The sequence below is a fragment of the Schistocerca americana genome, chromosome 4, assembly GCF_021461395.2.
Source record: "Schistocerca americana isolate TAMUIC-IGC-003095 chromosome 4, iqSchAmer2.1, whole genome shotgun sequence".
In the NCBI taxonomy this organism is placed as follows: Eukaryota; Metazoa; Arthropoda; class Insecta; order Orthoptera; family Acrididae; genus Schistocerca; species Schistocerca americana.
The window spans coordinates 99,964,419-100,108,597 of NC_060122.1; the positions used below are offsets into that span (position 1 = coordinate 99,964,419).

The following is a 144,179-nucleotide window of genomic DNA, read 5'->3' on the forward strand; positions in this document are numbered from 1 at the left end:
AATCTGAACGTTGCCTGCATAACGGCTAAATAATATGAACAAATCTCGTACAAACTGTAACCTCGGTTAAGTGCAGTATTATAAAGTGGTAGCACTAGTAGATTTGTTGTGTTAGAAATGAAAATTTTCAACAGTACTGGGTTCTGGTTTAGAAATCGTGCTTCCTTTCCACCTCCACCCTTCATCCCACACACAACTGGTATATTGGTTACGCTCTTGGCTGTAAGCACCATTGCCTCGCCCTTCAGCAGTTCCCTCTCGCTTTTACTTGCCTTTCGTTCAAATGTTACGAGGGCAGTTCAATAAGTAATGCAACACATTTTTTTCTCGGCGAATTTTGGTTGAAAAAACCGGAAATTTCTTGTGGAATATTTTCAAACATTCCCGCTTCGTCTCGTATAGTTTCATTGACTTCCGACAGGTGGCAGCGCTGTACGGAGCTGTTAAAATGGCGTCTGTAACGGTTGTGCGTTGCAAACAACGGGCAGTGAGCGAGTTTCTTTTGGCGGAAAACCAGGGCATCTCAGATATTCATAGGCGCTTGCAGAATGTCTACGGTGATCTGGCAGTGGACAAAAGCACGGTGAGTCGTTGGGCAAAGCGTGTGTCATCATCGCCACAAGGTCAAGCAAGACTGTCTGATCTCCCGCGTGCAGGCCGGCCGTGCACAGCTGTGACTCCTGCAATGGCGGAGCGTGCGAACACACTCGTTCTAGATGATCGACGGATCACCATCAAACAACTCAGTGCTCAACTTGACATCTCTGTTGGTAGTGCTGTCACAATTGTTCACCAGTTGGGATATTCAAAGGTTTGTTCTCGCTGGGTCCCTCGTTGTCTAACCGAACACCATAAAGAGCAAAGGAGAACCATCTGTGCGGAATTGCTTGCTCGTCATGTGGCTGAGGGTGACAATTTCTTGTCAAAGATTGTTACAGGCGATGAAACATGGGTTCATCACTTCGAACCTGAAACAAAACGGCAATCAATGGAGTGGCGCCACACCCACTCCCCTACCAAGAAAAAGTTTAAAGCCATACCCTCAGCCGGTAAAGTCATGGTTACAGTCTTCTGGGACGCTGAAGGGGTTATTCTGTTCGATGTCCTTCCCATGGTCAAACGATCAACTCTGAAGTGTATTGTGCTACTCTTCAGAAATTGAAGAAACGACTTCAGCGTGTTCGTAGGCACAAAAATCTGAACGAACTTCTCCTTCTTCATGACAACGCAAGACCTCACACAAGTCTTCGCAGCCGAGAGGAGCTCACAAAACTTCAGTGGACTGTTCTTCCTCATGCACCCTACAGCCCCGATCTCGCACCGTCGGATTTCCATATGTTTGGCCCAATGAAGGACGCAATCCGCGGGAGGCACTACGCGGATGATGAAGAAGTTATTGATGCAGTACGACGTTGGCTCCGACATCGACCAGTGGAATGGTACCGTGCAGGCATACAGGCCCTCATTTCAAGGTGGCGTAAGGCCGTAGCATTGAATGGACATTACGTTGAAAAATAGTGTTGTGTAGCTAAAAGATTGGGGAATAACCTGGTGTATTTCAATGCTGAATGAAACAACCCCTGTTTCAGAAAAAAATGTGTTGCATTACTTATTGAACTGCCCTCGTATATTGCATGGTTGCATGCCAAACTGTCGGTCGGTGGTCTTGTAATAACACTAAAACCGATTCATGAGGTAACTAATTATTGTAGAACTTACGCGTTTCATTTTTTTCTTTTAAATATAATACTGTTCCACTATTCGGCAATGGAACAATTGATCAACATTTTAACAAGAAGAAGATACAAGGAACGAGATAACTGTTTAAATTGAGACTTTTACCAGAATGTAGTTTACGGTCGAGTGATCGGATCGGCAGTTTCTCTAACAATAGAGGCCATATGAATACTGTACAAATTGTGATTAATTCAGCACATCCGTGGATCATAATTAGACTGGCGACATTTATTGAAACAATTTCGCAATTGAGCCGCTTCTCACTATACAACGCTTTCCCTATTGAATCATGGTTTGATTACATTACGGGTCTCACACATCGCATGAGCCTCATAGACAATGGCAGCAACAGTCTGTTCCAGCTTCACGAAAGATGAGGCGACTTGGCTATGTAGGGTCAGCTATCTCGTGTGTTCTGTCGGCACGTTTCATTAAACGTCGCTTTCCAGTGGCAGGCCGTGCCTTGTGATCGACCAGCCCCTGTCGAGTGTGATCCTGTACCTAAGATAAAACTCGCCCCTAGTTTCTATCTTCTTTCATGTAGGAGGTATAGTTTTGCGAAATATCCTGTATTATGATCTCTCTCTGAATAGATGACATGAACTTTCTACTCTGCATTTTTGGGTTATTAAATAACAAAATATTTATTTTTAATTAAATCATATTTGGATTTTTATTTTGATAGTTAATGCTGCGTATGAAAAGGAAGTCGTCAGAAGAAGAGACCAAGAAACCTTCGGGATGAGAATGGCAGCTTAAAGTGAATTTAGTTTTGGACAGCTCCTACGAGATGTATGTTGTTGCTGCACTATGAGATGTAAAACGAAATGATTGTATCCCGCCGTTGGATTCTCGTCTCAAAATACTCAATTAAGGATTCTCTACCACTCGTACACTTTTGAGCCTCTAGTTCTCGAACATCCTCTATGCTGGTAGGACATGCTGATTAAAAATGGAAAGACCATTGCGTCGGAGATTATCACGTATTAATTGTGCTTTTCGTAAAAGTAAAAAAAATCGAAATATTTTTTACGTATAGTAGACGCAACAATAAAACCAAAACACTAAAAAAATTCTTTGAAACAACTCTACAGTGAAAAAAAAATGAGATTTCGGCTCTGTCCGTTGTATAGCTGAAACCGACAGATCGCAAGAAATGGTATAACACTTCAGAGAATTGTTTCTTGAAATTACTGCTACCAGTCACCCTTTACAAAATTGTTAAGGCTTTCGTGGCCACTTGTTGACAAACTGCCTATTGGCTTCTGTCTCGGGTTCTTCGGCCGATGTTCATCTAATGATTTTTCTGACGTTTCGCCAGCACGAGTGGCTGGCATTGTCAAAGCTTCACCCTACATTGCCGGTGGTGAACTGGAGGCGAGCTAATAGAGATGGGGCCCCTCCACGCCCGCACCAGGGTGGTGACCAAACCAAAAGTTTTACTGTCACCTCCGTCAACATGTTAGTTATCTAGTAAGTGGATCACAGGATGATGGGCTGTGATGTTGTCCGTGCGTCTGGGTAAGGCTACGCATTAACACGGTCCATCAGGTGATAGATAGTGGACGAAACGCGAGTGAGGGTAGCGATTTGAAGAGCAGAGGGAAAAAAGTGTCATGGCTCGTGCCGTGGGAAAAAAAACGTCTGCGACAGTGGTATGGGTAGTAAGAGCAGTAGTGGCTTACTAGCTGCGATAGCTCATGCAAGGTTGGATTTGTTAGTATAGGTATCATGCATCATTACCATGGCAAGCGATGGCGATGTGTCCCAGTTGTTGCTGCTGCTGCATTCCTGGAACAATCAAGATCGTTATACAGTAGTGGGAGATCGGCCATAGATCATCTCACTGTGTGGGGGGTGTGTGGAGCTTGTTTGCGTGCAGTGTACGGTACGGCTTCCCTGTGTGGTGCCAATTATTCGGCAGTGTATTCCAGCTGGATATCCAGTAATGGCGTCTGATTAACAGGGGCTCGCCTGTACCGTTGTGTTTGCGTATGCTTGGCCATAGATGTTATGTCCTTACAAGTATGTCTTTTGGTCTTTTATGTTTCCATCTATGGTTGTGGTCGTAGTTCCCCAGATTCAGAATAAACGGGTTCTGTGAATGTCTGGAGTTTCTGTATAGTCTTGTGGTGAGTTTGTGGATTACCTCCGTGAGAGTCTCAAGTCGGTATTCCCGGTGAAGGTCCGCGATGCGTGTGTATCGTGGAGCATTGCTTATGATTTTGAGTACTTTGTTTTGTATGAGCTGCAGACGGCGCAGGCGTGTAGGCGCAGCGTATCCCCAGACAGGAGCTGCGTACGTCATCAGGGGTCGGATAAGTGTCATGTACATGGACCTCGATACCCTTCTGTTCAGTGTGCTACGCCTGTTGAGCATAGGATAGAGCTGTTTGAGCCTCGCGCTAGCTCGGTTGGTCATGTGTTGTATGTGGTCCCCCCAGAGTAATTTCCGGTCCAGCCAGACACCGAGGTATTTGACTTTCTCGCGGAAACGTATTGGACGTGCATGTAGAGTTATTGGTCTGCAGTATCGGTGTTTGCGCAGTTGCTTCGGTCTTCTAGTGAACAGAACGGCTTCGCACTTGTCGACGTTTACTCTAACACGCCATTTCTCCAACCAAGGCTCTGCCACTCTGAGTGCAGTCTGTAGGCGTGACGTAATGTTTGATGGTTTCCAATCTTGCGCAAGGATGGCAATCCGCGTAGATTGCCATCATTGTGTTGTGTGTGGTTGGGAGATTGTTTAAGTAGAGGTTAAACAGTAGGGGCCCTAGGATGCTTCCCTGGGGTACTCCTGCGTGTATACCGCGTCGTGTTGATTGTTTTCCCTGCACGTCAGTGTTGAAACTCCTGTCTGTGAGGTATGAGTGTATTAGACGCAGCAGCCCGTCGGGGAATCCCGCGTCGCTGAGTTTGCGGATGAGGCCGTTGTGCCATAGACGGTCGAAAGCCTTTTCGATGTCCAGGAACACTGCCCCTGTAGCTTTGTTTATGTTGAAGCCATGTGTTATATGTTCAACGACCCGTAGGATTTGTTGTGTTGTGGAGTGGTGATTCCTGAAGCCGAATTGCTCCGGTCTCAGGATGTCATTTGTTATGCAGTGCCTAGTGATGCGTTTGAGAATCACCTTCTCAACAATCTTACTGAGCGAGCTCAGAAGGCTGATGGGTCGGTAATTTTGTGGGAGGCTGTGGTCTTTCCCCGGCTTCCTGAACATCAGGACCTTGGCCGTCTTCCAAAAGGCGGGGAAGTGTTGGTGTTTTAGTATGGCATTCGTTATGTGTGTTAGGTACTCAGTTGCTTTATCCGTGAACTCCTGGAGGACACGGTTTTGAATGCCATCATGACCAGGGGCTTTCCTAGCAGCGGAATGCATTATAGCCCAGGAGACTTCGGCTGTGCTAGCATGTCGAATGTCGTCGCGCGATGGTTGGGTTAGAATGCGTGTAACCTCTTGGTCAGTAGCAAGTGTGAACACTGGATCTGATGGTACCAGGTTCGGTGTGAATGACGCTGCAAGTGTTCGAGCCATTAGTTCTGCTTTCTCTTCCGCTGAGTATGCAGGTCCGTCAGGCCCTTGAAGCGTTGGGGTGTATATTTTCTCCCTGGTGAAGTGTCGGGCTAGCTGCCACACGCCAGGTCGTGCAGTGTCCAGCCCTTCGAGTTTTTGATTCCACTGTTGTGTTCTATGTGTTTGTATTTTATCGTGTATGATGCCCTGTAGTCTGTTAATGTGCCGTTTGAAGTACGGACGCCTGGTGCGCTGCCATTGTCTCCTGAGGCGATTCCTCGTTGAGATTAGGCCCAGGATTTCCTGGGACAGGGCCGCACTGCGTTGTTGTGAGGTGCGATCAGGTATGGTGCCTGCCATTGCGTCCCGGACGGCGTTAGTGAGGGTTTCCACTGCCTCGTCAATTTGTCCTGTTTCGTTAATTTCGTGTATAGGTGGGATGTGGCTATCAAGCGTTTGCTTGAACAATGTCCAATTCGCACGCCCGTAGTCCAACATCTTGCGTTGTTCCGTGTGCTGCAGTGTTTCCTCAATGTATAGTATTACAGGTTGGTGGTTTGAGGGCAGATCGTTTTCAACGGCAACGTTGAGTGTCGATGTAATGCCCTTGATGAGGGCCATGTCTATCACGTCTGGCCTGTGTCCCCTCTGATAGGGAATGTGCGTCGGTTCAGTCGGCGCTAGTATAATGTAGTTTCTGCCTAGCGAATGTTCGTACAGTTTTTTTGCCGTTGGGATTTCGTATGCGTGAATTCCATTCTGGGTGTTTTGCGTTCAGATCTCCAGCGACTATTACTCGCGGTGAAATGTTGAGTAATGTGCTGATATCGCGTGTTGAGATGCCTACAGGGCTGTTGTATACCGATATCAGTGTGGTGTAGGCTCCGTTAAACTTGACTCTGACGGCCGTAGCCTCGATTTTTTCCAGTTCAGGGAGCTCTATGTATGTGTGCTCAATGTCTTTGTGTATGACGATTGCAGTTCCACCTGCCACGGCGTCGCCCGGTCGGTCGGTACGATAGACACAATAGCCAGGAAAGTTTAATTGTTTGTGCGGTTTAAGTTTAGTCTCGCTCAGTAGCGCGACAAGGATTCCCTTGCGCTCCATGAACGCGGCAAATTCTGCCCTTTTGTTGTGGATCGAGTCTGCATTCCAGAACAGGATCTGTGATAGTGTGTACGGGTCTGCGTTATGGGCCGGGTGTGGTATATTATTCATGTAAGAGTGTGAAAGAGTGTTGTGATGGCAGTGTGTATGACAGCCCAGTATTGCCCGGGTTCGGCGCTCATGAGCTGGGTGATGAGTGTAGTGACGGCCGTCAGCACCTTGGTAAGGATTTGAACGGTCGTGTGTCGAGGGAATAGTGTTTCCAGTATTCCCCCAGGTGATGTGTTGGTGTTGGGTGTGGCAGCCTGATGTGTTGTTGAGTTAGCGGCCGCTTGTGCGGGTATTGGTGTGTTGTTAGGAGCGGCATTTGTGCTTTGTGGCAGAGGTTGTGGCGCCTGTGTTACTTCTGTGGTGAGGGGGATGGTAGTGTGAGTTACAGTCTCGGTGTCTTGTTGACTGTTTTCCTGTGTGTTGCTGTTCTTTTTTTGCTGCTGTGTGGCCTGTTGTGGTGATTTCGTGTTCCCCGCCCTGTGTTTGCGTGTGCGTCTATTCCTCCTCTGGGCTTGGGGTTTGGGGGGTTCTTGTGTGGGTGTGTTTTCCTGTATATGGTGCGTTTCTTCGCAGCACGTGATTTCCGGGAGTGGGGTCGTGTTGTTTGGGGGCATAGGTGTTGGTACCGATGCTTGTTGGGTTTCAGGTGTTGCCTGTGGCTGTTGTCAATTTGTCCTGTTTCGTTAATTTCGTGTTGCAGCGGTTGTTTCACGTGTGTGTGTAGGGCGCTGAGGTTCCGCAGCCTGTGCCGTTCCGTCAGGGCGTGCAACCGTGGCAAACGTTACGCCGTTCCTTACTGGGTTCGGCGCTGGCCTTGGACGTGGTATGTCGTACTGTACCCTACTTTTGTCTTGTTTTCGTTTCAGCGCCTGTTTGTATGAGTTGCACTGACTGAAGTTTGCCGCATGGGGCCCACCGCAGTTGGCACAGCGTCGCTGGTTTGGTTGTGTTTGTGTGCAAGTGTTGGATCTGTAGTTGCCAGCCCATCCGCGGCAGCGTGTTGCCAGGCCGCAGCGGAGGGCCGAGTGGCCGAACCGCTGGCAGTTCTTGCACTGTTGGGGGACGTTGGGTGGTTCGTAAAGTTCTACACATACGTCCATCCGCAGAAAGCTCTTTATCTGCAGGATGGCGCGGGCTTCTCCGCGGTCATTTCCAGTGCGGTTCTCCTCTTGCTACCTGCGACGGTCGTTCGCTGCAGTACGGGAAGCCAGGATCCGTTGACCTTAAGGCTTTCCTTTCTTGTTGAAACTGTTCGCGTGTTTTTGGATTTCTACAGCTTCTCTGAACAAGCGCGTGTGATAGTGCTTCTCTACTGCCAGAACTTCCGTGTCGGCGAATTTTATGGGTACTCCACAAATTACATTAGAAGTGTAACCGAGCCAAACACTCGGCGAAGTAAGGAACCAGTAAAAGAAATGTCGGGTACGGCCTTTCTGCCATACATTCCCAGAGTGGCGGACAGAATCGGCCGTATATTGCGCAAACACGGCGTAAAGACGATTTTCAAACCGACAAGGAAGATCAAAGAGTGTCTTAGATCGGCGAAGGAGAAAAGAGACCCACTTGCAATGTCGGGAATATACCGTATACCATGCACATGCGGAAAAGTTTGTGTCAGAATGACTGGACGATCAATTAACACCAGGATCAAAGAGCATAAGCGACATTGCAGGTTGGGGCAGGTGGAGAAATCGGCCGTGGCAGAGCACGCACTGAATGAGACCGACTACGTAATAAAATTCGCCGACACGGAAGTTCTGGCTGTAGAGAAGCACTATCACACGCGCTTGTTCAGAGAAGCTGTAGAAATCCAAACACACGCGAACAGTTTCAACAAGAAAGAGGAAAGCCTTAAGGTAAACGGATCCTGGCTGCCCGTACTGCAGCGAACGACCGTCGCAGGTAGCAAGAGGAGAACCGCACCGGAAATGACCGCGGAGAAGCCCTCGGACGTTGGCGCGCCAGGTACATATAGTCTGCGGCCGCGAGCTCGCCTCCAGTTCACCACCGGCAATGGAGGGTGAAGCTTTGACAATGCCAGCCACTCGTGCTGGCGAAACGTCAGAAAAATCATTAGATGAACGTCGGCCGAAGAACCCGAGACAGAAGCCAATAGGCAGTTTGTCAGTCACCTTTTGTTTTGTACTTCAATTCTGTTACTATCCCATTACCGTTTTCGAACGGGCTAGCGATTCATCATCAGATGGTGAGGCAGTCGACTGCTGCAATCAATAAATGTGCACCATCTGATAAAGAATCGCTAGGCCGTTCGAAACCGGTAATGTGATAGTACAAGAATTGCAGAACAAAACAAAAGGCGACTGGTTGCAGTAATTTCAAGAAACCTTTATTCACCACAGTCGCGGTGTTCCTCAATTTTTTTGCTGCAGAGAAAATCTGCTTGGAAAATTCTACTAGTGAATCTACAGAGACGAGCAGAAAAAGTCCTGGCCTATGTGCTTTCTTAGCGGTCACACCGAGGTCGTCAGTATAAGCTTAATTACTGGCAGCACGGAAGGACACCACAGGCTACGCCAAGGGTAAGAGAAACGCAGCGTCACAACACACAGAAACAACGACATCTATACGATAGTTTGTAAGGTGTTTAGAGATAGACCTGACGGTAGGGAGCATGGAGTATTTTTGAAAAACGAACGGCGACTGTGTAAGTAGCCATAAAAAAGTTCCAGTCCCGACCGTGTTAAAAAACCTGCATAAAAAAGACTTTTGTATCATTTTCTTGAATTGAACATTAGCCTACATTTTTTTCCTCTCTCTGAGAGTTGGCGGATTGTTCTTCGATACAGTAACGTAGGTGACTTGCAAGACCATTAACACATTTTCCCAACGGTTCTCTGCCATTCTGACACTTCCTACTGAACGATATTTGGCCTCAGGAAGTGAGTCCCAATGGGTGCAACATCAAGAGATTCCCAGAAGTTTTTTGAAAGAATTCATCGCCGTTTGACTGCTATATTACTGTATTTTTCTTCTGGACAATCCAGATTTATATTTTTACGCCATTATCGAGTACAATGTTGAAAAGTTCTTAGACCAGATATGACTTTACCACATGTAACGTGTTAATGGTGTAAGAACATTCAGCATAGTACTCGATAGTGGCATAAAAGACGAAATCTGGATTGTACAGATGTAGAATACAGTAATATAGCATTCAAATGGCGATGTATTCTTTCAAAACATACTGTACGATTATGGCTCAGTACCATGGGAAACTTTTTATTCCCAGCGGCCTTTCCCCTGTCTTTTCAAATGAAACGCGTGAAAAATTTAAAAAAGCACTCTGGATGAATAACAAGTGCAGATATTTGATATTCCTAACATTTGCGCCGTTCTCTTTCAAACGAACAATGAATAATTGATTCTTGCCACATAACGTCAAAAACTGCATTATCGAAATTCATAGCTTATCACAAACACGCGACTGTATCTCTGTCGACCTTAACCACGTACTTCCACCACCACCGGCATCACAATCATCATCAATAATATATCAATACTTTAATATACCACTCTAGAACTGGTAGTAAATTTACAATGCACAGCCGAAATATTTTTGGGTGGTACGTCGATATTTTTTCCGTCGTTAAACTTTTCGATATATCGAGGCCCGATAAAGATGTTTTCAAAATATCAATATATCGCATTCCCGATATTTTTAAAAATATCAACAGTCGTAGCCTCGAGCTGCGTGAGCCAGACTATACGAGATGAAAAGGCAGGCAGAACAAACGGATTCTTTATATATGAATATAGTAACTGTTCTCGAAAGAACACATACCATTGATGACCGTGCAGCTGCTCTAGAATAATCCTCAGTTGCCGATAGGTGTTGTTTATATACCTCGACGAGGACAGCTGTAAATGTGTGCCCTGACCGGGACTCGAAACCGGGATCTTCTGCTTACATGGCAGGCGCTCTATCCATCTGAGCCACTGAGGACACAGATGAATAGCGCGACTGCAAGGACTTACCCCTTGTAGCTACAAACAATCGCAAGTGCATCTAACAAGGTTCTCAGTCTTATACTAATGTCACATGGCTATGTAAAGTAAGAACCGATTCGACCTCTTGGAAACTGTATAGTATCCCAGATATAGTTAACACTCGCTTTCTTTATGTCTCAGCTTGTATGCACGGTAATTCTTGCCCTAACAGAACATATTTCCGAAAATAGTTCAGAGTAACCTCAAATGCATTCTTCCTCGCGGTCCTAACATGACACCCCGTCCATGATGTGTTACCCTTCCTGCTTTCAACATACGCAAATGCTCTTACCGCTGTGTAGAGACTCCTATATCCCAGCACAAAGGATGTTGTGTGAATGAATTGAGCATTATGACTGGCTCTTATCGAATTTACCCTCGGAATATCTGATGCAACTGGTTTGGAGGCACTGTCCGCCTTTTCTTTCTGCAGACGAGACTTTCAGTGGCAAAAAAAAACTATTTTACACAGATCGCCATATTTCACCGACAATTAAACCCCGCAAAGTGCTCCTACATGTCGTCAGATACGGAAAGACTCTTACTCAATTACACTACTGTCCCACTGAGCACAGGAGTTTGAATATTAGAGTGTGAAACCAATCTCCAACCCAGCAATATATCACTGTGTACCGTCTCGATGTAGTAAACATACGTTTCCTATCCTGCACCATACAAAATCATCCCTCATTCATAATTCATACATATATCGCGAAGACAGACAGCACCATATATACTCCCCGCAGCACTATATATTTCCCTGTGAGGTCAGCATTCATCCACCCTAATGGGTGACCAGAGCACCCTCAGCAGACCATAGTTACTCTCAGAACTGTTCTACAAATGTGGGCTCATTTCCCCTCGGCACAAACATGTTACTGTTTCTGGTCCGGACCTGCTTCCTTGCTCGCTTTTAACACCCACCTCCAGACTAGTGGATTACAAGAATACATGTATTTTCGCATGGTTTTTCCGTAATATTTACCATTTTCGCGGTACTTCCCGATATCAAGCAGATGGCAGCATCCTACCGATTGCTTGCGCAGAATAATTCCCAAGATATAGACTGGAAATTATTTCTCTACAAACCTCGAAATTTAGCGAGGTGGAGTGTGCTCTAGACCACTGAGTAGCTAGAAACTTGTCCTGTCTGCGAAGATCCTTACGTGAGACCTCAAAATAAATAGAGGAAAATGAATTTTCCACTCACGAATACCAATTTCGGTGATGTAACAGATTCCAAATCACCCCTATAATTTACAAAGTCAACTAAGGTGTTCTCATGTCTAGAGAACCAGTAAACGTGTCTTTCACCTGCTAGATGCACACACGACAGTCGATGTTCCCTCAACTAAATAAAGGTGCGAAATGTGCAGAAGGAGTCAACCAAACAATCTACATGGGAGGGAATAACAGTCCAGCGCAAACACACCTCAATATTTAATCTTCTCGAATTTCCACGCAATCGCGAAAGCTGCCCAACGCATGCTAAGTATTAGTTCGCTATTCTGCCTTGTAGAGGACGACACAGTTAACTCAGCTTCATTCCTGTATTCCAACAGACATTTGCATTCGGACAGCTCCTACCATTAACAGGACACGTGAATCATCCCCAAACAGGTCACTGGCGCTGTGCGCCAAGCAAGCACAGGTAGAGTCATCATCCTAAGAAATCTGTCACATATATATTTTATACCTGTACTTACAACTAAATGTTACGAAAGCGGTCTCAGTTGAGCGACATTCAACAATGAGCAAAGTATCGTAAATACGCCCTGTTGATGGCTGTGGCTCTGGAAGTAGAAATATCTGTACCATTCTTGACATACTCGTCCCTTTGTTATCACAGCACTCAAAGTCAAACCGGTACCTTCCTTAAAAATGAACATAGTCATTTCCTTTGCACATGTTGGAACACAAACACATACTTTATAAGCCTGATGCTCAAGGCGAACCTTGTTAGATGCGCTTGCGATGGTTTGTAGCTACACACAGCGATGTGTCAGTATGCGTGTCACACACATCGTGAGCAGAGGAACAGTTTTCTATAGTGTTTGCGAGGGTGAGTCGCTCTGCAAATAGCTCTTTGCTGGGCCGCAGATATAGAGAGGGATGACGTCAAAAGTGGTGAACACACGCATTCTCGGTCCACAGGTTAGATAGATATGTGACGTCAGTATAAGAGTTGAAAAACTTTTAATGCAGTGGGCAGTGGTGTGAGGGTGATGGTTCGTGCTGTCTTGTGTCTGGTGGTGGCTCTCACCCTTGGAGCATCTGGGCTCTGCAAACAGGTCATCACTCTAGTCCAGTCGCGTCAGCAACGGTGCGTAGGTAATCACGTATTTCGAGAGGAATTTCTGAGGTGTCAAGTATGAAACGGACGTCGCCGCCTCATGCTTGTGGGCACTTGTGCGTGGTTTGACAGCTGCCACTGCATCTCGACTTCTGGGAGCATGTGCGGTAGCATCCTGTGCAGTCCAGTGGGCAGGGGGTGGTGGGTGGTGTCTCTGCACATGGTTTGCATGCCTGTTGCATTATTTTGTGAGCAGGTCTGTGGACTGTGCTATGCATTATTTGGACAGTTTATGAGTTGATTTCGTGTCTGCACATCAGTGTACTGCATTATTTAGAAGTAGTTTGCATGTCTGTACTGAAATTATTTCGGTAATTTAGGAGTTGTTTGCATGTCTGCAGAGCGTTATTTAGGAGTACTTTACAGGTCAGTGGGCTGTGGGCATGACCCCAAGCATGTCAGAGCGTGTGTTTTGTATCAGTGTGATAAATATACTATCTCAAACACATCCCTAAATAAACTGTTCCAAAATAAATAATGTATACTCCTTCCTCTCACCAGCAGCCCAGCACAGGCTGAGTCATTTTCCCCTCCAGACGGCCATCTTGGGTTGTGTCACATAATGGATGACAGCAGCCTATTGTGACAGTATTGTGTACTAGGTCGATACCTTGCGCCGACCACACAGTTTCCCGCCATTTCCCCACAACCGTCACAGAATGGGTGATGTCGTTCTCTGGTGGTGGTACTGTGTACTAGGCCAGTTGGACTCTGAAGCCCATGGTGACGACACTGTTTCCCGCCATTTCCCCCCACTGCAGACCACCATCTTGGATTAAATCACAGAATGGATGACAGCACCCTCTGGTGGCATTACTGTGTACTAGGTCAGTTGGACTCCGGACCCCATGGCCAATACATGGGATGGTGGTAGTGCCTCTAATTGTTTAACTAAATAGTTCATGCAAAATAAAGACTTATGTCCAGCACAGGTTGAGTCCTCCCCTATCATTTCCTAGGATGATGTGGCAGTCGGGTGAGTTAGGTTAGTGGAGGTAGTCCAAGTGCCATTTCTTTCCCGCCATTTTCTTAGGTTAGTAGAGATAGCTGAATTGACCTATCTTCCCACCAAAATTCAAACTTCCTGCCAAAATCAACCATCTTGAAAGACGTCATCGCCGCCATCTTGGGTGATGCAATGCACTGTAGTCAAGTCTACCGACCACCATTTTGGATGACGTCATCGCCGCCATCTCTGATACATCTGGCAACAATGCAGAGTGCACTCATGTTCCCCTTGGCCCAATTCTGTCCGGACTGTATCAAGGGTGGCCGAGAACCTCCCATTTGAATTTCTGCAGGAGTGCCGTGACTGTGTTGGCTGTATGAGGCTTTGCATTGTCATCCCATGGGTGAGATTGCCTGGTTGTTTTGATTTCATCACTTGGCGAAGGGTGGTCAAGGTTAGTGAGTTACGCTGGGCATTCACTGTTGTCCTATACTGCAGGAAGTGAATCAGAAGGGACCATCTTGGTCAAAGAAGAATGTCAGCTTAACCTTTCCTGCACTCGTGTGGATGGCCTTGGCTTTTTCTGGTGGTGATGATCCTGTATGCTTCCACTTTTCATTTCGATTCCGGTTTGAAGTGAATACACCGCGACTCATCTCCAACCACCACTACATTCCCTTCCTGAGTAAAGTAAGACAGTGGGCCATTTGACATGCTTCCTGGCGTGGTTGAAGACTGTGGGGTACCCACTGGGCACACACTTTGCACATGTGCAGTCGTTCCTTCTCGATGGTTTGAACACTTCCAGTGCTTAATCCGACCATGGCGGCTATGGCTTTCGCTGTCACTCGGCGGTCCTTGGTAATGAGTGCATCCACGAGCTGGACGATGCCATCGTTAACGTAGTGTATCATCGGCTAACGGCACCAGTCCTTCCCTGAAGCGCTTGTGCCGCGCCTTGACCCTTGCAAGGGACATGCAGTGTTCACCGTACACTTGTAACATTCGTCAATGAATGCCCATTCCTCCTACTCCTTCCGCTGTCAGAAAACGAACAACACCTCTTCGCTCTACTTTTGACACCTCCAAGTCACTGTTTGCGACTGGCAGCGTTCAAGTATTGGACGACTGATGCATGCTACTGCTAGTTTTGTATAGTCAAGTGATGTGCACGTGTGCCCTCTACCAACAGGTTGTGAACTTCCATGCTCTGGTCGGAACCACACCTCATTACACACGCCTCGATGTTACCCTCCTGTCACCAGTTTGTGCATTCCAGACTGTGGCTCGTTTCTTTTTGAATGCCCCTTGTACATAATGACTTCCCTTAGGCGCTGCACGGAACCGAGCATTCGCGAAGTGTGGCGGACAAGTCGACTAGTGTGGCATCATGAGTTCATTACAGGGCCCATACATGTCGGTGGCTCTGTGCGGAGCAATCTTGAATTCGACCGTCATCATTCACAACTCAAACTACAGTTCTTGCACTAAATGTCCTCTTTTACTTTTTGAGAGTATTCCAGTCTCTTCCTTCCTCTACAATTTAAACCCCAACAGCTCCCTCCAGTACCAGGAAAGTTATTCCCTGACGTCTTAACGCACCTGTAGTCAACCTGGTTGGCGTTCCAGCTCTCATGGTAGGTGGTTGAGGGTTAAAGATATTTGCATTAGGTTTACATTGCATTTTGGCGTAAAGTATTTGGTAAGTAATTCTTATTAAATGCTTTAACTTTCTGCAGCTCGGCTTTACAAATTTTATAAAGTCAAGTTACTTCCCTACTCTATAAATAAGCATTACTGTGGAACACGTGGGCACTTACAAGGGAAACTCCCCATCGGCGCCCCCCCCCCCCCACCCCTTCAGGGTTAATGGTAATGTGGTCCAGCGAATAGCTCGACAAAAACTAAATAAGAGAGTGCTCTGAACTACAAGAAATTAAGCAAAAATAGAAACAATGAAAAGTCCTAGCTGAAGATGTGCAACAATGACCATCTGTGGTTTTGTGGTAACGATGATGTACTGTGTAGGGGGAGATCCGAGTACAAACCTCCCTGACGCCTCAATTATTTATTTTTTTCCACAGAATTATGAACTGTCCGGCTGGCCATTGACGTGTCTGTTCGCTGTATTCAGACTTGGTCTCTGTCTTGGTGTAACATACGTTTGCAGCAGCGAGGTGTAATGACGGAGCCTTGAGACGTACATACCTCCTATTTGTTCTACACAAGTACTATATGTTATGACTCTTGTGTTTCATTCTGGATGTTTCGAATCTTGAATTCCTTTGCTCTGACACAGTTCACACCCGTTTATTTGTTGTTTTCATTTCTGTGAGAGGACTATACGGCATCTCGCTTTCTGTCACTATTCATCACATTTACTTGCAACGATAATATATTCGTCACATGACTCATGTTCTATAACTAGTGTGTTGTATGAGTGTTGCCAAGGCTACATAAGAAGAACAGACACGTCAATGACTGGACAGACAGTACATAAATTTGTGAAAAAGAAAATGGAGCAGGAGATCTGAACAGGGATCTCCCACGTAGCAGTCCAACACTATGACCACGCAACTACGATGCCATTCTTCTCTTCCTTCGCTCAATGTTACACATCTTAAGCTTACATCGTTCACTGTTTCTATTTAACTTCTTTTTTCACAGTTAAGTAAATAATCTTGTTTTCATTCTTGATCTGTGTTCAGTGTTTGACAGCTTATCCAATGGGCCATTTCACCACTAAATCTGAGGGGTGTGCGATGGGGAGTTACCCTCGTTAAAAAATGGAGGTACAAAAGTGAGCAGTAGTTAAAAAAAAGCTGATTACCTTTATCTTAACACATGTCTTCTCAGCCTGTCCTTCCTTCTTGTCAGTGTTTTCCATAAACCATACCCACACCGGCTGCGCAAAACCAAGCAAAGAAGTTTCGGCGCAGAGCGGCACGCCGGATGAAGACGTTATGACACTTCACTCCTTTTCTCTTTTGTCAGGCATCAGCATAAACACCCTGTGAGTGCGTTAGCGTCTAAAGAATAAATGACTGGGCTAAGTAGTGGATCCTTATGCTATGACAGAGCACAACGGTGTTTAATCTGTACACAAATTGTTTTTAATTCAGAATTATTATCAAAGAAATACACGAATTTACATACGTTGCAACATAACAATGTTAGGACAGTTGTCAAGATAACGCATTACATCCTGTTTACTCGAAATAACATGACACTGAACACAACAATAGCAAATTTTAAGCAGAATCTTCTGTACAAAATTATTCTTATTATTACATTGTGAAGTTGGCCAATATTATTACAAATCATCCAATTCTAGTTCTAAGTTTGGAACTATTTAGGATGACAATCAAGTCTACGGAGGATGGTTAGTTTTTGTGACAATCTGAGCAAAAGATTACTCAAGGTTGCACAGTGAGTGCAAACTGGTGAACTAACAAGTTTACGCCTCTGCAGGCAATATTTACCCTTGCTGTGATGAGCTGTCAGCTGCATGGCTGCTCTCGTCCTCTGTAGGATCCTATAAAAGCTAATCAAAACCTTTGCGGATTTTATCAGCAGAAACTCTCCTATGTTCCTCGCTAGGCGAGGAAACATGCACTCATCCCTAGTCTTGAAATATGGAGATATGCACATGCATGGATGGAGCAGCATGCACATTACAATGCCGTCTGACCAAAAGGAGCGTTCCTTTTATTTTCTGGAAACTATCTCTGTCAATCACAAAGGGCCTACCATCAAACTGCATCGAAATTTCTGCACTTTACTCCTTCCTAGTACACGTCAGCCAATTGGACATTTTGTGCCCGCTCCAGACGCCATGCGTACATCACGAGTGTACCACGCGCAGTTCACATGATTGAATGCATCATTGGTTTGTTCGTATCCATCTATAAATTCCCCAACGCAGATTCTTTCCTGACATGCAAGATTTAGGTTTGGTGCATTAATACCGTCAATTGAGTGCCATCCCCTTTCATTGCATACTGTACATTTTAATAGGCAAATCTGCTCATTTTCGGCGAAGTATGTCAGGTAACATATTCAACTTCCTGTTATGATGTGTAAAAACTCATGTAAGGTGCGAAATCGACATTCATCTAATCTGTCACCTTACAACGTCAAACTGCGCCGCTATGTGAACAACGAACAAGAGTTCCACATACTGACAGTACATCAAACATTCGTTTGCATCCTTTGTTTGGATGGTGTTTCTCGTTTATCATTTTTACTGACCTGTGCATGGACAGACATACACGCTACATGCTGTAATGCTGCTACACGCCTATGAACACAACACCATTTCTGCACAGTTCTCCGCTGTACTATCCTGTGCGCTTGGTGTTTAGCATCTCGTGAGGATGCGGCTGCGTTCCTTTCTTCGCCGATTATGTGGAGAATCTCCTCATTCAAACACTCTATCGCCCCACCTAATTTTCAACGCCGATCTATAGGAGCACACCTCAAACACTTCCATTCTCTTCTTTTTCGGTTTTCCCGCAGTCCTTGATTCGCTATCATATAACATTGTGCTCGAAACGTACATTCTCAAAAAATTCTTCCTCATATTAAGGCCAATGTTTGATACTAACAGACTTCCCTTGCCCAGGAATGCTCTCTTTGCCTGAGATTATCTGCTTTTTTTATGTCATCCCTCCTCCGTCTGTCATGGGTTATGGTTACAAGGCAGCAGATTTCCATAGTTTGATCTGTTTCGTGGTCCCCAGTTTTCGTGTTTGTCGCCAGTCTCATTTCTACTGTTCTCATTAGCTTGTTTGGCTTACTCTCAATCCATATTTCGTACTCATTAGACTTGTTCTTTTAGTTCAACACATCCTGTAATTCTTCTTCACTTTCACTGAGCATAGCATTGTCACCAGCCAATCTTGAACATTTCTTTTATCTCCGTCATTGCTTCTTCTATGTACAGATTGAACATTAGGAGCGAAAGGCTGCTACATTTAATTTAGTCTTAGCACTTCGTTCTTGCTCTTCCATTTTCATTGTTCCATCTTGGTTCTTGTACACACTGTATATTACCATCTTTCCCTAGGTCTTACTCCTATTCTACAGCTATATGTATCCATGCTGCTGCTGTTTGTCGCTTCGGTAATTTGTTAGTAAGGATATACAAGGATACATCAACCTTGTACAGAAATGTGTAGTCCAAAACTCATATAATAAGTTTTATTCCGAAAATTAAGTTAAGCCTTCGGTCAGAGCTGGACGAAAATACATATGACCTCCCTTTCACGTTTTGTATTGTTCAATAAATACCATAAGCTGGTCACACACCGTAATCGGTTTTAGCTGTGAAATGCAGCCATCCTCAGATCAAACCCGCAACACTAACAACGACGTCATGCTGAGGCCGTGTCGAAACGAACGGCGTCAGTCAGATTATGCGGTCCACCTATTTTTGCTATCCAAACCCGGAGAACGGATCCTGCTCGTCACATGCCTATCATTTAAAAAGGCTCATAATGTGAATCAAAGAAGCACTCGCAATTGATTGCACTGAAAATTCTTTCGAGAAAAGAAGTTGTTAAATTTGTTCCTAAAAAACTACATCTCTGGTTATATTAACTAAATTTCCTGTCATAAATTATTAAGCATAGATCGTTATAAAGACTAGGTTATCGTTTAATTGTTATTTTCATGGCTATCACAGCAAGTGTATAACTTAGTGTTTTCAGGACCTTGGCTTCTTGCATTAATCATCAAAGTAATGTATTCGATGACAACATTTCTTAATCCACAGAGTGAAGTGTTTAAAAAAATGTGTGTTCTTCCTTAATACTTACGAGATCGGGAAAGACTGAGAACGATCCAAACGTTTCAGTGTGTTTTCCTTTGACCTTGTGGTCTTGTTCTCTGACTTGCCTCTGTCATTTTGCGGCGTCGGGTATTCCTATGAATAATTCAGTTACCAGGCACCATATCAGTCGGCAGGAAGCGTGACAAGATGGCGCCACACCCGCCCATAGGAATCCAGAGACTGGCTTCATTCTCACATCAGACATGGGCGCCCAGGTACGTCTACTCTCTAAGTGACTGTTACCAATTCAAACTAAGGATGGGTTATAAACTAACTTACTCTAAAATTGCGTTACTGAAAAAAGACTGTGTCTCGTACGGCTAGAAGCGTCGTGTGCTACCAACCTCATTCAGCCCTACCAGGCGCAACATCATTACTGTTTCGCCCACTGCAGTGACCAGTGGAGCCACAACTTGATTTATTTCGTACATTCTGGACAAATAGAACAACTTCCACGTGTTAAGGAAAAAATAAAAGAAATTTTTTCTTGCTTATTTGAGATATTGTAGTTCTTCGACACATGTGTTTCAGGTGTTCATCAGTTTTCTTTTTGTTCTTATGACGCAAACAGCTCACCTTAGACACCTTTTCTTTAAATCCCGTCACTGTCGCAGGTAATAGTGACCAAGTTTGCTTTGCTGCCTTTTTTTTAGTTACTACTCTGTCTGCAAGTACCTAAGAAGGCAATTGCTACTCAGTTTATATTTGTCGTTCTGGAATTTAGAAATGTTTGTCCATGAGTGAGGAAACCGGGAATTATTGTAGGCTCGCGAGTAGTGACTAGTGCTGTTGGTAAAATATCTATAAATTGATATTTTTCCAAAATATATCGACATATATGAGCGAACCGTCCTTTGATGGCATCCATATATCGATACTGAAGTTGCAACATCGAACACCGATATTTTTATTCTCAATTTGCAGTAAATATTTGAATTTTTTTTGTTTTTTGTGTTTTTTTGTAGTTGTAATAGAAAATAATTTTACATTTCCTGTGTGAAGAAGTGTTACTACTTTTTGAGCTTTCATCACGTCCACTGTGTGAAGAAAGTATAGGTAGCACAAAGAAGAAGTTCGAGTGCACTCTGGAGAGGTGGGGAGGGAGGTGTGAATAAAATAACAAGATATCCGATGTGAGGAAACAGCGCACCAGCTGCATTAAAAAACCATATTTAATACAACTACTGTGCTGTTTCATCACGTCGGTGTTCTTCAAAAACATTTGCTGAAAACGATGAACAAAAATCTAAATGACAACTTTGGTCTTTGCGTTGGCTGGACACATGAGAGGGGGAAATGCTGACGTAATCGACGCTTGGCGCTACTTACAGAAACTGCAACCTTTAACTTCACCACGCAATTTTCACACTACAGCTGCTAGGTCGGTAGCGTTTGCAGAAACGAAGAAACAGGGGCGTCAACATGAATTGTTCCAGGCACATCCGATACGTGATGAAACAGAATGACGGACCCATCGCACACCTTTTGCTGTGGCACTTGCATGCAGTTACCATTGTCAGCCAGGCGTGAAGATGCATTGTTTTCCTTTCATTTCTTGCTCTAAGAGGGATAAGTAGGCTGCTTGCTTGTTAATGTAGAGAATTAATAAATCAATATTTACATATACAGCTCTAAAAAAATGGCTCTGAGCACTATGGGACTCAACTGCTGAGGGCATTAGTCCCCTAGAACTTAGAACTAGTTAAACCTAACTAACCTAAGGACATCACAAACATCCATGCCCGAGGCAGGATTCGAACCTGCGACCGTAGCGGTCTTGCGGTTCCAGACTGCAGCACCTTTAACCGCACGGCCACTTCGGCCGGCTGCAGCTCTAAAACTGGCAGCATATTTACAATGTGCAGCAGATATTTTTATAGATCAGTTCGTCGATATTTTCTTCCGTCGATATATCTATACTTTTTTCGATGCGTCGAGGATGAATAAATATAGATATATCGGACTCCCGATATTATTTAAAATCGACAGTCCTAGTAGTGACTCCCCCTGTTTATAGCTATTTAGTGCTTTCAGTCGGGGAAGGCATGGGCGGGAGTAGAACGGATCGTCTAGCATCTGGCGCAACCATCTCCTAAGGCTACAGGTTACGTAGTGGGAACAGAGTGACGGCGTTTAGGCACGATTAGGGAAGCTAGGAGGGAGCTGGATACTCTACGGAGGGAGGGATGGTGCAACAGGGGGAACGGTCAGCTGGCGGAAACTACGTTAGGAGGACAACGCTCCGATGGTTTTATTTTGAATGCTAGCAATAGGCAATACGTTTCGTCAACTGGAAGAGTATAGAGGAGAGGAGCCTGTAGCAGCTGCAGAAGCACAAAATGCGCTACAGACTTGCAAAGGTGTTACGGACACTATGTTTGGTACAACTGGGAAGAAGAAAAAAATTCCTCTGGTAGATAGCAGTCGTCGGTTAGGTGTAGCTCGCTGGAGGTATTAGGTAGGAAGTACTGAGCCACTATCATACGTAAAGTAATCTCAGCGCTCCATAATATGAGAGAATGTAATGGCCGCATACTAAATGGAATATAGCGATAGCAGTACTGTTATTAACATAAACAATTTAGTCTGGATTAAATAGTATTTTTGTTATCGTATGCCATTTGGACTATCATCAGACGTAACATGCTTGGCTACAAGCAGAATTAAAGCGTAAAGTGCTGCTTACGATACAGTATTTCACACTGACTTGTTATTCATAGCCCAGCATTTCACACCTGATGGTCGTGCACATGGCACTGAAGCCGGTCATATGTTTATAAAAAAAACTTTGCGACCGAGACATTGTGATTGTCAGAGCGTCTGGGAAGAAAATGTGACAAGTATGGAAGAAAGCAGGTGATTTGAAAATATGCGGTAAAATGTTACGCTCTGTTGCCGTTGTAATGCCTGCAATGAGACTGGCGATAATACTTCGAACAGTTGCTTTAAGCTGTCAACGGTTGCTACAGGTGTGTCGAATATTACAAGGTACACTTCTCGTCATTCACTCCCTATGGCAAAACGCTCAACATGCAGATCTTCAGAATCCAACCAACTCACGGTAAAATTAGCACTTCGTAACACCACGTGTCGGACCGCACACGTGTGCGTCCGCCTTATTTTCAGACAAAGAAAGAAAATACAAAAATCAAGCAATCTAATTACAGATTCAGGACCCTCTGATAATGAACATCTCACTCGTGTACTCATTTCTTTGATATTAATTTTACTTCGAGTTCCTTTAATTTTCATTTGCGACTTAACCCTTTAATAAAAAATCCGAGAGAAAAGGAATATTACTGTAGTTATTCTCGAAACACTGTTGAACCTAAATCTGGAAACAGATTTCGTCTGTGGTCATTTTGATAGAAGATTTTAATTTACTGAAAATGGCGGCAACCGCTAAAAACCGTTGTGTGTTTGAAACGGTTCGCTATTCATACGCGTGGAGGCATAAGAATACGTTGCGTCCAGCAGTTGGGGCTGAGAATGTTAAGACGTATATCGGCAAGAGGCGTGGTTCCAACCGTGCGGTAAGGTTCCGCCGTGACCTCCTCTTTGCCACCTGTATCGGTGTCCTACAGTTCAGTAATTTGCCTCTGGCTTAAGATATTTGCCTCCAACATTCTCCTTAAAGCACAGCAGTACTCTTCGTATAGCTCAAGTAAATTTGCGTCGAGTTGTGCAGTTTCTGTGCACTCTAGCTAAGTTTTCTACTCATGTACTGTTCTTTACCACTGCTTAATGTTAATTAAGGCTATCCTCGTCTGAAAATTGTGAATCTATAACCCCTGAACGTAGGTGAAAACCAGCCCTAAGCAAAGAAGGAAAAAGCTGGAACGTGGAAGGAGTATATACAGAGTCTATACAAGTGGGATGATGGCAATGATAAATAATAGAAGTAGATGATGATGTAGATGAGATGAAAGATACCACGAGAAAAATTTGACAGAGCACTGAAAGAACTAAGTCGAAACAAAGCCCCGCGGGTAGATGACATTCTGTCAGAACTACTGACGGCCTAAAATGACAAAAATTTTCTATTTGATGTGTAAGACTTATGAGACAGGCGAAATACCCTCAAACAATAACAAGAACATAAGAATTACAGTTCGAAAGAAAGCAGGTGCTGACTGGTTGTAAAATACTAAAAATACTAACACGAATTCTTTACAGAAGAATGGAAAATCTGGTAGGAGCCGACCTTTGGGAACATCACTTTGGATTCCGGAGTAATTTAGCAACACGCGAAACAATAGTGACGCTACGACTTCTCCCAGAAGAAAGGTTAATGAAAAGTAAACCTACGTATTTAGAATTTGTAGACTTATAGAGTAAGCTTTTGACACTGTTGACTGGAACCCTCTCTTTGAAATTCTGAAGGTAGCGGGAGTAAAATAGCGGGAGCGAAAGGCTATCTACAGTTCGTATAGTAACCAGGCGACAGTTATAAGAGCGAGGGGCATAAAAGGGAACTGTGCTTGAGAAGAAACTGAGACACGGTTGTATCCTATCCCCCATTATTAATTTTATACGTCTTGTTCCGTAGGACCAAATTGAGGAGAATCTCCAAGGTCATGGAACGTGTCAGTACATGAAATTACAACATAAAATAACAGATAAAATAAAATGTTTACAAACCCAAAAAGACAAGCCGTAAGTTCATGTAAACGCAATCAGCAATAAACACAAGTATCAGCTTAATTTTTCAAGGAACTCCTCGACAGAACAGAAGGAGTGGCCCATGAGGAAACTCTTCAGTTTCTATTTGGAAGCGCGTGATTTACCGCTAAAATTTTTGAATTCTTGTGGCAGCTTATTGAAAACAGATGAAGCAGTATAGTGCACGCCTTTCTGCACAAGAATCAAGGAAGCGCGATCCAAATGCAGACTGTATTCCTGATTGAACGCTACTAGTTCTCAGGAATAAGCTGATATTAATAACAAGAAACGACAGTAAAGAATATATATATATTGAGAGGGCATTGTCACAATACCCAGACGAAGGAACAGGGGGCGACAGAAGGTTCCCGAACTCTCACCGCCGGCCGGGGTGGCCGAGCGGTTCTAGGCGCTACAGTCTGGAACCGCGCGACCGCTACGGTCGCAGGTTCGAATCCTGCCTCGGGCATGGATGTGTGTGGTGTCCTTCGGTTAGTTAGGTTTAAGTAGATCTAAGTTCTAGCTGACTGATGACCTCAGAAGTTAGGTCCCATAGTGCTCAGAGCCATTTGAGCCATTTGAACTCTCACCACTTGTTGCCCGAGCCGCCCGCTTCTGAGCCAAAAGCATCCTTCGAGAATAGGAAAAGTTACCCTAAAATATGATACCATACGACATAAGCGAATGAAAATAAGCAAAAATTTTCCTCTCGAACTAACACTTACTTTAAATACCGTTCTAATAGTAGAAATGGCAGCATTGAGTCTTTGAACAAGATTCCACGACAGTTTACTACCTATCAGAAGACCTACAAATCTGAACTGTTCAGTTTCACTGATCACATGCCCATTACGTGAAATTAAAACGTCCGGTTTTTTAAATTGTGTGTTAAAAACTGTAAAAACTGAGACTTACTGTGATTTAGCGATAGTTTATTTTCTACAGCCATGAATTTATGTCTTGAACTGCACTATTTGGAACAGTGCCAGCGCTGCACACAACATCCTTTACCATCAAACTAGTGTCATCAGCAAACTGAAATACTTTAGAATGACCTGTAATACTAGAGGCCATATCATTTATATAAATAAGGAACAGGAATGGCCCCAGCACTAACCCCTGGAGCAGGTCCCATTTAACTGTGCCCCACTCAGACCTCAGATCACAGATCACAGCCGTTCTCAACATAGTGGAGAATAACCTTTTGCTGTCTGTTGTTAAGGTAAGAGATGAACCAGTTGTGAGCTATTCCCCCCTATTCCATAATGGTCCAACTTTTGTAGCAATACCTTGTGATCAGCACGATCAATCATCTTAGGTAAATCAAATCAGATGCCTAGCGTTCGAAACATTTTGTTTAGTACATCCAATTCCTCACAGAGAAAAGAGAATATAGCATTTTCAGTTGTTAAACCACTTTTAAATCCGAACTGTACATTTGATAGCTAATTATGTGAAAGAAAACGATCAATTGTCTTACATACACAGTATTTCCAATAACCTTAGCAAACACTGATCGCATAGAAATAGGTCTAAAATTATCTACATTATCCCTTTCTCCCTTTTCATTAAGCATCTTTACTACTGAGTACTTTAATCGGCCAGGAAACTGATCATTATTAAAGGAAAAATTACAAATATGGCTAAGTACAGGGCTAATATGTGCAGCACAGTACTTCAATATGCTGCTAAACACTCCATCATATCAGTAGGAGTCCTTTCTCTTCAGTGATTTAATTATTGACCAAAATTCCCCCTTATCAGTATCACAGAGGAGTATTCCAGACATCAATCTCAGAAAGGCATTTTTCTAGAGAGTTACGTGGTTCCCTGTATAAACTAAGTTTTTGTTTATTTCACCAGCAATGCTGAAAAAATGATTGTTAAATACTGTACATATATCTGATTTATCAGTAACAGAAATATTTTTACTGACTTTACATGGTCGACCTTGTGCTGTTGACCAGACACTTCCTTCACAACTGACCACATGATTTCAATTTTATCCTGTGAATTAGCTATTCTATTTGCGTACCACGTATTCTTTGCCTCCCTAATAATATTTTTAAACACCTTACAATACTGTTTGTATTAGGCTACTGTATTTCGATTGTGACAACTTCTAACATTTTGATATAATTCCCACTTTGTTCTATATGATACGCTTATCCCACTATCCAGCCACCCAGGCTGCCATTTACTGCAAGTAATCTGTTTAGAACGTTCTAATAGAAAGTAGCTTTCAAAGAGCATAAGAAATGTGTTAAGGAAAGCATTATATTTGTCATCTATTTTACTGACTCTATAAACATCCTGTCACTTTAGTTCCTTAACGAGATTTAAAAAACACAATATTGCCATTGGAATAGTTTTCCTACATACTCGTAATTATATATTAAATTTGCTTGAGTACAAAAACCATTTAGTGTTAAAATTTGTGCATCATGATATGAAACGTCATTCATCCTATTACTAACAGAGTACCCATCTAGTAATGAAGAATGAATAAAAATGTCCTTTGTGGGTGTGCTACTGTTCCCCTGACACACGTTGGAAAAAACACAGCCTGCAGCAGATCATATGAATTTAGAAGAGCTTCCAACATCTTTTTTCTTGGATAATCATATACAAAATTAATATTGAAGTGACCTCATATAATTAATTTCTGGTACTTCCTATAAAGTGAACCATAAATTCCAACTTGAGCAGAAATGCTCTGAAGTCAAAGTTAAGGGACCTATAAATAACAACAATTAGAAGTTTACTTTCACTAAATCAACTGCCTCTGCATAACATTCAAATACCTGTTCAGTGCAATGCCATGATACGTCTATGGGCTCTAATGGAATACTCTCTTTTTGCGTACATGGCTAATCCCCCACTCCACAAAGAACTCCTTTAAAAACAGCCATCTAATCTGTACCTTGGTAAAAGAAGCCTCTGAATTATCAAATTATTTAAGTGGCGCCGCGACATACCAATAGAGTCAAAATCTGTAAGCAGTTCACTAACCTTATCTCTAATACCTCTTATATTTTGATAAAATATGCTCATTCCTTCACTACTGGGATACCTGACTTTCTTTGAGGGTAACTCCTTTGTTAGAGGCACTCCATTTAAGCAGGTATACCTATTAGTTGACTTCATCCTATAGGAGGTGGAGCTGTCACACCAACTACTACAGGAATTTTTCCATGAATGACCCCACCACCACCTACTACACTGTCGCCTATAAGCTTTGCCTGCCTCCCCTTCCCAAACCCACTGAGGTGCAGGCCATACCTCGTGAAACCCGATCTATTGATAGACTCAGCTGACACCACTGCAATGTGAGCCGTGCCCTCTGCCATCAGTGCCTTCTCCAACCCCATGTTAGCACGCCTCACAGCAGTATAAAGGTAAGGCCGATCATGACGCTGAAACAGTTGCGCCAAGTGCACATTAGTGCCACCGGTGTGAGTAGCTACATTTACCAGGTCGCCACCTACATCACACTGCCTGTCCCTATCAAGACTATTCCCAGCTGCACCCACAATCATTACTAGAGCCTCTCATTCCCACATAACTCCCCTACCTTAACAGTCACCTGAGCCAACCCTGCATTAGGCTTCACAATGCTGGTGACCTGGTACTCACTCCCCAACACTTCCTGCAACTGATGGCCGACACCTGTGCCATGCGAACTACCTAGCAGCAGAACCCTCTTTGTGTTAGAATTTGCAACTGGCTCCCTAACTGTTGAGGACTGCTGCATGTTTCCAACACCTACAGCTATAAGAGGTTCCTCTCCAATAAACTGACGGTAAAATGTAGTGGTTATATGCAAAGTACAACTGTCTGAATATCTCCTCCTCCTAACTTCCTTCTTACCAACTGCCACTTCCCATTCTCCAGCACCCATCACCCTCCTAATCCTATCTAGTTCCTCCTTTGAGTTTTGTAACTGCACCTGAAGGGCTCAGATATTACGCTCCTGCTCCTCTATCAACTTACTTCTGCTACAAATTCTACATTTCCAGGAGAGGATCTCGCTAGAATGCCCACTGGCTTCCCCACTGAATACCTCTCAATGAAAATACCAAATCTCACACCGTAACCCACTATTCACAAACCTATGAGAAAACCCACACTTCTCACTCATGGTAAAATGTTAATAGCTGCTGAGAAAACTAAACGTCTACGTCACGTAAGTTCAGTTACTAACGCAGGACTAGATAAAGAACAACAGTGATCTCTAATTTCGTTCTCTACTAAGAAAGCAACTACTTTATTAATAGTAATACCAATACCATAAAAACTTCACACAATTTCTTATCTAAAACCAAAAATTCAAGCGACCACTGGAAAACTGAACGAAATTAAACACAGTGCACAAAAGTTTTACTGAAATATTTCGTTGCACACAATGAGAAATGTCAGCAGAAAATTGAAACGTCCTCTTAAAAATATTAATGAATTACTGTGCTGATAAACCTCTTACGTCATTTGATTTTCATACAACTGGGCAGAACTGAACTTACTCAGACATTTCGATCTTTACTTATTCTGATCAACATTAAACTGACACACAATATTTTTAGCGCAACGCAATCTGACTTTCAATCATCCCTACAAAAGAATAGCCTTGACTAGCAATAACCTATACCTTTCATGAATCGCTGACCTCACAAAAATCTTCGTTACACGAACTACTGCAATACAGCGAGAGCCAGTACTGCCAGCTAAATAATATATATATATATATATATATATATATATATCAGTTCACAATATACAGTATTACAAATTTACTCTTTCTGATGGACACACGTCCAGATCGTCCGCTCTCAAAATTCTGCCATCTCTCTCCCCACATACGCAACTGCTGACGTCTCACCACCAACTGCGCAACGCTACACGTTGATCACATCCAAGTGCCCAACACTACAATAGCGAATTTCCAACATTGCCAACCAGCCACAGGCTGCACACAGCACAGCCAGTGATTTTCATACAGAGCGCTACGTGGCGTTACCAACATAAAAACCTAAGCAACCTACTTACAAAACTACCGTACAACTTTAATAAATTACTTCAACGAGTGAACAACTCTATAAAACACAGTGGGCGAAAGTTTATTAACCAGTTATTTCACGAGAAACAGCACGAGACACCGTTGAAACCTACTAAATTTTATACCCAAATATCAGTGCACAAATAAGGCTATGTCAGAACTTCAGAACCACTACACCTGTAACATCACACCGCGAAATGCAAACACACTGCTAATTGGATAAACGAATGAAATCTACTCAATGTAATATTCGACTACAGTGCACAAACAATTTTGTCAGTACTTAGCTTTAGAAGCGCTGCAGCTGCAACCTCACACCGCCAAATGTAAACACACTGCTGAGCCTTCGACGAACGGCATAGCTACATTCACGAATAACAGACCATTCCATTCAGTAACACAAAAGAAGATTGATATGAACGAAAATCCACTAATAAGTTCCTTAAACAGCAAATGTTAACACCAATAATCTTTAAAATAAGTATCTGACGTCTAAAACTTCCTAAAACATTGGCGAGCGATTTGAACAACTGGACGCACATGTGACATCACACCAAAGATGTTATTCAGTGTGTACATTGAGCAAGGAGTAAAGGAAACAAAAGATAAATTTGGGGTAGGATGTTCGGGGAGAAGTAATAAAAACTTCGAGGTTTGTCAATGACATTGTTGTAATTCGATCAGAGTTGGTAAAGGACTTGGAAGAGCGTTTGAACGGAATGAACAGTGTCTTGAAAGGAGTGTATGTAATGAACATCAACAAAAGCAAAACAATGATAATGGAGTATATTCGAATTAAGTCAGGTGATGCTCAGGAACTTAGATTAGGAAACGAGATCCTTACAAGTAATAGATGAGTTTCGTTCGTTGTGCAGCAAAATAACTGATGATTGATGAAGTGGAGGAAGTAGAGAGGATATAAAGTGTAGAGTGGCAATGTCAAGAGAAAGCGTTGTGAAGAAAAGAAATTTGGTAACAACTAATGCAGATGGGAGCGTTAGGGAGTCCTTTCTTAAAGTATTTGTATGGAGTGTAGCCATGTATGGATGTAAAACACGGATGATAAACAGTTTGGACATGAAGAGAATAGGCGCTTTGGAAATGTGGTGCCACAGAATTATCCTGAGGATTAGATGGGTCGATTACATAACTAATGGGGAGGTATTGAACAAAATTGGGGAAAAGGGTAATTTATGGTACAACATGACTAGAAGAAGGGATCGGTTGGTAGGACACATTATGAGGCAACAAGGGATCACCAGTTTAGTACTGGAGGGAATCGTGGGGGGTAAAAATCGTAGAGGGAGACCAAGAGATGAATACCATAAGCAGATTCAGAAGAATGTAGGTTGCAGCAATTATTCGGAGATGAAGAAACTCGTACAGGATAGAGTAGCAAGGAGACCTGCATCAAACCAGTCTGCGGATTTAAGACCACAACAACAACCCCTTAATAAATCAGTTTTTTCTGTTAAACCTTTCTTTCTTTTTATTTTATATCTTTTTCATTTATTTGTTTTTTAACCTTTTCCTCCAGTATTACTCAGTCTCCATGCTAATCAAGGACCTCCTCTTTACGACCTCTGAAAACTGGGGCGAGATGCTTTTGGTATAGCCGACTGGGATGGGTGTGTTTTTAACAGGCACCGACAGTGACCGTCACAGTCTGACCAGACTTCTGCTGAACAACATAATCCAGTGCCAATGACGTTTGGAGAACAACTGTACAGAGAGCGTACAGCTGGGCTCCTTGGCTGACAAACACTGTAGTCTGTGGGTAGTTGGTCTGTAAGTCATCCGTCTGGCAATGTCTTTGTCCATCTTGTCGGCTGTAGAAAATAAAATCGCTGTTGGTCCATTAATTAATGGAGGAATGTGCACTTTTCATAGATGATTCATCTCCACACTACTCACTGATTCTCGTGGTGTGCATGTTCGAAAAAAAAAACTGGTAGCTGAAACTGTCACAAGAACATAGAACATTTTAAAAGAGGCCAGTTTTGTGTTGACGGGATGTTAGTGTAGGCGGTATGGATGTGGATACGGAGCTCCACATCTTCATAGATCCCCAGAGGAATACTGTGAACATGTTGAGGGCGAGGATGGGGTTCTACAACAACACGTGTAACTTTTGTAGCGGACCAGTTGATTCAGAACTGTTCATGGGCGATAATATTCGTCAGCTTTGAGGTGCTCCTGTCGAAGAATTTCTAACATGTGTTGGGTCTAGAAAGGTTTTCTGGTTTGTATCCTATGACGTATATCTGAAATGTGTAAAGTCTGTCGGAGGCCACAAGGGACTCGTCGACACTTCCATCTGGTTCTTCGTCAGGATGGCATCAATTGCTTATAGAGCTCTTGAACCGCTTCATAGAGAGCATGTCATTTCACAGTCAACTAAGGCATGGCAAGTAAGAGTAACCATATCTCTGAGTAACTACTTTGTAGTTGTGGAACACACTGCCCGCTTTGTAGTGGTACAGATTTTTGTTGTGTACTACTGCATAATTGGTCGTCTGGATGATATGAGGGCAATTCAGAAAGTAGGGAACGTTTCTGTCTGACGCCGCTAGGCGCTCGCCGATCGCGTATATTTTGGTTATGTGCATGCCCGGCAGCTCAGTCGGCATCCGTCCGTGGCAGCGAGAACGTCTCTGCGCGTCTGGATTTTTCGATATTCGAATTTGAAATGTGCGCTGCAACGAAAATCCCGCCAGTTGTGAGGTGCAGTCTGTCATACGGTTTTTGTTGGCAAAAAACCTAAAACCTATAGAAATTTATCGTGAACTGTTCGAAGTGTACGGAACAATGTAACGAGTGAATGTTCCGTCCGGAAATGGTGCATTCGGTTCAAAAATGGCCGAACCAACGGTCATGATGAAGAGTGGACGCCCGAGCATTGTCACTGACGACCTTGTCGCTAAAGCTGATGAAACGATTCATGAAACGGTCGCTTCACAATAATGGAGCTTTCGCTCTCTTTCCACAGTTTCACGGACTTTGTTGTTTGAAATTGTCACTCAAAAGCTAGGTTATCACAAATTTTGTGCACGATGGGTCCCAAAATGCTTACAGAGCACCATAAGAAACAGCGAATGGGGGCAACGTTGACATTTCTGGAGGCCTACCGCAAACATGGTGATTCATTACTGGATCGAATAGTAACCGGTGACGAGACTTGGGTGAAACACGTCAATTGCAGAACAAAATTACAGTCCATGGAGTGGGGGCACACAAGGTCACCCCAAAAACCAAGAAAACGTTTGCAAACCTTGCCAGCAAGGAAGTTGATGGCGACAATGTTTTGGGATAGGCGAGGTGTGCTTCTTATTGATTTTCTCGAACTTGGAGCAACCATAAATTCTGCCCAGTACTGTCAAACTTTGCACAGCCTTAGAAGAGCAATTCAAAACAAACGCCGAGGAAAGCTGACGTCCAAAATATTGTTTATGCACGACAATGCCCGACATGAAATGGGAAATTTTCCCTCATCCGCCCTACAGCCCCGATCTTGCACCAAGCGACTTCCACTTGTTTCCCGAGATGAAGAACTGGCTTGCAACGCAGCACTTTGATGACAACGCAGAAATCCAGGTGGGCGTGACTCACTGGCTGAAGTCTCAAGCGGCAGAATTTTACGACGAAGTTCTTTCAAAGCTTGTCCATGATAAGTGTCTCAATGTGTTTGTTGATTATGTGGAAAAGTAGTATGTCAGTCGCTCTTTCAGATGTATATAATAAAATGTATTTCTTGTACTTTTTTTTTAATGCCAAAACGTTTCCTACTTTCTGAATAGCCCTCGTATATGGTACAGTACCTCACATGTTGTATTGTCCGGTAATCTTCACGATTTTTTTCGCAGTGATAATTGTTTAAAGTAAAACGACAGAGCATTTTCTGTGTATTTTCCTTTGTTGCATGAACGTCGCAGACATCATGCGAGCGCTGACGCCCGTTCTTCCCGCGACTAGGAAAATTCACGTCGCCTCATACAGCTTCCACATTGCCCGCTACTATATGAAAGCCGAGACCGCGCAAAACATCCTGCGGCGATCACTTGTAGAACGAAAAAAACTAAGTGAAGTATTTATGAACGACTAAACAATAATGTTGTAATCAGTTATTACGATCGCAATCAGGTCAGCAATGTTGTCACATTACTTCAAGTTTTAAAATGTGACATGACATTATATTCTGTATTGTGAAAAAACCAAATTAAAGTATTTGTAAAGATGAGAAATAAACCTTGTGTTATCAATATTTCCTGAAATCTGCACTAACAGAAAAATATCGCAACACCAAAAATCAATTAATGAAGAGTAATGAAATTTCGTTAATATACCTGTCTAGGTAACAGATTTTAGTTATTATCTGTATTACAGGTCTCGTTGAAACTCACAAGGGGAGGCCGCCAATTGTGAAATTCAGATTCGATTCATACTGCGCATAATAAAAGCTCATGGCCAGAGGTGTAATGTGGCAAAGCACCAAGATGCACTTCTCAGCCGTTGTCGAGAAAATCGACAGTTAAAAGAAACCGTTGCGGTGAAATACTCTCGACGATTAATAATTTTCTACAGCGTCGTGGCGCAGCGGTAAGCGCTCGCGTTCGTAGTCCAAAGGTCGCCGGATCGAATCTCACGCCATGCATTTTCTTTTATTATTAGTTTTTTGTAATTCAAATATATATAAAGTATTAATGAATTGCTTATGCATGTTGGTGAAGGCGGATCGCTCTCCAATTGTACCGCCTCCATTTTTCCGTTTTTTTTAACAGGGTGTACCAAAGCTCTCCCGCCCACACTGATTTTCGACAATGTTATAAGCTGCGCTAGGGACCGCATCTACCTTCTTTCGAAGTTAGCAGGCAACTACGCTGTTATGCGGCGGCTCGTTTCGGCCCATTCAACATCTGTCATTCAAGTGCAACGAGCGAGTAACGGAGTTTATATTTCATACCTGCCACAGCAAATTTGTGTTCGTGGGGTCTCTATTCTAATTCGAACGTTTGACTTACGCTATACGTATTCGTTTCTACGTCTTCCGTTTACTATACGTGGTTAACATTATGAAGACAATTAATAACATTTGTGAAATACAACTTTGTTTGCGGAAAACATAATGATGTTCGAAGTCGCCAGTTTTTCCACGACAAACGACTTTCAACAACTTATTATATGCGTAATTGTTGCAACTGATTGCCGGGAATTATATATATTTGAATTATAAAAAACAAATACTAAAAAAAAAAGTTGCATAGCGCGAGATTCGATCCGGTGACCTTCGGGTTACGAACCCGAGCGCTTACCGCTGCGCCAGGACGCCGTAGAGAATTATTAATCGTAGAGAGTATTTCACCGCAACGGTTTCTTTTAACTGTCGATTTTCTCAGACAACGGCTGAGAAGTGCATCTTGGTGCTTTGCCACTTTACACCTCTGGCCATGAGCTTTTATTATGCGCAATATGAATCGAATCTGAATTTCACAATTGGCGGCCTCCCCTTGTCAGTGAGGTATTGATAATGGCGTCTTTGTCGTCTTAAAGGCATTCTTCACCAACACCTACTCACCGAATCCTGTCTCAAAGATAATTAACACTTTCGAGCATTACAGCATCCTCACTCTTTGGCTCGAAAGTTGAATAGACGTCTTGTTTCAGATGAAAAAAAGTCTGCCAACTATCGTTTATGTCACCTAGCTTCTTTGTGGTGTTGCGATTTTTTTCCCATCAGTGAGCCATGCTGCGGCTCACGTTGCTGCTTCTGTAGGTTTCCGTCCTCTGTTTGAGGCGCTATCTTTGGGGTGATGTCGTTGTTCTTCCGGGTCGTGTGAGTGAGCGGTTCGGTTGGGGACTCCAGAGGAGCCAAGGGGGCAGTGTGAGAACACGCCGGGACCGCTGGAGGCACGCATGCAGTGCTGGATGGAAGGGCTGAGGTCGCGAGTGTACACGACCTAGTCGTCAACCGGATCCAACAAGCTTTAAGTTGAGTGGATTTTAATCCTAGCAGTGAAACCTCCACCATTGTGAGATTTCGCGATTCTCCAGTGACTTGGGTTCGTGTTGCTGCTCGCAGTGTCACCGAGACGAAGAGCAGCGAGTGGGGTGTTTGGCGGAAGGCGGATCTAATTGGCTTTCCTCGACTCCTTGTTACTAATTGCTGCATTCTATGTTTTACTAGCTGTTAAGTGCAACCAGCGGTATTTGTCCTCCCTGGTGGCCGCTAACGCCCCAGTGATCCGCCCTGGAGGTTAGTGTACGTATGTAACGGCAGTGTATGTTTCCTCACCTTGCCGCTGCTGTCCGGTAAGGCGTTTAGTTTTGACAGTTTCCTTGATTTGTAGGTCGGTTGGTGTTTCTTCTACTCAGGTAGTAATGGTTCCTTTCTCCTTTCGGACGCTCTAAACGTACCATTCTGAGGATGTAGTGCTGACCACCGGTTCCGGCTTTGGAGTGGTGTTCCATCGTCGCATTGGTCATCAGGCGCCAGGTAGCTTCAGCAGATTAACATTAGTCATTCGTTAGACTGCCAGTAGTCTGAGTTACCATCTTGTGAAGCGAAGGAAACTCTTGGCTGCCTTTCTCATCACCCACGAAAGTGATTTTGACCTGACCTACTCAGAGATCGAGTCCTGGAGCACTGTCTGTGACTAGCCCTTGTGTTTCATTATTATGTTATTATTTTATTGTTGTATTACCAAGTTACTATCATTTCTCACCTGCGTGGTGATCAGTTACCTGTCCTTTGAATTAACCTTGTTATTATGTTTGCTGTTTTATTGAATGTGTCTAATTTTTTTTAATATAATTGCCATTTTTAGCGTTACAGCAAGTTTAAATGGTTGTGTTACCAAGTTTACTATCATTTTGTCTCACCTGTTTGGTGATCAGTTGCCTGTCTTTTAAATTAGCTATTGCTATTGCATTGCTATTTGACAGTATGCTTGTTAATTTTTTTTAATAATTGCCATTCTTGGCGTTAAAGGCCTTCAGCTGTGACTGTCGCTACTTGTCTTAAAAATCTGATGTGGCAACTGTATTTTAGCAGCTAACCTTTAAGACACTGGTGATTTGTTTTCAATATTTTAATAACTGCAGTTTGTAAGTTGCAGCAAGTTTAATCAATTCTTAACTTATTGCCATTAAGGCCTTCAGCCGTCAAACAATTCTTAAATTATTGCCATTATTTTAATTTGTTGTTGATTTTAAATAAATTGTGTGTGATTAAAAGAAAAGTTAACCAATAGTCTCTAATTACGATCCCGTTCACAATTGTAACCGAATCCTGCTTCCTTGACCACCAGGTCTCAATCAGTGTATATGAAAAATTTTGTTTTCGAACGTATCTTTATGAAACATCTATCAATCGAATCTATACACCTAAGAAAAAGTATTCACATTGTGATGAATACGAAAAATAATAAGTTACATCTTCGGCTTATTTTAGACCGTCGAGGTATCTCTCATGGAAAGGCGTGGCGAAATATTAATTGAATGTCAATGAAAGTTATTGTAGTCCGACTGACTGAAAATAAATTCAAAGTACGTTAAGGTGGAAAACATTTGATTTCATTTTTGAGCAATAGCGAACAAACTACAGATTCGTTGAATTTAGCGGGCGCAATATTCAAGTATTATCATTGGTTGCCTAACCAGAAACAACAGCTAATTTACGACGACGTCAGACAGACATTTTAAAAAGTATCTATCTTTTTCATCCGATTGTATTTAAAAGATTCTAACCTGCAAACTATTAAATATCTGAAGAAGTGGTAGTGTACACGTAGCAGTTCACGGTCAAAATAAAAATTCAAATGGCTCTGAGCACTATGGGACTTAACATCTATGGTCATCAGTCCCCTATAACTTAGAACTACATAAACCTAACTAACCTAAGGACATCACACACATCCATGCCCGAGGCAGGATTCGAACCTGCGACCGTAGCAGTCGCGCGGCTCCGGACTGAGCAACTAGAACCGCTAGACCACCGCGGCCGGCAATAAAAATTCAGATAAATTCATTCAGCAAGACGTCATTTTCGTAACATGTAATAACACAACATGTTTCGTCATTTTCTGAGTCTCCTACAGTGTGACAATTATTTGTAGCTTTTTTTTATTTTTCTTCTCCTTATTGTTTGGCGTGATTGTATATCGAGTCCTGAAGTATCGACAGTCGTGCAGCAACATGTCGTTAAACTTATCCAGCAGTAAACAGTCATTGTCTGCCGACCATGCTTTATGAATTATCGCTGTTGCGTCGTCCTTTGAGCGCGCTGGGCGAAACATTTGGTGGGCAGCGCTTATGAGTTGCAGACGCGTCGAGGGATAATGTTTTGCGATACCAAGAACAGAATTGTGGCTCTCTCCAGATTGTACTGTTTGATCACTCGCGTTACCTTTATAGTCTTCCTGAACTTTTATGATGCGGTGCAGATGATTATGACGGAGCCTGGTTGAGCACTGGTAAGACGCGGGAAGGCGATGGCACAGATCCCCCTTCCGCCATCCGTGATTTTCGAAAATAATTCAGAGTGATGCTAGGATGACCCCTTTGGAGGGACTCTTCCTGTTTCCTTTCTCAATTCCCGTTTGTGTTCCATGTCTAACGACCTCTCTATCAACGGGTCGTTAAACCCTACTTCTTCTTCCTCCTTCAGTACGTTCTGTGTTGTTCCGAATCAACGTGTAGCTTCCAATGTTTGCAAATCCAATAAAAGCAAAACATTTCGTGATACGTAACTAATTGCTATGAATTACAATCTTCGTTGTCGATATCATAATCCCCTTCTTCAGGAATTCATTATTGGTATTATTAATAGTTTAAAGAAATTTACTAGCTATGATTGGCCGGTTGGAGAAAGGTTATAGAGAAATGGAGATCGCGATATGATTTCAGAATCCATTATCGAAGCGAAGTTAATGCCAACCAGATGCCGGCTGGAAACAGTATATAAACATGTCCGAAGTCGGTGACATGCGGTCTCATGAGCTGTTCCTACCAAAACCAGGCAGATTAGCAGGTAATAGGACACTCTCCTCCTGAACTAGTCTAATGGCCTCCAGGTAATAACCCCGAGACCTCGCGGCAGTTTGTCGACTCATGTCTCAGTCTACGACAGATTATTTTAAAGGGAACATGTTCTCCAAAGCTCTTGCACTTTCAGTAAGCAGAATGGGAGGGAAAATGTTAATTCTGAAAGGTAACACCTCCGGTTTCAAAAACTATTGGAAAGTGGCGTAGCGCCATGGATGTGCAACAGTAAGCGTTGCAGATGCTTTGTTAAAACTGTTTCTATTGAGGAGCTGTATGTTGTGGAGATTCAAGAAGACCATAATTACGCGCAAATACCTCGTGACAAACTTCAGACTGGACTCGCATTCGGGAGGACGACGGTTCAATCTCGCGTCCGGCCATCCTGATTTAGGTTTTCCGTGATTTCCCAAAATCGCTTCAGGCAAATGCCGGGATGGTTCCTTTGAAAGGGCACGGCCGATTTCCTTCCCCATCCTTCCCTCACCAGAGCTTGCGCTCCGTCTCTAATGACCTCGTTGTCGACGGGACTTTAAACACTAATATCCTCCTCCTCGTCCAAAAAATAAATTGTAATCGGAAGAGAAAAGCCACAGAAGATATTTGTGAGAGAGCATCAAAGCTAATTTACAATCAGTTAAAAGCAGAAGGTACCCAAGAAATAATACAGACGTCGATAGCTTTTGTAAATCTAATTACAAAGTTAGGCAGTAAATTCTGCCGAAACTGCCGACGAGTATGAAGAGGTTCGTAATGTTATCTACAAACTGAATGTGGAAACTGCAGATGGGACGAATTCCTTGCTAGAAAATAATGTCGAGAAAAAAGTTTTTTGTGAATCTGAAAAACTTAAACTATTTATTCACTGTGACACAATATATATTGATGGGACATTCAAGTGTTGCACAAACTTTATTTGTCAGCTGGTTACAATACTCAGGCTAGTTAACGGATATTATATTCCAGTGGATTTCCTTCATTGAATGGCAAGAAAACTTAGCCGTATCAGTATGTCTTTCATAACAGTTGTCGATAAATGTAATGATCTAGGACTGAAATTTTCATCATGAACGATGTTTTCAGACTTTGAAGGCAGCATAAAGAAAGCTGGAAGTGAAGCCTCGACTGATATAGGAATCCAAGGACGCAAATTTCATTTAAACCCGAGCCGGCGGCGAAAAATACGAACACTGGGACTTGCACATGACTATTACCCAAGAAATGAAATTGGGAGGTATCTGTCTTACATAGCTGGTTTGCCACTTCTAGATCCTGTTATGGTTGGTGACTGTTTTGTTGAGGATTTCAAGTTAGCGATGCCTGCAACGGAAAACTGCAAACGTTTTGGGATTACTTACTGGAAAATTATGTAGAAGAAAAAGCACTCTTTTCGCCATCTATGTGAGCGGAACTAAGTTATAGGAGAAAGTGAACCACCAATGCTTGTAAAAGTTTTCACAACAAATGTTCTACTCCTACGGTCCAGTTATTCACAAGATTTCTTATGAAGCAAATTCAGCTTGACACTAAAATCGCGATAAATTCATCAACAACAAAGGAAAATGAAAGGATCTGCCCAGACTTGAATTTCATAGTACAGCAAGGGGCAAATTTCAAAGCTGGCACAATACGAGATTACAGTACGTGAAATCTGTTTCCTACGCAATGAAAACAGGAATTACGCAGTTTAATAAAAGAGAATATTCTGATTTTATGTGTATCTGTATATACATATATTACGACATAAACGAAGAGATTTTGTAAATATATTTAAAAAATACAAAAAAGTTGAATATGTAAATATTTCTGGGGTTAGGATCATTTCGTCTCCTAGTGGTGCACCTGGGTAACGCTAAACGAACTGGTTTTCTGAACATGCATTTTCTTTCAAAAATGGTTCAAATGGCTCTGAGCACTATGGGACTTAACATCTGAGGTCATCAGTCCCCTAGAACTTCGAACTACTTAAACCTAACTAACCTAAGGACATGACACAGATCCATGCCCGAGGCAGGATTCGAACCTGCGACGGTAGCAGTCGCGCGGCTCCAGACTGAAGCGCCTAGAACCTCTCGGCCACAACGGCCGGCTGCATTTTCTTTAATGATGTTTGTTGTTGGGTTTATGCCCTCGAATTAGCAGTTTTAATTCAATTAGTACTAGACAGAAATTTAATCAGCATTTAGATCACACGTCCGTGATTTGCGCAGAAAGATGTACATACACGATTCTCCTGCGCCCCGTTTCAATAAGCCACCACAAGATGTCAAAGATCTTACAGGTAATTCTCGCACTTTCTAATCCAAATCGATGATTATCCTCCTGGTACAATCCTTTTATAATGTCTAGTAGTTCCTAGGAGAAAGTTCAGCCAATTTCTGTGTTTGATTGGTGTTGTGCTAGTTTATAACTAGCTGTTTTACAGACTTTTTACAGTCTAACGGAACTTGAGTATAATGCTCAGGATTTAACCACGTTCTTGAAAAAGTTTTACAGCTTCTATTAAAAGTCTATATGCTAGAAAGCTTTGCTTGCCTGAAAAATAGGCCGGAATGAACGCACGTTTTCTGGACAGTAAAATCCCGCGCGCGATCGCTAGCAGTTCCACGAGCTGTCTGTGCACACTGCGGCCTGATTGACCGATATTCTGAAGGGCCCTCACCAGCTGCGGAAGATACGTCCACCTGCTATAAACGGGAGGAATGGGTCCCATCCTCTTCCGGGCCCTTGTAGGATCGGGGGGAACGGGTACCATTTTTCTGACCGCGGGAGAAATGGGTCCTGCGCCATGACGTGCGACTTCTGTGAGTTTACCGTAAAGATGCTCTGTGAGTTGTTTCAAATGGTTCAAGTGGCTCTGAGCACTATGGGACTTAACTTCTGTGGTCATCAGTCCCCTAGAACTTAGAACTACTTAAACCTAACTAACCTAAGGACATCACACACATCCATGCCCGAGGCAGGATTCGAACCTGCGACCGTAGCAGTCGCGCGGTTCCGGACTGAGCGCCTTAACCGCGAGACCACCGCGGCCGGCTTGTGTTGTTTAGACAATAAATATTGAGCTATGAAGACTCGTCTTGACTCACCAATATTTACACTTCGGACTGTCCGCAGCTCGTGGTTTAGCCGGCACGGTAGCTCAGCGTGTTCGGTCAGAGGGTTAGTTGTCCTCTGTAATAAAGAAACTGAGTTAATAGATCAACAACGAACTTAAAACGGATGTCACGACGTCCGCCCCGAGCAGATGCAACGAACGAAAGCGAACAAAACGAGATTTAAAAAAAAAAGTGGTCGTGCGGTAGCGTTCTCGCTTCCCGCGCCCGGGTTCCCAGGTTCGATTCCCGGCGGGGTCAAGGATTTTCTCTGCCTCGTCATGACTGGGTGTTGTGTGATGTCCTTAGGTTAGGTTTAAGTAGTTCTAAGTTCTGGGGAACGGATGACCATAGCTGTTAAGTCCCATAGTGCTCTGAGCCATTTGAACCAACTTCGGACAGCTACAAAACCTGACAGCGCAAGTGATCTTCGGGGCCAGAGACACAGAATCGACTGCAGCTATCATATTCGTCACATTACTCTGATGAGATTCACAAATTGGATTTGTGAAGCACCTGTGCCATCGGGGCTCAGACCTTGGTAAGGAGTAATGTAGCTGCGTCGTTAACACTGAGCAGCGTTGTTACAATGAGCTTTTGAAATTTTGTGTACTTGCAGAACTGTTCTGGTCGTAGACATCGTTTCGCAACTAACGTCTACTGATTAAGTTTTACCTTGTCCACCAACCGTCTGTAGTATCTTAGTTTTCATTTTTATGCGTCCAATGCACCAAGTTCATTTTATTACGATATACTCGTAATTTAAAAATGTTTTCGATTGCGATCTATAGTGAGAAAAACATGGAAGTTAAGGAAAAGAAGGGAGATGGCACTACAGACTTATGCTGTGCATTGTTTTTAAGCCAGAGTGGGCGGGACCTGTCGCCATTTTAAATGGCCCAAAACGTTAGCAGACTAATGTTTACAATCGCTTCTTGCTTACTATTTCAGTCGTGTGCACGCAACAACTTTTTTAAATACTGAAAGTTACAGTGCTAAAAAAAAAAAAATCTGAATAACATAATGTTAGGAAGGCAATTTGGAATGTTTTCCTGTTCCTGAATGCGTATTTGCTCTAGTAATACGACACATTTGGCCTCGTTAATGTAAATTGATCCTTTCAATTCCACTCCTACTGTACTTGTATCGATAGCAAATGTAGCTGAACTCTGAAACCAATGCTTGTTTGTTTATTGGTACTGCTTCTTGTTCGTCACGTTTCCAGCTTTCAATTCGTATGTACATTTTAATGTAGACGTCTGTAAAAATATACCTCTGCGTTCTTTGCTAGCCCATAAATGTGCGTAATGAAGAAAGAAACAAGGCATGCTATCGTATCTTGTGCATGTCAACAATGTTAACGATTATTGAAAGCCGGCCGGTGTGGCCGATCGGTTCTAGGCGCTACAGTCTGGAACCGCGCGACCACTACGCTTGCATGTTCGAATCCTGCCTCATGCACGGATGTGTGTGATGTCCTTAGGTTAGTTAGGTTTAAGTAGTTCTAAGTTCTAGGGGACTAATGACCTCAGAAGTTAAGTCCCATAGTGCAAAGAGCCATTTGAACCATTTGATTATTGAAACGTCAACAAAACAAAATTTAATTTGGGTTGATAGGAAATCTAACGTCAAGTGACAGAAATAAAAGTACTACAATAAAAGTAAATAGCGCAAGCACAATTCATATACACAAAAGAAAATATTACTTGCACGGTTGCACTTAACGAATGAAATGTGATTCCTTCCAAACTGAGATTACGATGGGATCGATTAGTACACCCGTAAACGATGCAAACTGAGATTTTTTACGAAACAACAACGTCTCCCCACAATCAAAGCACCAGATGCTATTTGAGATGCGACTACGAAAGTCAACAGATATTCCCAACGGTCAAAAATGGACACGGTCGCAGCAGAATTATGTCACAGGATATCACCGTGATAAACCGTGGACGTATAAACGAGGTTTACCTAATGTTTTTGGGCTACGTAAGATAGCGGACGTCGGCTCCAAGTTTGCGACGTAATGACAGCTTCCTTCCTTTTTTATCTCCATGAAGACAACGATATACCGTTCACTCTTTCAATGTTCAATTGTCTATGTAACACTCCTTACACAAGACTTCTTGCAAAAGTGACGTGATTTTGACGTCACACGCAATATCGACAGCCATAGGAACTTCTATGGACTTTCGTTAGCGTTTGGTTTGCCGGAAGTCTTGTGACATGAGTGTTACCCGCGAAATACTTGTGTGAAGGAGGAATAGGAATGTCACTGCTCATAGATTGACTCACAGCAATTTAAGCTCTCCTCTTCCTGCCTAACTACATCTTCTGAAATAGCCAGATATTCGGAAATAAATAGTCAAATATTTATTTCATCCTTCATTCTCTAATCAGCCCGAAATGTTAAATAACCTCGAATATTACAAAACGCACTTCTGTTACCTACGACTCTATAAATCCATTACGCTGCGATTTTGTCGTGTAATTCTTGTCTCATGTCTCGGTTATCACAGTATCTCTTGAAGACTTATGCCGTTGATTCGTTATTGACTGTTATTTAATGAGACTGTTATTTAATGACGTGTTTCTGATACATTCTCAGTGCCCTGTTGTATTGAAACGGCAAACTGCAAGTTATACTGCAAAACATCTAAATATGCCAAAATTAGTATGACGTCTGCTGCATCGATTATCGTTATTGGGTGTAACGTCAACATGACGTAGTGTTTGCAGGAGATCTTGTAAAATGAGTGTGCCCCCCTCCTCTTAGGAGACGAAAACAATACCAGAGAGATGATATTTGGGCTTTCAACTCGCCATATGTAATTAGCCGCCATTACATGAGGCACAATCATCTGAATAAGGCCGACCGCTGTGGCCGAGCGGTTCTAGGCGCTTCAGTCCGCTACGGTCGCAGGTTCGAATCCTGCCTCGGGCATGGATCTGTGTGATGTCCTTAGGTTAGTTAGGTTTAAGTAGTTCCTAGTTCTAGGGGACTGATGGAAATGGAAATGAGCGTTTGGCGTCATTGGCCGGGAGGCCCCTCGCGGGGCAGGTCCGGCCGCCATATCGCAGGTCTCATTACATTCGGCGCCACATTGGGCGACCTGCACGCCGGATGGGGATGAAATGATGATGAACACAACACAACACCCAGTCCCTGAGCGGAGAAAATCTCCGACCCAGCCGGGAATCGAACCCGGGCTCAGAGGACGGCAATCCGTCACGCTGACCACTCAGCTACTGGGGCGGACAGGGGACTGATGACCTCAGATGTTTAGTGCCATAGTGCTTAGAGCCATTTGAACCATTTGAACCATCTGAATAACACTGTTTAAAAAGATTCGAAAGTCAAACTTATTTGGTACTGTATATGAGTGCATTTCTGGGACTCCGATAATTTATGGTTCAAATGGCTCTGAGCACTATGGGACTTAACATCTGAGGTCATCAGTCCCCTAACTAACCTAAGAACATCACACACATCCATGCCCGAGGCAGGATTCGAACCTGCGACCGTAGCGGTCGCGCGGTTCCAGACTGAAGCGTCTAGAACCGCTCGGCCACACCGGCCGGCGATACTTTATGTGTTCAAAATAAAACAAAAGGTGAAGGAAACTCTTCCTTCGCTATTTCTCCGCGTAAACCATTCCCTGTTTCATCTGTTACGTTGTAATCAAAGCAAAGATTCTTGTTCTCATATTTTACATTTCTCTCCATGCAAAGAGTCTACACGGTAAAGAATACGTAAATAATATCCCACGCTCATTTCCTAATTATATCTAGCATTTGGACTGCAGCATACGAAGCTCTGTCTTGATCAGTACCTCGTCAGACGTGCATTCCGACCGTCTGTTCCGGTACGTCCTCGCCAGTGGCTGATGGCGGGTCGCGCTGGACGGACGGCAGGTGTTTACAGCCAGTCTTTTGGTCCTGGAACAGCGCGCACAACCCAGCAGGGTACAGAATCCGGCGGCCACTCCGCAGCGGCAAAAACAATCCGCCGCTGTAAACACCACCTGTCTGCCTGTCTCTGCCACCCTTCAAAGGACGAGTAGGCCCGTAGCGTAGTAAGCGCGGCCTGTCCCTCCTCACCCCTTGTGACCAGCACTGGATGCCTCCTCACGTTTCTAAACCTCTGGACCGGCCTTCGCTCGCCTACCTGCGTCTTTTTCTTTCCAGTCTCCCGTACCTGCGTCTTTACTCCTACTGAATAACAAATACCTTCGGTATTTCCCCCCGGAAAATACAGACCTGTTTCGCCTCACGGTTCACTGTCGGTGTTTTCAGAAACCTGTTGTTTGAACGAACGTACACACACAAAATTCCAGAACAATAATTTCTCTACCGACAAACGAAACTGACTGTACAAATTGTACTCCTTATTGCCCTTATTTTTAACAATATGAGCACTATGAGCAATACTTTCCAGTATTTTAAGAAAATATTGTTGTTATGGAAAAATCAAAGCTTTTTATAATTGATGTAGTTAGTCAAGATTCATTAATCAAATGGTTCAAATGGCTCTGAGCGCTATGGGACTCAACTTCTGAGGCCATCAGTCCCCTAGAACTTAAACCTAACTAACCTAAGGACATCACACACATCCATGCCCAAGGCAGGATTCGAACCTGCGACCGTAGCGGTCTCGTGGTTCCAGACTGTGGCGCCTAGAACCACACGGTCACTCCGGCCGGCCATTCATTAATCATTTTTTCATCAATATTTGAATCAAAAAAATTTATTTTGCATCCAAATAAGAAATTTAATATGGGGTTACGCAAATCCAGCCCCACTGATAATGTTAAATGAGTTAGCTACAGAAACTAACGGTTAAACAACACGCGTAACACCACCACAAGTTATTTAAATAACCCAGAGTGGAGGCTGCTCCTGAAAATGTGTGGACATTGAAGGCATCTCCTTTCATCAGGCCGAGCGGTTCTAGGCGCTTCAGTCTGGAACTGCGCGACCGCTACGGTCGCAGGTTCGAATCCTGCCTCGGGCATGGATGTGTGTGATGTCCTTATGTTAGTTAGGTTTAAGTAGTTCTAAGTTCTAGGGGACTGATGACCTCAGATGTTATGTCCCATAGTACTCAGAGCCGTTTGGACCATATTTTTCCTTTCATCATATGCAGAAAACAAGTGCAATTATTTTTATATAATGCTAGTTGGCAAACCCGGCATTGCCCGGGTATTCATTTTGCCAGTTTTCTATTAGAAAGCAAAACAAAAAATTAACTTTGATTATAGTGCAATATTCCGGATAGTTTCTCTACCCTTGAACGGCAACGCCTCCTCACAGCTCTATAGGCTCGATTGTTGTCGCCTAAAGCCTTCTGCTGAAAGCGCTGCCAGCTGTCACGAATATATCCTTAAGTTTACTCGACTGTAGGAGTGGCTTACTAGTAAAGAAGGAATGTATTAAAACTTCATGCATGACGCTGCACTTTTTCACTCATTTCAGATGACGTCATATCTCATGGACTACACTACTGGCCATTAAAATTGCTATACCACGAAGATGACGTGCTACAGAAGCGAAATTTAACCGACAGGAAGAAGATGCTGTGGTATGTAAATGATTAGCTTTTCACAGCATTCACACAAGGTTGGCGCCGGTGGCAAAACCTACAACGTGCTAAGGAAAGTTTCCAACCGATTTCTCACACACTTACAGCAGTTGACCGGCGTTGCCTGGTGAAACGCTGTTGTGATGCCTCGTGTAAGGAGGAGAAATGCGTACCATCACGTTTCCGACTTTGATAAAGGTCGGATTGTAGCCTATCGCGATTGCGGTTTATTGTGTCGCAACATTGCTGCTCGCGTTGGTCGATATCCAATGACTGTTAGCAGAATATGGAATCAGTGGGTTCAGGAGGGTAATACGGAACACCGTGCTGGATCCCAACGGCCTCGTATCGCTAGCAGTCGAGATGACAGTCATCTTATCCGCATGGCTGTAACGGATCGTGCAGCCACGTCTCGATCCCTGACTCAACAGATGCGGACGTTTGCAAGACAACAACCATCTGCACGAACAGTTCGACGACGTTTGCGGCAGCATGGACTACCAGTTCGGAGACTGTGGCTGCGGTTACCCTTGACGCTGCATCACAGACAGGAGCGCCTGCGATGGTGTACTCAACGACGAACCTGGGTGCGCGAATGGCAGAACGTCATTTTTTCGGATGAATCTAGGTTCTGTTTACAGCATCATGATGGTCGCATCCGTGTTTGGCAACATCGCGGTGAACGCACATTGAAGTGTGTATTCGTAATCGCCATACTGGCGTATCACCCGGCTTGATGGTATGGGGTGCCATTGGTTACACGTCTCGGTCACCTCATGTTCGCATTGACGGCACTTTGAACAGTGGACGGTACATTTCAGATGTGTTACGACCCGTGGTTCTACCCTTCATTCGATCCCTGCGAAGCCCTATATTTCAGAAGGACAATGCACGGCCACATGTTGCAGGTGCTGTACGGGCCTTTCTGAATACAGAAAATGTTCGACTGCTGCCCTGGCCAGCACATTCTCCAGACCTCTCATCAACTGAAAACGTCTGGTCAATGGTGGCCGAGCAACTGGCTCGTCACAATACGCCAGTCACTACTCTTGATGAACTGTGGTATCGTGTCGAAGCTGCGTGGGCAGCTGTACCTGTACACGTCATCCAAGCTCTGTTTGATTCAGTGCCCAGGCGTATCAAGGCCGTTATTACGGCCAGAGGTGGTTGTTCTGGGTACAGATTTCTCAGGATCTATGCACCCAAATTGCGTGAAAACGTAATCACGTCAGTTCTAGTATAATATATTCCTCCAATGAATACCCGTTTATCATCTGCATTTCTTCTTGGTGTAGCAATTTTAATGGCCAGTAGTATATTTGTCGTACAATGATGTATTCATCGACGTAAGTTAATACCATCTGCCAAATAAGTCGCGAACAAAATCAGTAGCACAGAAGTAACAAATTTAGACGTCATGCACAATGCTATAGTTTTTCAGGCATCTCAGTGTTTATGATGTCATATTTCCTGAACTATATGTGGTACCATGATATAATTTTGTAGATGCATTTGTCGGAGTATGTGGATACCGTCTGTAAAATTTATTGCGAACAGAGTTAGTAACGCAAAAGTAATAACTTTAAACGTCATGCTAGATGAAGCAATTTTTCACTCATCTCAATGTTTACGACGACATATCTGCTGCACTCTGAGAAGTATGTGGTTCTTACCCCAAGACCGATTGTTGCCTAACAGTAAGGAATGTGTGTACTCAATTTGGTTGGTTTAGGAGGAGATGTGGAAAAACACACACACATACATATATATATATATATATATATATATATATATATATATATATATATATATATATATATATATATATATATAATATGTGTGATTGTTATAAAACAAAGGAAAATTGTATCGCTCTTCATGGATCGTTTACCAGTTTACCATAGGTCTGAAATCAAATGGTTCAAATGGCTCTGAGCACTATGCGACTTAACTTCTGAGGTCATCAGTCGCCTAGAACTTAGAACTAATTAAGCCTAACTAACCTAAGGACATCACACACATCCATGCCCAAGGCAGGATTCGAACCTGCGACCGTAGCGGTCGATCGGCTCCAGACTGTAGCGCCTAGAAGCGCACGGCCACTCCGACCGACGGTCTGAAATCATTCAGACAACGACAAACATGTCATTTTCATCACTTCAGGCCATGTTAGTAGAAAGGGACGCTGCACATTCAAAGAGGTTGTTTTTTTTTTTTCAGAGTAAAATGAACTTATTTTCTCGCCAGCTCTTTCTTTCCGGTATTGCCCTTGCTGACTACAGTCTTTTGGATTTTGTGTATTTTGCATCCTTTTTTAGCTAAATCACTTTCATATTTAGCAGCAGATGATGTTCTTCAGTCACTTCGATGGTTGCCAGATTCGACTGGAAGCCATGTAACCTGGCGCTCTGTCGATCCGAGGGGCCGGTCGTGGTGGCCGAGCGGTTCTAGGCGCAACACTCTGGAACCGCGCTACCGCTACGATCGCAGGTTCGTATCCTGCCTCGGGCATGGATGTGTGTGATGTCCTTAGGTTAGTTAGGTTGAAGTAGTTCTACGTGCTAGGGGAGTGATGACCTCAGAAGTTAAGTCCCGTAGTGCTCAGAGCCATTTGAACCATTTGATCGGAGGGGAGACTGCGATGCGGTTCGAACTCAGAACAGCACATTTCACAATGAATCGTATCTAAGAAGTTGCAGAAGTTCTCTGTCAACCTGAAAATCCCGAGAATGAGATGGGTTTACTGTACTGTCTGTTCTAGGCGCTACAGTCTGGAACCGAACAGACCACAGATACTTCGATAGTTACACTCATAAGTTTGGCAGTAATATTCGATCTTTGGCAAAAACATTTGACAGTCGGCAACAGAAACCAAAACATTGCATTAAAAAAAGCGTTCAGTGCATAGTACTGTGGAATGCAGAAAAAACAGCAAATTGGCGCTCATAGGAAGAAGAACAAGACCAAAAATGCAACAGGAGCGTAATATGTAAGAAACTGTCTACGCAACCTGTAAGTACAGTTCAAAACATTACTACTTAGTAGGAAATACCAACCACCAGAACTGTTTATAACCTATAGGCACAGTGACAAAAATGTAAATAAAATAGCTAACATATGTACATATTACAGGCCACTGATGATGCCTTGCAGAAAATAAAGGCGAAACGCGTATGGCACTAAAATTGTGTTTTATTCAGTTGCTGTCAGACGGTCCATAAGTGAAAATCATCAACATACCGTAGTTGTTCACTGTGTTGGCCACCACACTTATTGTATGGTGTGAACACGGACAGAGTACTAGTTAAACGCCTGTGAGTGAATATTGAGTGGCATCGCGGTGGACTGGTTATCTGACCAGTGTACCACGCCAGTAGTTAGACTAGGGGCAGATAGGAGTGCTTGACTTCATCAAGGGGTAGGGAGAGTTTGATTGGCAAAGGTCAACCCAGATAGAAAGAGATAGTTGTGTTATTTGTCAGCAGCGATCGACACATGGAGCAGTCATCACAGCTCACGGTATTGTGTGCTAAAGCATATGTGAGCCCCATCTTTCCTCCCTAACAGTATACTCCATTACTTTTCTCACGCGACGGCCTTGATCGTACCTAGAAAAGTTATTCAAGTTGTTTAGGCGCGGATCTCAGCCATTCTGGCGAGTAAATAACATTCTGAAAGAAAAGGGAGAAAAGCACCTTTCCATACTTGGTAAAATAATAGCATTCCTATCCATAAGAGGCAATCTACTGTTCCGAAAAGAACCCAGAAATTTATTAATTTATAAGAAATAGTTTCACTTGATTTCTCAGAATTTTTTTGCAATAAATAATGTTTTTCGTTCGTGTAATGTTTTTCTTACACTGACTAGCAATACTCCAGTACCCAAGTAGCCCACTAGTTATGTAAGAATATTTTTGTGTCTTTTCCTTTCACCGGACGACTCCAGAAGATATTTGTTGGTGAATGTTTTTCAAGCAGTTCTTGTTGGTGCATTACGAGCGTATGTCTGAGGTGGAAATTGTTTCTTGCAGGAGCCAAAGGGTACATGTTGGATCAATCCATTGCGCAACTTGACAAAATAAAACCCACACACTCACACCTCTGAGTACAGCGTACTAACATTTCATGTACGGCGTCCCTCGGCAGTGTCAGCAGCTTTCATATAAATACTGTACACAGAAGGTCAGTGAAACAGCACTCAGCTGAAATTTTCGCAGACTTATCGCTTCTGTGCGTGCAGTTGCACTGAGGTAGCAAAAGTCATGGGATAGTGGCATGCAAATATAGAGATGGCCGCAGTATCGTGTACGCAGGGTATAAAACGACAGTGAATTGACGGAACTGTCATTTGTACTCTGGTGATTCACGTAAAAGGTTTCCGATGTGATTATGGCCGCACGCCGCGAATTAACGGATTTTGAAGGTGGAATGATAGCTGGAGCTAGGCGCATGGGACATTCCGTTTCGGAAATCGTTAGGCAATTCAATAACCTGAGATCCACGATGTCAAGACTGTGCCGAGAATACGAAATTTTAGGCATTACCTCTCACCGCGGACAACGCAGTATTGCTAACAGACAAGCAACAACGCGCGAAATAACCGCAGAAATCAATGTGCGACGTACGACGAAAGTATCCGTTAGGACAGTGCGGCGAAATTTCGCGCTAATGGACTGTGCCAGCAGAGAATCGACGCGAGTGTCTTTGCCAACAGCACGACATCGGCTGCAGCTCCTCTCCTGGGCTCGTGACCGTATCGGCTGGACCCTGGGCGACTGGAAAACAGTGGCCTTGCCAAACGTGTTCCGTTTTCAGTTGGTAGGAGCTGGTGGTAGGGTTCGAGTATGGTACAGACCCCACGAATCCATGGTGCCAGGTTGTCAACAAGGCGCTGTGCAAGCTGGTGGTGGCTCCATAATGGTATGAGCTGTGTTTACACAGAACCAGTCATTAACTGGAAATGGTGATGTTCGCCTACCGGAGACAATTTTCATGGATGCGCCATGTCACCGGGCCACAATTGTTTGCAGTTGATCTGAAGAACATTGTGGACAATTCTATTGCGTGATCTGGCCACCCAGATCGTCCAACATGAATGCCATCGAACATTTATGGGACATAATAGAAAAGTCAGTTCATGCACAACATTGTACATAGGGGACACTTTCATAATTGCTGCAGAGTCAGCAGGGCTCAATATTTGTACAGGGGACTTCCAAAAGCTTGTTGGGTCCATGTCAGATCGAATGGTCACACTACGCCGGGCATTAAGAGGTCCGACACGACATTAGGAGCCATCCTGCACAAACGTTAGGCATGATTTCGAAAAGGAATTCAGGAACTTCCAATCTTACATGTGCACACATGTTATGTCAGAACCACAGACTGACTTTCGAAATAATGGCGGCTAATACTACTGCGTGACGACTCAGGGAGCGTTAAATAACGTGCCACATCCTCTCTGCGTATCCTCTGTTCTTTGCTCTTGACGCAACCGTGCTGCTCTGTTTTGAGTTTTCTCCATCTCCTCTGTTAATCGATATCTGGCAAGGAGCCTAGAGTGACGAATAATATTCAGCTGCTTTTGGGTTTAAAGCTAAGTAAGCGATCTCATTCGTCGATTAGTTTCTTGGGGGTTCTACAGTGAATCTCAGCTTGTCATCTGCCTCCCCTATAGTTAGCTTTATGAGATCGTTGCCTCGTAAATGGTGCTGGATGGACAGCCCTAGATGCTTACCGGTTGCGTGTCCTCGGCGATGGAGTGAGATAGCACTATCGGGCCTTTGAATTTATTTACGAGTGTTATAATGTTATTCGTCAGCTCCCAGTCTTAGCAGCAAGTGTTGATTATACACTTGCTTCGAGTATTACCTCTTCAGATTCTTTTTATCAGAAAAATTAAATTTTACGAACGGTCGTTAAATTGCCGCTCATTGCCGGAGATACGAGGTGTGGCTAGAAAAAAACCGGACTAGTACTGGTGAAACAATAAAACGAATGCAATAAGGCTGAAAGTCGCGTGGCCTGTCACGTGACTCTCGCTCCGCCTACTGCTCGAGTTTCATCTGCCTCCTGCACTCAGTCTGCCCGTGGCGTCTGCTTTAAGTAGTTGACGTTTTGTCTGTGCGTCGGAAAATGTTGAGTGTACAGAAATAACAGCGTGTTAACATCAAATTTTGTTTCAAACTAGGAAAATCTGCAAGTGAAACGTTTGTAATGTTACAACAAGTGTACGGCGATGATTGTTTATCGCGAACACAAGTGTTTGAGTGGTTTAAACAATTTAAAGATGGCCGCCAAGACACCAGTGATGACACTCGCACTGGCAGACCATTGTCAGCAAACACTGATGCAAACATTGAAAAAATCGGTAAACTTGTTCGACAAGATCGCCGTTTGACAATCAGAACAGTGTCTGAGTTAACAGGAGTTGACAAGGAAAGTGTTAGGCAGATTCTTCATGAAAGTTTCAACATGAAGAAAGTGTGTTCAAAAATGGTTCCAAGGTGTCTCACAATTCAACAGAAGGAACGCCGAAGAATGATTTGTTCTGACATCCTGGAAAACATGGAAAGTGATCCCACCTTCTTACAAAATGTTATTACTTGCGATGAATCGTGGTTTTTTACTTACGATCCCGAAACTAAACGCCAATCGATGCATTGGAAAACTCCTGGTTCTCCACGACAAAAAAAGCACAAATGTCAAAATCGAAATTCAAGGCAATGATGATTTTTTTTTTTGACATCAAAGGGATTGTGCACATTGATTGGGTACCAGAGGGACAAACAGTGAATCAGCATTACTACATTAGCGTCCTGGCTACCCTACGTGAGCGAGTACGGAGAAAACGGAACGATTTGTGGAAAAAAAACGTCATGGATCCTTCACCAAGACAATGCCCCAGCTCACAGTGCGTTGTCAGTGAAGACGTTTTTGGCAAAACACAACATTCCCATCTTAGATCATCCACCCTACTCACCTGATTTGGCCCCCTGTGACTTTTTTCTTTTCCCTAAAGTCAAGTCAGCTTTGAAAGGAACTAGATTTGAGACTGTTGAAGCAGTAAAAGAAAAAGCGACGGAACTAATGTATGGACTTACCGAAAATGATCTGCAGCATTGCTATGAACAGTGGAAAATTCGTATGGAGTGGTGTAGAGACCGAGGAGGAGAGTACATTGAAGGAGATAACATGAAATTGTAAATAATTGTAAATAAATGTTTTTTCCAGCATCAGTCCGGTTTTTTTCTAGCCGCACCTCGTATTAAGGGTCCCCTTGTACATTTTGAGTACCGCTTCTTCCGCAGTAACACACTAGAGTCAAAAAGATCAGCGTAAAGGCAAAAAAACACCTGAAAAATTTCTTCACAAACTGGAATTGCGATACCATTGAAAATGCCTGTGGTTCAAAGCTAATTATTTATTTTGGGCTGATAATTTCAAATGGCTCTGAGCACTATGGGACTTAACATCTATGGTTATCAGTCCCCTAGAACTTAGAACTACTTAAAGCTAACTAACCTAAGGACATCACACACATCCATGCCCGAGGCAGGATTCGAACCTGCGACAGTAGCAGTCGCGCGGCTCCGGACTGAGCGCCTAGAACCGCTAGACCACCGCGGCCGGCAGGGCCGATAATTTATTTTGTTTATTATTATAGTTAGCCTGACCAGAGAAGGAGCTTCAAGCCTCTCTTACATCGAGCATCGAATGATTCGGTCGGCTTCTATTTGAGAAGCATAAATTTCACGCCTTGTCATGTCCTCTTTTGCAATGTGGAATCTTCCAAAATCCTAACGCAGGTCAGAGTGACACCGCACTCTTAGCTCTGTGTGACACTTAATAGCTGTGGCGATAGGTTGGAAATGGAAGAATTATTAGTCACAAAGCCGAGCAGCTCCACAACGGCACGCACAAATCCAACCAAGACTGAATATAACTGTGTGCTAACCTTCTATGGCCCCCAGAAGTTATTTGTATCGGACAAGCTGTGTACCGCAGGCTGAGCAGAAATTTTTGCGTGACAGATGTTTGGCAGCGTGTTTCGCTCGCGGCGGTATGAACAGTGTAGTCCTCGTCATCGATATGGCATTATGAGTGAATGAGAGAACGTGCGCCTTACAGATTATTCCCACTTGTGATATAACTGGATGGACTGCAAATGATCTATCTCTGGTGCGTAGATTGCTCGGGGGTCGATAGGCAAGGACAAATGTAAAATTGTGTACTTTACAGTGCGAAAAAATGTGATACCCTTTGAGCACGACATCAATGAGTCACGATTGGAATAGGTCACATCATACAGATAACGTTGTAGGGATATCAAATGGCACTATGACATAGGCTGAGGCGTAGACATTGATAAACTAAAATGGAGATGTGATCAGTCTAAAACAGAGATTGCTTACTGTATGCGACCCGTAGCAAATAGAGCTAACAGTAGGTACTAAATGCATACAATGAAGGGCAGCAAGAAAGATCAGAGGATTTTTTTGGTCCATGGCAGCACGTGAAGGAGATGCTGAAAAAATTGAACTGACAGGCGCTTGAAGATAGAAGCAAACTATCCCGAGCAAGTCTATTTAGAAAGTACCAAGAACCAACTTTAAGTGATGAGTCTAGGAATATACTACAGTCCCTTTGGTATCACTCACTTCGAGACCGCGACGACGAGATTAGACAAACTACAACAGGCACAGAGGCGTTTAAACAGTCATTCTTCCAGCGGTCCAAACGCGAATGGAACGGGAAGAGCCCTAGTAATCGGTACAAAGGGGAGTAGCCTCTGCCACGCACTTCACAATGGTTCGCAGGGTATAGATGTAGATGTAGAGCTAGCAGCCGGCAGTGGCATCTCTCGCTTCCACGTGTTTGAGGAATGCGGCAGTTTGACGTTTCTTTTCTGATCGACTGGAGTGCGAATTATTTTACGTTGTATGGTAAACAGCCGTTTATATATAGCTGTTTGCTTAATCCGCATGTAATTATGGAAGTATGTTTATGGTATTTTTGAAATGCTGTGCAATGAAGATGTGTCGATAATGATCAAAGTGGCGACAGAGGTTCAATTTTACTTTGACAAAAGTACCACCGATACCTAAAGTACGCCGCTTCGAGCACTCCAGGTCTGGGTTCTTGCTCCTCTACAGCAAACAAAGAGTTGAAGTGAATATTCACTTGTTACGAATGGCTAAGAAATAAAGTGTTCCAGAACAGGCACTGGGAGCCTGTACTTCGGCTTGTGCTGCTTTTTAAAATGGCGAGATGAGACCAGTATGGTTGCAATGGGCTCCTCGCGTGAGAAGGCGCCTTGTGCATGGTTGCGAGCTAACATCCCATAGACGTTCGGGCTCACATGCGGTTCCTGATCGTCGAAATGTCTTGGCTCCAACTCGTCTAAGGGTTGAACCGCACGTGTCGCATTGCACACCCTAAATTAGACACTTGTGACCTGTAATATTATTGGTATTTTCGTCCTACGAAAGCTTTGAGTACCCTTTGAAAGATATTTGTTTTGTATAATTGACATAACTGTAAAGATGCGCATCTAGCGCGGACGCTAATACATCGATTGCGCAGTCAAAGAAACATTTTAACAGAAGCTGAACTGACGTTCCGCTTCGATCTAAATAAAAGATGACAGTAAAAAAAACTTTTGTAGATCTTCAGATTTTTTAATGTACTGCTTCTGCTTGATATGTGAAAACGAAAAGGAGGTCGACTTTAAGTTAAAAAAGTGAGCGGTCTTGCTAGCGTGCAGACAACATTATTAATTAATAAAATTAAAGTAATCTATGTTCGAAACTGTAGATCAGCAAGTTATTGTTATCGGAGGTGTTGAACAGTGCAAGAATTGTATTTAACGAAAGGAGAAAAGTAATGACTGTAATTTGTGACAAAAACGTGAACCAAGGAGACAGCACAGGACAGGCTGAAATCTGATCGCACCATACTGTTAGAAAAGTAATTATGTAAGTTGTATTGTTTATAAATAAGCCCTAATTTTGCTAGTGAGAATTGTTTGAATATATTTAGTGTTTACCAGACTTCTTATTCTGTTCTTTTCCTTTATACTTTTTTATCCTCCGTGCCATATTATTTTTATAAATGTCAAACAGCCTTTACTACAGCAGAGAATACTGCGGCATCCTGGTCGTAGACAGAAGGCCGCTCCTTGTCTTCTATACAACACATTTATTAATGATTTCATTTGCAAATGCAATTTTTTTTTACTATTCATTGTTAAAGGTCCCATAGGTAATTATAAAATTCATACTGATTACGTAAAGAAATCCGGGTTGTTCTTTTCCAAGTAATAGAAGTCTTTGCGTATTCAAAAACTAGCCTCCTTCTGACAACGATCAGGAGCCGACCAGAAGACGGACGTCTTCGACCGCTTTCGTGTCTCCTGTGGCAAAGCTGTGCCAAACTGGGAACACGACATTCTAGTATGAAGTACCGATCTAAATTGAAAGAATTGAGATATATTTAATAGTAATAATAATTTTTTTATCATACTAGAGACCCTTTGGTTAAATTGTCTGGTTGATGGCAAGTTTGCGAAATACAAAGTTAATGTAACATAAAATAACAGTAATAATAATATCGGGAACTCAATTAACGACCCATAAATGATGTAGGCCACACAGTTGCGATTTGGTTAGAATAATGTTTATTCAGAAATCAAACTAATAGCGAAAGAGGTTGTATTTAGAGTTACTTTCACACTCGATCGCATATCCCTTTTACACAGTTCCATCATTCACAATCTCAACTCGAAATACAAGTTATCTGCGCGAAACGTTAGAATTCACACCACGCGCGCGACTGCTTACTGCTCAGCGACTAAGTCCCGCGATACCATACAACGCGAAATTTTCCAAGTGGTTTCACTTCCTAGCTGCCTAAAGACCGACTGTCTACTTTCGCGTCTCAATCTGAACTGTACCCTTTGGTGTCTCCAGCCGAACTGTCCCTCTCTGCCCGTCTCCGGCCACATTTTCCCGTTCGCCGAACATCTTCGTTCAACTGACTAGCGCAGTTTCCTTTCCTGAAGCCGTCCATCTGATTGGCTACAGCTTATTCTACATTACTTTAAATTTTTAATAATCAAAGCTTCACCACTTTCACGTTCTAAATAAAGTAACAATAATATCTATTACATAATAAACGTTAAATTCTTTTACATAAAACCAATACAATTTCCTTCTTAACTTTGAATTTCACAGCCAGTAGCCTTGTACCAATGTGCTTTCTTATAAATAAATAAACAAGAAAAGTAACTATTATGTACTAAACTTTACAAACAATATTCTATTACCTAATGATTCAATAAGGTGTCATGCTGTCATCGTTCAATGTGTTTTGTGTGGAGGAAATCACGATCTGATGCGTAACTGAAAATACTGACAGTTTAAATTTACTATATCTTTTAAACAAATAAGGTTACAGGATTTATATTTACAACATTTGTCATTTTAATGATGCGCTTCTATATGAAATGTATCGTTAAGATCGACTAAAGCGTTCAGACTATGGTATTCAGTTCTTTGGTACAAAACTTGTTAATTTCACTTTAACAGAAAATCCTAAACTATTATGGATATGATCAGTATTCAAGTTTCATTGGAATCACCATGAAAATTTATGGAGGATGGCAGATTAAAATTACTGTGGCTTGATTCCGTGCACTACTACAGAATTAAATAGTTTGCGTAAATGTTTCCCTTTATGGCCGATGTTAGGTCTGCCATATATAACACTGCCACGTCTCCTTGGCCATAAAAGCCTTGTACTGGTTTTCCCTATGACGTAGGTTCTCGTCTGTCTCACTTGCACACTACAGCGCTTAGGCCTCAATAGACAATAGACGAACTGCGCTGGATTAGCCAGGCGGTCTGAGGCGCTGCAGTCATGGACTATGCAGCTGGTCCCGGCGGAGGTTCGAGTCCTCCCTCGGGCATGGGTGTGTGTGTGTGTTTGCCCTTAGGATAATTTAGGTCAAGTAGTGTGTAAGCTTAGCGACTGATGACCTTAGCAGTTAAGCCCCATCAGATTTCACACACATTTGAACATTTTTTTGACAATAGACGCCTGTGAGTTTCCCCATCTCGTGGTGAATCTGCACCCTATGTGGCACGCAGTCCTGGACGGCAGGGTTCGTTTCTCAATTCCTTTAGGCTGACTCTTTCGGCCATATATTTAAATGAGAGCTCAATGCCTGTTAACTCACATGGTTCAAATGGCTCTAAGCACTATGCGCCTTAACATCTGAGGTCATCAGTCTCCTAGACTTAGAACTACTTAAACCTAACTAACCCAAGGACATCACACACATCCATACCCGAGGCAGGATTCGAACCTGCGACTGAAGCGTCTAGAACCACTCGGTCACATTGGCCGGCTACTTACACGTCTAGTAGCTTTGTAAGAGCCAGAACTAATGAAATGAAGCACTGTAACCATATACACTAAGTTGTACAGGTGTAGTTGATCCAAAATTGGTATTCTTTATTCTCATATGTCTGCATAGTCACTTATTGTTTAATCGCCGATCGCCCAGCACTTTCACAATGTTTTCATCTGCGGTTCCATTTTTGGGAGGTCTTCGTAGTGGGTCATCTGTAAGAGAAGACCCCCAAATTCGAATGCACTGGACGTTTTCTTAACTGTTGAAACAGAAGTACACCATACTGACGCTGATGAATGTTCGATAACTTACCAAAAAAATGGCTCTGAGCACTATGGGACTTAACTTCTGAGGTGATCAGTCCCCTAGAACTTAGAACTACTTAAACCTAACTAACCTAAGGACATCAGACACATCCATGCCCGAGGCAGGATTCGAACCTGCGACCGTAGCAGTCGCGTGGTTCCGGACTGAAGCGTCTAGAACAGCTCGGCCACCGCAGCTGGCGATAACTTACCGTCAGTGGCATTCCGAAACAAAGGATTTTATGACCGTATGGTTTTGTAGGTTGACCATTCGAAAGAATCGCACCCAACACGACGACTTTAAAAATCCTTCTAAACATAATTATTCCGTTGATACTTCCGTTATTGTGCGAAGTATATCCTGACAATGTAAACAAAATCCAAGCATACCAGAAAAAACACATTCTCACCTAGCCCTCGTTGCATCTAATATTTTAATTAAAGGCATCTTAGGTAGTCCATTAATTTACGCATACAGAAAATGTGGTGTGACCTGTCCATTAATGTTCGACCTAACTATTACGACGGGAAGTCGTTTCGCAGCGAGAGTACGCGATGTCATTCCGTGAATCTCGCTGGGCGTTTACTTTGAATGTCAGCAGATGGACGAGCGAGCCCTGGTATAGAGAAGGAGCGATTGTCGCTGGGATAAGCAGTCGCCTGCTGTTAGAAGGGATCAGTTGTCGGCGCGCAGTTGAAACGTCCCCTTTGAACAATTATACATGACTGTGCTTAAACTGACACACAATATTTTGTTAGCGCAACGCAATCTGACTTTCAAAATTCCCTACAAAAGAATGGCCCTGACTAACATTAAACTATACCTTTCACAAATCACTTACCTCACAAAAATCTTCGCTGCTCAAACTACTGCAATACAGCGAGCGCCACTACTGCCAGCTAAATAAAAGATTCAAACTACTAAAGGCACTAACTACTGATAGGGATAGTTAGCAAATGAAAGATATTAATAGGGAACAAACAATGTATTTACCTTAATATCATCACAAGTCATAATATATATATCAGTTCATGACAAATTAGAAACCTCAGCCATCTCTCTCCCCACATCCACCACTGCTGGCGGCTCACCTCCAACTGCGCAACGCTACGCGCTGTTCACATCCAGCTGCCTAACACTACAATGGAGAGTATTACAACAATGCAGAGCAGCCACAGACTGCACACAGCACAGCCAGTGATTTTCATATTGAGCGCTACGTAACGTTGCCAATAAGAAAACATAAACAGCCTACTTACATAGAGAAAACATAAACAGCCTACTTACATAGAGAAAACATAAACAGCCTACTTACATAGAGAAAACATAAACAGCCTACTTACATAGCCCCCATGCTCCCCACAAAAAATTTTACAAATTTTGTTGGGCAGTGCCCAATAATGATTTGATAAAATTTTTCATAATTACCGTAACAAAGATATAAAATGCGCACACTTATTAATATTATGTTGGTCAAAAGATCAAAATTTCTCACAGTCCATAAAGACAGTCCACATTATGCATCACAGTAAAAATGCAGAGTTTTTCTCAAAGTCCAAGCAGTAAAAGAAAATGCACATAGAAGTAATGGATTTCCATGCAGTCTTGAAGAAGTAGTGTTGTCCTTCCAACGGAAAGACAGTGCTGACTCTCGACATGCAGACAAGTATTGGTCCACAACAGAGCAAACCCACAGCAGAGTCAGTCGAAGTTTTGATGAATATTGGTAGGTAGGTCATCACAGAGCAGACCCACTGTAGTCCTGGTAGAGATTACGGTATTGGTGGGCCACCAGAGGTGTAGACCCACTGCAGTCCTTGTAGAAATAATGGCGTTGGTGGGTCATCATAGATGCAGACCCACTGTAGTCCTTGTAGAGATGGCCAGCAGCCATCTGTTGTGACTGTGCAGGTGCACAATCACCATTGAAGAGTCTTGCGGATAATATAGCAAGTCCATAAACCACCACTTGTGCACTCACAAAGTTTTTGAAATTGTCCTTAGAACCAGCAATGCTGTTATCCAGTCCCTTGCTGAGTTATTAACACACGTGCAAACACTGACAGTCCCTACTTCTCACATATTGTCCACATACTATGACCAACAGAAACGTGCGCAGTGAAAGGAATGCTTACAAGTTACTTAATTTGATGAATTGGTGTCAATTACAATATTATAACATGAGAATACAATTACAAAGGTACAAAATACATCATTAAAGAACATAACAATACAGATAACATTTGTAGTAAAACAGGCGTTACAAATGAATAGAAATAAACATATACATCAGTGTTACAAAAATAGTGACATAAGTACATACATAAAATAATGAGAATAGTTTTCGAAACATTAATTTCACACATGAACATTGAAACAGAACAGAATTGTAAACAACTTTACAAAGAAAATAACATATTATTAATGCAACTTATATTTGAGGATAACAGTATTCCTCCTCCTAGTGAATGTAGCTTAATATTAAAAGAAGAAAAAATTCTATGAAACTACACAGAGACAGGAAGAAAACAAATACACAAGGGTACACAAACACACAGTGGGATAACACCAATAGGAAAGGACAGGGTTCGTTTTCAGTGTAACATTTGGTACTGCAGTCCAACCCAAAACTTCATATATCTTTCCTCTTATTTCATCCTTTGTTTCCACCAAAAAAAATCCTATCCAAGCATGCTTTCTGTATTCTGTTCATATTTCTTTCAAAATAATTATTTCTGATTGTACAATACTCATTTGGGCCCAAATCCTTTTTATATAACTTCGCAATGCATTCTTTACCTATTCTCCATAGTCAGTTTCTCATATAGTCTACCCCCTCTTAAGCAAACTTAAATCTACTGAGCTCAGATGCTAAACTAAGGAACGAGGCAATGCAGCAGCACAAAACAATTAATATAAACAGCAATGAAAAAAATGGAAAATTGCAAAGCAAGCTACAGTATAAATTAGCAAAAGTCAAATTCAATAACACTATGCCTGGCAAACAGCAGCAACTTATACCTAAACATGACATAGCGCAAGCAGAAAAAATATTACAGTAAAAACAACAATGCAGATAAGGGAAATGTGTATTCACATCTTAATATCTATGTAATTAAAGTGGTGCACCACAACAACTGATTGTAAAAGGAAATATTACCATGTACTTGAAAAGAAAATTATGTGTTACTGTTACTACTTCCTTCTTATTGTTCTTTCCTTTCCAAGTGCTCCTTTTTTTTAAAGAACGTGGATCATAAAATAATTATTTAATAGATCTGTTGACAGAAAGTGTTCACATTAGCAAATGCATTTTATTTTATAAAAGCAATGCTGCAACACAGCTGGAAAACAGATGTCAAATGAAATAAGCAACTATGAAAAGCAAAGCATAAAAATATCATTCAGTAGTCATGTGACATTTCATAAGTTAGTAGCTCTCAACTCTCGTAGAAAGACGCTTGTCGTAATCAGGTGTGCAGATGTAAAAATATTTCTTGTCATTTTATTAGGCATTTCAGTAAATATCGTAAATTAAGAGCTAGTGTAATCATATGTTTTCAAGTTCGACCGTGTCGTTTTTGCGATGCTTTCTCTAAAGGGATGACAATGGCCAGGATAATGGCCTTCCCTTTCTTTTTTTTTTCTTTCTTCCTGTGCTCTGAAAGGCACGCGCTAATGACTTTTTCTCCAGGCGTCTGACACAGCTGGGTGCCCGCGACGCATTACGTGCAGGTGGTCACTTAACTTTCGTACGGAAATATTTACGACAGCAATTTTCGCTAAAGTGACAGTCTCACATAAAAATACTTCACAGGTCAAGAATTAGCGTTGCAAATCTGTAGAAACAAAATCCTATGAATATAACAGTGTCCAAAAAATGTTCAGTGGCATTGTGATACATTCACACATGTCATAACTCTTAAAGTACGATTCTTGGTTTCCAACATCCTTTTTCACAAGTCAAGAGTCCCTACCCACTATTCATTACTCCTTACCTCATTATACATATACATATTCGTCGACACTTCTTCAATATTTCATCGTGAGAAATACGTAGCATAATAAACATTCCTCAACAACATAATACACATCATCGTCGTAATAATATCATAAAACTTCAGTCAAATCTCAAAATCGTCGTAACTTCCTCCAATAATTTCTAAGCCTAAAAAGAATTCTCTGCTCATTTAAATAATGTCATCTACCTCAAACGTACTTTAAAAATCATGAATCCATACCAAATACATCATTCAAAGCTCTCATAGTATCACAATGGTTCCAAAAAAATATGAACAGTTTCACAAAGTACAGACAAAATACAGTTTCATAAGTGTGAAGTTATCCAGCTGTGTAATTACGTAAACATCTGTCACTGATATAGTAAAAACGTTTGTCTGTCTCAGTTAAATGATCAGATAGCTGTGTAATTATGTGTTGGAGAAATATGGTACCGATGTGTAAAGTTGTATAAGCAAATACCATATTAGCTAGGGTTCCTTGTGGTTGCCACACACATGGTACACAAAGTAAGCGTGTACCCCCCTGAGGATAAATGTAATTATGCCCTCAGGTGTTACAAATTACAGCAATGGAATGAAATGTATCACGGAAAACTTTCTTTGTAATTAAAAAATCTTTAAAAATAAATGTTTCAAGTACAAAATTAATCACTCAAATACGTGTACTGTAGCGCTAAATGTGCGTCTTGTTGCAACATAATCTGTGTGGAAGTGTCGTAGTTATCGTCCTCTGAAAGCTAAGTTCTGCAGAAGCCAATGTACTTACCTCATGATAAACAAAAGTGAAATGCTTTGCGTAGAGATATCTTAGTTATTACGCTTATTGTTGTGATGATGAAAGTACTGTGCTGTAACGTATTGTTGTGCTATGGAAAAGGCTGTCTCCTTGTAGCTATACCACAAAAGTTACTAATAAAACATGTTTTGATTTCCAGAAGAATTCAGAAAACTGTGCAGATATAAAACAGATACACCGCAAAAGCAACATTGTAAATTGTCACTCATTAGTAGCGTCGTGATAAAAATCGTGTAGCTGTCACATAAACTAACCTCTGTGTCATCTGGTATCTCTCAGAAAGCACTTTAAATTCAGAATGTATTTTCAAATAAACCAAAATGTTGCATTAAAATCTCATTAGCAGTACTGGTAAATGTTCTAAGTATGTGAGCCTTATAGTCGTTACGTAATCGTGCAACAAACAAGCAAGAATGTACACACACAATAACACTGTGACGTCTGTTTACTATAACAATGCATTCGTCATTTCTGTTTAAATAAGTTCTCTTGGTTCTTGATTGGATATTTAACTTCAAACATTGTTGCATGGTGACAGTTTCTAAAGCATACTAGTAACGTGAAGTGAAACGTTTTATGGCAAAGACAAAGTTAAAAGGCAGATTATCTGTCAATAAATGGTTTTACATGAGAAATGTGGTGTAAACCTTTACTCTTCCTAGTACGCAGAGTTTCAACTTCAACGCAATTATCATGTGGTATACGTCGGATTCTGTAAGGTCCATTGTAAACTAGAAAGAATTTGTGACTCAAGTGTTTCTTCTTATGTGACAATGAATGAGCTTTAATGAGAACTTTCTGACCAATATACAACTTCTTTGCATTTGCTTTACCGTGTAGTTTTCTCCTTTTGTCTGCTGCAGATTTTATATTTTTAAGAGCCAAATCAATTATGTCTTTGTGTCGAAGTTTACGTGTATTCGGGAAAGGTACAAGCTCTCTGATTCTGTTCGATGGTTCTTCATTCTTCAGTACAAGAGTAGGTGGTAAAGCAGTGGAGTCGTGAGGCAGTTCATTCAGCACGTTTTGGAATAAGTGTAAATATCTGTCCCAATGCTGATGCTTTCTGTGACAATAAAGTCTGCAAAGCTTATTGATTTCTTTCATAATCCGTTCAGACGGGTTGCAATGTGGTGAGTACAATGAAATAAAAACAGGTTTGATTTTATGGTTGCGAAGCATGCGTGACCAAACAGCAGATCTGAATTGCGGTCCGTTATCTGAAATGACTTTACTAACGTGTCCAACTTCACGTAAGAAATTTTTAACAAAGGCGTTGGATACAGACCGTCCAGTGGCTTTACGTAACGGTGTGAAAGAAACAAATTTTGAAGTAAGTTCAACAGCGACTAGAACGTACGAAAATCCATTAGATGTTCTGACAAGCGGTCCCAAGAGATCAACGGCAGCAAATTCTTTTAATTTAGAAGGAATGATAGGAAACAACGGAGCACGATGTGAGACAGTGGATGGTTTCGCCTTTTGACAAAGTTTACAAATAGACAAGACTCTTCGAATTCGCTTTTCCATATTGTTAAAATAACAAGTCGTTCGAAGAATATGATAACATTTTCGTGGGCCAAAATGTGCGTAGCTGAAATGAATGTACCAAATGAGCTTATTAACAAAATCGTCAGGAATGCAAAGTACCCATAGCTTGTCATCAACAGTGCAGCGTTTGAACAGTATGTTGTTTCTAACCAGATAATAATGCCGAATCTGTGTGTGTGTCTTTACATGCCATTTGCTCTTGATGTCTTTCCAAATCGGATCTTTATCTTGTTCATGAGCAATGTCCTTTAAAGATGTGGTGATGAAGTTTTCAAAGGCGACTTTCTGAATGTAAAGAATACTGAAATTTTTCTCGAGGTTGCCTTCTGTGGTACTTTTCTCAAGCCCAGCCGGTGCGCGTGACAGTGCGTCCGCAACAATGTTCTCCTTGCCGGGAATGTAGACTATTGTGAAGCGGAATTCTTGCAGAAACAATGCCATGATTTAATTTTGAAGACATAAGAAATTGTAATGCACGATGATCACTGTATACTTTTACGTGCTTACCAGAAAGAAAGAAACGGAATTTGTTAAATGCCCAAACGATAGCTAAAGCTTCTAATTCAGTAACGGAATAATTTTTTTCAGATTTTGTTAGCACTCGGCTAGCAAAAGCAATGGTTTTCTGAACGGTAGTGTCATTTTCTATGGCTTCTTGAAATAAATGGGCACCAAGACCGACTTTAGAAGAATCCGTACTAAGGCAGAAATCTTGTGACAGATCAGGATGAGCTAGTATTGGCGCGTGAAGTAACGCTTCTTTCAAAGAATTGAATTCCAACTGTGCTTGTTCGTCGCAGTTCCAAATAGTATTTTTTCCAGTGAGAGAACAAAGTTTTGGTGTAACTAGAATTTGCATATTCAGAAAACGACGGTAAAAATTTACGAGACCTAGAAAACTGCGGACTTGTCTTTTTGTGGATGGAACTGGAATGGCTCTGATTGCTTCTAACTTTTCAGGATCCGGCTGAATGCCTTCAGAAGAAATAATATGTCCCAAAAACCTCACCTTTGACCTACCGAATTCAGACTTTTCCAAGTTAACTGTAATTCCAGATTCTGCAAAAATACGTAACAGACTGTTGAGGATGCGATTATGTTGTTCCCATGAAGCTTCCGCTATTAGAATATCGTCCACATATAAGGTGATGTGACGTTTTAAGAACTCAGGTAATATGGAATTTAGCCCGCGAATAAATGCTGCTGAAGAAATGTTCAAACCAAAGGGAAGTTTCCGAAACTGATAACAAACGCCGAAACAAAGGAAAGCTGTGTATTTTCTGCATTCTGGATGAAGTTCGATCTGATAAAAGCTGGATCTGAGATCAATGGAAGACAACACTTTTACACCATTAAAATTTTGAAGAAGTTCTTCCATCGTCTGCGGCCTGTCTGTTTCAGGAATAATGATAGTATTGATTTGTCTCGAATCTAAGACAAGTCTGATCGATCCATTTTTCTTTTCAACAACATGTAATGGATTGTTGTATGAGCTTACTGCAGGCTCAATAATGCCCTCGTCAAGCATAGATTGTATTTCTGTTCTAACACGGTCCCTATAATGTGCTGGAATTACATATGGTCTAACACAAAATTTAGTATGCTCACGAACACGAAATTGGTATTGAAATCCCTTGATTGTTCCTGTTTTATGAGTAAAAACTGTGGAATGTGCTTGTAAAATCTCAAAAAGGTCCTGCCTATCAGTGTCATTACAATTCTCAATTGTTTGAATTTTATTCTGAATTAACTTATTAATGTCAAATGCGCCGTCGATATCATCCCTGTCAGTACTTGCAGAGTGATTATTAGTGTCTAGTTCCGTAAAAAGTCCGAACTGTTGTCTAACAGAAGGTAAAGCCGATTAATTTCCTCGTCATGGTTTGAGAGCCAGTCTTCAAATTTCAAAGCTATTGACTTACCTTCTTTCTCTAAACTTATTTCAGCATCGTGAAAGCTTAAGATTGCTTTGTATTCATTCAAAAAGTCTACTCCCAATATAATTTCCGTCGACAATAATGGAACAATAAGAAAGTTCGTAGAGAAGCTATGGCTTTGACAAAAGAATTCTAAGTTGGTTTGTTGGCGTACATCTACACTTTTTCCAAAGATTGCACCTTGTAATTTAATCTTACGTAACGGAAGTGTGGGGCAATCGTTCGATTTGTTGCATTTGCTAAAGGCTGTTTCACTAATTACTGAAATGGGACTGCCAGAGTCAAGTACTGCCGTAAATTTTACATCATTTACTGTAATGTGAATCACAGGATATGCAATATTGTTATGTTTTATGTCGTGTTCCTGGAGTAAGATGTCCCTAATGTCTTCCATTTTTACGTAATTACTAGCTACGGCAGCTGCGTCGTTAGTGTCATAAGAACGTTTTGTGGCTGCCATCGGTGTGAGTCATTGCCTATTGTCTCTTTGTTGGCGCGTGTCGTTATTGGGATTTGGAGACCTAACTTCTACAAATTCACCGTGACGAGAGGGCCCTGCTCTGTTTGAATCCCGCCAGTTCTGATGCAGTTCAGGTCTATCGTTACGATCATATCGTCTGTCGTCATGTCGGTAGATGCCATAGTTTCTTTCTTGTCGGTCACGTGGTGGAGAATTTCTCCCTGAATCGAAACTGCGCACTGGACCGTTGCGTCTAAAGTTATTCTGTCTCCCCTGATAATATTTATTTTGGTTCCCATATTGTCTGTTTCTCTGATTGTCTCTGTGATAGTCATTACCACGGAGAGGTGATCTTTCCCTGTAGTTATTACTACTCTGCCAACGGTTGTCATACGGGTGGTGTCTATTTTGGTCACGATTTGTGTTGTGAGAATAGCCTTGTCGTGTCCAGTTATTACTTCTTTCATCGCGGATTTGCGACGGATGTGACCTGTAATTGTTGTGTTCCTGGTTTCGCGTTCCGCGATTGTCAGTGTCAATTTCTAATTCTTGTAACAGTCCCTGAAAAGCGTCAATGTCGTCTTTGCAACGTCCTGCTAAAATAATATGTCGTAAATGTTCAGGTAATTTGATTAAGCAAATGCGGATGAGTTCTGAGGGGCTGTATGGGTTTGACAGGTACTGATTCTTGTGCAACATGTCTTCAAAATATTTCACAAGACTGGAGAATTCAGATTGTTCGAAATGTTTCATCATTATGATACCATGTTTTACCCGGTCTTGTGTGGCTTGAGACCAATATGCTGAGAGGAAGGCATGGTAAAATTCTCCTTCACTGTGGCAATCGTGAATGACCGATCGCATTCTTACAGCTGGTTCATTCTCTAAGTAGCCACACATAAATTCTAACCTGTGCTCTAATGACCAGTTGGGAGGAAAACAATGCGAGAATTGATGGAGCCATGCTTGTGGATGAATGTCGTTGCCAGAATTTTTAAATGTTTTGAATTTACGTGTAGTCATGAACAGCTTATAGTCAAAATCATCATGTCGGCGAGTCGCATATTGGTCATTGTTAGGTCGTGTCGGCCATTCCATCTCAAAATTCGGTGCACATTGCCAATTTCTTTCATAACTTCCGAAATGCCCTGTGTTATTATTTTGTGGCTGTTCCGTATTTCTGTGTCCCTCTTCCCGTATTGGGGCGCGAGTATCCTCTAAAATACGTAATTCTTGTATTACCTGTGTCAGCTGATCTTGTACTTCCCGGATTTCTCTTTTGTACTGTGTATTGATTTGATTTTGATTTTGTTTGAATTTCCTAATTTGTTCGCACTCTTCAGTGTCAGTGAAGGCTACAGGTCTTGTGTCATTCAGATCATCATCTACCTTTGTAGATAAGTTAGTGACCTGATCCGAAAGTTCGGCTACTTTCTCCGATAGTGAACACATTTCCTCAGTGTGTTTTTCTGAACCAAGTTTCAGAGTATCTACTGTGTCCTTTAAGTTTTCCTGAGTTTTTGCAAGTTGCGTAACCGAATCGGTAGATGCAACTGAGTCAATTTTAGCCCACAAGGTCTCATGATTTTCGTGAACAATGGCTTGCAGTTCTTTTATGGCTGCTTCGTGATTCTGTAATGCATTTTCATGCCGCGAAAAAATAGGTTGAAAATGCTCACAAATTTGTGTTTTTACGTCATTACAGACTTTTTGACATTTCGATTCAATGTTATGTAACTCAGTGGTTAAATCTTCACGTGTTTGTTCAAGTGTAGTGTCTAACTTTTGAAGATTTTGTTCCATTGTGTCTAACTTTTGAAGCTTTTGCTGTGTTTGTCTCTGATTTTGTTCCATTGTGTCTAACTTTTTGAGATTTTGTTCCACTGTGTCTAACTTTTTAAGATTTTGTCCCATTTGTCTCTGATTTTGTTCCATTTGTTGCATTAATTGCAATAATAATGTATTAGTGTCTGGAATCTGTTTCTCTACGCTTTTCGGCAGTGCATTTGCACCGGCAACATTCACATTTTGACAAGCAGAAAATGCGTCTTGACTTATTTGAGAAAACGGTGATAACCCAAAACCTGAATCTACAGTATTTGCGAAATTGTGTCCTGTCATTTCGAATTCCTGAGGCGAGCTGTTGCCGACCGATCGATCGATAATGCTTCCCTCTTCACTAATTGTTTCACTGTCCGTGCCATTGTTTGCCGCCTGCTCCATTTCCCTACGAACAGTTACCAAATTACTACTTTGAATGTCTGTTAATTCATTACTCTGCGGCGCTAACACACTGCCTTCGTCTTCACTGTCATTTCTCAGTTTACTTTGGAGCCTAGTGTTACGTTTTTCACACGCCATAATTGTCACAATATTTCACACGATAACACAGAAAAACACAATTTGAAGAGCAAAAATAAGAGAACACATTAACATAACACTGAAAATAATATCTAGTTAGTTACAGCTGCGAAATACTTGGTGCAAATCTACATGCATGCCACAACTGTTTTACTGTACAACAATGAAAGGCTACAACTACAAAGGAGATTCTCTCTACAATTACGCGCTAGCAATAAACAAAATCTACACTAATTACACAAACTACAAGAAAAATCAGAAGATTCCAGTGAGGTATCCTAGGCTAAGGGTCGACATATGAAACGTCCCCTTTGAACAATTATACATGACTGTGCTTAAACTGACACACAATATTTTGTTAGCGCAACGCAATCTGACTTTCAAAATTCCCTACAAAAGAATGGCCCTGACTAACATTAAACTATACCTTTCACAAATCACTTACCTCACAAAAATCTTCGCTGCTCAAACTACTGCAATACAGCGAGCGCCACTACTGCCAGCTAAATAAAAGATTCAAACTACTAAAGGCACTAACTACTGATAGGGATAGTTAGCAAATGAAAGATATTAATAGGGAACAAACAATGTATTTACCTTAATATCATCACAAGTCATAATATATATATCAGTTCATGACAAATTAGAAACCTCAGCCATCTCTCTCCCCACATCCACCACTGCTGGCGGCTCACCTCCAACTGCGCAACGCTACGCGCTGTTCACATCCAGCTGCCTAACACTACAATGGAGAGTATTACAACAATGCAGAGCAGCCACAGACTGCACACAGCACAGCCAGTGATTTTCATATTGAGCGCTACGTAACGTTGCCAATAAGAAAACATAAACAGCCTACTTACATAGAGAAAACATAAACAGCCTACTTACATAGAGAAAACATAAACAGCCTACTTACATAGAGAAAACATAAACAGCCTACTTACACAGTGTACTCTTGCGCAACGTCGGCTGATAACCCCACCCCACCAGTCTACACGAGGCAGAGGCAAGCGGACGTCTGGCCGCGCATAATACGACAGCGACGAATGCCGCGCGTGGCATTCCTGTCTCGCCTCCAGCGAAGCGGTCGCAATGCGTCTCCAATCACCTTGACGAGTCTCTGCAGTTCTCCTCTGTAGACACACAATGTGGCGTTCTGCTACCGCAGGTCGCCTTCAACCGACTTCTTATTAATATAATTTAGGTCATCTTTCCTACTTAGCAGCATTGTCCCTTGGTGATAATTTTAAATGTTAGTAAAAATCCCAAAAAACATGTTAGAAATCTCTATTTTTAATTTAGAATACAGTGGAGCACCTTTCAAAAGAAAATTCTTTCCAGTCGTTACGAAAGAAACGAAAAACAAACGTTACAACAAATTTTCAAGACAATTCTTTTTTTTTATTTTTGTTTGCAAGTTTACAACTGTAATGAAGGTCCTATTAAGACCAGACGCTTTCGCTGTATTCTAAAGCATTTTCAGTTGTCACTGTTTTTTTCTCTTAGAGTTTTGTTTGCTAGGATCATGAACAGTCCACAAGCTATACTTATCACTACAAGCAGTTTTAACTGTTATCGTTAATCAGTTCTTCTTGTTCTTTCAAGATGAAAAACACAACAAAAACTTGAGTAACGATAACAATTAAAACTGTTTGTAGTAATAATTAAAACATGCGACTACCCATGATAGAACAAACAAAATTGTAAGAGGAAAAAAAACACATTGTTACAGAGACACTGAGGATGTTTTACAATAAAGCGATATGAATTTTATTACAGTTGCAAAAGAAACGATAAATAACCTTTACTACTTATATATTTGTAGCTTCGGGCAAAGAGGCCGAAAAACAAAGAAGACGCCATGCAAACTTTACTTGAGCCTGCGGAAGTAGCCAGAATCGCTAACGTATATGGACTGAAAGAAACCTACGAACATTTTGAGAGCTTATAGACGGACGTGATACACATTTTGTCATGAAACACAAAACTCATCCGACATTTAAAAAAATAAAATACTGTAACAGGTGTGAAGTTTTTTCGCGTAAGAAACTTCCGGCGAGAAAAGTCCCTCCGTGGGCAGTGATCATAGCGTTTTGTCTCATCAATGTTCATGCCATATTAATCCACATAAATCCAGCTGATCAGGAAGGCTTAAACTTCCCAAGACGAAGTGGAAATAAAAATAAATTGTCACTGTTACTATATTTTGGAAATAAAAACATTTCAGTCGTACTGAGGAAGCCAGTGATAGCTTGTTTTCAAATTTATTTTATTTTATGGCATTCCTCATCATGGGTCTATACTTGTTATGGAAGATTCAGGTAGTACCACGCAGGTGCCTTCGTTGGTGACTGGAGTCCAATGCAAGAGCCCTCTTGGCGCCCACAGGCGGGGCTGTGTGTCATCGTAGGTGCTTGTCTACACACTCGTTTTGCGGATAAGTTCTCGAGCGAGGCACTTTCGTGGAACTTTCTGCAGTCCTTGACGAGTTTCCTCCACCTGTTGCGGTCTTCGGCGGGCACCTCCAGTTTGTCGCAGTTTCATGTGCGTTCATACCACGCTTTGCGCAATCTTTGAGATGCAATGCAAGTCTTCCACACTAACAGTAAGTACTCTGGGCCGGGGAAGACGGGAGGGGTCTATACGATGTTAAGTGTCCTAGCCACCATAGGTAACTTAACCTGAGAAAAGCGCCGACGCTCGGTACCTTCGCAGCATTCTGATCCAATTCATTTGCTACATGGTCACTCCGTAATATGCCCAGAATATTTCGTAAGCACCGCAGATGAAAGGAGTTTACGATGTCCAAGAGGGTGCTCCGCAGGCGTACTTGATAGACGAGCATCTTTGTAGTCACGTCAAGCTGTTTGTCGTCCCACACTCTCGTGCGGAGCTTTCCGAAAGTATTCGCAGCTTTTCCAGTTCTCGCATTTACATTTAAGATCGTGGTCGGGTTAATCAGTAGCAAAACGTATTTGACAACAAGCTAAAACATATGCACACATCATATGCGAGCAAAAGAAAACTGCAATTACAATTAATAATACATACATTCACCCGTAACGTCAATAATTGCTTGGCATGTCCGAGGCAGGCTTATTCATTTGGAAGAGACCTCCAAATACGTCGAATCTGCGCTGACAGCTCTCTCAAACTGAAAATCTTTTTTCCTTGCAACTTCTTTTTTATACATTTTCAACATGACTAGCGACAGGCGACTGTGAAGGGCCAATCCAGCATTTGCACTCCTCTCTCCTTTCCCAGTCGCTGCAAAGCCTGCTGCGGTGCTTCAGATCACTATCCTCCTGCAATATCCAGGAATCCTTTTTTGTCGATGAATCAACGTTTGGCAGTCGGGGACAAATATTTTTGATAAGTTTGTGTCAACTTCTGTGCATTTAAATTGTCGATAAATACGTGCGAATCTCAGTGAAGAATCCAAAGTAAACTAATGATTTATGGACATTATATGAAGGACCAAACTTCCCTCTAGTGCGCTGTGAAAGAAGTAACGAGATATCTTTTACCATCTGCGTGCAATGCCGACCTCGCTCTTACTTAACAGACTGTATATCGTCGTCCAGAGAGAGATCTCGTGATACTGGCGAGCCGAGGTAGCGGAATTTGTTGACTACATTCAACACGGCGTCATCCAATCTTATGACAGTCATACACTATGTGATCAAAAATATCCGGACACCCCCAAAAACATATGTTTTTCATATTAGGTGCACTGTACTGCCACCTACTGCCAGGTACTCCATATCAGCGACCTCAGTACTCATTAGACATCGTGAGAGAGCAGAATGGGGCGCACCACGGAACTCACGGACCTCGAACATGGTAAGATGACTGGGTGTCACTTGCGTCATACGTCTGTACGCGAGATTTCCACACTCCTAAACATCCCTAGCTCCACTGTTTCCGATGTGATAGTGAAGTGGAAACGTGAAGGGCCAACCTCGTCTGTTAACTGATTTAGACCGCCGACAGTTGAAGAGGGTCGTAATGTGTAATAGGCAGTCGTTTTTCCACATCATCACACAGGAATGCCAGACTGCATCAGGATACATTGCAAGTACTATGACAGTTAGGCGACAGGTGAGAAAACTTGGATTTCATGGACGAGTGGCTGCTCATAAGCGACACATCACACCGCTAAATGCCAAACGACGTCTCGCTTGATGTAAGGAGCGTAAACACAGGACGATTGAACAGTGGAAAAACGTTGTGTGGAGTGACGAATCACGGTACACAGTGTGGCGATCCGATGGCAGGGTATGGGTATGGCGAATGCCCGGTGAACGTCATCTGCCAGTGTGTGTAGTGCCAACAGTAAAATTCGGAGACTGTGGTGTTATGGTGTGGTCGTGTTTTTCATGGAGGGGGCTTGCACCCCTTGTAATTTTGCGTGGTACTTTTACATCACAGGCCTACGTTGGTGTTTTAACCACCGTCTTGCTTCCTAATGTTGAAGAGCAGTTCGGTGATGGCGATTGCATCTTCCAACATGATCGAGCACCTGTTCATAATGCACGACCTGTGGCGGAGTGATTACACGACAATAACATCCATCAAATGACGGCCTGAACAGAGTCCTGATCTGAATCCTATAGAATACCTTTGGGATATTTTGGAATGCCGACTTCGTGCCATGCCTCACCGACCGCCATTGATACCTCTCCTCAGTGCAGCTCTCCGTGAAGAATGGGCTGCCATTCACAAGAACCCTTCCAGCACCTGATTGAACGTGTGCCTGCGAGAGTGCAAGCTATCATCAAGGTAAGGTATGCCGACCCCATATTGAATTCCAACATTACCGATGAAGCGCACAACGACCTTGTAAGTCATTTTCAGCCAGGTGTCCGGATACTTTTGATCATATAGTGTATTTGTGCATTCCTAAGCCACAATGAGTCTTCTTTACGATCACAGACATGGCGAAGAGCTTGCACGCAGCAGCAGATTTGGTCACAAGTCTTTGAACGTCGTCTTGAGCAGCTGTTATGAGTGCTGCGTCACAAGCCCATAACATGTTGATTAGAAGGCAACTCCTCGCAGTAGCACTTGGATCTGCGTAGCGAGATGTTGTGAGGTTTCCCGGCAGGCCTGGTTCGTAGACGGATGGACATGTTTGTTTCTCCCAAAGCAACCCTGAGAAGAATATACTGCACAAAGTCGGAGCCAGTACACAGCCTTGAACTCCTCTTTGCATAAGAAAACGACCTTACGTGCTTCCTCCAAATATCACGCAAACCTCAATATCGTCGTGAAAATCCCTGATAATCTTCTGGAGCTTTGCAGGACACGGTATCTTCACTAGTGTAGCATACAGTCCCTCCGTACTGACTGTGTCAAACGCCTTGTTTAGGCCGATGAAAGCAACGAAGAATGTGGTCTTTCACTCGCGGCACTTCTGCTGAATTTCACAGACTGTGAAGATGATGCCAATAGTAGATCTCTGAGCTCGAAAGCGACTTGGAGACTCCGGGTGCACACGCTCGGCAAGTTTCTCCATTCTTCCCAGCACCACATGGTCAGAATCTTTTCCAGCGATATTCCGTTAACATGTCCGGACACTGCGGTGAGGACACAACGACAGCAGCGGATCTTAATCGCACCATACTGGTATGTTCCAAGTACACGGCTGCACAGGCTTATACGAGAAATTGGTTGCGAGAGGTTACCCCCTCCCCACTAATGTTCCTATCTTACTCTACCGTTTTAGCAAAAAGTATAACTTACTCACAGACTGTTTGAAAGCCACCGGCATCCAAATTTAATTTATGGGTTGCCGAGTACTTCATTTTCACATGGCATCGGTCCGGTTCGTAACCGGCTGCGTAATTTTGTGTTTTAATTTGCTTATAGACATCTACATGAACATTAAACTTTCATTATTGCTCTCATGTCGATTTTATGTCATTGTTTTACTGGCACTATTGTACAAACCGTTCGTTGTATCGTGTTGATCACTTTGGTTTTTTTCTTTTATGTTAGGTACGTCTATAGTGTGCTACGCATATCACATAGCTTATCACATAGTTGTACGATGTTATTCGCAATTTTGTTCTTCGGCTATTGCTGTACATATTGTATGATGTACGGTGTTTGCCCTTTCACGTTATGTCATTTACTATAAGACCATATGCATGTTTATCATAATGTTGCCGTATAGTGCTGTTTGTAATTCTGCTCCAATGTCATTGTCATCACTGCCGCCGGCGGTCTGGTGTTTGTCTGATTACGCTTTTATTTTACTTCGAGAGTGTGTTTGTATGCTAACTTCGTAATTTTGTACTATTCTACTTTTTTGCGATTACGTTTCTTAGGCGCTTTATAGCCGCAGTCAAAATCAAGAAATTAAAAAAAAAAAACAATATTCCGCGGTAGCAATTATAGTCACCGCGATATGGCGTTACCAGAACAACTTCAATACGAAAACGTCGGCATCTCTCCTACGATCTGAAGATGGATGGTGATCACGGTAATAGATAATTTCGTACTGAATTTGTTGTGATTTTGCGGAACAATAAATTATTTTCAAGTAAAGGTATAGTTTCAGCTGATATTCGTAAGAGTCAGCGTACAGTCTTATCTGGTATGTCAGTGGTTGTAAATCTTCCTTTCCAAACACACTTGGAGCTTTCTTTTGATTTCTGATTCTGTTTACGAAACGCACCAGGTCATTTTTCTATTCCGTTTATTTTGCTATCCACGTAGCCATTGACTTCACCTATCATGAACTGTGTCTGCGACTTCGTTCTTAATTTGTTGTGTATTCTTCTCGATGTCTGGATTACACATCAGTTTATTATCATCAGAATCGGTTTTCAGGCCGACTCTCAAACATGCTCTATTACGCAATCCATTCGATTTCGTACTTTATATGCATCAGAGGAACAACACAATTTTATGGCGACAAGAAAGGCTGTTCTGATTTTCTGTTTACACTGTGTGATTCTTCCAGCTGCAGGACTTGAAAACTTGATCTTGTGCTACTGAAAACAGTTTCAGGCACAAGTAATATTCTCGCCTGCCTCACTCCTTCAGTGATGACTTTCTCTCTATTCCAGTGAGGTGTAATACAGGTTGTTACGTTTACATGTATACCCATCAGTACACTAACATACGATTAATGAATGTCTTGTTTACCAAAAGCAGACTTTGGTAAAACTGAGACAAAACATTTCTCAGTATTTGTGTATCCCAGACAAAGTACTAATAATACCTATTGCTCCGTTCTATAATTTTCATTGCGTTGTATCCACGTCTAAATCTAGCTTGATCTTTTGCCTTTTGTAATCTACTATTTTTCCCGGTTGGTGATAAACGTAAATGTCGTGTGACTAGGGCCTCCTGTCGGGTAGACCGTTCGCCGGGTGCAAGTCTTTCGATTTGACGCCACTTCGGCGACTTGCGCGTGGATGGGGATGAAATTATGATGATTTGGACAACACAGCACCCAGCCCCTGAGCGGAGAAAATCTCAGACCCAGTCAGGAATCGAACCCGGGCCCTTACGATTGATATTCTGTCGCGCTGACCACTCAGTTACCGGGGGCGTACTAGTTGGTGATGATTTTAGTTATCATCTTGTACATTACGGACAGGAGGCAGAAAAGTCTATAATTTTGTGAATACGAATAATTGTAGCAATGTTCTAAACATGCTGCGTGGTGTCAGTTTGTTCTATATCGTGTCTCCCTACCACTTTCGCGCAACGACGGTCTGAGCGTGTTTTTTAGGGAATTGACTAGTTTGAACCTGGGACCTGTTGCTGGTAAGGAGACGCCAGACCACACATGACATGTAGAATTCAGAAGAGTTCAGTGAGACTAGCGATGATATAACCAAATACTTAATGATTTCAGCGTAAGCTCCACTGCACTCCCTGTAAAAGAATCTTAATACTAACTAAATTTAGTGGAAAGGGTTCAAGGCTATCCTATTTTTAGTTGGCTAGTACAATAACGTCGAAAAAGCAGTTAAGTTCACCATTGGAAATTTTATTCTACTCACAAAACATTGTTTATAAATTGCACTATCGATAAAAGGAAATGTTTTAATACCGGATGGTAAAAACCAACTGCGTTCAACAAAAATGTGAACGAATATTCCCTGAATGGGTTTCCAAGTCCTACAATGGATCGAAGGATGACCTATGCCATATCACATCTATAATCTAGGTTTAAATTAAGTTTCACAAAAGAGAAAACTATCAAAATGGTCTACAGTGACCCTCAATTATCATTAATTACTTATCTAACTTGTCGTAAATTACAGTGGCTGATGTGGCTTCTCAATAACTATATAACAGAAAAATCATCGTGTTCCAGATTTTTACCTCAAGTGGCAAATGGGAACACCATGAGCTTTAATTGACGATCGACACTAGTATTATGCAAAAAGGGGATGTAACGGATGAGACTTCTGCAGTTCTGAGTGAAGCTTTATGTGCTGTTATGCGGCATCGCGTGCGTTCATTACCTTGTCGGTGTTCGTCAGGGGGCGGCGGACAGCACAGCTCCGCTCACCTCACTGTCTCGGAAGCAACTCCCTCCTAACTTCAACTTACTACAATTTACCAAAGTTGGTTTAAAAAAAAAAAACTATCTGGCTGTGTTTTCATCTGACCAATCAGGGTCTCAATGTTAACCTTAAGCTCCACCTACAAAAATACTGTCTATCCAATGAGAAACGTTATACTTCTCGTGGTGGGGCAATGTTTTTAGTTTGCAACTTAACAGAGATGCGAAAAAGTCTCACGCTAAAACTTGCAGCTTGTGTGGTCCTTTTAGCGTTATCGTAAGATCTATACCGTTCTTCTGGAGGGCTCTATCTTTTAACATGAGCTGAGGGGTGGTCCTAACGTAACAGAGACACGAAAAAGTCTCACGCTAAAACTTGCGGGTGGTGTGGCCCTTTTTGTGTTATCATAAGATCTATACTGTTCTTCTGGAGGGCCCTATCTTTTAACATGGGCTGGGGGGGTGATCCTAACGTAACAGAGACGGGAAAAAGTCTCACACTAAAAACTTGCGGGTGGTGTGGTCGTAGCGGTTAGCTGGCTACGTGGGTGTCCGTCCCTTATCGTAGGGCCTTCTCGCTTAACACGGTTCTGCTCTTGGCTTCTGTTCTCGTTTCTCCCCTCGGAACTGTGTCTGTCTCACGGTGGGAAGGTATGACATGCATTTAGGCATTCTTGTGTTAGTCTGTGGTATTCCATTTGCTCACTTGTTACTGGTATTACTTTGGTTAATTTAATGTCACGATTTATTCGGAGCTATGTGACATACTACTGGATTTGCTTATCGTGTCAGGGTTTTCATGGATGGTGTTGGATTTGCCTGACACCTTACATATCACCACCCTTCGAACTTAATTTTTGCACTGAAGTTAGGCAATGATTGAATCGTTGTCTATGTCAGTCAAAAATTATTTCTTTATCTAAATTTTCTTGCCTACTGTTCAGCCATATCATTCTGTTCTATGCTAGTTTGTATTACTAATTTATATTTTTATATTCTTCCAGATTATTATCAAAATATGACAAGAGAAGAATATTGTTATGCTATTATTAATTTTTAATTATTTTCTTTCTTTATTTAAGTGTGAAGTTTTTTTTTTTAGAAGTTTGTTATCAAAAGTGAGGAGTTTTTCACATCGATTTTCTCAGAAATATATTTTTTTTACAAATGTAATAATTAAGTAAAATCTATTCCTAACACATTTTCTAAATATCATGTACAAGTAAAATGTTTTTGTTACTAGACACTCATTTCAACATTGTTACACTATCAAATAAGAATTATTTCCAAGAATTGCTTTGACAACGAAATATACATACAGAAGTATTGAGATATTATCCTAACAAATGGTACAAATGTTTAAAAAAAGGGGAAAGCATCCAACAAGATAATTTTTTATTCTTTGTTTTTATAAGGAGTAAATAAGTAAAATATATTTATTATTTTCTTTTTATGAGGTGAAAATAAGTGGCATATAGTTTTAGTGTTTATTATGCCTTACTTTTGTTCTTTATGTACTGTCCATTTCAGAACTAATGACTTATTTTTATCGATGGTCTATTTTTTACTTAAGTCCATAGTCCATGATTGTTATTTTGTAGTTTATTAGCTATCTGGTGTGCTTAACTTATTTAGTTTTTCACACGTTTCTTTTGCACAATTCCTAAATCACATAATTTGATTTCACACATTCACACAATCCTATAAATGTTTAAGCATGAGGTTGGCAAATGTTTTTGCATGAAGGTGATGGACTTGGGGGAGATGGATGTGTGCAAGTATTTGATGTACAGCTTCGTTCGTCATTCCTTGTTGGCTTTGCAAGTGTGTGTTGCTGTTGTGGAGGTCCCATAATGGAATGGAGCTGTGAGTGCAGAATCTCGTGGTTTACTGGCTTTGTATGCATGAAAGTCATCGTTATGAGTCGCTGAAAGCGGTCGTTTTTCGTTGTAATACTTCGCAGACGACTAGTTTACAATAGGATAGGGATTTGGGAAGGTATGTCGTCTATTCTTCACCCATCTTCTTTCTTGGTCTCAATCTTGCGAATCTTCAACTTCTGTTCTCCCTGCTTTTTCTCTGTTTCTTACTTGATTCTTGGTTCTTCTCTGGGCAGGATATGGAAATATTTATTGATAACTAGTCGCTTTGAAGTTCTCCTCCTAGTAACAGTTTGATAAATTGTTTGGGCGTGTCATTTTTACTTTGTGGAAGTTTTCGTCAGTTTCATGCATCAGCATGCTGTTTAATAGCAGTAGTGTGACTTTTACACATATTTTTTGCCAGTGGTGGCTTGGCCAAGCGGTCTTCTCATCGGGCCGTTTTTTGCTTGCTCCGTTCATTCGGGGCGCTCGGAGACCGTTCCGGTGTTCGGCGTCCTGTCACGTCACTGCAGGGTGTTCCATCCCAGCAGGTTTCCGCCTAGCGGTTAAATTTATTGCCCACTTCAGGTACAAGGGCCTTCTGTTGGTCTCGCTGTCCTTTCCCTTCTCTCGACGTTTCTGCCTTGCAGGAATCGTGTCTTGCTAATTATGTCCTTTTCTTTCTTGATACTTCTCGCGTTGCAACTTGTGGGTCGTTGCAACTCGTCCTTGCTGGAGTTTTTACAATGGTTCTTACAAAAAGTTTTACTTATAGTCATCTAACATATGTCTAGTACCTACATTATTTTGCGACTTTTTGAAAGCTTTACAAATTTCGGCGCCCTTTCCATGTTACAGTTCTAAGATATTTTGAGTCTAAACGTCTACTAGAATCCTCAAAGTCGCTTTTATTTTTGTGTAGTGTCGTGGCGTATAGCATTTTAGTATTTCATGGTGTTAGACTATCTACGCTTTATCCCTTCACCTTAATCTATGGTACTATTGATGGTATTTTTGTTTTTGTTTTTATTGAAACTACTTTCTTTTTCCCACCTTCCTCTCTCTTCATTATTCTTTCTCCTGACGATCTTATCTGCAACATAATCTTGAAATATTGTGCTGATTATTTACCAGTAATAAAATTAATCTTCAAACTTGTACTGAAAGTGTTTAATACTGCCAGTCTTAGGTAAAAATACCTCTGCTTTACCTCGTAAAATACCCTCTAATTCTCTTTTACTGTGTTCCGAAATACCTTGAACTTCTTGCAATTTTTTCGTCGATTTCTTTATGGACTTCTAACATGAGTTGAGGCGATTCCCTCTTTTGTGCATACCATTCTAATTCTTCATCCTCTTTATCTCGCGTCATTTTTAATTGTTTGTTTATAACTGTTATTTCTTCTAATTTTAGCTTTTGCTCAAAGAGAAGTGTGACATTCCCGCATGTTACGCTACCTTTCCCCATATCTATTATCGCTCGTCTCTCATTTAAAAAATCTGCACCTATAAACAAATCTACAGTTAGTTTAAGTATAATCACGAAGTTGGTTTCGATCTTTTGACCTTAGCATGAAAGAGTTAACCTTGTTTGTCTCGTAACTTCCGCAGCATTGTTTCTAATAGGACCTCTTACTTGAATCTTACGTGTTTTCAGAACTGGCAATTCCTCATTGGCATTACACTGCATGAATAAATTTTCTGAGATCGCAGTCATTTCACTTCCGCTATCAATCAATTACAATATTGACTGGGATATGATTTACCATGGCCTTCACAATTGGTTGAATTTGAAAGGGTTGGTCCTATTCTTCTTTTTCTTGCATCAACGAATCCTCCACTGAATCATACATGAGTCTTTTTAGGAATTTCCCTTGTGAATTCGAACTTTCTGTAGGATAAGCTTCGATTGCTACTTCTCTCTCTTTTATTTCCTCTTCTCTATTTCTTCTTTCATTTATGCTTTCTTCAACATCCTCTACTTTTTCCTCATCCTCGTCTATCTTCTCCTTCTTCGTCGCTACTTCCACATATTCGCATCTAAATGCTCTAATTATCGCTTCATTTTATATGTTGGGTTGTGTGCCCACTCGTAACTTATTTTCAACTTCTGTCGACTGCACATTATCCTCATTGAATTCGCTTTCCCTGGTTTCCATCTCAAATAGCTCTGCAATACTCATTACTTCGTCCTTTCCTCCTACATTCGTTGTGCATGCCTCTGGTAATTCATCTTCCTCGTCAGTATTCTCCCAATTAATTTCGTCCCAACACGATATTGTTATTTTCTTGTTTTCATCTGGTCCCTGCGGATTTGTTTCTTCCTTCTTCTCTTCTCGTGATAAGATTTTTACTTCTCTGTTCTAGGTGCTGCAATTTTCCTGGGTCGGTGCGTCATTCTCTTTGGCATGGGCGCTTAGCTGTCAATTCGAACGTTTATCGGAGTTTGGTGGTCTTACCTCGACCTCTTGTATCTGTATTCTCTTTTCTTGTTCAGCTTGTTGATAGTGGTTTCTTTCTTGATAGTTCGTCGGTCTATTGGTTCTCCAGTACCCGTACCGGTTGTCGTTATTCCCTCTGTAATAGTTGTTGCCGTTCCTGGGTGAGTTATAGTTATTTCCATATTCTCTTCTAAATCCATAACCGGTTCTTTGTTGAAATCTATTGTCGTTTCTTGGTGCGAAGTTATCACATGGTTCGTAATTATTGTTTCTTCGTACTGTGTCTTGTGGATTCCACTGCTGTTTGCTTTCGTTTTCACGTGTGCTTCGTCTTTTTCTTGCGTCATCTTCCGAAAATATGAAATCTAGTTCCCTTAGAATACCTTTAAATGCTTCGACGTCATTGCCTCCGCGACCTACTAATGATTGCTGGCATTTCAATGGTAGCTTCATCGCGCATAATTTAATCAACTCTCCATCACTGTATGGTACATCTAAGCATTGATTTTTCTTTGCCATTAATTCGAAAAATTTCACGGGACTCTTCTCTCCTGAATTTTTTAAATATGGGTTCTGTAATAATTCGTACTTCACTCTGTTCTGTGCTTCGCTGGACCAATATCGTGAGAGAAACTTCTCTCTGAAATCTTCGTACGATCGGCATGTCGCTGCAACATTCTGCATGGTTTCTGCGACTGTTCCTGACATGTGTGCACATATAAAGTCTAATTTGTGTGCTAGCGTCCAGTGTTCTGGTAATCCTACTCGGAATTGATCAATAAAAGTTCGTGGATGTAATGAGTTTCCTTCTCAAAAGTGTTGAAATTTGCAGACTGTGAGGAAATGATCGTTGTCGTACTTTGTCATAGTTCCATATGAAATTCGCGATTCTTCGCCACTTTTGTTTCTGATCATTTCTCCCGTCGTTCTTTCCGGTTGTGGTAGATCCATTGGATATTGTCCACTGTAACTTTCGCCTACCCTTGCGTAGTATCGTTGGAGTGTTACGCAATAATTTTCTTCCATCAGTTGTGAACGTGTAGCTGAATGCATTGCACTGTACTCTTCGCGACCTGGCTTTCCATTGTCACGTATGTTACTTTCCGCCTGTGATTGGAATCGCAAATGTGTAATATCTTCGTTAATTGCTTGTTTTTCCGGTGCTGTTACAGATACGGATGTGCTTGCAGACTCGTTCTTGTTCGATCCTGTTCACTACGCCCTTCAATGGTTTGCAACAACTAAGTTCGCAATTTCTGAAATTGTTGCTTCGTTTGCGCTTCTATTTTGACTATGCGGTTATCATATCTTTTCAGCGCTGCTTTTGTGATACGTTTGTGTAAAACACTGTTTTCAACAATTTCACGCGCTGTACCTGCTGCTTGTCTAGTCTAATTACGTTTATCTGTTTCTCTAGTTTCTTGACTTCTCCCTGGGTGTTGTTACGTAATGTTTTGATCTCGTCCTGAGTGTCACTACGCAATGTTTGTACGTCCTCTTGTATCTTGTCAATGTCTGTTCTCAATTGATTGTGACCTGTTATTATGTTTCCTATCACTTCTCGAGATTCTTTTGCCTCGTCTTCAATATGACTTAGGTGTAACTGAATTTTTTTGTTTTGGTCTTTAATCGCACGCATTTGTCTCATGGTTTCTGCATTTTCTTTCGTCATTTCAGCATTCTGAATTTTAATTTGGTTCGCAATTTCTTTATTTTGTCTTGTCATGATTTCCGTCATTAATTGTAATAATTCTGCCAGATTGGTGGGTCCTATTGCGATTTCTTCCGACGTCCTACGCTCTGTGTTTTCGCCCAATTGTTGGTTTGCAACCGATTGCATTGAACTGTGCTGTGACACGTTTCTGCTCGCATTCCTTGTACTCTGTGGTGAGGGAGCTCTGATTACTTGTACTATGGGTTCTACGTATTCAAGACGCAAGTTAGAATCCTCATCGACTGTCTCTCTACTTTCCTGCTCCTCTGTTGTATGCTGACTTATGTTTTCTATGCTTTGACGTACATTATCCTCGTTATGGTGCGTTATATGTCCTATTTCTCGCGATACTGCATCGTCTGTTTTACTGTCCTCTATTCTCTGTCCACTTTCATGCTGGGTCTCTACCTCAATTCGGTCAAGGTCTCGATATGCCATTGCTAATCTTTCCGAATCGCTTATTTTCTGTTTTAAAAGCAATTCACGCGCCCTACTTCGCGTCAACATGCGCTCATACGATCTCACGCGTTTCATAAACGTTTTGCACACAAAACTTGACAAACCATTCACTTACTTGTTGGGTCAGAACCAACTTGTCAACGATGTATCCGCCACCTGTGCGCTTGCATTGGAGAGAAAACTTAATTCTAACAATTTTTAAAATTCATAACTTAATTATGCTATTGTTTCTGCCAGACTCACTTTCTATTGAATACTTTCATACTATCTATCGCTGCAGCTACTGTTATCCAGTATTTAAAACTTAAGGAAAAAAAATTTTTTTACTACGAAAATTTTTCAACAGGATATTTTTCTGGCCTTCAATCATGGTATTTTACCATCCTGGCAGGGTCGCCATTTTCTAAACATATTGCGTGGTGTCTGTTGTTCTATATTGTGTCTCCCTACCACTTTCGCGCAACGATGGTCTGAGCGTGTTTTTTAGGGAATTGACTAGTTTGAACCTGGGACCTGTTGCTGGTAAGGAGACGCCAGACCACACATGACATGTAGAATTCAGAAGAGTTCAGTGAGACTAGCAATGATATAACCAAATACTTAATGATTTCAGCGTAAGCTCCACTGCACTCCCTGTAAAAGAATCTTAATACTAACTAAATTTAGTGGAAAGGGTTCAAGGCTTTCCTATTTTTAGTTAGCTGGTAAAATAACGTCGAAAAAGCAGTTAAGTTTACCATTGGAAATTTTATTCTACTCACAAAACATTGATTATAAATTGCACTATCGATAAAAGGAAATGTTTTAATACAGGATGGTAAGAACCAACTGCGTTCAAAAAAATGTGAACGAATATACCCTGAATGAGTTTCCAAGTTCTACAATGGATCGAAGGATGACCTATGCCATATCACATCTATAATCTAGGTTTAAATTAAGTTTCACAAAAGAGAAAACTATCAAAATGGTCTACAGTGACCCTCAATTATCATTAATTACTTATCTAACTTGTCGTAAATTACAGTGGCTGATGTGGCTTCTCAATAACTATATAACAGAAAAATCAGCGCGTTCCAGATTTTTACTTCAAGTGGCAAATGTGAACACCATGAGGTTTAATTGACGATCGACACTAGTATTATGCAAAAAGGGGATGTAACGGATGAGACTTCTGCAGTTCTGAGTGAAGCTTTATGCGGTCAAAAATGCGGCATTGCGTGTGATCATTACCTTGTCGGTGTTCGTCAGGGGGCGGCGGGCAGCACAGCTCCGCTCACCTCACTGTCTCGGAAGCAACTCCCTCCTAACTTCTCCTTAATACAATTTACCGAAGTTGGTTTAAAAAAAACTATCTGGCTGTGTTTTCATCTGACCAATCAGGGTCTCGATGTTAACCTTAAGCTCCGCCTACAAAAATTCTGTCTATCCAATGAGAAACGTTATACTTTTCGTGGCGGGGCAATGTTTTTGAAGTTTGCAACTTAACAGAGACGCGAAAAAGTCTCACGCTAAAAGTTGCAGATGGTGTGGTCCTTTTAGCGTTATCGTAAGATCTATACTGTTCTTCTGGAGGGCTCTATCTTTTAACATGGGCTGAGGGGTGGTCCTAACGTAACAGAGACGCGAAAAAGTCTCACACTAAAAACGTGCGGGTGGTGTGGTCGTAGCGGTTAGCTGGCTACGTGGGTGTCCGTCCCTTATCGTAGGGCCTTCTCGCTTAACACGGTTCTGCTCTTGGCTTCTGTTCTCGTTTCTCCCCTCGGAACTGCGTGTGTCTCACGGTGGGAAGGTATGACATGCATTTAGGCATTCTTGTGTTAGTCTGTGGTATTCCATTTGCTCACTTGTTACTGGTATTACTTTGGTTAATTTAATGTCACGATTTATTCGAAGCTATGTGAGATACTACTGGATTTGCTTATCATGTCAGGGTTTTCATGGAAGGTGTTGGCTTTGCCTGACACCTTACAATGTTGCACTTTTGGGTGTTTCTCTTCTTTGGCAACCACGCAGCCAGTGAAACGGCAAGTTCAGTGCACTCTGCTGAATAGCAGAGGCATGATTGGTCAAAAACTGAGGCTAGTTGACGTTATAAAGCCCTGCTCGAAATTGGAGGGAACGGTCACTATTGGCGCTAATGATGTTCTGAGAGAGTGCGGGGGAATTTTGGAATCAGAACTGTATGCTGATTCGCGGTTTTAGAGGAGGATAGGGCGTAGAGCAATGTTGGCTTCGCTTTTGCGAAGCGCGGGGAAGTAAATTTCGGGATCTGATCTTCCTTGGAGTCGGACGGTCTTGAGACTTGGTCACTCGTTTTCAGAAGGACTTAGAATTCTCCGACAGCTTTCGCGGCCAGGGCCTGACACAGAGTTGCTGCACGGCAGAAGTCGGCGCCTACATCATCAGGACGCTGCCTACCGACGACGTGCTGCAGATTTCAGGATTGGTAAAATATTTTGCGGCTCCGCATTGTAGGACCTTATCAATTTTATACTGAATCCTTCAGCAGCACGCGCGCTCGCTTTGCTACAAGGCCACCTTGCTTGTTTCTCCATGTGATCCCATTTGAGCGCTCACTAGTAATTGCAATAGTGCTATATAGTCGAGAGATTAATATTTGATTCATTAGGACCTCCAGTCATTATTGTCAGTCTATTGCATCACAGAGAGTATGAGCCCCTTATTCTCGAGCCAACTCTTTCATAATATTTCAGTATACCCTGTCCTTTAACCTACTGTTTGTGTCGATAATCATGTGCATTTATGTTCTGATGTATAATAAATCTCATTGTAATATTTAATCCGCATACCATTTCGTAGATATATGCAGAATCCTATTTCCTGTTGTTTTTTGTTCAAAAAATGGTTCAAATGGCTCTGAACACTATGGGACTTAACAGCTGTGGTCATCAGTCCCCTAGAACTTAGCACTACTTAAACCTAACTAACCTAAGGACATCACACACATCCATGCCCGAGGCGGGATTCGAACCTGCGACCGTAGCAGTCGCACGGTTCCGGACTGCGCGCCTAGAATCGCAAGACCACCGCGGCCGGCGTTGTTTTTTGTGATAAAGTTCTTTTTTCTGAAGTAGATTACGATTTTTGTTAAATTATTGTGAGTGTGCACTCCTTATTTTACCAACTAGCAGGGTCCACCATCATTTTCTTCCGTTAACGTTGTGCGCATAATTAATTAGGTCGTACATAAGGAGGGGGTCGAGTGCATGTCTCGTTCTCATGCAAATGTCATCTGAATTAAAGAGGTACAAACTCTTCTCCACCACGGCATCTCGCAGTCTTCTGCATAATTATTGATCCATGCTGCCTCTACAGCTGTCCATAATAGCGGAAGTGTTTTCGGTGCTGGATGTTGTGTACTAATTGATCTCTTGATTGTATTCCACAAATGTTCGATGGGGCTATGTGGGTGGCCACATCATTAGCTCGCATTGTCCAGAACGTTCTTCAAACCATTCGTGAACAATTGTGGCCCTGTAACGTGACATCATTGTTTGGGAACATGAAGACCGTGAATGGCAATAGCCATCACCAACTCACACAGTGCCCTGTTGACAACTAGGATCCACGGCTTCGTGGGGTCTGCACCACACTCGAACCCCACCACCAGCTCTTACCAAATGAAATCGGGACTCACCTGACGAGGCCACGGTTTTACAGTCTTCTAGGGTCCAACAGATATGGTCACGAGCCCGAGAGAGGAGCTGCAGGCCATGTCGTGCTGTTAGCAAAGGCCCTCAGCGTCGGACGTCTGCTGCCATAGCCCATTGACGCCTAGTTACGCCGCACTTTCTGCAGTTCTTTCACGCAGTGTTGCCTTCCTGTTATCACTGATAACTCTACGCAATCGCCGGTGATAGTGACATTAAGCGAAGACCGTCGGTCACTGCGTTGTCCGTGGTGAGAGGTTGAGAGGCACCCACGTGCCTTGCTCATACTGTGGCATCAAGCAGTCAGGCCTGCAAGATGAGTGGTCTGCCAAGCGAGTGGATTCATTCTTACTTATCGAGTAACATGAACTCTAGTACTCACAATTTAGTTACAAATTATCCTCCTGTATGAATAATACGCAACGGAAACACGCATCTGACTATCAGTAATTTACAGAACTCTGACTGTTCACTACGCACTGGCAAATACCACATTTTCTTTCCTTTCTATTCAACGGCTTTTATCAACACGTGGCCATCGCACTGAATATGAGTGGCGCACACATTATAAAGTCTGGATATCATGACAACATACAATTCGAAGGATAGGGCCACCAATCTTTTTCTTTTCACTATCTTATTTATTCCGATAAATTCTATAACCTAAACACACAAATTCTATAACCTACAACAATAACATATGAGAAATTCCGCCCAGTGGGCATGGCTTAACATTGGTGATTCTCTACCTTATGGTCTCGTAATTATTTAACGCTACAGTGCACTTTCTGGATAGGATACTTCGACTCTCACAATCACCATCACGGAACTTTCCTCCAGACCGAGCGGTACCGAAGGAACAAGCATAACCCACTAATCTTTTGAAACTACCTTGCTACTCTCCCATGCAAACCACACATACCCAAATTACATGACATACACCACACTACAATATGAAATACTACGCAGGGAATAGTCACAACATTATCACTTTCAGCTTTCCCACTTCAATTAATATTTATCCCAGTTTCACACGACACTGCCCCACTCCATAATTCTACTTTCCTACTATGAACTCTGGAGATATATGCACGTCTTCCTGTGCAATGCAAGCCAAGTGGCGTTGCTGGATAGACGACCGACTCACCTTGCTTCTCTCTCAGAGTTTGAATCTAGCGTCACACGGAATCATATCACGCAAAGTAATATTAAGAACGTATTCTTCACACACGCGAGTCCTCAACTGATACCATGGACGAGTACTTCTCTTTATCTTTTGTCTCATACACAGTTCGAGACTCACACAGTACTCACCACATGGAAGTATTCGTCTCTAATTTCAAATCCTGCACACGCCATTTCTTAAATATTTCAACTTATGGTACAAACGCTATTTCTTAAATATTTCAACTTATTGTACACACACTAGTAATTCAACTTAACTTAAGCACACGGAAGTATTTCAACTTATTGCTACACGTTGTTTGATTGTGACCGTTGGTCACTTCCGAAGATTACTACGATCCCATTAATATTAGCTGCCTGACATTTAATTCTCCCCACAAAAGTTCCTGAAATAGAGAAATTATTATTTCAAACTACTCTTAAATATTCCACATGCATACCATGTCTCCACTCTTTTGTCTTTATGGAGCACAGCTAAAACAGGTCTTAACAGCACAAGATCCAGCGGCAGTGTGCTGAAACATGGCCGTTCTTGAGGTCCTCTCGCACCTCTGCTGAAGTGGTGGAGTACCTTGCTACAGTATTGCTCAGCCACATTTCAGGCGCTCAAAGCTCAGGTAAATTTCATCTCTTTGGTCCCACCAAAGGTGGCCAAAGGATCAACTCAAAGATGATCATATATTCACATTCACTATCTGCGGTTAGCAGACGACCATACATTCAGTCATTTCAAAGATCTCACCAAACTGGACGTAGGGATTTATTTTGTGGGAGTGCACATGTGATCAATTAAATAAATAGTCATTCTTTCCCACACTGGTATCCGGCTTCGCTGTATTAATTGAAATTGAGTTATTTTACAAAAAAAAGTGTTGTTCTGACAAAAATAATGAAGTATGTTGTACCTATTTTCAATGTCGGGCGGTACTGTACCCTTTCAAGGTAATGTCTTGTAGACTTCCCGTATAAATAAAAAAATATGTAACAATGAAGTGTAACCTTCCCGTACAGATGAAACAATGAAGTGTAACCTTCCCGTACAGATAAAAAAATATAAAATAATGAAATTTGGATGATTAAGTTCTGACGTATGAAAACTGATAAATCTTAGCTCATGAAAAACTGATAAATTTTGACGTAAACAGCGCTACGCCGTGGCCCTGTGAAATCAATCTCAACGTCCGTGAGAAATAAACTGAAAAAATTCTTACCTCGTGATGGTGTCGCCGGATAACGCTGTCCATATATCTGCTCGCAAATGGCACGGCTTAGTGCAGTGCTGGCCCATCTACTAATACTGGATAACACTTGGTTGAAATGTGAATTACTAGAAAGACTGACTCTACTACTTAGTGACACAGCTGCACAGTTGGTCGTCTGATTACTGAAGAGCACATGACTATGATCTGACAAAATTCTGGAATATTTTAATTTAGATACATGGCTGCATCGGGACTGGCAATGACTTAAGGGGAAATTGTACTTTTATAGTTGACTGGTAAAAACAATTATATTCTGAATATTTTTTTTACGTTATTGATAAAGATCTAGAATCCATTTGAAACGTCCCCTTTGAAGAATTATACATGACTGTGCTTAAACTGACATACAATATTTTTAGTGCAACGCAATCTGACTTTCAAAAATCCCTGCAAAAGAATGGCCCTGAGTAACATTAAACTATACCTTTCAGAAATCACTTACCTCACAAAAATCTTCATTACTCGAACTACTGCAGTACAGCGAGCGCCACTACTGCCAGCTAAATAAAAGATTCAAACTACGGAAGGCACTAACTACTGATAGGGATTGTTAGCAAATGAAAGATATTAATAGAGAAAAAACAATGTATTTACCTTGATAGTCATAATATATATAGCAGTTCATGACAAATTACAAAACTCCGCCATCTCTCTCCCCACATCCACCACTGCTGGCGGCTCACCTCCAACTGCGCAACGCTACGCGCTGTTCACAGCCAGCTGCCTAACACTACAATGGCAGACAACAATGCAAATTAGCCACAGACTGCACACAGCACAGCCAGTGATTCTCACACAGAGCGCTACGTGGCGTTACCAATAAGAAAACATAAACAGCCTACTTACATAGCCCCCATGCTCCTCACAAAAAAATTTACAAATTGTTTTGGGCAGTGGCCAATACAGATTTTAAAAAAATTTTCATAATTACAATAACAAAGAAATCAAATGCACACACTTATTGATACAATGTTGGTCAAAAGCTAAAATTTTCTCACAGTCCATAAACATAGTCCTGATCATTCATCATAATAGTACTTACAGTTTTTTTTCACAAAGTCTCATTAGTAAAAGAAATTGCACACAGAAGTAGTGGATTTCCATGCAGTCTTGAAGAAGTAGTGTTGTCCTTCCAACGGAAAGACAGTGCTGACTCTCGACATGCAGACAGGTAATGGGCCACAACAGAGCAAACCCACAGCAGAGTCAGTCGAAGTTTTGAAGAGTATTGGTAGGTAGGTCATCACAGAGCAGACCCACTGTAGTCCTGGTAGAGATTACGGTACTGGTGGGCCACCAGAGGCGCAGACCCACTGCAGTCCTTGTAGAAATGATGGTACTGGTGAGTCAGCAAAGACGCAGACCCACTGTAGTCCTTGTAGAGACGGCCAGCAGCCATCTGTTGCAAATGTGCAGGTGCACAATCACCATCGAAGAGTCTTGTGGACAATATAGCAACTCCATAAACCACCACTTGTGCACTCACAAAGTTTCTGGAATTGTCCTTAGAACCAGCAATGCTGTTATCCAGTCCCTTGCTGAATCATTAACACATGTGCAAACACTATCAGTCCCTACTTCTCACATATTGTCCATATACTATGACCAACACAAACGTGTGCAGTGAAATGTAACTTACAAGTTAATTAATTTGATGAACTGGTGTCAAGTACAATTTTATAACATAAGAATACAATTACAAAGATACAGAAAACATCATTAAAGAACATAACAATACAGATAACATTTGTAGTAACAAACTTTACAGAAGAATCGAAATAACATATACATCAGTGAATTATGACAAAAGTACATAAATAAAAGATCAGAATAACTTTCGAAACATCAACTTCACACATGAGCATTAAAACAAAACAGAATAAATAATGTTTAAACATCTTTACAAAGTAAATAACATGGTATTAGAAAAATTCTACAACATAACATCAGCTAAATACACAAAGACAGGAAAAACACAAATACACAAGGGAACTCAAACACATAGTGGGATAACACAAGAAAAGGACAGGGTTTCTTTTACTGCAGTATTTTGCAAACAAAACTTTCTTTACTTCTCGGAGATCTCCCTTCGTTCCTCATTATTTCCAAAAAGTCCTATCTATACCTCCTTCCTGTATTCTATTCATATTTCTTTCAAAATAATTATTTCTGATTGTACAATACTCATTTTGGCCCAAATCTTTTTCATATAACTTCGCAATGCATTCTTTACCTATTCTCCATAGTCAGTTTCTTATATAGTCTACCCCTCTTAAGCTAACTTAAATCTACTGAGCTCAGATGCTAAACTAAGGGACGAGGCACTGCAGCAGCACAAAACAATTAACACATACAGCAATGATAAAAACTACAAAAGGCAAAGCAAGCAGCATAAATTACAACTAATATAAGGCAATGTGCAGCAAACAAGAAAAATAAATCTGGCTTAGCAGAGTAACACAAATTAAAATTCAGTAGCACTATGCCTGGCAAACATCAGCTTATATCTAAACATGACAAAGCTCAAGCAGAAAAAATATTACACCGAAAATGACCATGTCTAATACCTATGTCACGTCTTAACACTAGAGTGATGCATCACAATTTATTCTAGAAAAGAAATTACCAAGTCATTAAAAATAGTATTTATGCAATTCCTGTGAAGGGAAATGTCTATTTGTGCTCTCTTTTCCAAGAAAGTTTATCAGAAACGTATTCTTTACTGGGTCTGTAGACAGAAAACAGTGATATTAGTACATCTATTAAATTTTATAATAAGCAATGCGGCAGTGCAGCTAGAAACTAGATATGAAAGAAAATGAGCAAATATGTACAAAGGAAGGCATGAAACATCATTCATTAGCCATATGGCATTTCATAAGGTAGTAAAAAATTCTCTCAATTCTCGAGAAAGACGCTTGTCATAATCAGGTGTGCAGATGTAAGTATCTTTCCAAGTAATGAGCGTGTCGTATTTGCGGTGCTTTCTACAAAGGAATGTCAATAGCGAGGATAATGGCCTCCCCTTTTTTTTCCCACCTGTGCCTCTGGAAGGCACACGCTAATGGCTTTTTTCAAGGCGACTGTTGCCCAACTGGGTGCCCACGACGCATTAGGTGCAGGTGGTAACTTAACTTTCTTACAGAAATATTTACGACAGCAGTTTCCGCTACAGTGGCAGTCTCATATAAAAATATTTCACAGGTCAAGAATTTGCGTTGCAAATGTGTAGATACAAAATCTTATGAATATAACAGTGTCATCTACCTCAAACGTACTTTAAAATCATGGTCCCTTACCAAAGACATCATTCAAAGCTCTCATAGTATCACAATGGTTCCAAAAAAATATGAACAGTTCACAAAGTACAGCAAAATACAAATTCATAAGTGTGAAGTTACCCAACTGTGTAATTGCGTAAACATGTGTCACTGATGTAGTAAAAAAAATGTTTATCTCTCAGTTAAATGATCAGATAGCTGTGTAATTTGTGTGTTAGAGAAATATGGTACCAATGTGTAAAGTTGTATAAGCAAATACCATATTAGCTAGGGCTCCTTGTGCTTGCCAAACACATGGTACACAAAGTAAGCGTGTACCCCCCTGAGGATTAATGTAATTATACCCTCAGGTGTTACAGATTACAACAATGGAATGAAATTATTACGGAAAACCTTTGTATCATTGTACTTCAAATATCTTTAAAAATAAATGTTTTAAGTATCAAATTAATCACACAAATAGGTGTACTGTAGCGCTAAACTGTGCGTCTTGTTGTGAGATAATCTCTGTGGAAGTGTCGTAGTTATTGTCCTCCGAAAGCTAAGTTCTGCATAAGTCAATGTACTTACCTCATGATAAACAAAAGTGAAATGCTTTATGTACAGATATCTTAGTTATTACGCTTATTGCCATGATGAAGAAAGTACTGTGCTGTAACGTATAGTTGTGCTACGGAAAAGGCAATCTCATTGTAGCTATACCACAAAAGTTACTACTAAAACATGTTTTACTTTCCAGAATAATTCAGAAAAACTGTGCAGATATAAAACAGAAACACCACAAAAGCAACATTGTAAATTGTCACTCATTAGTAGCGCCGTGATAAAATCGTGTAGCTGTCACATAAACTAACCTCTGTGTCATCTGGTATCTCACAGAAAGTACTTTAATTCAGAATGTATTTTCAAGTAAACCAAAATGTTGCATTAAAATCTCATTAGCAGTACTGGTAAATGTTCTAAGTATGTAAGCCTTATAGTCGTTACGTAATCGTACAACTAACAAGCAAGAATGTACAAATAACAACACTGTGTCTTCTGTTCACTATAACAATGTATTCGTCATTTCTGTTTAAATAAGTTCTCTTGGTTCTTGACTGGATATTTAACTTCAAACATTGTTGTATGTTAACAGATTCTAAGTCTGACAAAGCATTTTAGTAATGTGAAGCAAAAAATTTTATGGCAAAGACTAAGTTAAAAAGCAGGTTATCTTTCAATAAACGGTTTTACATGTGAAATGTGGTGTAAGCCTTTACTCTTCCTAGTACGCAGACTTTCAACTGAAAAGCAATTGTCATGTTTTATACGTCGGTAAGGAATGCTAAAATTTTTCTCAAGGTTAGCGTCTATGTTATTTTTCTCTGAGCCAGCCGGCGCACGCGGCTGCCTGTGGTGCGAGTCATTGTCTGTTCCTTTGTTGGCGCGCGTCGTTATTGGGATTTGGAGAGCTAACTTCTACAAATTCACCTTGCCCAGAGGGCCCAGCCCTGTTTAAATCCCGCCAGTTCTGATGAAATTCAGGTCTGTCGTTATGATTATATCGTCTGTCGTCATGTCGGTAGTTCCTGTAGTTTCTTGTCTGTCGGTCATGTGGTGGAGAACTTCTCCCTGAATCGTAACTGTGCGCCGAACTGTTGCGTCTGAAGTTATTCTGCCTTCCCTTGACAATAATAGTTCTGGTTGCCATATTGTCTGTTTCTATGATTGTCTCTGTCATATTCATTACTACGGAAATGTGATCTTTCTCTGTAACTATTGTTACTCTGCCAGTGGTTGTCATACGGGTGGTGTCTATTTTGGTCACGATTTACGTTGTAAGAATAGGCTTGTCGTGTCCAGTTATTGCTTCTGTCGTCACGGAATTGTGACGGATGTGACCTGTAGTGATTGTTTTCCTGTTTTCGCATCCCGCGACTGTCTGTGTCAATTTCTAGTTCTTGTAAGAGTCCTTGAAAAGCTTCAATGTCGTCTTTGCAACGCCCTGCCAAAATAATGTTTCTTAAATGTTCAGGCAATTTCATTAAGCAAATGCGGATGAGTTCTGAAGGGCTGTATGGGTTTGAAAGATATTGATTCTTATGCAACATATCTTCAAAATATTTCACAAGACTGGAAAATTCAGATTGTTCGAAACGTTTCATCATTATGATGCTATGTTTTACTCGGTCTTGTGTAGCTTGAGACTAATACGCTGAGAGGAAGGCATGATAAAATTCTCCTTCACTGTGACAATCGCGAATGAACGATCGCATTCTTACAGCTGGTTCATTCTCCAAGTAGCCACACATAAATTCTAACCTGTGCTCCAATGACCAGTTGGGAGGAAAACAATGAGAGAATTGATGGAGCCACGCTTGTGGATGAATGTCATTGGCAGAATTCTTAAACGTTTTGAATTTACGTGTAGTAATGAACAGCTTATAGTCAAAATCATCGTGTCGGCGAGTAGCATATCGGTCATTGTTACGTCGTGTCGGCGGTTCCATTTCAAAATTCGGTGCACATTGCCAATTTCTTTCATAACTTCCGAAATGCGCTGTGTTGTTATTTTGTGGCTGTTCCGTATTTCTATGTCCCTCTTCCCTTATTGGAGCGCGAGTGTCCTCTGAAATACGTAATTCGTGTATTACCTGTGTCAGCTGATCTTGTACTTCCCGGATTTCTCTTTGGTGTTGCGTATTAATTTGATTCAGATTTTGTTTCAGTTTCCTAATTTGTTCGCACTCTTCTGTGTCATTAAAGACTACCGGTTTTGTGTCATTCAGATTATCATCTACCTTCGTAGATAAATTAGTGAACTGATCCGAAAGTTCGGCTACTTTCTCCGATAGTGTACTTATTTCCTCAGTGTGTTTTCCTGAACCAAGTTTCAGAGTATCTACTGTGTCCTTTAAGTTTTCCTGAGTTTTTGCAAGTTGCGTAACCGAATCGGTAGATGCAACTGAGTCAAATTTAGCTTGCAAGGTCTCATGATTTTCATGAACAATAGTTTGCAGTTCTTTTGTGGCTGCTTCGTGATTCTGTAATGCATTTTCATGCCGCGAAAAAATAGGTTGAAAATGCTCACAAATTTGAGTTTTTACGTCATTATAGACTTTTTGACATTTCGATTCAATGTTATGTAACTCAGTAGTTAAATCTTCACGTGTTTGTTCAAGAGTTTGTTCCAATGAGTCTAACTTTTGAAGCTGTTGCTGTGTTTGTCTCTGATTTTGTTCCATTGTGTCTAGCTGTTGTTGTGTTTGTCTCTGATTTTGTTCCATTGTGTCTAACTTTTGGAGATTTTGTTCCATTGTGTCTAACTTTTGAAGATTTTGTCCCAATTGTCTCTGATTTTGTTCTATTTGTTGCATTAATTGCAATAGTAATGTATTAGTGTCTGGAATCTGTTTCTCTATGCTTTTTTGCAGTGCATTTTCACCAGCAACATTCACATTTTGACAAGCAGAAAATGTGTCTTGACTCATTTGAGAAAACGGTGAGGGCCCAAAACCTGAATCTACAGTATTTGCGAAATCGTGTCCTGTCATTTCGGATTCCTGAGGCGAGCTGTTGCCGACCGGTCGATCGATAATGCTTCCCTGTTCACTAATTGTTTCACTGCCTACACCATTATTTGCTGCCCGCTCCATTTCCCTATGCACAATTACCAAATTACTACTTTGAACGTTAGTTAATTCATTACACGGTGGCGCTAACACACTGCTTTCGTCTTCGCTGTCATTTCTCAATTTACTTTGGAGCCTAGTGTTACGTTTTTCACACGCCATTATTGTCACAATATTTCACACGACAACACAGAAAAACACAATTTGCAGAGCAAAAATAGGGGAACACATTAACATAACACTGAAAATAATATTTCGTTAATTGCAAGTGCAGCAGCGAAATGCTTGGCGCAAATCTACATGCATGCCACAACTGTTTTACTGTACAACAATGAAAGACTGCAACTAGAAAGGAGATTCTCTCTACAATTACACGCTAGCAATAAACAAAATCTACACTAAATACACAAATTACAAGAAAAAATCAGAAGATTCCAGGTTCGAATCCTGGCAGGATCGCCATATGAAACGTCCCCTTTGAAGAATTATACATGACTGTGCTTAAACTGACATACAATATTTTTAGCGCAACGCAATCTGACTTTCAAAAATCCCTGCAAAAGAATGGCCCTGAGTAACATTAAACTATACCTTTCAGAAATCACTTACCTCACAAAAATCTTCATTACTCGAACTACTGCAGTACAGCGAGCGCCACTACTGCCAGCTAAATAAAAGATTCAAACTACAGAAGGCACTAACTACTGATAGGGATTGTTAGCAAATGAAAGATATTAATAGAGAAAAAACAATGTATTTACCTTGATAGTCATAATATATATAGCAGTTCATGACAAATTACAAAACTCCGCCATCTCTCTCCCCACATCCACCACTGCTGGCGGCTCACCTCCAACTGCGCAACGCTACGCGCTGTTCACAGCCAGCTGCCTAACACTACAATGGCAGACAACAATGCAAATTAGCCACAGACTGCACATAGCACAGCCAGTGATTCTCACACAGAGCGCTACGTGGCGTTACCAATAAGAAAACATAAACAGCCCACTTACACATTACACGGGAAAATTGAATATATTACAAATCTGGGTCAACTGGTGCTGACGAATCACAAAAGAAGAGATTGAAACAAATTCATATTAACATCTCAGACAAGTGACTTAACTATGCGCATGCCAATAAAAATAATAAAATTTACCTCACAATAGGTGGCTGACTTAATTACATTGTTGACTTTTTCATTATATTAACAATTATTCATTTGAAACTTCCTGACACATTAAAATTGTGTGCCGGGCCAAGACTCGAAATCGGGACCTTTGCCTTTCGCGGGCGAGTGCTCTGCCAACTGAGCTACGCAAGCACGACTCACGGCCTGTCCTCACAGATCCAAGTCTGCAACTACTTCGTCTCCTACCTTCCAAACTTCACAGAAGCTCTTCTGTGAACCTAGCAGAACTAGCACTCATGGAAGAAAGGATACTGCGGAGACATGGCTTAGCCACAGCCTGGGAGATGTTCCCAAAATGAGATTTGCACTCTGTAGCAGACTTCGGGCTGATATGAAACTTCCTGACAGATTAAACTGTCATTCTGGAAACATCCCCCAGGTTGTGGCTAAGCCAAGTCTCCGCAACATTCTTTCTTCCATGAGTGCTAGTTCTGCAAGGTTCACAGAAGAGCTTCTGTGAAGTTTGGAAGGTAGGAGACGAAGTACTGGCAGACTTGGATCTGTGAGGACAGGTCGTGAGTCGTGCTTGGATAGCTCACTTGGTAGAGCACTTGCCTGCGAAAGGCAATGGTCTCGAGTTCGAGTCTCAGTCCGGTACACAGTTTTAATCTGTCAGGAAGTTTCATATCAGCGCGCACTCCGCTGCAGAGTGAAAATCTCATTCATTTGTTCATCATCATCTCATTCCATGGCATGATTTAGCTCTGCGGCTGATCACAATTATTATTCAGTTCCATATAATAAAATTTTACAATTTGTTCTGCACTGTGACTTTGACAACTACTAACTATAAACTGCGCTGTACAAGCGACAGACTACAACTACAGTGTAGCAGAGAGGGACTGCAACTGCGGCAGAAACTGCTCTGACCTGCGACTGTACTGCAGCTTTCTTTTAACAGGGGCAAAGATACTTTATGGCTCAGGCAGCGCCTGTGAATTGTCGTTCTAGCAAGTGAGCAATACATCGAGATTGCATTTGCTCCAGCAGGGTGGTGAACCTCTTACAGTCTGAAATTTCGTATTCTCGGCACACTCTTGAGACTGTGGATCACGGAACATTGAATTCCGTAACGATTTCATAAATGGAATGTCCTTTGTGTCTAGCTCTAACTACCATTCCGAAGTCTGTTAGTTCTCGACGTGCGGCTATAATCACGCCAGAAACTTTCTCACATGAGTCATCTGAGGAGAAATGACAGCACCGCCGGTGCACTGCCCTTTTATACCTTGACCCTGAGTAAAGAAAAGCGTGAAGTTATTCACATGAGTACTAAAAGAAATCAGCTAAATTTCGATTACGCGATAAGTCACACAAATCTGAAGGCTGTAAATTCAGCTAAATACTTAGGGACTACAATTACTAATAACCTAAATTGGAGCGATCACATAGATAATATTGTGGGTAGAGCAAAGACTCCGATTCATTGACAGAACACTTAGAAAGTGCAACAGGTCAACTAAAGAGACTGCTTACACTACGCTTGTCCACCCTATTCTGGAGTATTGCTGTGCGGTGTGGGATCTGCATCAGGTGAGACTGACGGATGACATCTAAAAAGTACAAAGAAGGGCAACTTGTTTTGTATTATCGCGAAATAGGGGAGATAGTGTCACAGACATGATACGTGAATTGGAGTGGTAATCATTAAAACAAAGGCGTTTTTCGTTGCGGCGGGATCTTCTCATGAAATTTCAATTGCGAAAGCATTCTGTTGCCACCCACCTACATAGGGAGAAATGATCATCACGATAAAATAAGAGAAATCAGGGCTCGCACAGAAAAATTTAAGTGCCCGATTTTCTCACGTGCCGTTCGAGAGTGGAACGGTAGAGAGACAGCTTGAAGGTGGTTCATTGATCCCTCTGCCAGGCACTTTATTGTGGATAGCAGAGTAATCACGTAGATGTAGATGAGTACGCGATACTGCCACCATCTGTATATGCGCTTATCGCTATCCCATGATTTTTGCCACCTCTGTGTATTTTTACGTTATGAGTGAATCCTTCACCCTCTTCATGTCCCTCTGTGATTAACCGTATAATCATACGCATAACCAAGTGACTATCGAAATATATCTCGACAGAGGGTACGATCAAACTGATGTCTGCGAATGATGAATTTCTCACTTTCTACTTATAGCATTTATCATTGCTTCCATCATTTTTATCGTACCTCTAACTAGATTTACTATGGCGGTTACCTGGTTACCTGCACGATTACCTGCTATACGATAGAGACGCCAAAGGATGATACATTGTAGCGTTGATAGCAAAAAAAGCAACATCTTTAAACATAGCTGAGGGATTCATTCACAATCAAAACAAAAAAGCGATTAAATTCTATTATTTACAGGAACTGGGCTCGCCGTCGTAGTTGTGACTCGTGTACAGTGTTTACGAATGCATTACGGTGATCAGAAACAACGCAATACACTTCCACTGACTCAAACGAAGCAGTTATGGGGTCAGCGTATCCATACCCACTAACTGGTTATCGCTATTCGCCACACAGAACTACTGAATCATTGCCTTTACTGACCTCCGTCAGCGAATCATGGAAACATATGATTCGGTGTCACATCATCACAGATTATAATTTTATCACTAGGCACAAAAAATCACAAAAGTCTTGAAAGCTAACCATTGACTTCATTTACATAAACTACTCAAATCAAAAAATATTATTTATATATAACCGAGTACAGCGTTTCACCGACAAGCCCTAGTGAAAACGCCAGGTCGGGTTGACGGAGGAGATAGAGAAGATCCAAAGAAGAGCGGCGCGTTTCGTCACTGGGTTATTTGGTAACCGTGATAGCGTTACGGAGATGTTTCATAAACTCAAGTGGCAGACTCTGCAAGAGAGGCGCTCTGCATCGCGGTGTAGCTTGCTCGCCAGGTTTCGAGAGGGTGCGTTTCTGGATGAGGTATCGAATATATTGCTTCCCCCTACTTATACTTCCCGAGGAGATCACGAATGTAAAATTAGAGAGATTAGAGCGCGCACGGAGGCTTTCAGACAGTCGTTCTTCCCGCGAACCATACGCGACTGGAACAGGAAAGGGAGGTAATGACAGTGGCACGTAAAGTGCCCTCCGCCACACACCGTTGGGTGGCTTGCGGAGTATCAATGTAGATGTAGATGTAGATCCGACAGTAATTTAGGCCACGACAAGAGTTTAACTTCACAAGCGCAACAGAAAACACACTAATCAACCTCAGGAAAAAATGATTTGTTAGTACTACAAGGCGAATAACTGAAATTAAGGAGGCGCGAAGATTATGAAACTCCTAGTACGATGGATGTCACCTTACAGACGATCTTCAGTGCAACGCACACGTTTATGCAATTTGAGTAATCTAGAACAATCTTGCTTAAATCCAAAAACTCTAACCCCTGAACACAAAAGAGAAAGTTCCGTTCTCTGAGTATTTGTTGAGAGTCGAACCGCGACATGTGCTAGCTTCTACTCCATTTACCACCAGTCTGCTGTACAAGTACTTACCCAAAAATGCTGAAAAAAAAACACGTAGTACACTGACGGAAAAAAAATCGCAACACCAAACAAATACTTAATGTAGAGTACTGAAATTTCGGAAGTCCGTTTTTCTAGATAACATATTTAAGTGATTAACATGCCAAAATCACAAGTCAATGTAAACGCGATACAAGCCAGTGTAAATACACTGAAGGGTCAGAGAAGCTGGTACACCTGCCTAATATCGTGTAGAGCCCCGCGAGCTCGCAAAAGAGCCGCAAAACGACATAGCATGGACTCGCTTAATGTCTGAAGTAGTGATGGAGGGAATTGACACCATGAATCCTGCAGGAATGTCCATAAATCCACAAGAGAAAGAGGGGGTGAAGATCTCTTCTGAGCCCCGCGGGTAGCCGAGCGGTCTGGGGCGCTTTGCCACAGTTCGCGCGGCTTGCCCGGTCCGAGGTTCGAGTCCTCCCTCGGGCCTTGGCGTGTGTGTTGTCCTTAGAGTAAGTTAGTTTAAGTTAGATTAATTAGGGACCGATGACCTCAGCAGTTTGGTCCCGTAGAAACTTACCACAAATTTCCAAATCTCTTCTGAACAGCACGTTGCAAGGCATCCCAGATATGCTTAACAGTGTTCATGTCTGGAGAGTCTGGTGACTATTAGAAGCGTACAAACTCGGAAGACTATTCCTAGACCAACTCTGTAGCAATTCTGGATATGTGGGGTGTCATACTGTCCTGCTGGAATTTCCCAGTTCCGTCGGAATGCACAATGAACATGAATGGATGCAGGTGATCAGACAGGATGCATACGTACGTATCACCTGTTACAGTCGCATCTAGACGTATCAGGATCTCATATCCCTCCAACTGAACACGCCTACACCATTACAGAGCCTCCACGAGCTTTAACAGTCCCCTGCTGACATGCAGGGTTTCTGGATTTATAAGGTTGTCTCCATACCCGTACAAGTCCATCCGCTCGATGCAATTAGAAACGAGACTCATCCGACCAGGCAACATGTTTCCAGTTATCAACAGTCCAACGACGGTGTTGACGGGCCCAGGCAGTTATCAAGGGTACACGAGTGGGCCTTCGGCTACGAAAGCCCATATCTATGATGTTTCGTTGCATGGTTCACATGCTGACACTTGCTGAAGGCCCAACATTGAAATGTGCAGCAATTTGCGGAAGGGTTACTCTTCTGTTACGTTGAACGATTGTCTCCAGTAGTCGTTGGTTCCGTTCTCGCAGGATCTTTTTCTGGTCGCAGCGATATCGGAGATTTAATGTTTCAGCGGATTCCCGATATTCTCGGTACACTCGTGAAATGGTCGTATGGGAAAATCGCCACTTCATCGCTACCTCGGAGATGCTGTGCCCCATCGCTCGTGCGCCGGCCGTAACACCATGTTCAAACTCACTTAAATCTTGATAATCTGCCATTGCAGCAGCAGTAACCGATCTAACAACTGTGCCAGACACTTGTTGCCTTATGTAGGTGTTGCCGACCGCAGCACCGTGTTCTGCCTGTTTATATACACTACTGGCCATTAAAATTGCTACACCATGAAAATGACGTGCTACAGGCGCGAAATTTAACCGGCAGGAAGAAGATGCCGTGATATGCAAATGATTAGCTTTTCAGAGCATTCACACAAGGTTGGCGCCGGTGGCGACACCTACAACGTGCTGACATGAGGAAAGTCTCCAACCGATTTCTCATACACAAACAGCAGTTGACCGGCGTTGCCTGGTGAAACGTTGTTGTGATGCCTCGTGTAAGGAGGAGAAATGCGTACCATCACGTTTCCGACTTTGATAAAGGTCGGATTGTAGCCTATCGCGATTGCGGTTTATCGTATCGCGACATTGCTGCTCGCGTTGGTCGAGATCCAATGACTGTTAGCAGAATATGGAATCGGTGAGTTCACGAGGGTAATACGGAACGCCGTCCTGTATCCCAACGGCCTCGTATCACTAGCAATCGAGATGACAGGCATCTTATCCGCATGGCTGTAACGGATCGTGCAGCCACGTCTCGATCCCCGAGACAACAGATGGGTACGTTTGCAAGACAACAACCATCTGCACGAACAGTTCGACGACGTTTGCAGCAGCATGGAATATCAGCTCGGAGACCATGGCTGCGGTTACCCTTGACGCTGCATCACAGACAGGAGCGCCTGCGATGGTGTACTCAACGACGAACCTGGTTGCACGAATGGCAAAACGTCATTTTTTCGGATGAATCCAGGTGCTGTTTACAGCATCGTGATGGTCGCATCCGTGTTTGCCGAGATCGCGGTGAACGCACATTGGAGACGTGTATTTGTCATCGCCATGCTATCGTATCACCCGGCGTGATGGTATGGGGTGCCACTGGATACACGTCTCGGTCACCTCTTGTTCGCATTGACGGCACTTTGAACAGTGGACGTTACATTTCAGATGTGTTACGACCCGCGGCTCTACCCTTCATTCGATCCCTGTGAAACCCTACATTTCAGCAGGATATTGCAAGACCGCATGTTGTAGGTCCAGTACGGGTCTTTCTGGATACAGAAAATGTTCGATTGCTGCCCTGTCCAGCACATTCTCCAGATCTCTCACCAATTGAAAACGTCTGGTCGATGGTGGGCGAGCAACTGGCTCGTCAGAATACGCCAGTCACTACTCTTGATGAACTGTGGTATCGTGTTGAAGCTGCATGGGCAGCTGTACCTGTACACGCCATCCAAGCTCTGACTCAATGGCCAGTCGTATCAAGGCCAGAGGTGGTTGTTCTGGGTACTAATTTCTGAAGATCTATGCATCCATTTTGCGTGAAAATGTAATCACATGTCAGTTCTAGTATAATATATTTCTCCAGTGAATACCCGTTTATCATCTGCATTTCTTCTTGGGGTAGCAATTTTAATGGCCAGTAGTGTTATCTCTGTATTTGAATACGCATGCCTATACCAGTTTCTTTGGCACTTTAAAGTATGAAGTTATGGTATATTAATAACCGTTGTAACTGCCAGACTTTTGAATGAAAGCTATGCAAACGTGGATGTATCTTGTTGCTGAGGCGCCGGATGTCAGTTTGTGTGATGGAGTTCCATGCCTGGTTCCGTTTGGTCGCTCAATACGAGGACGGTTACTGCCATTTGTGGATAATGCTTGAGTTGTCGTCTGTTGATGTCTCGTATGTGGTCAAGGCAACGTATGGACAATATGCAGAACATGTCGGGTTACAGCAGCCGTTTGTGCAGTAGCGTTATCCTTTTGGGAAGCACCCCCTGGAATGATGTTCGTGAATTGCAGCACAATTGGTCGAATCAGCAGTCTGACGTACAATTTCGCATACATGTATGTGTGATAAACATGAGAGTGTGTAGTGCTTCGGGGTATTTGTAAACATCCCAACACAGCATTGGGAAGCTGTCGACAAGAGATGCTCGTCACTAAGTTGAATAAGGGTAAATGTAGTGGGAAAGGGAAAGTGTGTGTTTTCCTTTCTTGTATGCAGTGAATGTGGAGCAGTGGTGGAGCCGTCGAGAAGGGGACGAGTATAAATGGTATTGCAACCACTTTTCGTCAGGGAGTCATTTGGGCCATGGTGCAGCAAGTGCCAGAATGTGAGAGCCATGGAGTAAACGACGCACCAACAAGGGCGTAATGAACATTTGAACAGCAGTAGCTTTTTATCTCTGTTTTGTTTGCTCTCTCAGGTCCTAAAGTACCCATGTAAGGACGTTTTTGAATGTACTCAAGAGAGTACCATAGCAATTGTTTGTTGTGTTGTTAAGAGAAATAGTGAAAATGTTGGGCAAAATATACCCCTGTTTGGGAGAAGTGTGGCTATTTATTTAGTAGTGCAGTAGAGCGAACTTGCGGAAGCAATGCCAGCAGCCAGTTACAGTGACTGCATTCTTGCCAAGGCTTTCTACGATATAGCAGAAGGATCATCCACCTTTTAGCAGTCCTGTTACACGACTTCATTTAAACTCAACGAGGTGTTGATAATGGTGTCTTAAACGCATTCTTGATTAACGTCAGTTCACCGCGTCCAATGTCAAAGATAAGTAGCGCTCACGACCGCTATAGCGTGTATTTAAGGCAACCCTGATTTGCATCCTCACAGTGGCACTGTTAGCGCCACTCTCATGCGGCTGGCGTGAAATTTCAATAGACGTCATCTTTCAAGTGTAGAAACACACCTATCAACTTTCGTTTATGATGCACGACTCCTTCTTGGTGCTGGAATCTTTTCCCGTCAGTGTATATAATAATACTTCCAGTGTTCTAAAAGGTACAAAATATTTACCTGAGTGGCGATGCAGTTAAATAGGACATGGAATCATCGTGTGGCCTGGCGCACACGGTGAGCTTGCATTAGCATATGCTTGCGCAGGAAGAAAAAGCAAGTAAGGTTTGAAGAGAACGGACACATAGGCACGTGCTTGCGCAGGAAGAAAAAGCAAGTAAGATTTGAAGAGAACGGACACATAGGCACGTGCTTGCATAGGAAGAAAAAGCAAGTAAGATTTGAAGAGAACAGACACATAGGCACGTGCTTGCGCAGGAAGAAAAAGCAAGTAAGGTTTGAAGAGAACGGACACATAGGCACGTGCTTGCGCAGGAAGAAAAAGCAAGTAAGATTTGAAGAGAACGGACACATAGGCACGTGCTTGCATAGGAAGAAAAAGCAAGTAAGATTTGAAGAGAACAGACACATAGGCACGTGCTTGCGCAGGAAGAAAAAGCAAGTAAGGTTTGAAGAGAACGGACACATAGGCACGTGCTTGCGCAGGAAGAAAAAGCAAGTAAGGTTTGAAGAGAACGGACACATAGGCACGTGCTTGCATAGGAAGAAAAAGCAAGTAAGATTTGAAGAGAACAGACTCATAGGCACGTGCTTACGTAGGAAGAAAAAGCAAGTAAGATTTGAAGAGAACGGACACATAGGCACGTGCTTGCGTAGGAAGGAAAAGCAAGTAAGATTTGAAGAGAACGGACACATAGGCACGTGCTTGCGTAGGAAGCAAAAGCAAGTAAGATTTGAAGAGAACGGACACATAGGCACTTGCTTGCGTAGGAAGCAAAAGCAAGTAAGATTTGAAGAGAACGGACACATAGGCACGTGCTTGCGTAGGAAGAAAAAGCTAGTAAGATTTGAAGAGAACAGACTCATAGGCACGTGCTTACGTAGGAAGAAAAAGCAAGTAAGATTTGAAGAGAACAGACACATAGGCACGTGCTTGCGTAGGAAGGAAAAGCAAGTAAGATTTGAAGAGAACGGACACATAGGCACGTGCTTGCATAGGAAGCAAAAGCAAGTAAGATTTGAAGAGAACGGACACATAGGCACGTGCTTGCGTAGGAAGCAAAAGCAAGTAAGATTTGAAGAGAACGGACACATAGGCACGTGCTTGCGTAGGAAGAAAAAGCTAGTAAGATTTGAAGAGAACAGACTCATAGGCACGTGCTTACGTAGGAAGAAAAAGCAAGTAAGATTTGAAGAGAACAGACACATAGGCACGTGCTTGCGTAGGAAGGAAAAGCAAGTAAGATTTGAAGAGAACGGACACATAGGCACGTGCTTGCGTAGGAAGAAAAAGCAAGTAAGATTTGAAGAGAACGGACACATAGGCACGTGCTTGCGTAGGAAGGAAAAGCAAGTAAGATTTGAAGAGAACAGACACATAGGCACGTGCTTGCGTAGGAAGAAAAAGCAAGTAAGATTTGAAGAGAACGGACACATAGGCACGTGCTTGCGTAGGAAGAAAAAGCAAGTAAGATTTGAAGAGAACGGACACATAGGCACGTGCTTGCGTAGGAAGAAAAAGCTAGTAAGATTTGAAGAGAACAGGCTCATAGGCACGTGCTTACGTAGGAAGAAAAAGCAAGTAAGATTTGAAGAGAACAGACACATAGGCACGTGCTTGCGTAGGAAGGAAAAGCAAGTAAGATTTGAAGAGAACGGACACATAGGCACGTGCTTGCGTAGGAAGCAAAAGCAAGTAAGATTTGAAGAGAACGGACACATAGGCACGTGCTTGCGTAGGAAGCAAAAGCAAGTAAGATTTGAAGAGAACGGACACATAGGCACGTGCTTGCGTAGGAAGAAAAAGCTAGTAAGATTTGAAGAGAACAGACTCATAGGCACGTGCTTACGTAGGAAGAAAAAGCAAGTAAGATTTGAAGAGAACAGACACATAGGCACGTGCTTGCGTAGGAAGGAAAAGCAAGTAAGATTTGAAGAGAACGGACACATAGGCACGTGCTTGCGTAGGAAGAAAAAGCAAGTAAGATTTGAAGAGAACGGACACATAGGCACGTGCTTGCGTAGGAAGGAAAAGCAAGTAAGATTTGAAGAGAACAGACACATAGGCACGTGCTTGCGTAGGAAGAAAAAGCAAGTAAGATTTGAAGAGAACGGACACATAGGCACGTGCTTGCGTAGGAAGAAAAAGCAAGTAAGATTTGAAGAGAACGGACACATAGGCACGTGCTTGCGTAGGAAGAAAAAGCTAGTAAGATTTGAAGAGAACAGACTCATAGGCACGTGCTTACGTAGGAAGAAAAAGCAAGTAAGATTTGAAGAGAACAGACACATAGGCACGTGCTTGCGTAGGAAGGAAAAGCAAGTAAGATTTGAAGAGAACGGACACATAGGCACGTGCTTGCGTAGGAAGAAAAAGCAAGTAAGATTTGAAGAGAACGGACACATAGGCACGTGCTTGCGTAGGAAGCAAAAGCAAGTAAGATTTGAAGAGAACGGCCACATAGGCACCAGATTTGTTAAGAACTTGCTCCGTTAGGGAACCACTCCTTTCACAGAAAAAGGAGACGCACCTCATTAATCAATAGCAAAATTCAAACTGAGCACAAAAGAAATAAATCACTTTGCAGGCTGCATAAAGTAATGATATAAAAGAATCCAACTGACTTCTGAATGAGATGGTATTTCAGTATCTATCATGATCGTATGGCGACAGAATGTGTGGCTATTCCAGTCCCCGTGGACACACGAATCAAACCCACCAATAAAAAGAACTAAATTTCGCCTTCAATAGAAATACCAAGTAAGAGCAAACGATTTAGCGAGCTTAACCGCGACACCGGGAAAACGAGTTCGTCCTACGTGAATGCTGTTGATTACATCTCAAGTGTGTTGCTCAAGCCGGCCGCGGTGGTCTAGCGGTTCTATGCGCGCAGTCCGGAATCGCGCGACTGCTACGGTCGCAGGTTCGAATCCTGCCTCGGGCATGGATGTGTGTGATGTCCTTAGGTTAGTTAGGTTTAAGTAGTTCTAAGTTCTAGGGGACTGATGACACAGATGTTAAGTCCCATAGTGCTCAGAGCCATTTGAACCATTTTTTTGTGTTGCTCAAGCCAAGTACCACGTGGCGATCTCACCAACACGTCTGCTGCACCGTCTTGTGAAACAACAATTTGCGACCACGTGGCAGCGCGCAACCAAGACAAGAACAAGAGCAAACTCACGAGCAACCCAGTCCCCACTGCGACGAGTTTATAGCGAATTCTCGTGGTTGCCGCAACCAAAGACCCCTGACACGCGTCACACGTCTGGCTAGGTGCCTAGGCCAACGAGCTACGTAAGGCAGTACAACCTGTTTACATGTCTGCCTTTTAAGGCGCGTATACACAAGGCCAACTAAGGGCGACGAACGACAGAGCCTGGATTCGGAAGGACGTCGGTCGCCCATGCATCGACGTTCGGCCTCCCATCCACACCAAACGATAGGTTTGTGGCCAAGGGTTTTGGCCACGTGATATCGCAGATGGCTCTGACAACTTGCCGACTGAGCCGTAGTAAAGTTAGCTTTGAAAAGCGCGCCGCAGCGCGTAGTGTGAAGCAGTCGCCCTCCGTTTTGTGGCGGTGGCGCCTTGTCGCAATTGAAGGCTATGATGTCTCCCTCTAGGGGGAAAGGGGAAAAGTGGGCTGTTCGCTTGGGTTTAAGAAGTGGCAGTATGGGAGAGTGGGAAGTCGGGGCATCAAGAAGCGACTTCTCTGCCGGTGCTAGAGGGACAGCACGCAGACCGCGGCATCAGCGTAAGCGACGCGAGCAGCGGCTCCGTGGTATGGGGCGCTAACTGCTCGTCGCGAAAGGAATCTTCCTGAGCGTGGATCCGCAAGGGGCCTAATCTGCAGTTCGGCCGTATGCTGTCGACCGGCGAGGAGGTTCTGAAAATCGGCGCGCCTTCCTGCGTCTATTGATACGGCTGGCAGCGGGCGGCTCGGCAGAGCATTTGGAGGTGCTGCGTTGGTTCAGTCCTGGGAGTCGTAACGCATTGATTGTTAACAGATTTTATGAAGTTTAACTGAATTCAATTTACTTACTCTTCTTAATTATACCAGCCGTATATTTTTTGGGGGTTTCCCGCCATTCATTCTCGTCTGCCCACCCGCGGAAAGGAGGTAATATTAGAAAGGGTGGTCTGTTTGTGCCCTTTTGAGGACGAAAGTGGGAGTCAGAATAAATCTGTGGTTCGGATTGCTTCTTTCCCCTCTCAGCTTACCTATGGGTTTATTCGACTGTGCCCGCATCTCGTGGTCGTGCGGTTGCGTTCTCGCTTCCCACGCCCGGGTTCCCGGGTTCGATTCCCGGCGGGGTCAGGGATTTTCTCTGCCTCGTGATGGCTGGGTGTTGTGTGCTGTCCTTAGGTTAGTTAGGTTTAAGTAGTTCTAAGTTCTAGGGGACTGATGACCATAGATGTTAAGTCCCATAGTGCTCAGAGCCATTTTTTATTCGACTGTTAGCCTCTTTCATGTCTGTGAAAGTCTAAGGCACCAATGACTGTACTGTTTAAAATGCAAGGCACTAAGACCTCATCCATTCTCTCGCCTGCCATAACTAAAGTGTGCGTCATATATCTTGGCGGCCGAGTTTAGGTTCGTTCTGCGCATCTGACGTCACAAAACACACGTCAGCCAATGAACAGAGAACAACGTTGCCAGATCTCGACAGCAGTGCAGAGCACGGACGAGTGTCTTCAGTTTTAGAAACGTTCAGTCATAAATAAAGTAATAGAACAAAAGCAATGTCTTGATAGCAGACTTTCTTTTACAGAAAGTTTGGAAAAAGCATTCTTTATACCAATTGCTTCATATTCTATTAATTAATTAAACCAAACAAGCAATAAGACTCCTAATTCAGGCGATAGCAAGGAAAGGTGTTTGTTTCAATCTCACAAACTGCTTTTTCGCAATAAAGAACAGCGGTAATTGTTTATTTCCTATTGTACTTCGACGAAGCGTGAGTAATTCATAGTCATACCAACAGTGTTTATAAGTAGTTGTGTGAGGTGTTAGAGTCCTTATGGAGTTACACTGTTGGATGAGCTGAGGTAGTGGAACGGTTAAGGTTTTGGGCTGCCAAGTGAAAGGTTATGAGTTCAAACCTGGTGTGGTGCGTAATATTTTCTTTCTTTAAAAACAATATTGGAGTGCCTTACTTCACGAATTTTATTCGTTTGAATGAAATTTCTAGTGCTTTGCCTCTTCATTAACTTTTCGCTGCTGCAGACACGTGCTCCCCGCATTCCGCGCTGTGCGCGATTTTGTCATCACTGCACTTCTCGCCTGTGCAGACACATGGTGTTCCCACTGCTTTGACACACTTATCATTCGATTTCACAAAAACTATTTGGCCAAAAAATTTGATTTTTACACGTCTTCTTGCCTGATACCTTCCCCCCATAAACGACTTAATTTTGTTTTGATGTGCAGCATTAAATGTAGTAAACCATTGCACGAAATTTTGAAGAGTTTGCAGAGGTAAAAGTCCATAGCGTATACTTTCCGTATGGTCGATATTAGTTGCCACAATGTTGAGAATGAAATGTGGACAAGATACCTAAATTTCATATAATATTTACTGTTTAACAATATCTCATTTAATTTAAGTACCACATAGGTGTCGTATGTAATATTGAGAAATATTCCGTCTTTCGCGACTGTAATAAAAGTTTTATATACACACGGCGCGTTTGGCTTTATTTTAAAGCACTTCCATCGGTGAAAGGTATGGCACATACACAATGGTATTCATGTTCTATTTCTTGTTTTTGTTCCACAGTCGCAGTTTTACCAATGGTATTGAAATATATCCCTCTTCTGCAACTGTAATAAGCGACTTATTTAGACCAGACGCGTTTCTCTCTTTTGAAGCATCATAAGAGGACTGTATTTTGTGTCCTCCATTGCCAAGTCACCTTTCGTAGTTTTGTGCTGCGGTAGCACAATATTCAACGTTTGTGTTGGCTCATCAGTGTTTTAGCAAATAAATGCTGTTTGTGTGTGCCACACACAAAATTATATTTGACATAGCTCTGAGCACTTCACTGACAGACGGTATATTCAAGTCCTAATGTTTTTGTAAGTCCACAGTTTTGTTTAATGTATTTTGTCTACTTCCTTTTGATTGATTGGAGTGCTTTAAAATAAAGCCAAACGTGCCCAGTGTAAGTAAAACTTTTGTTACAGTCGCGAAAGGTGGAATATTTCTCAATATTACATACGACACTTATGTGGTACTTAAATTAAATGAAATATATAGGTATCTTGTCCACATTTCATTCTCAACATTGTGGCAACTAAAATCGACCATACGGAAAGTATACTCTATGGACTTTTACCTCTGCAAACTCTTCAAAATTTCGTGCAAAGGTTTACTATATTTAATGCTGCATAATAACTGCGTTGAACATCGAAACAAAATTAAGTCATTTATGGGGGGAAGGTATCAGTCAAGAAGATAGGTAAAAATCTAATTTTTGAGCCAAATAGTTTTTGTGGAATCGAATGATAAAGAGTGTCAAAGCAGTCGGAACACAATGTGTCTGCACAGGCGAGCAGTGCAGTGACAAAATCGCCCACAGCGCGGAATGCAGGGAGCACGTCTTTGTAGCAGCGAAAGGGTTAATGCGGCCGTGGTGGCTTTACTTCATGAACTGCGCGCTCCCCCCTACACGTAAGCTTGCGAACTATGCTATACTATGGCGCTGCTTCTATTGGCGCGTGCGTCGTGTGCAACTGGCAACGCAGCAATCTTCAGCGTCTGGGCGGGCATGCGCGAGCCGCCAAGATAAAAGAATTGAACTATAGTATTACTAGACTCACGTGTAAAAGGTACTCTAAGAAAGAAGAAAAATTCCTTTTGCCTCGTGGTAAGAACTAATCAATTGCATAACGAATTCCTGCTCATCTGAAAGCTGTAACTTACATAAATTTGTGTTTATGTATATTTGGCTATAATCAAGCAAGGTTAATGTACGCCATACTGAATTTTTTATATTGTTTCTAGTCAGCAAAAACTGTTGCGTGTTTTTCTAAGCCAATACCTTTTAAGGCTTTTACTCAACATGATTATGTGTTTTATACAGGTAGTTGGTTATTAGTGTGTTTTCTTGCCATGCAAAAGTTTGCCATTTCATTATGGGTAGAAATTGTTGCCTTGAAAGGAGAATGTTGTAAAAGTTCGCAAGTCCTACCTGGCGAGCGTGTGTGTTTGCCCTAAGTTAACTGGCAAAAATTGTAAGATTTGTTTTTTATATATTTTGGTATTGTTAATGTTATTAACTGTGAATGTCCCCCCCGTGTGCATGACTGATGCGTTTTGGTTTTTCTATTTTGAGAACTTTGGTAAACAGGATTGTTTTTATATGTTGCAGACAAGTTAGATTTTGCGCCATCTAATGAATGAAGTGAAATTCATCTGTACTTTAGCTGAGCTTGAAATTCTATACAGCGTTGCATTGTATACGTTAAATTGCTTGCCTGTACTTGCATTTTACTGGCGTGAAATTTTTTAATGTCCTTTCCTATCGCAAATTGTGACTTATTTGTTAAATGATTGTTGGTTTCTTTTTCAAAAAAATCATAAAATCTTGCACAAAATTTGAATAAAGAATGTCACTGAAAATTGTGTGTAATTTTACCAGTTATTCCTTGGCATCTACTTCCACTTTACATTTTGTGTACTGATTGAGATTAATAGCCTTTGGTGAACCAGTAGTAATTTTACGGTTAGCGACGTTCCTGTTATTGTTATGAAGTAGCGTTTTAATTGCAATTTCATTACTCGACATCATGAGGAAATCAGAGGGCTTAGCAGTTGTCGCGTTCGTTGCATTTATTTTGCTGCAAGAAGCTGATCACCAGTAGAAGAAGAAGAAGAAGAACAAGAAGAAAGGCTGGTGGACGACCTCTCTTCTAAAAAGTACGAACCAATGTGGTGAGGGGGGGGGGGGGGGGGGAGGGGGGGAGCAACATTAGTGTCGGGGCATAAAGCTGAATTGAAATATGGTTATTTCATAACTATTTTCGTAATGAAAGCTACAGATTTCGAATTGTTATTGTATTGTGCAGGCCCTAACATTTCCAGAAATAACACATATTTTACGAGAGCTGTACCGCGCCAGAAAATAATAAGTCCCATGTATGTTTGTTTGTCTTTGTCGTTCATAGCGAAAAGATGTCAATAAAAACACTACTTTGTTTTTCATATCGTTGGTTGGTTGATTTAGGGGAGGGGACAAAACCGCGACACCATCGGTCCCATCGGCTTGGGGAAGGAAGTCGACGTGCCCTTTTAATGGAACCATCCAGACATTTGCCTGAAGCGATTTAGGGAAATCACGGAAAACCTAAATCAGGGCGGCCGGACGCGGGTTTCAACCGCCGCCGAATACGAGCCCAGTGCGCTAAACATTGCGTCACCTCGCTCGGTTTTCACGTGCTGTATATCATTCTCTAATTACTGAACTATTTCCCTCCAAGTGTCTATCCCTTTAATTTGTTTTTATAATCGCTGTTGGTAGGGGCCCATAAACATCCTCTCGATGACAAATATGTGTTAGCTTTAATGCTCTCTCCATATTCAACTCTGTACTACAGTATTTTGAAACACAATAAGTGGATACCTTTAGCAACAGAAGGCACAGCTTGCAGAGGAAACAGCGACTGTTGAAATTAAGGTTTTTCAGGACAGCCGCACGTTGCACTCAGTATGTCTTATCGACTGGCTTTGCTCTTTAACAGCCAAACTACTGTACTATAAACTGTGGATTCCACAGTTTCTGAGGATGCTCTTGCTAAGTTAAACAACGAAACAGGTCAATAAATTACACTAACTGCGACTTGTGGCTGTCCTGAAGAAATTAAATACACCCCCATTCTAATGTCACAGCAACATTTGACCCAGAGTCGACGCTAGGAGACGGTCTCTGTATGTCCATCTTTTACGAGATGGTTGCGGGACTCGGCTGTTCGGTAAGGATGTCAAATTAAACACCTTTCAGCCGTCACATTTCCAACCTTATTTATTTGGCAACCAGTTTCAGCGTTTTACTACGCTATCTTCAGGCGTTTTGATCACGACCGGGGTAGATTCTTCCTATACGTCGGTCAGGGGCCTGAAGATGGTTTAGAAAAACGCTGAAACTGGTTACCAGATAAAATAAGGTTGGAAATTTGACGGCTTAAAAGTGTTTAATTTGACACCCTCTAGGAGAGGGGGTCCAACGCCAACCCACCGCCAACGTTTTGATGTTACCTCCAGCAGACCGAACTGCAACCAAGGCCAACCATTTCGTTGAGTCCGATTTGCCGCTCGTACACCAATCTCGGCCACCTAAGCGGTTGGCTGTCGTTTCGTTGGTCCAGTATGTACGGGCAAGAAGCAGGGCAGAGTGGTGATAGCGCATCAGTGAAACGTGTGACCCCGGTAGCTGAGTGATTCACCGATCAACAACGAACTAAAACGGGTGTCATACGACGTCCGCCCCGAGCAGATACAAGGAACAAAAGCGAACAAAATGAGATAAAAAATAAAAAGTGGTCAGTGCGACAGAATATCAATCCTAAGTGCCCGGGTTCGATTCCCGGATGGGTCGGAGATTTTCTCCGCTCAGGGACAGGATGTTCTGTTGTTCTAATCATCATCATTTCATCCCCATCGACGCGCAAGTCGCTGAAGTGGCGTCAAATCGAAAGACTTGCACCCGGCGAACGGTCTGCCCGACGGGAGGCCTTGGTCACATTTGCATTTATTTTAGTGAAACGAGTGGAGGCCAGAAGAAGACGCATTTCATTCTCTACTATCGACAGGATCATAAACTCAATCTTAAAATGTCTGAGCAGAATCGGACTTTAGATTCTTGGCAGCACAGACACCACTTTAATTTTAAACTTGCTAATTTTCATCATACACAACGAACATTTCCGCACATTGCAACACCGGGTTTCTGTGTTCGAGCTTCAAGATGGTATATTACGTTACTACGTGTGTAAGTTGTTTTGTTAGACGTAAACAGCGACTTCATAGCTCACTAGATTTGCTGTAATCAGACACAAGGAGCGGTACAGTGATATTGTCTAATCACACAGCTGTTGTTACAGTCTTGTCTAGTGAACTGCTTGAAAACAGCCGTACTCCAGTTCGTCAGGAAACATTGTGAAACTGATTCGCCTTCAGGTCGTTAAACGTTCATAAACTCTTCATATCAGCGAAAGGTCAAAGCGCCAAGCGCTAAAATTCAGCGCAGACGACGGTCGCTGACGATGCTTACGGTAAGAGATCAAGCTGAAGAACCAAACAAGAGGAACACGAACAACCAGGCGAGACTAGAGAAATTGTGTAGCAGCGTCCCGGCTCAACAGCGATCACTGATTCAAGGTGTTATGGGTAATGTGTTAGAATAACTTTAAATAGAGAGATGTATGGAGCTCCGTCAAGTGTAAAGATGTGTTGTATCCGATGTGTGTTGGATATATACTAACTCGCTACGAGCAGTAATGATTTTTTTATTTGCAAGATACTATGATGCTCGCTCACTGTAAAAGGAATCTCAACAGAAGTTGGAAATAATTAAGGTAAAGAAGGTTGTTTTGTTACTAATGCAATGCGCGTATTCGTAAGTGATGATTGAGACAATGTATAGCACTTACATCCAATGATTTTGTAAAGCTAATTGTTAATGAATAATCAGTTTATTATGTGTGTTGATTGTGAGCTTTATTAATTTTCAAAGAGTCAAAATACAACTTTTAAAGTTACTGACCTCAAGTCAATACCAGTTCCAGATCCTTGTCATTTTTGATTAACTATTTTTCTCAAGAGGTTATTGTCCCAGTCATACTCGATTTAATTAAAATGTATGTTAAGCTGCAGCCTTGCACAATAGCTGTTTGCTAACTATACAGATCAAAGTACTAACAAGTAGCACTGCGAAGACCCCTACCATTGCGGAGACAAAAGTAAGAAATTTTCTTATTTTAGGAATAGCATTCATTAAGCTCAGGGAGCATTATTTCCAAACTGATCAAATTTTGTTTTATTACCAGGCCCAATTTCAAATCAGTAGTGTCGCATCAGATTGAGTTTTTGTGTTACGTAAATTCATGCAGTTTAAAGTTATTGAGTGTTTACATTCTCGCAGTTAAACTAAATTTACACCCCCTCTGTCAGAAAAGTTCAGTACAGGGCAAAGCGCATAAGCGATGAGATAAAATACACGTTCACATGCCATTCAGATCATTTACAATAAATGTAAGCAATAGTTTGTTCATACATAAACGAATTACAACAGTTTGTCATTAAATATTTTTTGAACGGTTGACAGAAGCAGCGTTGGTTCTCTTTTACAAAGGTAGTGTCAGCTAAAACACGCGGTTGACCACTTCTAAATTGCAATTGCAATCAAAATTTGAATAAAGTTAGTGTCAAAATAGTAAACTGTTCATTAAAGAAATGTATAAATGTTACAAAATATGAGATATTCATGCTGTATTCATTTGCAGGGTAACTGTGGAGAATACGATGTTCCGACAAAGATATGCGCAGTAAAAAGTTAAATAATAGGTCTTAAGTCATTATACAAAACAGATAGAGATGAGTGTCTTTCAGGGATGATAGCTAGTGCGCAATGCTATCATCTGAGATATCGTTTGCCGAAATTGCATGAAGCGATCAAAAATTGTTAATTCACAGGTTCATTGTGTAAATGTTTATTCACATTATGAAATATTAACTTTGTTGTTTTAAAGATACTGGCATTTTGTTGTGCTATTCGATGTGCCTCTTTTTCCTGGGATTGCCCATGTATTCCGATTTGCATTAATGTTCGATTGTCAATTATTACTGTCTCTCAAAGAGCTGCACGAATCTATCTTTCAGCTTGTCTGACACTGAGCCGTTTCTGGTGCGTCTCCTGCACAAAGACCCTGCTAGCAGTAGCCGTCTAGAGTCCCAAATCTGCGATTTCCTCATTTCTGGGGACGCGCTCCTTGTCTCTGCACATGAGCTCGCCTGGGGTGGCAGCGGAATGTGCTTGTACAGCCGACTTGTACCATAGAGTAAATGTTTCAGGAATTTGAGGGAACTTATGACAGGTAATACTACTGCCTTTTAGTCTTTTGATTACAGTTTCCACACACAGCCATAGGACAATTCGGCATTATTAATGGCAAACATAACGAACAAACTCGAAAGAAGACAGAAATAAACAGCAACAACACGAAACTTAATCGCTTCAACACGTAACAACAGTGCGCGCGAACTGCGCGGAGCTTCTCGGCGGTGACGGTGACGTATTGCGCAGATCGGAGAAAAATATTAGTTCTGCGCAGACACTATGGGTCCTCCCTGAGGCAGGAAAGCCTGAACAAGTTCTTCACAGTACGATGAGAAGACAGACATTTTGAAATAAGAAATGTTGGAGAATACTTCTAAGTAAATAATGGAAAGGAGCGCCCCAACAAAATTTTGCGCTTTCTCCGCTGTGCGCAATTTTGGATGTAGTAGCTGGCTGGTTCTCTAATAGGCAGCCGTGATGAGGTTGAAAGAAGCGAAATACTATGCGATTTTGCTGGACTGCACTGGAGACTATAGTCGAGCTGAACAAATGTCAGCTATCGTAACATTTTTTAATACATCAACTGGCGCAATAGAAGAAATCTTTATCAGATTTCTAAAAGTCGCAGAGACGATTGAAGAATTTCTTACTACTTCCATACTGGGAAAATTTGGAAAAAATGGATTAGATATTCAAAACTGTCGTTCCCAAGGACACGACAAAGGAGCAAATACGTCGGGTATAAATAATGGAGTTAAAACTCGAATATTAAGAATAAACCTTGGGGCATTTTTGCACCCTGCTGGTGTCATAGTTGGAATCTGCTGTTGGTTGGCGCAGCTAACTCTCCAGCAGCAGCCAAAATATGTTTTGGTAGTATTCAGAAAATTTATTTGCTATTTTCAAAATCCAGGAAACTGCTGGAAATTAACCTCAGGCAAATTAAAGCTTACTATGAACCCTTCATCAGACACAAGGTAGAAAAGCAGAATCGATGCAGTGAATTCCATACTGTTGCAATTTGATGATGGTGTCGAATGCACCGAAAGCTTACACGGAAGAATCAGACACACAACAGCGATTGCGGTTCGGTTCTGAACGAAATGCTCAGCTTACAATTTATAATGTCACTGCATTTATGCTAAATTTTATCGCAAATTTTAATGTTTTAAGCAAATTATGGCAATCTGTACAAGTCCATTTGAGTATTGCTCTTGAACATTGTGTACATTTTGAGATTGAATCAAAGAATATCGATAAAATAGGTTCGAGCAATGCTCGTCAGTTTATTGAGAAAAGCAGTTATGACCTGCCATGACTGATTCGATATTGAGCAATACGGATTAATGATTTATATCTACAAAACAACATTCTGAAAATTTTGGATTCTATATGATCTACGTAATCTAAAATTTATTCCGTAAGATCATATTTTAAAAAGCTGTCGAGATTTTCACACAGTCCTGCGTCTGGAGGACATCTGTGACTTCCGACCTTACGGATTGTATGGAGTTTTGCAAACAAGGCTCCCGTATTTACACGACTTGACTAAAGATGTGAAACATCTACTGCAATATATGACAGAAAATAACTTAAAAGAAATATGCCCAAATATTTATATTGTGACTCGAATTTCGTAAACACCAGTAACTGCAGCCTCTGAGAAAAAGAGCTTCTCAAAATTAAAACTAATAAACAATTATTTAAGAAGTGCAACGAGTCAACAAGGGCTTCCAGTTTCGGCATTTTCAACTATTGAGACAGATACAACACCTAAACTGGATTACGATATTGTTGTTAAGGAGTTCAGTAAGGCTAAAAATAGGAAATTTCAACTGTTCATTATTACTGAAGTTACTGAATATTGTTACTTAAAATTAAAATATCTTCAGGTTTAAGAACTAAAGTTTAACAGTTTCAAAACAAAAAAGAAAGATTTCTCTATGTAAAATCCATCCTCTTCTGTCACCAGAGGACCTCGCAACATTTAGCTTGCCCACAAAATTTTTTTCTACCTCCGCCACTGCGTTTGTGTACAATCACGCCTCTCTCTTGTCAAGTTAAAACAAAACCGAATTTGGGTTTCGTTTTGTGGTTTTTAATTATCGTTTTATTAGTAGTATTAACATTTATCATCTTCATGACCATTGTTGCCATTGTTTCCCCAAAAGACAAAACCCACTAAAATCAATCAACGGTCTGACTGGGTACCTATACGATTCTAAGCCACAGTATGTGAAGAAGTTAACTCCTCTTCCAGTAGCAGTCCATCGTCTTAAATTTTTTATCCATTATGGATGTGGTACATTACTACAACCAGTTGCCTTTTGTTTTATAATTATTATTTTCCATTACCGGTTTCGAATCGGTTAGCGATTCATCATCAGATGGTACTATTCGTTGCATGTTTGCAGCATTGTGGGAGTTATGTAGCTGTGGCAAAATGTATAAACGAAACATGTAAGCACTGAATGTGGCGAGAATTATCGTTCTGGAAAACATAACGTATGTTTGTGACGTTAATTTTACACTACTTTACAAATTTAGACACAAGTAACAACTTGTACAAGACGTAAATAAATCAAAGATTATGATTCAAGTTACAGTCTAAGAGTTTGTGTTGGAGCAGAGGGTCTTTTTGTTTAGCACTTGCACTGCACACTGGCAACAGTAAGTATAAATCTACTTATATTATATTCATTACTTCAAAAATAACATATACATTTACGTTACAAACTTGAGATGGGCTATTTACAAAATTTGGAAACAATGAATTTGGACGATATTTCATCTAAAATTTTAGCGCTGGAATCTTGATGTGTAACAGACATTCATCGCTACTTATGAAATAAACGTTAGAGCTCCGCATGAAGTGTGTGTGTTTGTGTGTGTGTGTGATTGCACTAATTTGTGGAAAGCTTTAGTTCACAGTTTGTTGCTGGAGGAACGAAGCGTTCCAAGTAACTGGAAAAATGCCAGCAGCTCATTTACGTTTACAAGAAGGGTCGTCGAAGAGACCCACACTGCTATAGGCGGACATCGGTCTGTTGCCAAATTTTTGAACACTTACTAAGCTCGACTTATCTGACCTTTCTGCAGGTCGAAAACCTCCACTGTGGGAATCAACATGGATTCTGAAAACAACGATTGTGTGAAACCTATCTCGTTCTGTCCGTCCACGAAACCCAGAAGGTAGCAAGTAGCAAGTAGAATGAGGTTCTCACTCTGCAGCGGAGTGTGCGCTGATATGAAACTTTCTGCAGATTAAAATTGTGTGCCGGACCGAGACTCCAAATCCGGACCTTTGCCTTTCGCGGGCAAGTGCTCTACCAACTGAGCTACCTAAGCACGACTCACGACTCACAGTTTTAATCTGCCAGAAAGTTTCAAGTAGTAAGTAGATGGCGGCGTCCAGGTCGATTCCGCGTTCCTTCACTTCATGAAGGTGTTCGTTGCAGCTCCGTCCGCACTGTCGCCTAACGAATTATCACAACAGCTCTATGATCGGATTGAAGAGTTCATAGCAAATAGAAGACAGCATATCACTCTCAACGGAGAGGAATCTTGAGAAGTGAAAATAATAACGAATATACCCCAAGGAAGAGTAATATTGTCATTGTTGAGAGTAATACACACGGTGGCGAGAAACAGTCTGAAAAGCTTGTAAGGATGTGTGGGGGTACATTGTGGTGAGAAGCAATTGTTAAGAAAAAAAATCTATACGTCGCACTGTTTCCCAGAAAATTATCATAGAACTTAGTTACACTCTTGGCCATTAAAATTGCTACCCACGAAGATGACGTGCTACACACGCGAAATTTAACCGACAGGAAGAAGATGCTGTGATATGCAAATGATTAGCTTTTCAGCGCATTCACACAAGGTTGCCGCCGGTGGCGACACATACAACGTGCTGACATGAGGAAAGTTTCCAACCGATTTCTCATACACAAACACAGTTGACCGGCGTTCCCTGGTGAAACGTTGTGATGCCTCGTGTAAGGAGGAGAAATGCGTACCATCACGTTTCCAACTTTGATAAAGGTCGGATTGTAGCCTATCGCGACTGCGGTTTATCGTATCGCGACATTGCTGCTCGCGTTGGTCGAGATCCAATGACTGTTAGCAGAATATGGAATCAGTGTGTTCAGGAGGGTAATACGGAACGCCGTGCTGGATCCCAACGGCCTCGTATCACTAGCAGTCGAGATGTCAGGCATCTTATCCGCATGGCTGTAACGGATCGTGCAGCCACGTCTCGATCCCTGAGTCAACAGATGGAGACGTTTACAACAACCATCTGCACGAACAGTTCGACGACGTTTGCAGCAGCATGGACTACCAGCTCGGAGTCCGTGGCTGTGGTTACCCTTGACATTGCATCACAGACAGGAGCGCCTGCGATGGTGTACTCAACGACGAATCTGGGTGGACGAATGGCAAAACGTCATTTTTTCGGATGAATCCAGCTTCTGTTTACAGCTTCATGTTGGTCGCATCCGTGTTTGGCGACATCGCGGTGAACGCACATTGGAAGCGTGTATTCGTCATCGACACACTGGCGTATCACCTAGAGTGATGGTATGGGGTGCCATCGGTTACACGTCTCGGTCACCTCTTGTTCGCATTGACGGCACTTTGAACAGTGGATGTTACATTTCAGATGTGTTACGACCTGTGGATCTACCCTTTATTCGATCCCTGCGAAACCCTACATTTCAGCAGGATAATGCACGACCTCATGTTGCAGGTCCTGTACGGGCCTTTCTGGATACAGAAAATGTTTGACTGGTGCCGTGGCGAGCACATTCTCCAGATCTCTCACTAATTGAAAACGGAAAACGTCTGGTCAATGGTGGCCGAGCAACTGGCTCGTCACAATACGGTAGTCACTACTCTTGATGAACTGTGGTATCGTCTTGAAGCTGCATGGGCAGAGCTGTACCTGTACGCGCTATCCAATCTGTGTTTGACTCAATGCCCAGGCGTATCAAGGCCGTTATTACGGCCAGAGGTGGTTGTTCTGGTTACTGATTTCTCAGGATCTATCCACCCAAATTGCGTGAAAATGTAGTCATATGTCAGTTCTAGTATAACATATTTGTCCAATGAATACCCGTTTATCATCTGCATTTCTTCTTGGTGCAGCAATTTTAATGGCCTGTAGTGTAATATGGCCGCTGCGCAGGCGAATTCAAATGGCCTGTCAGAGTCTGTGTCGCAAACGCTTTCTTCGTTTGGTTTCCTAAAACAGAACAAAAGAGCGATACGAAAATTAGAAGTGGGACAGTAATGAGGATCGAACCCGAACCATAGGCTTGGCTGTCTCGTGCGGTGCCATCTGCGCTTTGCGAACAATTGACACTTATTGTATCTGGCGGGCCTCTTGAATTTGCGCGCTCAACAGCGCGGCTGGCTAACTTCAGTGTTAATTCACTCGGAAACGGCATAATGTATCGAATTTTTTTCTTAATAATTATTTCTCAGCATAGTCTAGTCGGCATCACACGTACAATTTTTTCAGATTGTTTCTGATCAGTCTGTGTTTACTTGGCCTAGCAGATAATGTCGGAAAGTCCATGGTGCTGTTTGCAGACTACCAGTATGCTGTTGTGTCTAGGGAAGTCGCCACGCTGGATAATTATAGCGAAATGCAAGAAGGAGTGAAGAAGATCGAGATTGTGTGCAGGGGCTAGCAGCTTACCCTCCAATAAGCGAATGTAGCATACTGCGCATATATAGGTGGAAAGACCACTTATCATATGACTATTCGATTGCCGGATATCTCTGATGCACTGACATCCATTAAATATTTGGGAGCACACAACGTAGCTATGTAAACTCGGGACGTGAAAGTGAAAATACTCTTAGAAAAGGCGTATGACAGACTAAGATTCAAGGAAGAATGCTGACAAGTGTAGTGCACTCGCGAAAGAGGTAACATAGAAAAGATTCGTCCGATCTGTACTTGAGTATTACGCTCGTTTGGGTCCCTTTCACTTACAGGATTGATGGAGGAATTAGAGAAGCTCCAAAGACGAAAAGTACGATTTTGTTAGAGGTAAGTTGTGTACGCTCGATAACGTCACGTAGATGCTCATCCACCTCCAGTAGCAGAGGCTATGAGAGGTTTTGAGCGTTGCGGACTGGTTTAGCGTAAAAACTTTCCCAAATCTGTGCAACGGTCTTTAGGAAGACAATTGATATTTTTAAAAATATAGGGAATGCGAATAATCGATATTTAAAAAACATCATTATCGGACGTCAGCATATCAAAAAGCGTTATATGTATTTAAGTATTGATTTATTATTAGATATTCTGTACATTAACAAGCTAGCAGCCTGCTTATCCTCTTTAGACCAATAATTGAAAGGATAATGGTGCCCGTTCAAATGCCGACGACCTAGCAGCTGTAATGTCAAAATTGCGTGCTGAAGTTAAACGTTGGAGTTGCTGTTGGTAGCACCGAACGCAGATTACGTCAGCACTTCCCCCCACACGTCTCCACCCGTTGCAAAGACTAGTCTTGCCATTTAGATCTTTGTTCATCAGTTTCAGCAACTGTTTTTGAAGTAATAGCACACCAGTTTTAACGCAACTGGTGTGCTATATCTTCACATCGGATATATTGTTATTCCATTCACACTGCCAACCCCTAGTGCAATCGGACTTACTATTTGTGTCATTTCTACTTGCTTCACACAGTCAGACTGGGCGTGATGAAAGCTCAAAAAACAGTAAGACTCCTTCACACAATGAACGTAATATTATTTTCTACTACAATTTCAAAAGAACAACTTCAAATATTTATGGAAAATCGCGAAAAAAAATAATAAAAATAAAAATATCTGAACTCGGTACTATCATTTCGATATCGATATATCGGCGAAAAGATTTCGCTGGAATATATCAATGTTACGGAAATATATCGATATATCGATATTTTATCAACGGCCCTTGTGTTTGTCATAGATGCCTGTTGATAGCGGGGTCCTGGCTGTGATTCTCGGGGAGATCGTAGATCTTCTTCGCTCGGGAACCGAGTGGTTGAGTTGTTCTAATAATTTCATCGTATCTTCATGGCAAAGACGTCCAAGTCGCCAAAGCTGCGTCAAACAGAAAGACTTGCGCCAGGCGTCTGAACAACTCAGTTCAATAATGCCGTATGATCATTTTACTTCATTCAATGTTAAAATCCCGAGACGGTAAGTTCTAGAACAATTAATCAATTAATTACCTCGTGCCACGAATATATTGCGAAAAGACAATGAAGGTGAAATTACAGAGATACGAAACCGCACGGTGGATTACCAACAATTGTCTTTCCGAGCGACCTTTATGTCTGGTAGAGGGATAGGGGAAAATAACAGTGTATAAAGCACCCTCCGCCACGCATCATAAAGTGGCTTGCAGAGTACAGATGTAGTTTTTTTTCTTTTATGCAGACATGTCTCGGCAGCTGTGTACCATGTTTTGAAGCTTTCAGTTTATTTTCTTAACGCGTGTCATTTATGTATTAAATTTTCAGAGCAGTGTTCGCAGCTAAACTGCGTGGGATGACAGAGTATCAAGTTTTATTGTCACAACATAATTCTTCTGTGTGCTGTGTGAGCTCTTTCGTTTTTACGCATTTACCCACGTTACTGTAGCTTCCCTTACTTTCGCATACACAAAACAAAAGAATGACATAACGTCAGACGACACATTAAGAAATCGCTGTGTTTTTCACTTGTTAGCAGTTGCAACAAAACACTTGCGCCCTTCAAGAATTACGGCAATTCAGCGAGGCGCCTAATAAGTTTCAACTTGATCATGTGTTGCTGAAATTTGTTTTTGCGTAGTAAAATAAGTCTTCTTCCGCACTGTTTTGAGGCTAGTAGCACAACATGGGCGCAAAAATAGGTTTCTTAGGTCAAAACTGTATAAACCTCTGTGAAGAGCACCAGTAAGAAGTAGCTTACAGTGTATCTCAGACTGAAAATGGAGAAGGATTAATTTATCTATGATTTCGTATCTGCAGCCGCATCTAACGCATTGATTACACAATCTAGAATACAAAATAGATGACATGTAAATGGTCACTGCATTGCGATAAGTCGTCTGCAGAAACAGAAAAGCCATTTCTTTTTTCAGCGAACAAAACGTAAATTGTGCTTTGAGTGTCAGCGGTGCAAGATTAGCCTTCTAGCCTGACGAATAGCGCAGAAAGTTTCAATTACTTCGCTGCCGCAGTTCTGGAATACTGCCAGTTTGCAGAAAATCAGGGATAGCTTTCTCGGACGAACCCAATGTGCCACGCCGTCGACAGCAGCTGCTCGACACGCAGATGTACAGATGTAAACAAAATGCGGAACAGATGTGGAGGCGGCAGCTGCCGGTCCATCAGCTGTAGCGCGATCCCCCCGACACACGCTCCACGTCTCCCGTCTTTCTTTCAGCGCTAGCTACAACACGTCCGTAAAATCACTCGGCACTCGGCGGTCCTCGATGACACGACGGTTTGACTGGTTCTTTCATTCGGTCAGTCAGTCATCGTGTGCCGAAGACCCCACCTCTAGTGAATTGAAACAAGAGAAGGTGCAGCCTACACTAACAAAGGAAAATAATCTCTCGGAAGTTTAATGTGTACACTGTATTAACAAGAAGCTATCACTATAGTGCTCAATAATTAGTATTTCAACTTACGACAAAAGCCGCCACTCTTAAAGAAGCCGCTGCGTTGTCAGTTGTATTAAAGTAGGGACTTTTGCCTGTGTTCCTGGCAGGCAGATAATGAGGAAGGAACCCTAAAGAGACTGTGTCTCAACGAAAGTTTTTACGTCAAGTTAAAATTAGTTAGAGCTTAGCTGGCTGTGACAGCTTCTGCTGGTACAGCCGTTAACTCTTTACAGGGGTTATTAAAAGTTGTTTAAAGACTGCAAAACATTATTTTTGAGGCAGAAACGAAGATGAAATCCTTGTACCTTATGAAAGAGAGTCCATTTGAATGTCGTCGATAATTTCCCTTAAAAAATGCATACAGCTTTTAAGAAGAATGTAACAACATCCGGCCTTTCATGTTTCCAGATTAGTTTTGGTAAATGATCTTTATTACCCCAGGATACTACAGGGGAAATGTTACATTGCTAATAACCCATCACAAAATTTACTACTCCACATTTTATTCAAAGGAAGTCATAATTTATAGGTTATGCAGCAGTTAATTACCGTTATTAGATCTCTAGCGGTATGTTACATATCAGATTAAGTACAAAATGCCCTGTTTTATACGCTACTGCAACCTTACATTACTAAACCCTCGCCGCGCGGAGTGGCCGCGCGGTTTGAGGCGTCCTGTCACGGACTGCGCGGCCCCTCCCGCCGGAGGTTCGAGTCCTTCCGCGGGCATGGGTGTGTGTGCTGTTCTTAATATAAGTTAGTGTAAGTAGTGTGTAAATCTAGGGACCGATGACCTCAGCAGTTTGGTCCCTTAGCAATTCACACAGATTTGAACATTTTTTACTAAACCCTCGTCAGATTTACGATTGCAGTAGGATATAAAACAGGACACCTTGTTCTTAATTTGAAGTGTAAAATGTCCTGTTTTATACCGTACTCCAATCCTAGATTACTAAGTCCTCGTAAAATTTACGATTGCAGTAGGATATAAAACAGGGCATTTAGTACTTAATTTGTTATGTTAGACACCATTGAAGATCTAAAAACTGTAATTAACTAATGCATAACCTATACATTATGACTTCCTCCGAATGAAATGCAGAGTAGTAAACTTTACGATGGTTTAGTAGCACTGTAAAATTTTCACCTCTTAGTGTTCTAGGGTTAAGAATAAATTTGTTTTTGATTGGTTATGCCTTGAGCAAACCCCATCCTTTTTTCTTTTTTCACCCAGACACGTTTCGCTGAAGCCACAGCATCTAAAATCGCTTTTTAATTTGCTTTCTGTCAATTAACAGGAAAAACAGCTTTTTACAGTACGGACATACATAATTTCACGTTTTAAGAAAAGTATTCACAAACTGATATGGAAAATTTTTTATGCTTGGCTAACATATGTTGTTATTTCTGTAGTTTTCTGTTCTTTGAAGCACACCTGTTCTTTTACTCTCTGTCATCTGAAACCATAGACAACCTGACCAAGAAAACTTACTTGCAACCAATATTACGACTGGAATGTAAAAATGTTCTGATTTGCATTGTTTAACTCTATGTGAAAATTGTCTGTATGAGTGTATGTAAAAAATTTACGCTTACGTTTTCAGGTTTCCACATGCCTTCCCTGCGGAAACTGCACTTGTAAACAAGAAAAGATGACGAGCAGTTGAATGCCTTCTGGAAGGGATTGTTTCTATTTGTGTGTGTGAAAGGGTCAGTGAGTGAGTGACTAAGAGTGTGTCGGAGTGAGTGTGTGCGTCGAAGGAGGGAGAGAGAGGGAGAAAGTGAAAGAGAAAGAAAAAGCGACAGAAAGACTTTTTTTTTCATTTATGTGGCTTTGGATTACCTGAAATTTCTTTGAGGACAAAGAACAGTGTTCCATGGCAGAGAGCTATGTATTCGTTTATTATTTCTTTTCCTTCTGTATTTAGTAGTTTTCTTCGATTATTAATATCTGTGTGAGGCTGTTGCTTCATCTGAGAATTGTAATATTATTGGATTTCAGATACTTTGCAAATGAGATATATGTCATAAAAGAAAAGGACAGCCAACGAGTTGTAGTTCGTAAAGATGCTACGCGTCACAGCGTGAGAATAAAGAGATGAAATATTTTTTTAAATGTGCGTCTATACCAAGACGCGCGTCCAGCGTTCAAATACTCTAAATAAACACTATGAGCCGCTGGGTGCACATATTTAAAATCATTGCCGCAGCGCTTGATAGCAAGAAGCTGCGAAACAGAAGAAAGAACAATCTATCTTTTGTTAAGAAATATTCTAGAGACTTCATTATCACCTGTACTTTTGGTCGCCGACATGTTAAGACGTAATACATAGCATTGCTACAAGCTGTATTTTTATTTTGTGTAAAAACTATGTGAAACGACGAACAGACATTTCGGTAACTCGGGTGTGGATACAGTGTACTTACGCACAAGCAAGGACATTTAATTTTAAGAAGGAAGGAGCTGACAAAGCAGCGATTATTGGACTGTGCCATTTACAAAAGAAATATCAGATGTAAGTCATGCATTTATTGTGTATTTGTCAATGTGTTGAAGTTTAAAGCCAATTTGTTCAAAATATATTAATATTTTACGATGCAGTAATTTTCTTCTTATTCTTTTCTTTCACTAACCAAAAATGATGTTCAAATTGTATATGAGCTTTGTTACAGGTTTGCTCTTTATCGCGGTGTCTCTATTGTATTTGGGAGACCACTAATGTGTTCAACTTCCAATCTGTTAATCTTTCTCTTACGAAATTCCACTAATTTGCTTTCATTTCCATTTTTATATTCAAATAGGTCCCTTAGGTATTTTCATCGAAGATTCTGAAGGCAATCCGGGTCGAAAGGTCAATTATTCGCGTAATCATACCGTACGTCTCCTGAACACAATCGAGAACCGAAGCATCGGTGATCAATTAATAATCTCTCTCTCTTTTAAAGTCGTACTACAAAACGGCCACACAGGGTAGCCGTAAGTACGCAGTCTAGCGTTAGGTTGCATTTTGTCAGTAAATATTACCAACCAACAGTTACAGCATCACTATTATTTAATACGCAAGTTCCTAACGCCAGAGAATTTTTAGGCCAGCGCTGATGTCTCTTGGCCTGTGGTCCATATTCAGCGAATGCAGAATGACAGCAGTTACTATTTAGTTCTCTTTTGTTTTCTGTGTAACTGACGTTGAAATTTCTGCTTGTCTGTCCAATGTAAATTAAATGCAGTTTGACATGTGAGCTGATAATAGCTAAATCTATTGTGTTTCACTGTATTGGTTGCCCTTAGTTTTAGTGCAATAACAGTGAGTTCTACAATTTGTTCTGATCGCTGAAGCAGTGTGATTTTCATCAGCACGATAGTGCCTGTCACATTTAATAATGAAACCACTCGCATGAGACAAGAGCAAGAAATAGCAGAGGAATGCGAACTGAAGTGAAATTTTTATAGCTATTAGATCTATGAGATTTCCTTTTTCTCTATCAGCTATCGGCACAGTGTAATTCGAGTGTAAGAGAGTTTCCTCCACTGTCTTGCTTGCTATCATAGATACATTTTTGGAAATACCGGAACAAATCGTAAAAATGTAACGTTTGCCTGATACAGTATAAAAATTTTAAAAATGCTTACTTTAGTACGAAGTCCTATTTTGTATATATAAGTGAAAGCAAACGCTTATACATTAAAGGACAGAGAGTCAAGAGTCCAGGTGTCAAAACCTCCTTGCACTGGTCTCGAGAGAGTAGATCTGCAATGGCGGTCTTATTCACGGTTGGGGTGTTCACATATTCGTCGTCGTTTCGGGAATACACCGAGAACACCTCAGTTCTCGATTTTTCCACCTCTATATTCTTTGTGGCATGCCCATGTCGGAGGCCCAAGAGGGTGTAGCCCGTCTACTGAAGTGGTCTTCCCCAAGAAAACCCATGTACAACTTGTTGTTGTTGTGGTCTTCAGTCCTGAGACTGGTTTGATGCAGCTCTCCATGCTACCCTATCCTGTGCAAGTTTCTTTATCTCCCAGTACCTACTGCAACCTACATCCTTCTGAATCTGCTTGTGTATTCACCTCTTGGTCTCCCTCTACGATTTTTACCCTCCACGCTGCCCTCCAATGCTAAATTGGTGATCCCTTGATGCCTCAGAACATGTCCTACCAACCGGTCCCTTCTTCTCCTCAAGTTGTGCCACAAACTCCTCTTCTCCTCAATTCTATTCAATACCTCCTCATTAGTTATGTGATCTACCCATCTAATCTTCAGCATCCTTCTGTAGCACCGCATTTCGAAAGCTTCTGTTCTCTCCCTGTCCAAACTATTTATCGTCCATGTTTCACTTCCATACATGGCTACACTCCATACAAATACTTTCAGAAAAACTTAGAACTTGGCAAAAACACGGCATGCAACAATTTTAAAAAAAAATCAGAGTACCGAATTTCTGCCGAAATTACAGTGACTTATTTACTCCTGGTCTGTTAACCATTTGTAACTTTCAGAGAAGAGTTCAAATGTGTGTGAAATCTTACGGGACTTAACTGCTAAGGTCATCAATCCCTAAGCTTACACACTACTTAACCTAAATTACCCTAAGGACAAACACACACAACCATGCCTGAGGGAGGACTCGAACCTCCGCCGGGACCAGCCGCACAGACCATCACTGCAGCGTCACAGACCGCTCGGCTAATCCCGCGCGGCTCAGAGAAGAGTCATGAGTGGGGAATTTCGAGTAAAACCTACACATTTCTCTGGTTGCCATGTTAAAACTTGCTTCTTTCGCGAAAACTTAACGGAGTTTACGCAGTCTCACATCACTAACGTGTTGTGGAGACGCAATTGTGAAAGAATTCTGAAACAGCAGTTTACTAAGTTTTTTGAGTGAGGGACTGTGGAAAACTAAGGTCAGTATTTCATGAAAAAGCACAGTACAAAATAAATGTCTAATGACTTTACTTATGTTGTTCCAAAACCCATAGCATTTCTCGTTTCACCAGCTATATGGATGAACCTTAAAAATTACATCCTTTGATTGGAAAAGACTGTAGTAAGTGGAATAACATGGTAGATGATGAACTTTTCCATAATAACCAGCCAACCTGTGTGGCCGAGCGGTTCTAGGCGCTTCAGTCTGGAACCGCGCGACCGCTACGGCCGCAGGTTCGAATCCTGCCTCGGGCATGGATGTGTGTGATGTCCTTAGGTTACTTAGGTTTAAGTAGTTCTAAGTTCTAGGGGACTGATGACCACAGATGTTAAGTCCCATAGTGCTCAGAGCCATTTGAACCATTTCAACCATATGGCAAAATACTCTTCCTCTTGTGTGCTATCTTTTGCCAAAATCTCATTGCGATATCTCAAACCGTTTATGAAATATGAGGAATGCTGTGGATATTTCACCCTGGCTTTATCGCTGGCGCATTGCGATCGCAAATGAGTCAGCTACGTCAGATCGGTTTTCTCGAGATTGGTGACAGATAGCTCCAACCAAGTCTGAAGAAAAATCCAATATTTTAGCTAAATTTCATACACAGCAACATATTATGTAATATGCAGCAGACCCAAAATCATAGCGACCACTATTTTTCATTGCAAACTTTTTCGAACTTCGCGCAGCGTCTTACTTCCACGTAAACATCCCAATAACTATGACCATTAACGAAATGATGGGCACATCATAATGAACCTGACATATAAATATATCACCGTATCCTGCGCGACCTATACTTGGACATCGTTTTGCTTGGGTCGGTTCCGTGTCATCGTTAATGCAGATGTGTTTGAAATATAAATATTTCGGTTTAGGCCCCACATAATTGGGCTGCCTTTAGCAAGACACACAGTACTGCTTCAGCACATTACGTCATCTAATTTACTACACGCTATTACCGTTTAAAGTGTTCCACATGCGTCGAACTTCTACATCTGGAAATGCCTGCTGCATGCCCAACCCTATATTAATCAAATTATATAATCCTGATAGCGAAACGTATTGTCGTCTGCACTGAATGTTTATGTATTTTCTCCACCAAAGTACACAATGTGAATCAATGCCAAAACTGGTTATTTTAACATATACGGCTGTAGGAGTCCCATGATCCTTGTATCCGTCTCAAAATTTCTCTAACACGAGTAGACATTATAGAATGATGGCCTGCATAGGTTCTGCATAGTAGAAGTTGCATTAATTGACAAGACAACGATTTTCCGTGAAATAAATGTCGTTTCACTACCAATTAATTTGGTGTTCTTTTGTGATATGTTACAATGCAGCATCGCCGGTCTTTTGCGGTCTGTGTTTGTGAGGCGGTGAATCTATCCACAGGGCAGGGGCTCTGCGTCACGGTAATGCGCTTTGGGGGTGTGGCTGTGGGGCATATGGTCCCATACAGCCCTGTGATGGCGACGGTACTACATCAATTTGGTTTTTTTTTTTTTTTTTTTTTTTTTTTTAATGGACTTGTAGTCCGGGGTGATATGTTACAATACAGCGTCACCGGTCTATTGCGGTCTAACTGTGTTGGTGAGGCAGTAAATTTCCACAGTGCAGTGACTCCGTCACTGCAATTCGCTTTGGAGGTGTGACGGTGGGACTTGCGGTCCCGTACCACCCTCTGACGGTGATGGTGCTGCATGAGTCAGGCAGAAAAATTTTGCCTAACATGGGCGGGTGAGGGTGTGGCGGTGGGACTTGTAGTCCCGTACGCCAGGGCAGGGGTGGGATGTGTGATCAATTTGGTAAATGTAAAATTGTAATATAACGTCAAGCTGAGAAAAATGCCTGCAAGAGTGGAGGCAGCATACGGGGCAACAGCCTTTTCCCGTTCCCTGATCATAGTGACATTGGCCACCCGAAAAATATTGTCAGCCTTGCTGTGTTCGGATGTCCGCCGTTTAACATCTGCTGTTTATTTCATCAGTACCTTACATTTTATACTCTGGAATTCTGTTTCCTGTTCCCCGTATACGAAGCGATGTGTTACACTCTTACGTATTTCACGCAGGTTTTACCTTGGACATTCGTTTCCCTGCCAACTGTTAGGTAGGCGCATGTTAGTAACGTTTTGCCATGAATTTCACAAACACAACAGATGTTTTAGTGATCAGTAATACACTATTGGCCATTAAAATTGCTACACCAAGAAGAAATGCAGATGATAAACGGGTATTCATTGGACAAATATATTATACTAGAATTGACATGTGATTACATTTGCACGCAATTTGGGTGCATAGATCCTGAGAAATCAGTACCCAGAACAACCACCTATGGCCGTAATAACGGCCTTGATATGAGTGGGCTTTCAGCCACACAGAGCTTGGATGGCGTGTACAGGTACAGCTGCCCGTGCACTTTCAACACGATACCACAGTTCATCAAGAGTAGTAGCTGGCGTATTGTGACGAGCCAGTTGCTCGGCCACCATTGACCAGACGTTTTCAATTGGTGAGAGATCTGGAGAATCTGCTGGCTAGGACAGCAGTCGAACATTCTCTGTATCCAGAAAGGCCCGTACAGGACCTGCAATATGCGGTCGTGCATTATCCTGCTGAAATGAAGGGTTTCGCAGAGATCGAATGATGGGTAGAGCCACGGGTCGTAACACATCTGAAATGTAACGTCCACTGTTCAAAGTGCCGTCAATGCGAACAAGATGTGACCGAGACGTGTAACCAATGGCACCCCATACCATCACGCCGAGTGATACGCCAGTATGGCGATGACGAATACACGCTTCCAATGTGCGTTCTCCGTGATGTCGCCAAACACGGATGCGACCATCATGATGCTGTAAACAGAACCTGGATTCATCCGAAAAAATGACGTTTTGCCATTCGTGCAGCCAGGTTCGTCGTTGACTACACCATCGCATGTGCTCCTGTCTGTGATGCAGCGTCAAGGGTAACCGCAGCCATGGTTTCCGAGCTGATAGTCCATGTTGCTGCAAACGTCGTCGAACTGTTCGTGCAGATGGTTGTTGTCTTGCAAACGTCCCCATCTCTTGACTCGGGGATCGAGACGTGGCTGCAGGATCCGTTACAGCCATGCGGATAAGATGTCTGACATCTCGACTGCTAGTGATACGAGGCCATTGAGATCCAGCACGGCGTTCCGTATTACCCTCCTGAACCCACCGATTCCATATTCTGCTAACAGTCATTGGATCTCGACCATCGCGAGCAGCAATGTCGCGATACGATAAACTGCAATCGCGATGGGCTACAATCCTACCTTTATCAAAGTCGGAAACGTGATGGTGCGCATTTCTCCTCCTTACGCGAGGCATCCCAACAACGTTTCACCAGGCAACGCCGGTCAACCGCTGTTTGTGTATGAGAAATCGGTTGGAAACTTTCCTCATGTCATCACGTTGTACGCGTCGCCACCGGCGCCAACCTTGTGTAAATGCTCTGAAAAGCTAATCATTTGCATATCACAGCATCTTCTTCTTGTCGGTTAAATTTCGCGTCCGTAGCACGTTATCTTTGTGGTGTAGCAATTTTAATGGCCAGTAGTGTATATTCTCGTTCACTATTTACAACAGTCTGCCAACGCTGGGTAAACTTTCGATTCCGTGACTGTGGAAATCACGTGGTTTTGAGGCTAAGAACTCGTCATGTTTGGAGCGCATTTTCATCCGGAAAGGAAGTTCCCTGATACTTCTCCGATAGAGAGGTGAAAAGGTGAAAATCTGAGGGCGCAAGATCAGGTGAATAAGATGGGTCTAGAATGACTTCCTAACGCAACTACGGCGTAGTGTTTTTAGTCAGTCTAGCAGAATGCTGGCGCGTTGTCGTGGAGTAGCTTCACTTCCTGGACGTTGTTCTTGGATTGTGTCCTCAAAATGTCTCCGTTGTCGACAATAAATTCGACACAAAACATCAGCAGTGATGGGTACACCTCGAGGAAGCAGTTCGTAACATACCATATCGTTGCTGTTCCACCAGAAGTATAACGCTGTCTTTTGTGAGTGCGCGCAGGTCTTGGTACAGGGAGTTGCTGCTTTGTTGAGCTCAGCCAATCCTTTCTTTCCTTATGTTACCAGTAACGTTCCAGGGTGGGAATGGTCGGTGTTGTTCACGAGCCAATTGATGACGAGCAGGCTTAGATGCATGTATGACCACCCGCCGATTTTTGTGACTTTGGCTTAAAGCGTGCAGTGCCCATACATCCGGTTTTTGAACCTTCCCCATTGCATGCATATGTTGCACAACAGTGGGATGATCACGGACATCACATTCGCCAGTTCTCGAGTACACAGACGTGGATTATTGCGGATTAATTCGCATAAACTATCTTTATCAAACGCCGAAGGTCCACAGCTCTACTCACTATCTCCAAATGACAAAATGAAAACATGTAAACTCAAATAGCAACGGTTAACTACAAATAAAAAATTAAATTACAATCGATAAATATATCTACAGCAATCGGAATAGCAACATGCAAAACAAAAACGCTGCCAACTAATCTACCAAATTAGTATTTGTGTACAGCGTCAGGATCAACGGTTGAAATTTTTGTGAAACGTGAGGGCAGATAGCAAATCGTCATTGTAAATAAGAAAGTGATGAGGAACCTCCAACCGTATTTGATGTCTTAACTCAGCATAAAGAAAGGAGTATCGTGCGGAAAAAGGCAATCCAGCAGGGCATGCGCATTTCAAGAAGTAATGAACTACATTTGCAGCAGTTACAGTAGTCACAAAAATGAGACAGTAGTTAATGGCGGGGAGGTTGATGTCCTGATCGTTGCTTCCGGAAGGCATTCGACAGGTCCCGCACTGCCGCCTAATGAACGACATACCCGAGTACGGAATATCAGCCTAGCTTCGTGTCGGGATTGAAGAGTCCATAGCAAATACGACACAACATTCTTAACGGGAAGAATTCTTCAGGAGTAAAAGCAACTACAGATGTATACCAAGGAAGTATTATAGGGCCATTACTGTCTACAATATATTCAAATGATCTAGGAGGCTCTATGAGGCTATTCACGGATGATGCTGTTGTATTAACGGAAGTCGCAACACTAGAGAACGGTAACAGAATGCAGGAAGGCTGCAATCTTATCCTCCCACACATCACCAGTATATTTTTCAGTCCCTTCATTACTTTCAAAAGCTTCGAGAGGCGTAAGATATACAAAAAAATTTTTACTTATGTTCATTTTCTCGCTGTTGGATGCAGTACGTTTAGGTGTAGATTCTTGAGGCTGCAGTTTTGAGTTTGAGGGTACCAATTGACATAATAATTGATGAAGTACTGAGCTGGCCACGGTGGCCGAGCGGTTCTAGGCGCTTCAGTCTGGAACCGCGCGACTGCTCCGGTCGCAGGTTCGAATCCTGCCTCGGGCATGGATGTGTATGATGTCCTTAGGTTAGTTAGGTTTAAGTAGTTCTAAGTTCTAGGGGACTGATGACCTCAGATGTTGAGTCCCATAGTGCTCAGAGCCATTTGAACCATTTTGATGAAGTACTTCTGTTTCTATGACTTTTTTATTTTATCCCATTCTTCTATATCACACTGACTTTACAATCTCTATTTTCATAAAACCAAAAATTACATTATTATTGTCAAAATTAAAAACACGTCCGTTTCCATCAGAGGCTTGCCCACGGCTACTAACTTATCCTGCGGTACTAACACATTTCAAAGAGTTGACAAAAAAGAGTTTACAAACTTTCTTGACAAAAGAAGAGTCATCACCAAGTTATATCATTATTTTGTAAATGAATCCAGAAATAAATTGAATAATGAGCGTTAGATTATGCAATTAATATGAATTTTAAGGATGTCGGATATTTCGTAATTTCAAATATTTCTAAAAGTAGAATAATTTTAACTAGTAAATATCGATTGTAACAAATTAATTTATTCTTATACATTTTAGCCTGAAATACAACACATCATATACAAAATCATATGAAATTAGCCGAGATAATGTTCACCTATCCGAGATTCGAAAAATATCCCTGGTATCGGCTATTTCTGTAAGGAAAAGTAATGTCAGTGCAGAGGATCGATGCTCCGTGCAGGGACTGGCAGTTGACGCTCATCACAAACAAATGGAACGTACTGCTCATAAACAGGCGGAAAGGCCCGTACGATTACACGATTGTCGGGCAGTTACTGGAAGCAGTTACATCTGTTAAATACCTGGGAGTACGTGTACGGAGAGACTTAAAGTGGAACAAACTCATAAAACTAATCGTAAAAAGGTAGATGCTATATTAGATTGATTCTCCGAAAGTATAGTGCCCTTACTATAATAAAACTTTTATGGTGAGAAAAAATGCACTAACCTATCTTGAAGTAACTGATTCCTAGGTTAAAGAATCAAAACCCAGAAATCAACTATGCGAAAATGTATAAAAGACGACATATATAAACACTTTGTGTAATTACTACCATTATTATCGACGTCTTAAAAAGACCGGCAATGATAAACAGTTATTTGTTCTTTGTTATTGGAATGTATTTTCCAAAGATAATTTTGCATGAACAGATCGATATACGACACAGTTTTCTTTGCTACATGTTTTGTTATAGGTATATCTTAGTCCTTTTTCTGTATGAGTGTGGAGAACGAGTTATGTATGTGTTGGGTTAGCGTGAAGGTTAAACGTAATAGTATTGTGAAGTGAAATAACTATAAATATGTCTATTGGACAACAGAAACTCATCCAGTGTTCACATCATTTAACAAAATGAAGCCGAGCATCCCCTAGACCAGTATGTGTGAGAGGTGGCATGAGCCCCCTCTCATATTTCTATCTTACGATTCTCCTCTAATTGCATGCGGTGGAAAGTTGCTATTCCTTCACACGCGGACTTCCCACGCAGCGTCTCTCGTCACCCGGGTGGTCCGGTGACAGGCGGGCTCTGCTGATTTTGAAAGGGTGTGAGGGAGTCGAGTGAATGCTTTCCAGACGCCGACATTGTCAAAAGACACGCCCGGAGGGGCCTGAAGTAGCGGCTGGGCTAGAGGTTCTGTTACTTCGCAGAAACTTAGCGAAAACACTTTCTGGCGGGCTACCAGCGAGGCGTGGGAATGACTTGCGTACCCAGGCAGTTGTGGCGGGAAAATTCCCGCGCTTTCTGCAAAATAGTAACTGTGATTGGCTTGCTCAGGGCATAGCTCCGTGGCGCCAAGAATCTCCATTGGTGGAATGGTAGTGCTCCGGCAATGGAGTGGAATTTTCCGCCGGTTTTCGAGTTGCTGATTGGAACGTTTAACCACGGCCACAGTCGTGGGGGCGGGAATGTTCGGTGTTCAGCATGTACGGGTGCTCTAGAGTAGTCGGCTCTCGCTTTTCGGTCGAGGACGTCAAAGCAACCAGCCATCGCCTCCAGTACGCCAGATCGTGTTCTTGCAGTTAAGAAGACAGTTTGGTAATGTATGTCTGCAGCACCGACAGATAGGGATTTTCCTAGGTGATAATCAGAGCTCAGCAGAGCGGGCCTGTTCGTCTTTTTCTAATTTTGTTCTGTCTTGGGTAGCAGCAATTAATGTGGGGTTAGCTGTGCGTCTCTCTTAAGATTTGAGTGGCAAGGAATTGGCTCCACATACCACTTCGTCATAAACCTCTCAATCTAGTTTAGGGACAACTTCACCTTCACAGCGTTTGTTTGAGTATCCAATTTGAGCCAATTTGATGCATTATAAATGTTTCATGTGTTTTTGTTTATTATTTTGTGTTTAGTCTTAATAAATCATATTGTTATTTTGGACAGAACTTTCATTCTGTTAATCGGTAGAGCAACCCATCATTTCTCACTACGTTAATGAAACCTTCCTTTATTTAACTTATTTATCAAATTAAAGTGTTGCAGGTGCCAAACTCTTTTCTACTCCACTTGCAGGGTTGATTACAGTCAGTTTGCGTATATTTTTTAATCCATGTGCAACAGCAAAAGTCGGAGTTAGAATAGGGGGGGCTTAGAGCATCATTTACATATGTAGATTCTAGAAGAATTTAGTGTTAAATACACTGCTTGCCCCGGCACCTCGCATGTGAAATTGCATTTCAGGATCTAACATGGACATGGATTATGAGACTACAACTTTCGCCAACAACGAAGAACAATAACAGTTGAGTACTATGAAAACTGTTTATTTAAATTCTACCGTTTCCACCCAGTGCTGTGAAACTTTGACCAGCCGCTCAAATTTAAACTTAGTTCTAAATTAATGAATCGACCATGAATTACAATCGGGTGGTGACAGTTAGACCACGCAGGAAGTAATTTACGAGAGCCCCGTTCGATCGATACTAGAGTACTGCTCTCAGCGATCCACGTACTTCACTAGAAAGGATTGATAGATGAACCAGAGGAAGCCCAAAGAAGAGCAGCATTCCCGTCACAGGCTCGTTTTAACAAACGAGAAAGTATGACAAAGGTGTTCATCCAATTCCAGTGACAGATGCTACAAGAGAAGCGCTACGCATCACAGTATGGTTTAATGTCAAAATTCCGAGAGCGTACATTTTTAGAACAGTTAACGAACAATTTATCCGTGTTATTGGCTGCTGAGATTCGTGGACGCGCTTACTTTCTACTCTTACAACAGCAAGCAGAGTAGGAAGTAAGTACATCTAACGAGTAATACATCGTAAATATAAAAATCACGAAGTATAGTACCTCCACAAAATTATTATTTTTCAGAGGCCAGCTGCAGCAAACAAATTGCAGTCGATGTTTATCTCGACGCCAAATTGAAGACTGGAATATGTATTATGCCAACTGCAACTTTTACCAACCAATATCGGGATTGTACAGCCATCAGTAATGTACGATGAAGAAACAAACAGTCTTGGTTGCAGGGCTGTAATTATTGTTTATCTACCAATGACGCGTTTCACCTGATTAATTCATCTTCAGATTGGATGAGATTAGATGGTGTTACGCACATAGGATAACGAGCACACAAAACGTCCAAACAAATAATTGCCCTCGTCAGATATACGGAAACATTGAGCGGTATTCTTTTTGAGGCATGCAACGTAGTCCATTGAATACAAAACAGGATCAGGGCTGTATTGATCTGTCACCATGTACACATGTTGGAGGTGTGGTTGCTCATATTCTGGCTATGCAAATACGTTGCATGCCTCAACAAGGACACCACACAACGTTTCCGAATATTTTACGAGCACAGTTATTTGTTGAGACGTTCTGCATGGTCGCTATGACATGTCCCTAACACCATCTCATATCAGCCGATCTAAAGACTGGTAAATAAATAGTAATTACAACCCTGCAATCAAGACTGTTTGTTTCTGCATATGCCGACTGAGGACGGTGAAAGTCCGAAACGCCTACTGCCATAAATAAAAATATACAAAAAAAATGGCTGGTACTGTATTTCTTAATCAAGTCAAGGAATATGTAGCTTCCTTCTACATTCATTTCGAAAAAGACCATGAGGGAAAGATATAAGATATTCGAGGTCACATAGAGGTTTGCCAACGATAGTTTTTCCTAAGCACTAGAACTGTTGATATTTATGGAAATATCAAATGGTTCAAATGGCTCTGAGCACTATGGGACTCAACTTCTGGGGTCATTAGTCCCTTAGAACTTAGAACTACTTAAACCTAACTAACCTAAGGACATCACACACATCCATGCCCGAGGCAGGATTCGAACCTGCGACCGTAGCGGTCTCGCGGTTCCAGACTGCAGCGCCGGAACCGCACGGCCACTTCGTGAATCCGATACACTGATATTTAAAAATGTATCATTATCGGCTCGATATACCGAAGAAATAATCGACATATCGATATACAGAAGGAAAAATATCGTCGTACCAGGTAAAAAAAGTCGGCTGCACATTGTAAATACACTGCCACTTTTAGAGCTGAATATTTAAGGATTGATTTGTTATTAGATATTCTGTATATCAACAAGCTAGCAGCCTACTTATCCCCCTTATAGCAAGAATTGAAAGGAAAACGATGCACGTTCACACTTGGCGATAATACGATGTGAATAAATAGTACACTAGTTTCATTAAAATTGTTGTTTAACGTAACTGGTGCTCTGTTCGTTCACATACATCGGATATCTATCTTGTTATTCGATTCGCTCATCCCCCCCACCCCCATCAGCCCCATTGCAATCGGAGTTCGGAGTTCTCCTTTGTGCCATCTATATTAGTTTCACATAGTTAAAGAGAAAGACTGGACGTGATAAAATCTCAAAAAGTAGTAACACTACTTCACACTGTGACAATGAAATTAAATTCTGCTACAATTTCAAACAACAATTTCAAAATATTCATCGAAAATTGCGAAAAAAATAACATAAAATGAAAATATCGGCTCTCGGTATTGCCATTTCGATATCGATACAGCGTGAAAAAAACACGCCGGTACGCATAGACATTTTTTTAAAGTAATATCGATACATCGAAATTTTATCAACACGCGTACTACGCACCATTTGTGATTGGAAAAGGAAAGGGGGGAAGTAACAGTACTACACAGACTACCCTCCACCGCACACCATGAGGTGGCTTCCTGAGTATAAATGTAGACGTAGTACGTGTAGATAAAGAATTTTATGTTTGTAATGTATGAATACAAAGAGAAAGATATGAAGATTTAATATATTTATAA

The 144,179-nt window shown here is 41.9% G+C and overlaps 1 protein-coding gene across 1 annotated transcript; it reads left to right on the top strand.

Moving 5' to 3' along the window:
* The first annotated feature begins 19,701 nt into the window (after positions 1-19,701).
* LOC124613280 lies at positions 19,702-114,939 on the top strand. Its single transcript, XM_047141974.1, has 3 exons — positions 19,702-19,769; positions 107,984-110,276; positions 114,925-114,939. The coding sequence occupies exons 1-3, from the start codon at positions 19,702-19,704 to the stop codon at positions 114,937-114,939; spliced, it is 2,376 nt and encodes a 791-aa protein (XP_046997930.1).
* Positions 114,940-144,179: the final 29,240 nt, after the last annotated feature.

What these genes read in the sequence shown, in the direction of transcription:
- LOC124613280 (XM_047141974.1), top strand. Translation starts at nt 19,702, where the DNA reads ATGGCGCCACACCCGCCCATAGGAATCCAGAGACTGGCTTCATTCTCA. An exon ending in CATCAGACATGGGCGCCCAG is followed by an intron (nt 19,770 to 107,983) that starts GTACGTCTACTC and finishes GTGCTTGCGCAG; the next exon opens with GAAGAAAAAGCAAGTAAGAT.